Below are 137,989 nucleotides of genomic sequence, written 5' to 3'. Positions count from 1 at the left end.
TGGGCCCCACCAGCCATGGGAAAATTAACCCACCTCAGTGTGACCCTGACCCAGAGCCCTTCAGCCATTGTGTGTGTGTGTGTGTGTGTGTGTGTGTCTCTGTTGGGGTTGCAGCAGCTTTCCTGTCTCCAGGCTCCTCAGCTCCTTGGCCAAGAAAGACCAAGCTCCTCACCTGTCCCCTCCCCCGTGTGCAGCTCCTGCCTGCTCAGGGACATGCTGCCCAAGCCACCTCCTGGACACACCTCCAGCACCCTCTCCCTCGACACTGCACCCACACCCCTCCCCCACACTCCAGCAGCCCTCTGGAATCTTCTCTCCCCTCCTAGTTACTTTTACACACTTACACACACACACACAGAGGCCTCCTGGTAAACAACCTTGTCCTGGCCCTGGCCCTCCTCTCTCCCTCCAGCTCCATGCTGAGGAATGCAACAGCTGGGAGGCTGCCTGCGCCCTGCCCAGGGGCCTTCAGTTCCCTGGCTAGCACCCCACAGGGGAAGGCCGGCCTAAGGCCAGCTTTCCTGGAATCCAAAAGCCGCTTCCTCTCTGAGCCTTGGGTTTTCCATCTGCAAAGTGGGGACAATCATTCCTCTAGCCCTTCCTGACAGAGGTGTCTGGGATCAAAGGGGAGGGGGCTAGGACTCCCAGCCAGGGTTGGGTTGGGGGAGACCCCAAAGATGGGAGATTTTGCTTTCTTAAAACCCATCCCTTCCTAGAATCTGTTCTGGCCTTACTTCGCTGTAGAAGACGCTGGAGAGGTCTGGGTGTGACAGGGCAGAAATGAAAGTTGTCCTGGCAACACACAGGATTTTTCAACATTTCCATCCCAGCAGCTCCCAGGCCTGAGCCCTTCTCTCGCCCAATGTGGCCTGTCAAGACGAGCTTTCCTGGAACGCAGGTTAGGCTGGGCCCGCCAGGCCTCTGCCCCTCCCTGTGCACGGTGGCAGAGCCAATACAGGCTCATTGGTGAGTTGACTAACTTCCCCTCCACCACCGCAGCCTGACACTCTGCAGCCACAAGAACAAGAGATAAGGTGTCTGGGGAGAGGTGGGTCTGAGTGTGAGGGGTGTGTGAGCTCGCTTCAGAGCCCAAGACTGCTGGTGTGTTGGTGGCAATATCCGGGCTGACTCAGCTCTCTATCAGACAGACAGGTGAGGGGCTCACCTCAGAGGGAATTAACCACACAGGTGATTAGGCTAAAAGGAGCAGGATGCACAGACGCACGGCAGGCACCTCGAAAGCCAAGCCTCCAGCTCTGCTAAGGATCGATCCCCTGTCCAACCAGCCTTGGGCTTATTTTCCATCAGGAGAAAACTCCCCTTGAGCGCTTACTTGTAAGTGCTCTTCTAGGAGGTCAGGGGGCAAACCTGACAACTAACCTCCTGCCCAACCCCCAGCTGGGAGATGGGGGGCAGGTGGGGAGGCTGTCAAGCACAAAGAGACACAAGGCACCTTGTCTAGCCCAGCCCTCTACACTACGGGGAGGATAGGGAAAATACAGGGAGCCTGGGAACAAACCCTGAAGAAACCCCTGGACTTGAGCCTAGCCCTCTCTCCTCCAGAGGAAGTTCCCAGCTCCTCACAGCAATCTTGCATCTTAAGTCAGGCTCTGGCTGAACCTGGTGACTCCTGACTGAGACCCCTCCCGCCTCTGCCTTCCCCTCTCTAAAACCTTCAGAGCAGTCTGATGGCCCCCAGATACACAGAGCAGATTTCAGACATTCTGGAGACGCTGAGAAGCCCCCAATGCAGGGGTCTGCTGTCCTCCCAGGCTGGGGTCAGCCCCAGGCCTCTCTGCGATGGAAGTGCTTTGATTCTCAGAGCAGCCCTAGTGAAATCAATGCTAGCCACTCCCATGTGATCTCACCAAAATCATTTAATTCCTTTGTGAAAAATAAGATGACATCAAAGAACAAACTGTGGAAATGACAAGATGGAAGCCGGAACCTAAATTAGCTGTTCTCAGGGGGCGCAGGGGTGCTGAGACCTGCCTCCTTGAGACTCGGCTGGCCTGAGTGTGTACAAAACAGGACCTTCTCCTTGGGTCAGCCTGGATGGGGGGGCACCCCTAGGTGCCAGGCTCCCCACCACGGCGGCCGCCTTCTCGGTTCCACATCTCGTTCTCCTGCCGAAGCCGCTGGTTCTCCGTCCGGAGCCTCTCTACCTCGGCGGCCAGCTCCTCCACCTGGCGACAGGGCCGCTGGCTGGTGCACCCCTGCAGCTGCTGCAGCCTCCTCGTCTCCTCCTCGGCCTGTGACAGCCGCCTCTCCAGATCCAGGTAGTCGCGCACCAGCTCCTGCTTGCTGCGGCCCTGCAAGCTCTCAGTGTGATAGCGCTCATAGGCCTCGGAGAAATCCCTCTGCTGGAACTCCCCATGAGCTCGGCCCCTCGAGTCGCTGTCCCCGGCCTCACTTTCCCCACTGGAGCCTGGGTGGGAGGCCCCTTGGGGCACATCCAGGTTGGGCTCCTCAGGGTCTCTGTCGTTCATCAGGAACTGGGTGGTATTGTAGGGTGCCACGGGCTGGCCTTTGGCGAACATCTCCTCTCGGACCCGGGAGGCCCGCTGGCTCTGCCTCTCATCCCGCTGTTGCTTCTCGGCCCAGCTCAGCTCCAGGTAGGGCCGCCAGTGCCGCTTGCGCTTTGAAGGCCGCCGGCGGTGCTTCTTCCGTGCCAGTACGGCCTCCACTGAGCAGCTCCCTGGGCTCTGGGCCCGGGGACCCCTACCGTTCCAGCCTAGGCCACTGCCAGGAGGATCTTCCTCCTCTGAGTGGCTCTCCATCCGGGGTGTCAGGGGCAGGGAACCTCCAGGGTCATGAGGCTCAGGGGATGTTTTGGGGCTCCCAGGAACACGAGAGATCTAAAGAGAGAGGAAAAAAGGAGGACAGATCACAGATGGCCCGTCCCATGGTAGAATCCTCTGTTCACCCAGCCTGAAGCCGACCTGCCCGCACCCAGCTCACTTGGTCCCTCTCTAGCCTCACATCTTCTACGACCATTTGTCTGTTTCTGGGCTTACCTGTCTACTGTCTGTCCCCCAACCCTCCCCAAGCAAACTCATGGTGAGAGCCAGAATCTTGCCTGTGTATTTCACTCTGTAATTTCAATGCCTGGAACAGCACCTGGCACAGAGTAGACATTCAATAAATACTCTTTCAAATGGGATGGGAAGTGGCTCCTGATATATTATTGGTTGATCAGAAGCCCAAACGGCACTTGCTCTTCCCTCTTCCTAGAAAGCTTATCTTTCAGACAGAGCTGGTTTCCTTGCAAGTGACCTGTACAGTCCCACAGAGGCCCCCATTCAGAAAAGCCCCATGCTTTGCTTAATGCTCTGCTGTCACTGTCTTGAACTTCTTAGTAATTTTTGAATTAAGAGCCCTTTGCACTGACCCCACAAATCATGTTGCCAATCCTGCTTCCAGCTACTTGCATAGCTGATTCTTTTTCATCCTTTAGGGTTAAGTTCCAATGTCAGCTCTTCAGGGAGGCCCTCCCTGACCACCCTATCTAAGTAGCCCCCATTCCCCTTCCCAGTGACTCCCTGTCATGTGACAGTTAATGTCCCACTTAGCATTTAGCGCATTACCATTTACCACTTGTCTTTCTCCTAGAAGAATGTGTCCTGTCTGTTCAGCTCACCACTGTGTCGCTAAGCATGGCCCAAGGTGAGTGTTCAATAAATATATGTTAAATGACATAAGCCCAGAAGTGGGGGGGATCCAAAAGATAGTGGAACATGAGACTCTCGCTTCTGTCATTCTAGGGTGAATGGAGTGTATTTATTCCAGGCACAAGTTGGTATCACTCTTCTACATGAGGGGCAGGAAAGCACTAGGGAGAGGAAGGGCCAATCTCCAGTCTGTAGCCCAGAGAATTCTACACCTTATCTAAGAGGCGGAAAGGATTCTGTCAAGAGTGCGTGTGTTCAGGGCATCTGTTTATCTCTGCCGTGGTGAGGGTGGGAGTACTGAGTCTTGGGGAGGACAATGAATTGCTGGAAGTTTGTGGTTTGGGGAATTCTAATAATAACCACCACCACTGGCACAGTGTTTTATAATGTTCAACACGGTTCAGAGACATCTGAGCATGGGTCTACTCGAGTGTAGGGAGTGTACTGAGGGGTGTATGCAGCTCTGTAAGAGTTGGAGGTGTGTTAATGTGCGTTTTGGAGACCCCAAAGTTCTCTTCATAATTTGGGATGGGGTACGTTGGAGTGTGTGTACATGTGTGTTGTTTGTTGTGTTGTATTGTTACTTTACCTGCAGGGAGAATGTCATAAAGTAACAATACAATCAAGAGTGACAGGCCTTGTCTCCACCAGTGTCTTGGGCCAACTGAGGAGACCTTCTGCCCCATCCAGGAAGAGGCAAGGCCGCTGGGAAGTCCGAGGCAGGGGGTCTCGCTTCGGTGCGCACATCATTCACCCGTTCCCAGCCCTCAGCGAATGTCCCCCATGATCTTTCCCCCCACCCAAGCCAGCCCTGCCCCTCAGCCCCACATGCTGCCTCCCTCCTGAAGGCTTGTCCCCTTTCCACCATTACCACTATTGCAGATAAGCTGTGTGATCCCGGGTGAGTCATTTGCCCTCTCTGAACCTTCAGGCCCTGACATGCCATGAACTCCAAGTTAAATAAATCTGGAAAATTTACTGGAAGTAGCCAGGTAGGGTGGATCAGAGGACTAGAGTTCCCCCCTTACCTATAGGGAGTTGTGGACTAGGGGAGAAGAATGGGCAAGATGGGGGCCAGTGAGAGAGAGCACAGGGTGGGAGGGTTTGGGCTCCTGTTGCCAGATCAGAAGGTGATGTTCTCTGAGGGCCTGATACAATCTGTCTCTCCCCTCTCTCCTGGGTGATTTCCTACCCCCTAACCTCCATCCTAAATTATGAACCGATGGCTCAAACTCTTCTCCCTGCTTCAGACTTGGTTCTCAGCCTAGACAAAATGCAAGGCAGGGTTCTGTTGTTCAAGACGCTAAGTTTAAACCCTGGGTCTTCTGCTTGCTGGCTGCATGATTCTAGAAAAGGCATGTCAGCTCTCAGAACATCAGCTTCTTTGAAATGGAAATAGTAATTTCTACCCTGAATGGCTACTAGGATTTCATGAGATAGCGCAGAATTAACATCTGCCATATTGCTCAGCGCATAGTGGGGACTCATTTAAAAATACTGGTTTTCCAAATCCACTAACACATCTGAGACAAGAAGCCAGGATCCCAGTTGGCAGGACCCGTGTTCAGGGCACTCAGGTGGTTGGGAGAGTGGGGCTTACCTTAGCCTCCTCCAGGGCTGCTGGTGACTCTGTGTTACAGTTGGTCTGGTTTGGAGTAGCCACCTTCTTCTGTTCCAAATCTTTCAGCAGATGCCTTTTAACTAGTGACACCTGCTTTAAATAATAGAAACCTAAGTCCCGAGGGAGAATTTTCAGGAAGACTCTGGCTACCCAGCAAATTTTTACCAAGGCAGCAGCAGCCATTTTGTAGCACCAGACCTGCACACCCTCATTTTCAAATGAAGGGCCGCCTCCAGCCTGGTTTTCACACCTCCAGCCAGCAAGGGGTCAAACGGGGATTAAGGGGCCATCTTCCCATCTTCCCAGTCCTGTTCCTCAGGCCCCAGGCCAGGGCTGAGATCCTATACTCTTCTCCTGAAACTCACTGAGGCAGGCTGGCAGTTAGGAAGCTAGGCCTAAGCTTTGTTCCCCCAGCAACCAAAGAGGGGAAAAGACTGCCTGGGGAGGCGAAGACACAGCAATGACCTGGACAGGCTGGGAGTGGAGTGGGTCGGTGGCTCCGACAAGCCCGAGGAGGAGTCCTTTCCCCACTGCCTCCAGAGGCCCCAACCTTGACTGCAGGCCCCCACCTCCTCCCCAGGCTGGGCTCCAGAAGTCAACACCTCAAAAAACACGACTGGGCCCAGCCTGGGGCTGAGGCCTTTTCATCTACAGGGCCTGGCCTGCCTCCCTCCTTCTTCTCAGGATGGGAAACGGAGGAAAGGGTAAGGAGAAGTCTTCGCACTACAGGCAGCTGGGAGGGAAACCCAACAGGGATAAGGAAGGATTCCTTGGAAGAGGGGAAATGATCCGGGAAGGAGATTTTGCAAAGGCGGAACTGACCTATTTGCTGTCAGGGGCTATGCACAGGACTACATCTGTGTGTCTTTCTGTGCGACCGCCTGTCTGTGCAATTCCCAACGCCTCAGCCCTACGTCTTGCTGCAGTTGCTGCAGCTCTGGTCAAGCCGCTCAGGCACTGAGGTTGGGGGGAGGCCCCCCCACCCCGGCCTGGCAGCGCGGTGCCTGCTGGGGATTGTAGTTCTTCTAGCTGGGGAAGGCGGATCAAGAGCCTGTAACGTCAACAAGCACACAGAAAACTCTAAAACCCATCTACCCTTGCGCGAGCGGCGTCCCGCGCTCACCGATGCCTCCTTTGATTGGCCCACTCGCCTGCCAATATTCCCTTTTTCGTCAACGATTAGCTGTGCGGAAGCACAAGTCGATCCGCCTATCCGAGCTCAATTAAAGAGTTCATTGATGGCGTTAATCTTTACTGGGCAGAAAACAGATCCGGCTGAGAGGGGAGGGGCTTGGACGCGGAGGGATCCTCGGCCCTAGAGGAAGGCGACGAGAAGGACCGGTGGCCGCCGCCGCCATTTTGGGCTGGGAGGAGGCAGCGGAGGGACTCGCTGCGCAGTGAGAGCACCCCATGGGGGGTGGTCCGGGCGCGGGGAGAGGCCGGGCCGAGTGGGCTGCCTGAAGTGGCGGCGCCGGGAGACGGCGGGGGGTGGGACCGGGGACCGCGGGGGGGTGAAGGTTGGAGTCTCTCTGGCTGGGCCCGGTCCTCAAACCATCCCGGCAGCCCCGCAGCCTCGCCTCTCACAGAGGGCGGGGTTCTTGGGTAATTACCGCGTATTTCCCGAGACCCCAGCTGAGGAGAGACCGGGTGAAATGACTCCCCTCTGCTCTTTCCACGGGGGCGCAGATCCTGAGGCCGAGCTCCGCTGAGTTCTTTCCCCACCCCCATGCGGCCTGGGTATAGCGGCGAGGCCCGGCGTAGCGGGAACCCCCACTTCTATGGGCGCCGCGGGGGCGGGTGGAGGTCGCAGCTCCGGCCGCGCGCCCCTCTGGCGTGGCAGTCAGCTGGAGGTTCCGAGGGCAGAGAGCCAGGTGCACCCACCATCTCCCCCCGTACACCAAGGCCATCCCGCGGCCAGGGCTGTGAACAGGAACAGCCTTCTTCCTACTGTAGCAACCACTAATTCTCCCCAGGGACCAGCTAGATCGGGGCACGTGGAAATCTCTGAGCGCTCTTGCCCTCGAGATCTCTCCTGTCCAGCCCCGATTCTCAGAACGACCTGATCTCGCACGTCGCCAGCCGCTTTGGGAAACTCCAAAAGTGTGCTGTTCCACTTCTCTTGAAGTTTGACACCAAAGGGGTTTGGGCTTTTGCCCTTTGCAGAGTTGGGACACAAAACAACTTGGAGTCGCCACGGTTCTGGGAATAAACATGGAGTGGCCCATTTCGGATGCTTCAGGAACATCTGTTTGCATTTTGAAATCTGAGCCATAACTTTTACCAAAACTTTTGGAGATGGCCGCCCTCCTAAAGGAAAAAACGAACTAATTCCAATGTAGTCTTTATAAGGCTACAAATTCTTTCCAGTTTAAAGAACTTTTCTCCCACAGACGAAACAAAATGGGGGAGTATTTTGCCACTGGTGCATTGTTACTAGGGAACCTCTATTTTGAAATTCCAAGTAATTGAAAGTCACTTCTGTGGATCCCAGATGGCCACCAAAATAGAAATTGCAGTTTTGAGCTACTTCATATATGTGGCGTTTGGGGGAGCAGGGGAAACCTACTTTGAGAAAAATAAACACTCAACCTTATAGCTGTAGCAGCTTCTTAAGGATTGAAGTTTGATGTGAAATTCTTTTCTTGAATTGCAGATGAAACCATTTTGTTTCTTACTGCTTGAAATCTAAATTCAGGGAGATTCATAGGTCAGGGGTAGCTTAATGTTGCTAAAAGGTCACTTGCAATTATGCCTAGGTAGACTCGGAATTAGGAGAGTGGGCGGTGAGCTTTATCTTAGAGGGTACCTTGTGATGCGTCTCATTGCTGATTACAGATGGTCAAATCGTTCCTAAGCATTTGGCCTTAATAGCAAAGTTTCTTCAGAACTGAAGCCCTGTTCCTCCTATTAATAAAGTGATTTTTTTTTTTTTTTTAAGTTGTAAGAGTGACAGTTCCATAGCTTTAACTGTTTTCTCCCTTTGCCCCCAAGATGTTCTCAGAGAAAGTCTTAGAACTGGATTGCAAAAATACGATCACCTTTGACTCAGGTTAATCTAAAATTTGAACCACTTATCCTAAATAAAGCTTCAGGACACTTGATTCATGCTGTGGGTTGACTTGGCTTATGTCATGTTCACTTCACACTGTTGTTCAGATCAAGAGAATATGCCAGTTAGGAAAAGCTGACACTAACTTGGTAGGAGTTAAATAGTTATAGCTGAAAGGGGCTTTAAAGATTATCTTTGTGGTTCCTCTGTCAAGAATTTAATGGCGGAGGATCTCAGACTGTGATTCATCCTCCATTGTGGAGTAATCTAGTTAAACCTTTGGAAGCTACTAAGTGGAGAATACTGTACCAGGTGCAGAAATTTGGTACTCATTTTTAAAAATGAAAGCTTATCATATTTAAGGTTGACCCGTAAGCTTTTCCATTCCTTGATAAGAAAAGTTGCGAGTAAAATCAGTTAATCAATGGTCCCTTGGTTATCTACTGAGCAAAACACAGCACTGGAAGTTAGGAACTCCAAGTTCTATTTCTGTGTGTGCTACCACAGGTTTGGTTGGCTTGGCTAGAGGCCAAATCCTGAAGATGAGGCCAAACTGGCCATTTTGTTGCTGAGTCTATTGTGCGTCTAACTTTCAACTAGACCTTCAACTTCCTCCTCAGCTCTCCTCTTTCAGATGAGTTGCTTTGTGGTTTATAACAAATTCTACAAACCCTATATGCCTCAGTTTCCTAATTTGAAAATGGTATCAATGCAGCCTCCCTCATAAATACCTTGAGTAACTACTCTTCAGTGGCTATGTAAACATTTACTTGCTCTAACTTTACTTGGGAACTTTAGGACTTCTGCTTCAAAGGTTATTTGGGGCAGTTGGGAGGCCTGCCTTACCAAAGTGTGGCCTTGGTTGCCATGGGCCATCCAAATAGGTTGAACGAGGGTCAGTCTCAGGGTACCAAGCAGTTGTTACCGCAAGTCCTGGATGTTTTACGTTTGCCTGATGGCCACCTCCTGGGAGTAGTGGCTATGTGTGAGCAGCATTCATTGACAGAGGTAGGAGTAATTCTTTGCAGCAGTCCTCCTCTTCAGGATGAAGATACTTGCTTCTGAACTATGTGATTTCCAGTTAGTTTTTTACTTTGTTTAGCCCTCACCATCCTCTTCTCTGTCTTTTCTCTTTTTAAATTCAAATGTTTGCCGTTTTAAATTCACTTTTAGTAAGACCCAGAGAGGAGGGTAGAACTAACCTCCTAGACATTCCCTTCCATCCTCTGGTTGGTCTTCTGCCTTTGCTGAAAGTTGTCCTGGAGTTATCCAGGTATGCAGAATTGCGTGCTTAAAGCCGACTTCAGAACTTCAAATTAATCTTCTCCTCTGACGCTCTGGAGTCTAGGACAAATTCTACTCAGTAGTTTACGAGAGCAGTGATGCTGTCATTTTCTCAAATTCTTGTGCATGGAACACTCTACAACTCCCACATTTTCCTTCAGGAATATCCTTTTTGCCCACCGTAGATCCAGGGCTTTTTAACACTTCACACACAGTCAGTGGATGTATCAAATAGAATGTGCCTTCAGATGAGGGTTTACAATACTCTCCTGAATTTTGGCTCTTTTTGGAAAATTTTAAGCCAAATGTAACTGCTCTTGGTGCTGTATTGAGGGAAAGAATCACACTAGCTGTTTCAGGAGACTTACCAACAGTTCCTGGTACCAGCTCAACCATTTGAAAGAATTTTGTTGGTGTGCAGAAGTTTGTTAGTAAACTGCTAGGATTATTCCTGCTGTTACCCATGTTACATCATTTGTCATAATTGAACTGCCTCTAAGTAAAGCCCAAGAAAAACTTTATTCAGGAGGATTTGTGAGAGCTGTGTTATTGATCTGTCTAAAACCAGCCTTTGTTTTTTCAACAAGAAATGAAATGAGGTTGTGTGCTTTCCAGCATTCAAAGACAACTGGCAGAAATTGGCCAAATAGTGAATCTTCGCCTCCTAGACCATATATTTTGTCTTACTTACAGAGTATGACTGTTACCCTTTGGTCAGCAGATCCCACTCTTCAGGGCCTGAATTTGACACTTACTTTTAAAGATTAGTTTTTTTTTCTAGCAACAACCATTTACACTTTACATGAGAAAGGATAGTGGAATTTTATTCCAATAATCTTGCTTGAGAAATGTGAAAAATCATTTAAAAAAACTCACAAACTCAGGTGTACTTAGGTACAAGTACAGTGCTATTTAACTCTAGCCAGCTTTTCTGTCACACTGTTGTGAATACTTGTTTCCTGCTGGTGGTGTAAGTGGACAGGGGGACACCTGTAGTACATTACCTAATATTTGACTAAACAGTGGTTTTCTGAAGGTAGACTATTTAGTTGTGGATTTTGTTTATTTCTGTAGATTCCTTCTTTGATTTCTCTCACTTTTGAAGTCACTGGGGTAAAGTATATTTATTTATATTTCCCCAAGCAAAGGATTTTTATTTTACTCTGGACAAAGTGAAAATTAAAATACTGATCAAATGGGCATCTGCTCTGGTCTTAAAAAGAACCAGTAATAATGCCAATGGTACCTTACTTTTGGATAGCCTATTTTCATGCTGTCTCCTTTAATACTTAACAGCAGTTATGTGAAGTAGGCACGGCCCCATTTTGCTGATGAAGAATGAGGCTCAGAGAGTTTAAGAGATTTGTCCAGGGTTGTACTGCTAGTATTTGTCAAAGGTATAACTAGGAGCCTGGTTTTTGACTCCTAGTCTGGTCTAATTTTATAATGTTTCCTCTCTTTAGAGATACCTAGTCCATTTTTCAGAACTAAACCAATCTGGAGCTCCTTGGCTTGTTCCCCTGCAAACTGAAATCTAAAGGGCTCTGTCTCTTGAGGGCCACTTTAGGTTATAGGCTAGCCCAAGAAAAGTTTTCCTTACTCAAAGGAGGATTAAGCAGTCCAGCCAGCTGTCTCCAAAATTTGGGAAGTGCTTTACCCTGGCTGGATATCCAGGCCCCAGTATAAGAAAGAGAACTGAAATTGGTAATGTGTAAGCATGATCTTTGGAGCAGCTCATTTAAAATGTTTAGCAGAAAAGCCTTTAGTGAAAGGCTAGAGTGGACTTGAGGATCATTTGTCATGATCCTGTTAGTACAGGTAATTCGGAGTCTTTTCTCTCTGCCCTTAGAGCAATATGTTAGTCAAGTGTTTCAATCTAGAAACTGTTGATAGAAAACTGAAATTTTGCACAAATCTCATCATTCTAAGAACATAAATGCAATAAACGCAGTAAAATGTCCGTGCCTTTGAAAGCAAAATTCAGACAGAAAGTTGCATATCTCAAGGTAAATCAAAGTAATTTATGACAGTTACTTAAAACTAAAGATATATTTTTCAAGACTGGATTGAATGTCTCCTAAAACTTACACTTTTTTCCTGATGATAAATGCACTAAGAGTCTTTCTAATAGTCGGGGAAACAAGATGGTTATATTCAAATCCATCTTGTTAAGTAAGAAGAGGTTCTGAAATCAGAGGTCATCACTGCTGCAACCTATATAGTTCAGTCAAAATGAGGCTCCTGCTGTGCACTGTAAAGGCAGAGGGCAGTGTTGCTGCTTCTGGGACTGCTGCATGACGTCATGGCAGAAGGAAAATTAAAAACACAAAAACTATTTCAAAATAGACTTTTAATATAATTTTTAGGCCAAAGGAAAAGCTGATCATACATCGCCTCCAGTGGACCATCTGCCAGAATAGGGCCAGCTCAGTCCAGCTTTGAAGGCCCTGAGTCAGTCTTAACTGCCATAATTTCCCTTGATTCATGGATTTGTGTATGTTCCTCATGCATCATAAGGTGCATTTCACTGTTGACATTCCCACCACCTCCACTATTTCATTTAGCTGCAAAAGCAAGCTTCCCAATGGGAGGTTTTATTCCCAGGGGTTCTTAACCTTCAAGGAGTTTGATAATTTCATGATTCTCTCGAACCCTCTCCCCAGAAAAATGTACACATAATACAAGTCTACATATAATTGCATGGGGTTCATGGAGCCCAAGGCCCCCTATGGTTTCTAAGGCCCCATGTGAAGGAACCCCTGTGCTAGTGATTTGAACAATGCAGTTGCTCTAGGGAAACACTGACACAGGGCAGGTAAAGATGGGCTGGGTTAATCATGGTGACAGGAGGGAACAATCTTACAATTTCTTACTATTTTGACTTGCGGGCAGAAATTAATTCCCAGGGCCTCCCTGCATTTTCAAGAGCATAACTACTCAAGGACTAAGCAGCTATCAGTAGTTTAGGAGATAGAGAACAGCGGCTGTATAGGGAAGGTGCACGGTTCCCACTTGGCCCCTAAGGACTTAATTTAGCTCCTTAACCAGAAGCTTTACATTTGGTTTGCAGTGAGGGGGCATTTCTAATTTTAGTTTGACTCTCATGGAAAGGTGGACAGCTTCTATTCCTTTTTTTTTTTTTTTTTTTTGGTATAGGGAGCACCTAAGTATTGGACAATTAAGGTTAAGTCCTTGGAATGCCCCAAATGGCCATTTCCTCTATAAATATAATATTCTCTACCTCTGAATATTTTAACATAAAGAGCTGCCTCACAAGTTTATCCAACCATTGCTTGCACTAAGAAAGCAAGAGGTTTACGAAGAGCCTTTTCCAGGCATCCAAGAACTCCTTCCAGCCTTATTGGGAGGAGAGGGGAATTACTAAAAACACACTTGTAGGAATGAAATGAGGCTGTCAGTTGTCTAACCTGACAAACTGCCAAATTAGGCTTACGTTTTTGTTAATAGACTTTTGAACGGCTATTGAGAAGCAGAATTAAAATTTTAAGCTGCTGATTGTAGTTACTTTCTACTCCCCAAACACCCAACACTGGTTTATTTCTCCAGCATCAAGAAAGAAAACCAAGGCACTAGAAAACAAGCATACTTAAGTATTGAAGATAATTAAATCTTTATATTTTGCCGGAACTGTGTATTGTAGCACACTAAAACCCATTCAAGGGAAAACTGGGCAAATTGAAAATTCTCCCATTAAAGATTGTTTTTTGAAAATGGACAAATTAGATGATTCCTTTACCCCCCCCCCAAAACGCAATCACATATATCAGTACTATTCTGAATTAGCTCTAGAAATCACACTGAAACTACATTACATTTACAAATATTAAATTTATTATAACTAGAATGAATTTAATGGTTCTCAGATTTGGCCACCTTATAGCTCCATTTAAGGAGGGGATTTTTAACAGAAAAATGCTTTATAAATTGGTCAAATTACACATTAAAAAAGAAAAAACTCCTAAAAAGGAAAACAAGAAAAGCAACCCTTCAGTTTCACATAATTAAAGAACAGGAGAAAGCACACAAGCTACATCATAGCTAAATTTACCAAACCAACCAAAGCCAGGGGGGATTTCTTTTCTGATTATGTGTCATAAAAAGGTCCACTGTTTTATATACACATGTATATAATGTTACATTCCGTCACTGTAAAAAGTCCCCTTTGCCCCCCTCCCCCCCAAAAGTTTCAGTCTAGTCTCCAAACTTGGACAGCGGTGCTCGCTCCTGCTGCCGGTGCAGTTCGTTCTCCGTCAGCAGCTGGAGGTTCTCGGCGCGCAGCCGGTCTAGCTCCAGCTCCAGCTCCCGGACACGCGCGTCGTCGCCGCCCAGCCGCTTGCTTTCCAGCCGCAGCCGGTTATTCTCGTCCTCCATGCGCGAGAGGCACTTCTCCAGCTCCAGGTACTCTTTGATGAGCTCCTGCTTGCTCATGTTCTGCAGGCTCTCCGCGTGGTACCGCTCGTAGGTCTCCGAGAAGTCCCGCTGCAGAAACTCGCTGCCGTCTCCTCCCATCCCGTCGCTGCCCCCATCCTCCTCGCCCGCTTCTTCCATAAAGTCCTCATCGCTGGTGTCGTCAGATTTGGCAGCGGCCCGTTTGGGATAGAGGCCGGTTTTAAGATCCGGCTCCTCCTGGTCGTGATCATCCATGAGGAACTGCGTGGTGTTATAGGGAGCCACTGGTTGGCCCTTGGCGAACATCTCGGCTCGAATCCTCGAAGCTCGCAGGCTCTGTTTCTCATCGAACTTTTTCTTCTCCTCCCAGGTCAGCGTGTAGTACGGTTTCCAATGCCTCTTCTTCTTGGAGGGGCGTCTCCTATGTTTTTTCTTGCCCAGCTGTCTCTGCTGCTGTCCCCACGCCTCCTCGCCCCCTGCGGCAGAAGCCCCCAACTTGTTGGCCTTCGGCCTCTGTTCCCCTCCCGCCGCCGGCTGGGGGGCACCGCCAGCGGACAAGTCGTCCCCATTCTGGCCGTTCTCACCCGCTTCCGGACAGCTGGATTCTGGGCAGACCTGGGTCTGCACGGGAGGCGGCTGGAGCTCCAGGCTGCCTTCCCCGCCCTGCCCCGGAGAGCCACCCGACTGGGGGGACGCTCTCGATTGCCACCTACTGTCCTCCTCGGGCACCCGCTCCTCCGCGCCTGGGGGGCGATCAGAGTTCGGTTCTTCATGGACAGCAGCAGCACCTGTACAGTTGCTAGTTTGAGGCTGGTGCTGATACTCTGACAAGAGTGGCTCGGCCATTGCTAATAGAATCCTCTTCTCGGAGTCTGAAGAATTTTGGCTGTAAGTCCTTAAGGAAAAAAGGGTTTTCTTTTCTTTCAAAAATGTCCAACACAGTCCTCTTCGGTCTGTAATTCCTGCAGTGATGCCTTCAGCCAATCCTTCTGTCAGCAAACTCCAACTGCAATTTGGGGGCGCTCAAGTCAGTAAAGGGTTAAGGGCCCACAGCGCGGCCGGCTAGCGGGTCCAAGGGGGGTGCAGCAGCAGGAACAGTAGGTATTGTGCAGAGGGGTGGGCCTCAAGCCTCCCCGCAGAGCGCCCCCGCGATCAAGGAGTTGGTGGGCAAGGAGATTAGGTTAAATCCAACGGGTTAAACCCAGCCCCGAAGGGGTTAAAACTACCCGATGACGCTGACTCCGAGGGGCCGGATCCACAAAGGGTTAAATCCCCTGCCGCAGAGCCCACAAGGGGTTAAAGTCCCAGAGCCACCTCCTCCCACTTCCACGGGTGTCGCTCCAACCCGTGCTCCCACTTCCCTAGGCCCGGCCGGAGCCTCAGCCGAGGACAGACAAACTCATCTCCCCTTTGGCTCGATGCTCTGCTCAGCTCAGTTCTCCTCCGCCTCCTCCTCTTTTTCCTCCCTCCCTCCTCCCCCCTCCGACAGCTCCTCTTCCGCCTCCTCCCCCAACTTCCCCTCCCAACCTGCCTCTCCACCTGCCAACTTCCAACTGCTGCCTCCCAGCCCTCTGCGCCCCTTTTATATAGAAGACGGTCCGCCCCGCCCACGCGCATGCGTAACGGAGTCCCCATCGCAGGAAGCTGGGAGTCGTAGTTCCCATCTTTCAGGCCCGCCGTCCTCGCGCGCCGTGCGACGTAGCCAATCCCAGGGCGCGTCGGGGGCGTCTTCCAGGCCACCTCCTTCCATCGCTTAGCCCTCGCTAGAGAAACGTGAGCGCCCATTGGTCAAGAGGCACATGTCTCGCTGAGGAAGGAAGGCTGATCGCAGAGAAGATGGGGCGGGTTCTGGACCATACCATTGTGCTTCAGGAATAAGAGAAGATTCGATGGCCTATGAGGGCCCGCACAGAATATTTTTATGAAAAGGTGCGTCTTAAAGGCTACTATTGTATTCTGTCCTCAGCGGAAAGGTTCTGAACGTCATAAACACTTGTTAGCTAAAGCAAGAATGGTTTACTCCTAAAAAGTAGTCCCTAAAGTGTAAACGAGGATTTAATTCTGTAAAGAGAGATGTTGGCCCATGGCTAATAATTCTCGATTCTTAAAATTATAGGAATGTCTTTAAGGTGTGTGGTTAGTGACTGGGATTGACGTTTGCGGAAGGATATTGTGAACACATTTTTGTTTAAAAAAGCGCATGAAGAAGTAAACAAATGAAGAATAAAAAGTGCCGCCTTAAAGGGACAGTGTGACTGCGTTAGGGTAGCAACCTCGGACTAGGCCTCGGAAAATGAGAAAGCAGGTTCGAGTCCCGGTTGACGTCCGCCTTCGGACTGGCCTCGGGACCCTTGGCCGAAAGTGGCCGAGTCCCAGCCCCAGCGTAGTCCTGGGCCGCCGCCGCCCCAGGGGCCAGTGCAAAATGGTGGGCCGTGACCGAGGCTCTCGCCTGGGCCGGGAAGCACCGGGTGTGCGCCCTGGGCTCCCCCGAGACTCCGGCCTGTAAGGCCTCGCCCCCTCTTCCCCCTCCCCGGGCCTCAGCTTCTATCGAAGAAAATGGTCTTCTGGGGCTGTCTTGGTCTCTTCAGTTGGGAACCGACCAGGAAATTTTCCTGAGCCGGGACAGGAGAGTCCAGGGCTGCTGATGAGCCTCTTTGTTGGGGGAGGGGTTCGAAGTTAATACTGAGTTGAAATAATCAACCCTGGCTAGTCGAGAGAGAAGGGGGAATCATCCACAGACGCTCCTCCTCGTCAGTGGGCGCTGGGCAACGCCGGGAGGGAAGCAGAGCCAGAGGCTTCCGTGAGGAGGAAGCCTTGCCCAGAAATGGAGGCAGGGGGATTCTGGCCCAGAACTGTGGGACAGATTCATGGCGGGGTGGAGGGGGGCGGCGACATAGGCTCCTTGTGAAAATTCTCCAGATTCCAAGCTCCCGCCCAAAGGACAGGGGCCGGGAGTAGCCCAAACCCTCCGCCCAACTCACTTAGGCCTAGAATCTCCCCGAAATCTCAGTGTCTCCCACTTGCCACACGCACAGTGACCCGTTCTATTCTTACTGTTCTTACTATTTCTTCCTCAGCTGCCGTGTATTACATTCCAACCACTTCCCACCGCACAACGTTCTTTTACACACACAACCATTTGCCCCACCACAGCCCAGTGAGTTAGGCAAGGTAGGGATTATTGTCTCCATTTTAGAGATAAGAGATCTCAGAAATTGACTTGTCCAAGGTCACATGACAACTGAGTGGCAATTTCAGCTAAAGCGAAGGTCTTTGTGTGTGACCCCGTGCCATTTTTCTTTCTGTCACAAACACAGAATTCCTTTTTTTTCGTAAGAACGCTAGATTTGGTTCCTTTTCATCCCCAGCAGCTTCAGCCTAATTCAAGTCCTCATTTCTTTCTTTTTTTTTTCTCTCTCTCTCCTTTTTTACCCTCTCCCCCCTCCTTTTTTTTTTTTTTTTTTTTTTTTTTTTGGCTGCACTACACAGCATAAGGGATATCAGTTCCCCAACCAGGGAACGAACCTGGCCCTCTGCAGTGGAAGTGGGGAGTCTTAACCACTGGACCACCAGGGAAGTACCCCAGGCCCTTCTTCACTTAGCAAACATCGGATAGAAGGGCACAATGGTGAATAAAATATCATCCTTGCTACCCAGGTAATGTGTAGAGAGGCCATCAAACCACAGTAAGCAAGTGAAGAAACTCCTGGTAGGATCTTGTGAGCCAAGTTGCTTAGGAGTTGAGAATTGTGGACAGGTTTCATGCAGGAGGTGACTTCTTGGCTGTCTCTGAAAGATGAAGCATTTTCAGGCAGAGTAGCATGAAGTAGGGCATTCTATGAAGAGCAAGCATCTCATCCCAAGACAGGACTTGTCTGGGGACTCAGGAGTGGTTCTGTGGGGAAGTGGTGATGGGTATGCCCAGAGGGAGAGGCAAGCAAGAGTGACCCTGAGGCACATCCAGCTGTTTTGAGGTTGAACATCCTAGCCTGTTTTCCCTGGGCTTCCAAGAACTCAGGTCTATTTGAAAAGCCTGCCCCTCCTCTGTGCTGCTTCATCAGTCACACAGGAGGCTTCCCGGGAGCAAGAGCTGCCCCTCACACTGGGAGCTCCCCGAGGAAAAGACTCTTTGCAGAAAACTCGACTGGGAGTCAGAGACTTCCAAACTGTTACATTTTCAGACGCCTGAGGATTCCCGGGTACCCTCACTCAGGGGGTTTGGAAGGTAAACTGAGCCCAACCTCAGTCTACTGGACAGGGCTCAGCTATATGGACTCATTTGTCCTATTAGGGGAGGGGTGGCCAGACTGATAGTTTGTAATTCTAGAATTCTATGAAAGGAGGCCATGCACCTTGATATTAGCTGAGGTTTAACTCTATGCTAGGCATTTTACATGTCCTGGTCATTTATTTATTTATTTATTTTAAAAATTTTATTTTTATTTTTGGCTGCGTTGGATCTTTGTTGGCTGTGCGCGGGCTTTCTCTGGTTGTGGCGAGAGGGGGCTACTCTTCGTTGCGCTGCACGGGCTTATTGCAGTGTCTTCTGTTATTGCAGAGCATAGGCTCTAGGCGCGCGGGCTTCAGTAGTTGTGGCACGCAAGCTCTAGAGCGCAGGCTCAGTAGTTGTGGCGCGCCAGGGCTCGAACCTGTGTCCCCTGCATTGGCAGGCGGATTCTTAACCACGGCGCCACCAGGGAAGCCCCTGTCCTGGTCACTTAAACCCCTGGAGTGCCTTATGATGAAGAGATCTTCATCGTTATTTCACAAAGCAACCCAGGCTCAGAGCAGTTAAGAATCTTGCCCAGGTCACACAGCTAGTATGTGCAACTGGTGGAGCTGGCTTCCGCCCCACTCCTGCATCCCCAGCATCAATTTGGTCCCTCTTCCACTGCCCTCCAGTTGTCCATCCTTAACACACGCGTTAACTCAAAATTTCGGAGCCCCAGCAGTCTGCAGCAGCCAGCGACCCCCGGAGGTCTCTGCTCACTCCGGCACTGGGCCTACCCCGACCGGGGCTCCCGTGCAGGGCCCCGCCCCCACTCCTCAGGGAGGGGCGGGAACGAAGCTCCCGCCGGCCTTGGCCTTCCAGAAAGTTCCCTGGGAAAGCCTGAGCGCGGAGGTCACCGGGAGGGGGCACGGGGAGCGAGCAGCTGAGGAGGGGCAAGAGGCAGTGAGCACTTCTGGGGCCGGGGTCTCGGCCCCGACCCTACGCCTGGCGCGCAGAGAAGGGAGTAGCCGCCCTTCCCTTCGGGCGTGGACGGAGCCTCTGCCCGGGCCCCGCCGCGCTCCTCTCCTCCCGCCACCCCTAGCTCGCCGGTTCCCCCTCCCCCTGGCCACGACGGGGCGGGGGGCGGGGCCGCAGCCTTGGCCCCGCCCCAACCGCGGCGCATCCCGCCGCCCCCCTCCGCCTGCATCTCCTCCGCCTCCGTTCCAGACCCTGGGCTGTTGCCTCCACTGGCCCGGGGAGCGGGGAAATGCTTCTTCTGGGACGCCAACCGCTGGCCTCTCGGGGCCGTCCACGGGCAGCGGGGGAGGGGGCAGGGACTTGGGGCTCACGCGCCCCGGACCCGCTTCCCGCCTCAATCCGTGGCAGCCCAGACGGCAGAAGATGAAGGTTTTATTTTGTGAAACACTCTTTTGTAAGTTAATGTTTAGTGAAGACGTCCTGAGTATATGTGGGGGCAGGGCGGCCAGGAAAACGGAGCAGACTCCCCTCCCCCGGGGTTAGCTCCCTCCGCCTTTCCCCAGCTCGGTCGGGCCTCCCAGCCAATCATTCTTCCAGGCCCCGGCCCAAGTCCCAACTTGCCCACGAGCTGAGCCTCCTCGGCGAGAGGCTGGGGTGGGAAAGGAGGCAGGTGACCCAGAGGGTGGGGAAGGCAGAGGCTGAGACCCGGCAGCTCTGCCCCTGAATCAGCTGCCAACCCTGAACTGGGGACGTGCACCACACGTGCAGCCTCCCCAGGGAGCCTGAGGTGGTTGGGGGTGCGAGGAGGGGAGTTCCTGTGGAGCTGCAGGAAGAGTGGGGTCTTATCCGGCTCCCCACTAGGGGAGGGGTGCCAAGGCAAACACTAATTGCGGCAGGAAGGGGGTGGGAGCCGGGTTTAACGCCGTTCTCCTAAACTCTAGGAAGGCTCAGAGTCTCCTCCGTTGGCTGCAGACTCGTCCATTGAGAGTCACCTCTTCTGGGTCCGAAACTGTCGGAAGAGCCACTGGACGATGAAGGGCCACAGGAGGAAGAAGAGCAGCGTGGGAGCAGAGAGCCTGAGGGGCCAAGGCCTGGCACGGGGCGGAGGCCTCTGCCGCCAAGAGGAGAGAGTCAGGAGCCAGCCCGGGCCTCAGCACAGGCTGGGCCCTCCTTCGCAACCTGCTTGCAGAGCTCAGGTGGGAGCTTCTGCCTCCCTCTCCCCAGTCTGAGGACTGGGCCTCCCAGTTAGTCCCTGACACGTTGAGCCCTAACTCTTTCCCATATCCTCCTCCAAGGTGCTGAGAAGGCTGAAGGCTGGAGAGGCTGCTGAGTGGAGAGACTGGCTTCAAGGCTGTCTCCTCTGGGCCACAAAGCAGTGAGTGACCCTGTTGGTGTGGCCCGAACACCCCATATTGTAAAGGATGTGCCACATATTTCAAATGAGGACCCTGGGTGCTCAGATTTTAGTTTCTAAATACCATTCTCTGCTGAATGGAGAAGTGGCAGATTTTAGGTCTGGAGCAGGGAAGGTAGAATTGAAAGTGAGATGTCTTGTACCAGGAAGCAAGGAAGCTTTTAAAGATTAATGAGGTCAGATTACAAGAACATAGGACCCAGCTTGAAAGGGAGGGTCCCACCAAAGTTGTGATAGCCTGGGCATCAAAAAGAATGATGATTGCAGTTGACTGAAATACTGAGTCTTTAAAATCCGTGAGTTCATGATGATACTCAAAGAGAAAGTGGAAATTTATCACCATTGAGGTGGCTGTTAAATCAACTCCTTATTCTAAAAATAGATAATTAAAGAGAAAGAATTAAGCACTTATTCTGCCTTCCATAAGGCACTGTATTTCAGGGAAATCCTAGATGATCAGGGAAACTCTACAGAAAAATGACAGTTAATAAATGTTAAAGGAATCATAGAATTTAAAAGTCAACATTGTTTTTTTGTAACCAGTAAATAAATTATTGATCCAGGCAAGGAGTATCTATCAATTGTCAAAAGCTGTGTGTCAAATGGGCTTGATGGGGAACTGGACATTCCCTGGCTGCAAGTGGTGGGAACAGACTGTCACCCCTTCATCCCTGCTAGTGGTCCACGCTAGAATCATTCATGGTAGGACATCCAAATATGTGTCCCTTGATGTAAAGAAAGAACATCTCACCTCTGATGTAATCTGGTCATGTAAACTAGCCAGGAGGCTGTCATCAGACCACAAGAGTGGAACATTCTACAGGACCACTATCCAGTCTCATCCGCAAGTCAGTAGCAAGGAAGAGGGACTAGTCTAGACTAACAGAGTCTTAAGAACAGAGGCTCCTGGCCTGGACAGACAGGGAAGCTGGAAAAGGCGATCTGAATTTGGATTGTGTATTTGATGATATGAAGGAATTACCGTGTGTGATAAAATGTTGTTTTTGCTAGGTAGTAGAATGTCCTTATTTTTAGAGATGCAAACCCAAGTATCTCAGGGTGGAAACCTTTAAAATCTTCAGCATATAAAATTAGTGAAAGGTAAACAATAAATAAAACCCTGGGGGGTGAGTGTTGAAAGGTTAGCTGCTGTGGATCTGAGGGAATTCCTGCCAACCTGGCTGACACCCACTGTGCCAAGGGGGTGAAGGGTCACGTGAGTGATTCCCCCGCATCCAGGAACTCAGCCGTCCCCTGCCCCCACCACTCCAGGCTTAGCAAGAACAGACTCACTCATAGTGAGCGGTGGATGCCAGCTTTGGTGGGAGACAGAACTACGGCCACTCCCAGCTCCATTACTTAATGTTAATCTAACAATGAACCCCATTTGAGAAGTCCTTCCCGGGCACTGCGGAAGCACCTACATGCATTATCTCATCTAATCCTCACAGCAGCTCTGTGAGGTTCTTCCAGGCTGTGTACCCTCAGGTAAGTTACTCAACATTTCAGAGCTGTAGTTTCCTCATCAGTAAAAGGGAAATGAAAAGAAAACCTATTTCACTGGTTTGTTTTGAGGATAAAATGAGATAATGCAGGTAATGTGTTTGACACACAGCTGGGGTTCCAGAAATGGCTGCTGTTATTTATTTTGCATAAGCAGAGGTGTAAGGGGCAAGCAGATCTAGAAATTGAGAGGAGGGAGTGAGGGATGCAAGGGCTGAATTTGGGGAGGGCGAGACAATAAATCTGGGAACAGAAGTCCTGACTGAGGGGCAATAGGGACAACCCCCCCCCCCCAGCCCCAATGCAAAGAGCAGACACATTCTGGCCCCTCCAACTGTTGGAATTCCATCTGTCCTCAGTTACTCTTCAGGCAGAGGGAGATAAGAGCAGGAAAGGAGGGCCTCTCCCACTTCCAGGCTGGATGCACTACAGATCCCCTGACTTCCTTGCCTGCACCATGAGCCACACCATTCTCTGGAGAAGGCCGAGGTGTGAGCGGGCAGAGACGTGGGGACAAAGACAGAAGTGGCTGGATGAAGAGCCCAGAAAAGAGACCCTCAAAGTTCTGCCCCAGTCTTGCCCTGGGCCTTCGGACGGGGCTCACCTGCTTGCAGGGGACAGCCATGCTCTCCAGGCTCTGCAGTCTCCCCTGGACGTCCCGCATGCTCTCCTGCAGCGCCCGAACTGTCCCCACCAGCCATGTGTCCAATTCCTGGGGCCCCAGCAGGGTGCTTTCCAATCTCCCTGCAGTGCACAGACACACAGGGAAGGGGACTCAGGAGGCAACTCAGCTAGGGGCAGGGTGGTGGCAGGCTGGGGCAGGTCCAGGGAAGAGTAAGAGTAGAGTGCGATCCCTTGTACCAAGTGTGAGTCTTGTAAAGCCCATCCATGTGGCTGAGTAATGGGCCGCCAGGGGTTTGAATCCCAGCAGCACCACTTAGCTCTGTGACTTTCGGCAAGTCAGTAACTTCTCTAAGCCTCGTTGGTCAACTGAAAATTATGTCATCTCCCTCACAGGGCTGCTCGCTCTGAGGAATAAAGGAGATAATATTTAGGAAAGTGCCCCTTATGGGACGTGGCACACTGGAAGTTCTAGAAAGGGATAGGGCAGAACTCGTTCTCCTAATAGAGTCCCAAATGGGAGACCCAGAGAGAGAGGATGACTCCCAAGGCCACATAGGTGTAGATGAGAGAGCTGGTCTAGGAATTCTACCCCAGCTGCCCTTCCTCAGCGCCAGCCAAGGGTACAGACTCCTGGTGGCCCTCAGAGAGGAGGCTGGGCAGGGACTTTGCCCATCCAGGCCAGTGTCTGGCTTTAACCCTTCCTGGGCAGAGGCTGCTCTCTCCAGTGCCTAGCGTTGGATTTCACCTCTCCCCATGAGGGCAGCCAGGGGAAGGCCCAGGGCACCAGAACCATGGGAACGGCAGAAGTGGGTGAAGGGTCAGGCAGGGGCTGACCTTTCTCTGCAGGAGACTCGGTGCTGTTTCTGGTGTTGAGCTCTCCTCCCAGGGCGCCCGTCTCTGCCCAAACCTGCTGAGAAGAGTCACAAAGTCCAAGGGGGGTGGTGGGAGCAGCTAGGGCCCAGTGGGGTAGGGAAGGGGAGGCAATGGGAGTGGGTCTCACCAGCTCAGGCTCCAGCTGCTCCATGGAATCACAGAAAACCTCAGAGTCCTGGTCCCTGGGTGGCTGGGACTCTGAGAAGGGGATGAGTAGGGTTAGTGACAAGAGGGAGGCCACGGAGGGAGGGGAGGCGGGTGCCTCTAGGCAGAGGCATCTGTTCAGGACACACTAGAGATACTGCCGCAAGAGGCCCAGATGGCTCCCTGAGTGGGGCCCTGGAACAGGAATCCCAGAACCTGCCCCTGGCCTTTAGGAGCACGGGAGGTCTCAGTGTCTGGGCATGAGGCGTGACAGGCACAGCGTGGCATCTAGCCTGCTCCCCTCCACCCTGCCTGGAGGTCCCCCCCACCTCTGGCCTGGGTTTGGGCCTCTGCCCCTCCTGCCCAGGCACTGACCTGGGCTTGGGGGTGCTGGTTCCTTGGGAAGGCAGGGAGGCTCTGGGGCAGGCTCAGCATCTCCATTCAGTACCTGCTCTTTCCAACCTGCGGAGACACAACACCCAGAGGTGGGGCTGGGAAGACATCAGGCCCCTGCTCCCCAGTTAGCCATGGACTCTGCCTGAGACCCACCCCATCAGGGGCACTGGTTGCGATCCTTACAGGGACATCACCTAGAGCCCTCTGCCCCCAGGCTCCCCTCCAACTGAGCAGCCCCCCGAGACAGTTCAGTCAGCACTCGTGGAGCTCCCAGCCTGGGGGCCTGACCTGTGACCCTTTTCAGGAAGGTCTCCGGGGGCCTCGGCATGTCAGGGATCACCTGGTACAGGGGCTCGAAGTAACCAAACATGTCCTCTGCCACCTCGCCCAGGGGCACCGTGTCGATCACCTGTGCAGGAGGGGGTCTAATGGGGAAGGGCTGGCCCCTCCCACCACTGCCCCCTTGAGCTGGGCTGCCTCCACCCTGCTTCTGCCCTGTCATACCTCCCCACCTTGTGCCCAGTCGGGAACCAGAGACAGGCAGGGGTGGGGGAACAGCATGAAGGTGGTAATTCCCATAGGGGTAGCAACGTGCAGGAAACATAATGGGGGTCAGACTGGAAGGGTGGGGGGCAGGCCGCCTGGCTGAGAGCTTGGTCACAGAGAGGAGTCCGCAGCCTCTCCCTACCCTCTGGGCCACCAGCTTCATTTCAGTGATGTAGGCGGACATGGCCTGCTCCCTGCTCATCTTTCCCAGGCTGTTCCAGGCATCCCTGGGGGACAGAGGGCTGTGAAATGCTGGTTGACAGCTGAGGCTTGTTTGCCCAGCCGATGGGGAGCTCACCATTTATAACGTCCAATAGGGTCCCAGAACCCAGGCTGGGGGACCAGGCAGGGCCCCATGGTAGCCTGCTTGTAGTAGCTGTAGAATCGCAGCATCTCTTTATAGGAGGGGCGGTAAGAGCCTGGGCAGGGGTTGGGAAGTGGAGGAGAGAGCATCACTCCCAGCTCAAAGAGGATGGAGGTGGGGGGAGAACCACCCTTGGGGAGGGCAGAGATGGTGAGGGGTCCCTCCCAGGGCAGCTGGACAGGGGCAGGTGGCAGAGGGGACCCCCAGGACAACTCAGGCAGGGATTGTCTGTAAAAACTGCCAGGACCAAAGCCTCCTGGGAGGCGGACCCCAGTCGTCTTGACCCCCAAATGCGGGTCCCCGTGCCCTCACCGTTCTTAGGCAGGTTCTGAATGACGCTGACTGCGGCCTGGAACTGTTTCTGGCAGTCCGGCTCTGGACTTTCATTTTCGGTACCCATACCCAGCTGCTCTGAGCCTTGGGGCCCTACTTTTGAGCGACTCTGCAAGAACAAGCCTGTGTGTGAGCAGGCTCCAGGCCGCCCCCCGCCCCCAACTCCTCCCTGGCACACGCCTCTGTAAGTCACTGGTCCGTTTTCCAGAGGAGCAAACTAAGCTCTTTAGAGGCCTGAGTGAGACACCCCGGGAGGTCAGAAGCTGCGACTGAGGAGACTCCTTTTCCTACCCCAAGGCAGCGTGGGTGGGGCCAGGATGGGTGGAGAGGATCTCGGTGTGTGGGTGGAAAGACAGGTGGCAAGGGTCGCGGTGCCTCTCTAGATGCACATCTCCAACTCCTAGACAGGAGAACCCCAAGCCGAGAGGAGTCAGGGCGGGGCAAACATCCTCCCACCCCGGTCCCCCATACCCCGGCTCAGCTGCCCGGCCGCCCGGCACTCACCCTCAGCGCCCACTGCCCGGACACCTGGGTTCCCTCTCGCCACTAGCCGGAGGCTTCCGATTGACCTCCTGGACGGGTCTGGCCCGGATGGGGACGCGGAGCAAGGGGGAAATTTTAAGCCAATGAGAGAGCCCGTTTCAGATTTCGTCTACACCTCGACCACTCAACGCGGCCCTTTCGAGATTATGCAAATAGTTTAGCGGTGCCTCTCCCAATCAGGCGGGGCAAATCCGCGGGTTGGTTCCTCAACCCTGGACCGCCAGAGGCAGGCGGAAGCGCCCCCTGGTGGACACCGTGAAATGACGCTGTCTCTTGCGCCCCCTCTGGTGGAAACCCGCTTAGTCAGCTGAACCCAGGTCCCGCAGATTCGAGCCACGCAACTCAGCTCTCCAGACACTTAACAGGCGCTGGGGATAAAAAGGGGAATCATGTTCTGAGGTCAGGGGTTCTAAAGGAGGGACACTGGAGCTGAGTTTTGGGAGCCTTAAGAGTAAGCCAGGAGAAGAATGAGGAAGGTCATTTCTGGAGGAAGGAATTGCAGGATTAAAAGTACAGAGGAGAAGACTAAATATTTAGAAAGAATATCCAGAGAGGCGTGGAGACGCCAGCCAGCACGGACGGAATCTCTGGGTCCGGGATATCTGAGAATGGAGTAGAGCAGTAGGTGGCAAATCTAGGTCCTGAGAAACTAAGCTTTATCTTTGGGATGACACACTCCCGGCCGCCGCCGAGTGGCGGTGTGCACCCAGCTCTCCGCCCCCGACCCAGGGCACTTGCTGCAGAAGACGCACATATCCCACCCCTCGCGCACAAATACGCTGGTGGTTTCTCATGTAGTAAGTGTACGCATGACACGGTCACCGGAACCCGCACTCGACGCTCACCCGCAAGTTGATGCCAAGGACATCTACGCAGCGTGCGGTGGCCGTCCCAGGACGATCAAAGGCCCGGCGGGGGTGCCAACCTGTCCAAGCCTCCAACCACAGATTCTGCCGGGGTCTCCAGGCTTAGCGCCACCCTATCCTCTCCAGACCAGTCAGCTTGCAGTCTTCTACCCCTTTGGGGACTGCAACTGGCCGGGCGCGGAGAGGGTTAATCCTATGGCGTCATGGCCAGAGCCTTCCTCCCTCCCCACCTCCAGTCAGTTCCCACTTCTCCCCCCACCCCCCAGCCCTCCGGTTCGGGCTGCCCTGCCGCCCGGCTAAGCTCCCGGGGCTTTCCGGGCCCGCGGACCCTAGGCCCAGGACGATCCGGCCCGCGGACCCTATCTCCGTCTGGCTTCCTTCTGAGGCCTCGGGCGGGACGGGGAGGAGGAGGGTGGAGAGGGGTCCTGAGTCCACACTGAGTCAGGGTCCGGGGAAAGGAGAGGGTGTCTGTGCCAGAGGGCAGCCCTCGCCCCCTCCGATGCCTCCCCCCAGCACCATGGGGGCTCAGGACTCCGATAGGGCCGGGATCCCAGGACTGCTCGGAGAATGGGGAGGCGGACCCAGGAGCAGGGGCCTAAAGCGGAGACTCGGGGGCGCGGGTCGGGCCCCCTCCCCACACTTTCTCTAGGGCACAGTTCCCCGCCTGGGGTCACCGCCCCCTTCGCCGCCCCCTCGCACCTCCCCACGCCATCCTTGGCCCCGCCCTCTCCCTCCGGGTCCCTCCTTCCCTGACTTTCGTCCCTCCCTCTCTCCCTGCTCGCGACTCCTCCTCCTCCCGACTCCCTCCCGGCGCCGCTAAGTTTCTTCGCTCGACACCGCGCACAGACCCCGGGCCCGGCCCCGGCCCCGGCCCCGGCCCCGCGACCATGCTGTGCGGCCGCTGGAGGAGCCGCCACCGGCGGCACGAGGAGCCCCCGGTGCCGGCCCAGGTCGCAGCGCCCGTCGCGCTCCCGTCCCCGCCCGCACCCCAGGACGGCGGCAACAAGAGGCCCGGGCTGCGGGCGCTGAAGAAGATGGGTCAGTGAGCGGCTGGGGCGGCTCGGGGTGGGCGCGGAGGGGCCCCGGCGGCGCAGCCTGGGAGGGTCGGGGTGTTCCGGCGAGCCGTTGGTGGGCTTCCCAATGGGGCTGTGGGGAGTCCGGCTAGGGATGGAAGGCCAGCACCGTTCCAGCGGGGGAGGGGAGGTCGCACCTGGGGTCACCCGAGGTCCTGGGGTCCGAGCGAGGCTCCCAGGATGGCTTTTGTTTTCCACCAGGGGGCGCCCTACCTTCGGGTCAGAAAGCCAGAGTTGCCTTCTCAGATTTGAGGGAAGTCAGTGGGGGAAAGGAAAAACTGTGGTTTATCAAGCATCTCCCAGACACTGGCCAGCACCGGGTGGTTACGGATGTGGTGCCCTTCAATCTTCTCCACATTCCTGAGAGGCAGGTGGTGTAATCCCCATTTCACAGATGAAGAAGCTGACTCAGAGAAAGGAATTTGTCTATGACCACACAGCTAATAGAGGGCAAAAGTTGGTATGTACCCCACACTGCCCCTGGCCCCCTCTCAGAACCAGGGCAAAGTGGGACTGACTGGGGAGCTGAGGGCTTGAACGAGGGGGTTTACGTGTGAGAGTATTTTATACAATGTAAAATACTGTAAAACTGAAGTGGTGTAGTAGAACTGTGGTCGGTAGAGCATAGTTAATGAGGTGGGGCTGAGGCAACAGAGGGCAGGGCTGCCCGAAGACCTGTGTGAACCTTGGAGCAAAATTCAGAGGTCCCGATAGGTGGTCTTACCTTCTCTTTACCACTGTCCTCCACCCCTTGTTCTTTTTTACTTTTTTAAGATTTTTAAAATTTTTTATTTATTTTATTTATTTTTGGCTGCATTTGGGTCTTCGTTGCTGTGCACAGGCTTTCTCTAGTTGTGGCGAGGGGGGCTTCTCTTTGTTGAGGTGCACGGGCTTCTCATTGTAGTGGCTCCTCTTGTTGCGGAGCATGGGCTCTAGGCGCGGGGGCTTCAGTAGTTGTGTCATGTGGGCTCAGTAGTCGTGGCTCGTGGGCTCTAGAGCGCAGGCTCAGTAGTTGTAGTGCACGGGTCCGCAGCATGTGGGATTTTCCCGGACCAGGGCTCGAACCCGTGTCCCCGGCATCAGCAGGCGGATTCTCAACCACCACGCCACCGGGGAAGCCCCACCCCCCGTTCTTACTTCTATCTCCTCTCATTCATTTGACCTGAATTTATTGAGTGCTGTGTTCTGAGCACCGTGCCTGGCACTCTCCTTATGGAGACAGAGGACGTGGTCTCTGCCCTACCCTTCATCAATCACACATGCATTCCACAAACATTGATTGAGTGCCTATAGTATGCTCTGCCCTGGGGATTCAGCAACGAACAAGGCAGGCACGGTCCTGGCCCTCAGAGAGCTGAAGTACCAGCAAGGATGTCAGACAATGAAGCAAAGAAACAAGGCTATGAAGGAAGGACCAAGGTGCTAGCGAGCCCTGGCTGCACCCTGGAGCTGGAGGGAGACTAGAGTGAGGCAAAAGGAGAGAGGCAGGTGGAGGCTGGGTCCTCAAGGCCCCTACTTATAAGGTTATGGACTTTCTCTGGAGGGCAACAGGAGCCTGGGAAAGGTCTCAGGCCGGAGGAGAGAGGCAGGAATTGGGTAGAGTAGGGGTGGGTTGGACGAAGGCAGGGGTGAAACAAGGAGACCCACAGGAGGGAGGCTGAGGAGTCAGCTGGGCAAGCTGTGTGTGTGCGGGGGGGACGGGGAGCTCAGAAGTGGGTCGGTACAGCCGAGATGGATTCCAGAACTACAGGGAGATGGACTGGGCTGGACTTTGCAGTTGGTGGGATCTGGAAGGTGTCTCTAATGGGTGGCGGCGTCATCATCCTGTGGTCTAAGGGGCAGTGGTGGTTTGGGGAGAGGTCGATGGCCATGGGGAGTTGAGGTGCCGCTGAGATAGTCAAGGGCTGGTGTTGGGCCGGAGAAGCAGCCCCAGGAGTCAGCTGCCTGTGGGGGTTATGGGTACCATGGGAGGGCTGAGGTGATGCTCCTGCACACCTGCCTGCCTCCTCATTCCATACACTTTTGCTAAGCCCCGTCCGCATGCCAGGGCGCAGTGTCAGGGCTGGGGCTACGGAGATGGAGAACACAGCACCTTGCCCTAGGGGAATGAACAGTCTCGTGCCAGGAGCCACTTGTAGACAAATAGTTACAGCTGAGCCCAAGACTCATTACCCTTTGGCTGAGTAACGCTGCACGGGAGCTCCGGGCACCCTGTGACAGTGACACTCTTGGGAACTATGTGGGTGTCAGAATGCCATCTGGGCCACCCTCCCTCCCCCCTGACTGCTGCACCGTCCTGTTGAGTGACTGCCTTCCGAGAGAGGAATGTCAAGTCTGTGGGGAATGACCCTTCCCCAGGCCTGACTGAGTCCAGGAACAGGTTGGAGGCGAAACCCAGGTGTCCTGGGGCCCAACTGCCCTGGCCATAAAGGCCAAGTCCTAGGTCTACCACCGAGGTAGCTTCCACGATGACCCCTGCAGCTGCTGCCTCTCCTGAAATGACCCTCAGGGCTGTGTCTTGTCACCGCCTTCGCCAAACCCCTTAGTCTAACAGAGGACAGATTTTCTTTCTGATCAGGTCAAGAGACTAGGGCAGGGAGTGGCTCAGAGTCAAAGGCGAAGAGGGGCCCAAGGAAAAGAAAGGGGGGCCATACTGGGGGAAACCGAGATGAGGGGGGACGGACAGCAGCCCCCGCGTTGAGTGGGAGTCATTTGTGGAGCCTAGGGTCCACTCCGCTCCCATCCCCCGCCCCCAGGCTGGGCTGCTGGCCTGGTCTGCGCCAGGGAAGCCAGGGAACAGTTGAAGAGGCAGAAGAGGAGCCCAGGGAGCACCGGGGCAGGGCTGAGCTTGCAGTAGCCCAGATCCCACGTAATCCTCGGTCACCCCAGGGGAAGGTGCTGTCACTGTCCTCACAGATGAGAAACTTGAGGTGGAGGGGGTGAAGTCACCGGCCCAAGGCCGCGCGGCTAAGAGGCAGCGTCTGTCTGCCACCAAAGCCATCGTTTTCAATGAGGGCTCTTTATATCTGGAATTAATGAATACTAATTAACACCTTTATAACACTGTGCGAGCGCTTTTCTCGTATTAGCTCATTTAATGTCACAAACTTATGAGGTAGGTGGGACCATTAGCCTCATTTTACGAGTGAGGAAACTGAGGTTCAGCGAGGTTCAGTAACTTGCCCCGGATTCCAAGCTGGGAAGTAGCTAAGAGAGGATTCGAACCCAGGAAGTCTGGCCCAGAGTCCAAGCTCCTAACACAATGAATGAATGAGTGATTTAAGCCTGGTGGGGAGGGGCCTGCTACACCCCTCCCCCATAGTGGCTCTGCCAGCTGCCAGGGGTGTCCTCATAGGGCTGCCAAAAAAAATATCAGTATGTCCCAAATTATGTAAATATTTGATATTAAAATGTTATTTGTTGTTCATCTGAAATTCACATTTAACTGGGCATCCTGAATTTTGTCTGGCAGCCCTGTCTCCCCAGAGCCTGGAACTGCCCCTGTGCCCCTGATGCTCCACCCGGCCCCTAATCCTCCCTGTGAGCAGAGCACTAAGTGGGCAGAATCTGTTCCCTTCCCTCCCCGGTCGGCACACACCACCAAGTGCCGCAGGGAAAGTGGGCTCTCCCGATGGCCTGCCCAGGGCATCTCCTGCAGGGTGAGTGGGGCTGCCAGGGGCGAGGTAGGCAGGTGGGGCAGTCTTCAGAGCAGCCCCCGGTCTGGGTAGGTGCCTGGCCTGGGTGGTGGGAGGGGTGGGCAGCCCTCCTGGTCACGCCGGTGTGTGCCAGGCAGGGCTGGGGGGCTGGCTCTGTCCTGCATCCTGGCCCCCCTCACCTCTCCTCCTTCCTCAGCTCTGAGGAGCCCCGCTCCACGATCTCAGCCCCCAAACAGGCTTCACGCCTGGTCTGGGCCTGCAGAGAAGAGTGCTGCCCCCTTTATCGCACTCTGTCCACCCGGAGCGGGGGAAGCACCGCCTGCCTTTCTTGACTTTGTTGATGCTTCAAGGAATGTTATGGATTCTGGCACTGAGCTCCACTAGGCTCTAGCCTTGGGTGTGGCAGCCAGCCAGGGCGAGGGGGACACGTTTGGTACCCGAGGTGCTGGGGCTACCTGCTGGCTTGAGGATTCCGGTGAGAAGGTGTTTGAGAGCCCTCGCCGTTGCCTGTCCCCTCCCAGAGCCTCATGGCCTCAGTCACCGGGGAAAAGCTGCTCTTCCTCCCCTCCCCCGTTGGCATGAAGCTGTCGGCTGTCGGCTGTCGCTGTTCCCTGCGTGTCTCACATTCCTGCTGGAGTCCCGTGAGCCCTTCCTGAGTGTGCACTGGCACACACACACACACACACACACACACACCTTAGTTTCCACGCCAAGCTGACCACCTCACACCCACCAACCACACACACACACACACCCCGATATGCACACACCACCCTACACACACCTTCACTCCTTACACACCCTGCTCTCTGCATACACACCCCGTGACCACACAGCACTCCCACCCCTGCCACCAGCCCACTCGGGCCTCTGCCCACGCCCTACACGGCCCCTGCATCCACCCCTGCCTTGGGCCACCCACACTGTTTTCAGCATACACAGCTAGTCCTCTCTGATCATCAGTGGCCCATCTGTGAGAAAGGTGGGATTGAAGGGCCAGGGATAAAGTTGGCCTCCCCACAGCCCCTTCCAGCTCTGCCAGTGGGGCAGATTCCTGCCCCCAGCCTTGGCCCCAAACCACACACAGCCCAAACCGCCCAGGCTGCAGGTGGTCACTGGGAAACTGTGGGGCTGCCCGTTCCTCACCACCTCCCGGCCCCTTTCTGGGGGCTGAGATAAGCGGCTCAGGGAAGGTGTCTGGGCCCCAGCTGATGACACAGAGCTGGGCTGGGCGGGAGAGGGGCCCAGCTGGAAGCCGTGGGAATGAGGAGCAGGGATGGAGCAGAATACCCGGGTCCCTCTTCCCTCCTGGGCACTGCCTCGGTTTCCTTCTTTGTTATCATTTACTGTGAGCCCCCTGTGGGCGGGCCTCAGACAGAGAGCCCTGTGTGCTCCTTCAGTCACACAGAGACCTTTGGGTGAGGCCCCCCAACTCTCAACGCACTCCAGCTGCCCTGTGATTCTGGACAAGTTCGTTAGCTGCTCTGTGCCTCTTTAACAGCTTTATTGAGAATTAATTCACATCCCATACCATTCAGCCATTTAAAGTGTACAGTGGTTTCTGGCATTACATTATTATTATTATTATTTTTTGGCTGTGCTGTGTGGCATGCAGGATCTTAGTTCCTCCACCAGGGATCGAACCTGTGACCCCTGCATTGAAAGCGTGGAGTCTTAACCAGTGGACCGCCAGCGAAGTCCCTTAATTTTTAAAAATTGTGGTAAAATATATATAACATAAAATTGGCCATGTACACCATTCTGAAGTGGGTAATTCAGTGGCATTAATTACATTCACAATGTTGTGCTATTTCTAAAACTTTTCCATCACCCTAAACAGAAACTCTGTAACCATTAGGACATAATTCACCATTCTTCCCTTTCCCCAGCCCCTGGTAACCTCTAGTTTACTTTCTGTCTCTGAATTTTTTAAAATTGAGGTATAAGTGATATAAAATCTGTTTCTATGAATTTGACTGTTCTAGGTACCTCATGTAAATGGAATCGTACATCATTTGTCCTTTTGGGTCTGGCTTATTTCCCTTAGCATAATGTTTTCAAGGTTCATCCATGTTGTAGCAGAGATCAGATTTCACTCCTCTTTATGGCTGAATAATTATCCCACTGTATGCATAGACCACATTTTGCTTATTCATTCATTTGTTGATGGACGCTTGGGTTGTTTCCACCTTTTGGTACTGTCTGTCCTCATTTTTACTACTGTTATTTTGTGATTGTTCCCCCACCTGCTCGGTTGAGGTGGCCATGGTGCTGGCCCAGCCCAGCTCCAGGTTCAAGGCAGAGATGGATAGATAGAGAATCCACGGAAACCACAGGAGGCAGGCAGCTTGCACGCCTGCTCCAAGCAGGTAGGAATGAGGTCGAGGAAACATCTGTGGGTTTGGATCTGGCAAGACCGATAAATATTTACTGGGTGGCTAGGCAGAGGACCAGGCCCCTCTCAGCATCACTGCCCAGGGCCTGGGCCTGCCTCCTGACCTCACGCCCTTACCTCCCTTGGTCCTGCCCCTCCCATCTGACAGATCAGCCCCCTCACTACCCCAGGGTTCAGAAGCTCAAGCAATGGAGAAATAGAGGCACCCACCCAGGGACTCAGCACCTGGCCCAGCCTGGCACTTCACCCTCATTCTGTGTGGCTTTTCCTCTGGCAGTGTGGTTGGAGGACAGTGTGGTCCAAGGGGCAGTGTGATCCGGGGGCCTGTCCTGGTTGGGTGGGCAGAATGGAATGTCACCCCTTCCCCCAGCAGGCTCCTGGGGAGCTGGGGGTGAGGGCCAGGAGTAGGGGCCTCTCCTCAACGTGGGAACCTGTCCCAGTGGGGGGCTGGTCGGGAGCTCAGGCTGCCTTTCTCCATGTCCTGTTTGCAGCAGACTCTGGACAAAAGAGGCCCTCAGTGACTCACCTCCATTTCCAGCCTTAGTCATTCACCAAGCCGCCTCCTCCCCATCCTCCCCACCTCTGGCCTTGGCATCACAGGGCTGGCCCAGTCAGGGGAGGTGGCTCCAGCTGCAGAGCCTGGTTGTCATGGGAATGAGGAGTCCCCTTTCCCATAGCTGAGGAGGTGGTGGAGGGGTGGGCTCAGCCCTGGTGGCACTGCAGGTTCCCCTGAATGCCCTGCCCCCCACTCTGTTGTTCCTCAGGATGAGAGAATGCAGAGGTTGCCTGGATGTGGGGATAGGGGCCTGAGGGTCTGGTGAGTCTCTTGGCCTGGCACATGCCAAGTTCCAGCTCTTTACCTGGAAGAAGGAGGGTTCCACCTCCCCTTCCTAGCTAGGTGGCACTGAGTGGGCATTGACCCTTCCAGAAGGCCACAGTCTAAACCCTGAGAGACCCCTTGGAGCCATTAAGGTCACAAATTGGCCCCAAGGGGGACCATAGCCTCTTAAGGATGGCAGGTTTCTCCTCCTGCCCCTGAGTCCATGATTCTCCATCATAGTCACTCTCAAAGTCATAAGGTAGGTTTTTAAACATACAGATGCCCAACCCCCAACCTGTACCTGCTGGACGAGAATCTCTGGGTCATGGGTTTTGCAACCTCCACCAGGTGATTCTGATGCACAGCTGGAGTTGAGAAACCCTGACCCACAAGGCTGCTGCCCTGACATCTGGACAGATGGCTCAGGGCTGGGGCTAGAATGCATTTAGTCCCCAGCTGTCTGTCCATCTGCCTCCCCTTTCAGAAAACACTGGCTGCAAGCCTGGCTCTGGGACAAGCACTGAGGTGAGGATATCCCAGTGCTTGGGCTTATTAAGGTCCACTGAAATTACAGTTTAGGTGGGGTGATTAATTAAAGTAACAAGTGTTGCTGGTGGTCAGGGAAGGAGAACTCCTATTTGAAGACAAATCAGGAAAGACTTCCTGGAGGAGGTGGTCCTTGAAGGACTGCAGTGTGAGGAAGAGACGGGAGAAGGATCCTACAAAGGCTCCTGGAGAGAGTGAGAGGAAGGCCCAGGAATTTAGACTTGATTCCTCGGGTCAGGGTTTGCAGCTGGGCAAGCAGGGTCCTTGGGGCCACAAAGTCTAAAGCCAAACCCAGTATTGGGAGCTTGTTAAAATAAAGGGAGGAAGAGAGGCCCACTGTCTTGTTTCCTTTGGCCCACACAGTGGTGTTTTGGGGTTTTTTGTTTCAATTTGATTTAATTGCCAACATTGAAAAATCTGGAGGCGTCAGATATAAATCCAGATTCGGTTCTCTGGGAACTCTGGGCCTTCATCCACTCCTGGCTGCCTCCGTCCTTCCAAAAGGTGTGGACCCTACATTTTGTCTGGTTCCCACACGTTCTATTGTCCCATGGCTCATAAACCTTTGGTTTTGACCCCTGCTGAGGCAGATCTGAGCAGGGTGTGGCCCTACCAGGATGGGCAGCATCTTGACTGAATTTTGGATTTTGTAGCAGCTACTATTGTGGTCTCCATTTTATGAATGGTGAACATGAGGCTTAGAGCAGTCACAGGGTAGTGCCACCAAGGCCGTGTAACTGGGAAGTGACAGAGCTGGTATTTGACTCCTCGGACCCTGCTCTTTCCTAGGTCCTCAAGCCCAGGGTGGTTGCAGGGAGCTGGGGAGGGAGGAGGGTAGGAGGAGCAGAGGGGTCAGTGTAGTGGCCAAGGGCGAAGGTGCTGGAGCCTGACCTCCAGGGTTTGAAGCCTGCTTCTGCCACTCCCCAGCCATGGAATTCTGGCAAGTTACTGAAGCATCTCTGCACTTGTTTTCTCGTGTGTTAATACATGAGTGGGGTCTGGCATGTAGTAGGTACTTTGTAAGCATTTTGTCTTATTAAGAAAGATGGACACTGTGACTGGAGAGCACATGTGGGCTCAGGGGTTACACGGGGTTGTGACAGTGGCTGGGCAAGGGGGATACCAAGTGTCACAGGAGATCATGCTTTCAGCTGGGCCCCACCAGGGCATCTGGAGATCAGTCCCAGGCTGGCCAAGGCAGGACTGGGCCTGGCATGCTTGGTCTGAGACCCTGGAGCCAGAGTGACCTCTGCTGTCCTCCCTTGTCTTCGGGAAAGCAGAGATGAGGAGCTTGGGTTGCAGCAAGAAAGATTTAGGTTAGATAGTGAGACTACCCTCCTGATGGTCAGGTTTTCGTGTCAAGGGAAAAGGCTATTGATGGCAGATTCTAGGCTTGAAGGCTGGAGGCCGTGATGGAGGGGAGTGGCAGAAAGAGTGACCTTTAGCGAGGCCTGAGTCCCAGGCGCTGCCTTGAGCTCTGCTCTGAGGGCCTCCAGAGGAGGCTGCTTGACAGGGAGGAGGGCAGGCCTGTTACTGGCACCCCTCCCTGGGGGCCTGGGTGGGACACACCAAGCACAGGCCTTGGGGCCAAAAAGCCTATAGCCAAAGCCAGTGTTGGGGCCTGTTACAGGGAGAGGAAGAGCTGCCTGGGAGAGTTTGCAGAGGCTTGGGCAGGGAGGCCGCACCTCCCTGCTGGGAGGAGGGTGGCGGGAACCTGCAGGCAGGGCCGGCCAGGATGCCCATGGCCTCCCGCCCCCGCAGGCCTGACGGAGGACGAGGACGTGCGCGCCATGCTGCGGGGCTCCCGGCTCTGCAAGATCCGCTCGCGGACATGGAAGAAGGAGCGGCTGTACCGGCTGCAGGAGGACGGCCTGAGCGTGTGGTTCCAGCGGAGCATCCCACGCGCGCCTTCGCAGCACATCTGTGAGCCGGGACCCGGGCGGGCGTGGGCAGGCGGGGGACAGTGGAGGCCCGGCCCCGCCGCCCTGACCCGGCCGCGCACGTCCCGTCCCTCTCCGCAGTCTTCGTGCAGCATATCGAGGCCGTCCGCGAGGGCCACCAGTCCGAGGGCCTGCGGCGCTTCGGGGGCGCCTTCGAGCCGGCGCGCTGCCTAACCATCGCCTTCAAGGGGCGTCGCAAGAACTTGGACCTGGTGGCGCCCACGGCCGAGGAGGCGCAGCGCTGGGTGCGCGGTCTGGCCAAGCTGCGCGCGCGCCTCGATGCCATGAGCCAGCGCGAGCGCCTCGACCAATATCCTCCCGGGGAGGGCAGCGGACCGCGCGGGGAGGGGGGCCGGCCCTGTGCCGGGATCAGGCCCAGGGGAGGCGTGGCTCCGCCCTTAGGGACCCGCGGTTTGAGATAGAGCCCCTTGTCTTCAGAACTGAGGGTGGTGACGGGGCATCCTGTCTCTGGGGAGCCCGGTCCCGTGGAGGACGTGCGGCTGGGGCACTCAGGGGGTCCACAGGCTGAGGGGAAAGCACAGCCCCCAAACCCGGGAGCCCCCAGGGTGGGGGTGAGGGTATGCCATACCTGTCAGTTACCTGTCAGCAGGGGGCTGGGCCCAGCCTGTTTCTAGTATTTCCTGAGCACCCGCACCTGGATCCACTTCTATCTGCATCGAGCAGACTCCAACCAGGACAGTAAGATGAGCTTCAAGGAGATCAAGAACCTGCTCCGCATGGTCAACGTGGACATGAACGACATGTACGCCTACCGCCTCTTCAAGGTGGGCATCTGCCACCATTCTGACCTCTGCTCTCTGCCTTCCCCCAGCCATCTGAGTCATCAGTTCCCTCCCCCCTTCCCACCCCCCAGCTTTTGTGGTGAGTGGCCTCTCTCTGCAGAAAGGCCACATCTGGGCCTAGGTACACTTTCATCCCAGTGAAGCCACTGGGCCAGGATGGGAGTGCTGGCCCAGAGCTCCTTTCCTCACCCTCAGGCAGAGCCCAGGTAGGGAGGACCTCGGGCTCATGGGTACACACAGGAGCGCACCCCCCTCCACTGTGGCATGTGTGGCACCTCCACACGTGACCATGTACACCCCACATGTGGGAGCACAGACAGGGGCCCACAGAGGTGGGCTCTGCATCCGTGGCCCAGTTGGATCACGTGGAGACACCTGTGTGGATGTTGACTGTGACTCCAAAAGACAGGAGGGCCATGGCACCTGTGCACCTGGGCCGATAGCGCCACGTGAATTCTGTTATGTGTTGCTCATTGGCCCTGGGTGTGAACGTGTGAGGGTGAGAACGGTAGCGTATACACACGGGAAGGGGGGATTCTGGCACCGGGCCTCAGCCCTGCCCAGGGCTCACAGTTTTTCCTCCCACATCTTGATTCTTGGAGTAGGTCATGGGGCAGAGGAACAGGCAATGAACCCAGGAGTCCTTTCTTAGAATCCCAGCCCTGCGATTTAGCAGCTGTGTGAGTCTGAGTGAGACCCGGAGCCTGGCTAGCTTTCAGTTTCTCCACCTGTGAAACCGCGGACAACGCCTCCTTCCCAGACCTGGTGGATGACGGGTGTGTCGGCGCAGGCCAGCTCTCCCAGGGTGTCCTCCTCCTCTGAATCTCTCCCTCCTGCTCTCCAGGAGTGTGACCGCTCCAACAATGAGTGGCTGGAGGGGCCTGAGATCGAGGAGTTTCTGCGACGGCTGCTGAAACGCCCCGAGCTGGAGGAGATCTTCCATCGGTACTCGGGCGAGGACCGGGTGTTGAGCACCTCCGAGCTGCTGGAGTTCCTGGAGGACCAGGGTGAGGATGGCGCCACGCTGGCCCACGCCCGGCAGCTCATCCACACCTATGAGCTCAACGAGACAGGTGAGGGGTCTGACAGATGGGGCTGGGGCCAACACGGCCCAGGGCTTGGCATCTGACAGGTCCGGGTTCCCAGCTAAGTGGGCTCTGCTACTACAGGCTGTGGGCACCATCTTGGGCAGGTTACCTTGCCTCTCTGAGACTCAGCTGCCACATCTGTAAAATGGCATAGTAATGTACCGTCCTCACAGGGTTGGGTTGAAATTAAATGGCATAACTTGGGAGTCCCCTGGTGGCCTACTGGTCAGGATTCCAGCTTTTCACTGCCGTGGCCCGGGTTCAATCCCTGGTCGGGAAACAGATCCCGCAAGCTGTGAGGCGTGGCCAAAAAAAAAAAGGCATAACTTACGTAGAGTCCAGTCAGTAGACAGGTGCTCACTATTACTAAGTTGAGTGAGCTTTGAGGCATTTTAGGGCCAAAGGGGTCCCCCGTGATGCGCTCTTCTGCCCATTCCTTCAGCCAAGCAGCACGAACTGATGACTCTGGATGGCTTCATGATGTACCTGTTGTCGCCTGAGGGGGCTGCCCTGAACCTGGCCCACACGTGTGTGTTCCAGGACATGAACCAGCCCCTGGCCCACTACTTCATCTCCTGCTCCCACAATACCTACCTGACCGACTCTCAGATCGGTGGGCCCAGCAGCACCGAGGCCTATGTTAGGTACCATAGTGGGGGGGATGGTGGGAGTGAACATGTCTGGGAGCCAGTTTGGGGATGGACATGGGGCTCAACTCCCGCCCTGGGCTTCCTGGGGCCTACCTGGGGGCCTGTCCATTGCCCTGCTCTGTGTCACCCACATGACACCTTGCCCATCCATCCATCTGTCCGCAGAGCCTTTGCCCAGGGATGCCGCTGTGTGGAGCTTGACTGCTGGGAGGGGCCAGGAGGGGAGCCGGTCATCTACCATGGCCACACCCTCACCTCCAAGATCCTCTTCCGAGATGTGATCCAGGCAGTGCGTGACCACGCCTTCACGGTGAGCCCTGGGACCCCCACGCCCAGCCCCAGAGCCTTCCCCATGACATCAGCTGGTCTCGGTCCTTCCAAAAGAAACCCCTGGGACTTCCCTGGTGGTCCAGTGGTTAAGACTCTGTGCTTCCACTGCAGGGGGCACGGGTTCGATCCCTGGTCAGGGAACTAAGATCCTGCATGCTGCGGCGCGGCCAAAAAAACCCCAAAACAAAAAACCCCCCAAAACAAAAGAAACCCCTGCCCAGAGACTCACTTTCACCAAGTGCTGCTGGGACAACTGCCCAATGGGGTAGAATAAAGCTGGGTGAGAGGCTCCCTTCTCCCACCCTTATATTTAGTAAATGTATTAAAATAGTAAAATTTCCAGAAGAAAACTTTGTGGGTAGGGAAGGACATTTTAATCATGACTCGCAAAGAGAAAATCGTGAAAGAGAGGCTCAGTGTTGCACCTACATAAAATTGCAACTTCTGTCGAGCTATACAAACCTTACCATCAACAAATGATGGGCTGGGACCAAAAGTGTGCAACCTAAACGACATGGTCAGTGTCATTAACAGATAAAGAGCATTTATAAAAGAAAAACATTCCTGCAGCCACCCTCAGCTCCCCAGACAGTCCACCCCTTCCCCGAGGCCCCAGATCTGACCTCTGCCCCTCCACGTACACACTGACCCCAGTGTGTCCCACATCCACTCACTCAGTCTCCCCCAGAGTGGGTTCTCCAGAGCCCTGCCTTTGCCTGCCTGTCCTGAAAGGGGTAGGGGGCCGGGCATAGCAGGGGTCCTGGTGGGGGAGGGGTGAGTGACTCTGAGCTGCCGCCCCTCCCTCCCACAGCTGTCCCCGTACCCCGTCATCCTGTCCCTCGAGAACCACTGTGGGCTGCAGCAGCAGGCTGCCATGGCCCGTCACCTCCACACCATCCTAGGGGACATGCTGGTGACGCAGCTGCTGGACTCCCAGAACCCTGAAGAGCTGCCGTCCCCAGAGGTGATGCTCCCGGACCCCCAGCCTGGGTGGGGGGAGGGTCTGGCTCCGAGGTCCACCATCCACCTCCCTTGTTCAGGCCCCCTCCCCTCTCTCTGTCTTAACCTTCCTCCGCTTCTCCGTTCATCTGACATCTGCCACCCTGTGGTCTTGTCACTTGTCTGCCTTCCATTTTGACTAGACATACCCCACCCTCTCACCTGGCATCGAAGGCCCTCTACGACCTGGCCCTGACCTCCCCGCTCTGCCTCCTGCCCACGGAGTCCCTGCAGGCTCGGCCATTCCCATCTCGAAGGCCTTGGTTGACACTGTCTGCTCCACCTGCAGCTCCCTTCCTAGCCATCTGTGCTCGCCAGGCGCCACCTGCTTAGAGCTCTAGCTCAGCGCAGAGGACCTCTTCCTGTGGCCGTAACAACTTCCTCAGGCCTCTGGCCAGAAGTGGTCCTTCCTCCTTTCCTCCCAACCCCCAGAGCATTTTATCTGCCCCTTCAGGACATTTATCCTTTTTAGGCTCTTTGAGAAAACTCTCCTCCTACTCCCAATCCCAAATTATGCAAAGAATGTAGATTCACCTTTGTGTGTGATTTGATTTTTTTATCAGTATGAAAATAACATACATATGGTAAAAGAAAAAATGGAGCTGCAGAAAAGCATACACAATGAAAAATGGATTTTCCTCCACTCAGGCTCCCCCCGTCCTATTTCTGAAGAAGTAATCATCTTCAACAGTGTCTTGTGAATCCTTCCAGAACTTTCCCATGCATATATATAGCTATGTACATAGCTATCTTCTCCTTCAAATGGTACACAAAGAAGATCATGTGAACACATATTCTACACGCGCTTCTTTCACATGAGATCTTTTTTGAAGAGAGCACCTACTCTTTCAACCCTGAGCTGCCTCATTCATTTTATTGGCTGCTGTGTAGTATGCTGATGCTTAGAGGGGCCCCATTAGCCAGTCCCCTGTGGATAGAGCTGTTTCCCTCATAGGTTTCTTCCTATTAGAAACATCACTCATCTCTGTCTCCTTCGCTGCTCGCCACCCGGGGCCAGCCCCTCACACAGTGGTGGCTGAATGATAGAGTGACCAGCTGACATAGGGGCCAAAGGGCTTAATTGTTCCGTGTTGGTCTCTACAGCAGCTGAAAGGCCGGGTCCTGGTGAAGGGGAAGAAGCTGCCAGCTGCTCGGAATGAGGACGGTCGAGTTCTATCAGACCGGGAGGAGGACAACGAAGACGAGGACGAAGAAGAGGAGGCGGGGGCCGCAGAGCAGAGGCGGCGGGTGAGTGGGCCTGGCTGGGCCAGCCCGGGCTGGGCAGGGGCTTGATACCGCTGTGGAGCTTGGGGGCAGGTGGCAGAGGGAAGGAAGGTGGGAGGACCAGGGGTCTGGAGTGGGCAGACCCCCGCTGAGGCTCATCTCCCAGGCCAAGCAGATCTCCCCAGAGCTGTCGGCCCTGGCCGTGTACTGCTGTGCCACCCGCCTGCGGACCCTGCGCTCTGCCCTGCCCCAGCCCTGCCAGGTCAGCTCCCTCAGCGAGCGCAAGGCCAAGAAGCTCATCCGAGAGGCAGGTAGGAGCCAGGACGTTGGGCCTCTGGGGGACCTGCAGGCTCCTGGTGGGAGGTAGATGTTGAAGTTGATCTGGAAAGGAGTGCGAAAGGGCTTCGGGGGCAATGAAAAGAGGGGCTCAGGGAATGAGTGCCCAGCACATGCCCAGCACCGGGCCAGGCGTACATAGAGGGAAAAGGGCACAGGGAAGAGGGAGGCTGCTGTCTGCCTTCACCAGCTCACAGCCTAGTGGTGGGGCCAGACATAGATGAATTACTGTGCGGGGTGATCAGTCGGGCATGACAGGCATGACGGAGGCTGGGGAAGCCCAGCAGGAGGGGGTGAGATCAGAGAAGGGTTCCCGAGCAGGTGATGGCTGAGAAGACACCTGACTGAAGGATGAGGAGGAAGCAGCCAGGTGAAGAGGGGGAGGGGACTTCCAGACAGGAGGAGCAGGTTGCCCCAAGGCCTGGAGGCTTGAGGTATAGGAAGGGTTCCTGGAACCGGAGGCATGGCTGGAGGAGTGCTTGTGGGATGAGCCATGAAAGACAGGGGATGCCAGCCTGGGGCCAGGTGCTCCACCCACGGAGTCGGAACGTGGGGACTTGGGGGGGGAGGCAGTGCCAGGCGGGGGGGGGGGGGGTCCCTGCCCCTCTCTGGACTTCAGCAGCCTCCTTGTGAGGACCCCTGTCCCCTCATCAGAGAGAACAAGGAGCAGGGGCAGGGGAGCTGGGGATGGGAGTTCAGCCTCTGTTCCCAGCTTGTCTCTGGAGGTGGGGGAGGGGAGGTGACAGGCCCTGGCACCCGGTGAGCCACAGCCCAGGGGCTGTCACAGTCCTGCCCCAACTCTCCCTCAGGGAACAGCTTCATCAGGCACAATGCCTGCCAACTGACCCGTGTCTACCCACTGGGGCTGCGGATGAACTCCGCCAACTACAACCCCCAGGAGATGTGGAACTCGGGCTGTCAGCTGGGTGAGTGGGAGCAGCAGGAGAGGGGGTGGGCAGGGGGCCACGGAGGCCCCGGCGGTGATGAGGCCACACAGCTTTCCAGAAGGTGGAAAAATGAGTCTTGTTGATGCCAATTATTAAAAGACTGATCAACAAGGAAGGTGGGGAAACACAAAGCAGGCTCGTTTGTGTAAACGAGCCAGTGTACAATCTCAAAACTTTTTATGAAGGTGGAAATTAAAAACCTCCACTCCCACGTGCCCCTCACATACACACGCACACCCCGGCAGTCCCCACTAAGTCAACGCTGACGAGCGTGTGCTCTGGAGGGACGCTGAGCAGCGCCAAAGGAGAGGAGCCTGGTCCCCTTGGGGGCAGGTAGGGCAGCATCTGGCTTCCTTGGATCCTGGCTCTGGCCCGGCCCCAGGCCCAGCCCCACCCTCCGGTTCCAGCCGCGGAGGCTGGGTTCCCTGGCTGCCGTGAAACCCCCCAGCCATGGCAGGGGTGGGATAGCACTACCCAGGCAGTGGGACCCTGAGCCCTCTCTAGAGAGAGCTGAGTCCTTGCCCCATGAGGTGTGTCTGGCAGGGAGGGCAGTGAGACTCCTGAAACCGAGCAGTGAAGAGAGGGCCACTAAGAGCCCCTGCCCTGCCCCCGCTGTGTCCACAGTGGCCCTGAACTTCCAGACGCCAGGTTATGAGATGGACCTCAATGCCGGGCGCTTCCTTATCAATGGGCAGTGCGGCTATGTCCTGAAACCTGCCTGTCTGCGGCAGCCTGACACAACCTTTGACCCTGAGTGTCCTGGAACCCCCAGAACGACCTTCACCATCCAGGTCAGCAGCCTGGACAACACCCTGCCTGGGGTCCCTGTCTGCGGGGTGCCAGCCTGAGGATAGCAGAGGCCTGGGGACAGCTTGAGTGAGGGCGGTCCGCCTCCGGGTCCTGAGCGGGAGGGCCGGTGTGAGCCCCGCGGGCCAGGCTAGCTCCCCTTCCTCCCCCACAGGTGCTGACTGCGCAGCAGCTGCCCAAGCTGAACGCCGAGAAGCCAAACTCCATCGTGGACCCGCTGGTGCGCATTGAGATCCACGGGGTGCCCGCAGACTGTGCTTGCAAGGAGACCAACTATGTGCTCAACAATGGTGGGGGCCCTGCTGGGGCGAGCTGGGGGCAGACAGCGGGGAGTGGGGCAGGTGCAGGGCGGGCTCTTGACGGACAGGCCTGCGCCCTAGGCTTCAACCCCCGCTGGGGGCAGACCCTGCAGTTCCAGCTGCGGGCTCCGGAGCTGGTGCTGGTCCGGTTCGTGGTAGAAGATTATGACGCCACGTCCCCCAATGACTTTGTGGGCCAGTTTACACTGCCTCTCAGCAGCCTGAAGCAAGGTTGGTGGGGTTGATGGGGGTGGAAAGAGAAGGGGGGCTGGGCCTCCAAGACCCTGTTCACCCAGGCTGCCCACTCCCTCCCTCCTTAGAGCCTGCCCTAAGCTGGCCCGAGCTGGGCCCAGCCTCCAGCCCCCAGGGCTGGGATGCGGTCTCTGCCCCACACGCCTGGCCCTGCGGTGCGGTGGGCAGAGAAGCTGACACTGGGCTCCCCTCCCCGCAGGATACCGCCACATCCACCTGCTTTCCAAGGACGGGGCCTCACTGTCACCAGCCACCCTCTTTGTCCACATCTGCATCCAGCGCTCCTGACGGCACAGCTGAGCCACCCTGGGTTCTGCAGGTGCCAGTCTGCATCCCTCAGCGGAGGCCCTCTCCTCCTCTGGAGTGGAGGGGTGACGGAGGGCCAGCCCCTCCAGCCTCCCACTTAGCCTGCCCGCCAGGCTCTGTTCTCAACTGGGTGCTGAGGGCCGCCTCAGCCCCTCCTGAAGAACAGGCAGTTGATCTTTTCCCTGGGCCATGAGATGCCCCCAGCTCCTCGGGTGCTCCGCCCACCTGGTCGTCGTGGCTTCTGAAGAGCCAGGCCTGTTGCTGCCAGGAGACTTGGGGAGCAGGACACGTGAGCCCTTGGCCACTCTCTGCCCCATCCCAGCCTCCTTCCCACAAGGAGTCCAGCCACCCCTTTGCCCCCTCCCCAGGCGTTAGCCACCCCCTAAGGCCCTCCTTCCCCCTCCAGGCTTTCTGGGCTCCTCCCTCCAGCTCTGGAACCTGAGCGCTGCTCCCTTGTTAAAGCAAGCAGGGAGAGGGAGGCTCAGCCCTGGGGAAACGTAGGAGATTTTTAACTTGTCTTAGAAGAGCCCTGGGGAGGACAGCAGAACAAAATAAAGAAGCAAGTTTATTTTACCATTGCCACCCCCTGAGCACCTCTGAGGCCACACCCACAGGCCTATGAGGAGGGACGGGGCAGAGGGAGCGTCCCTTGGGCTTCTTGCTGCATCTGGGCTCCCTGTCTAAGACAGCCAGGGGTGCTGGAGGAGCTGCCGCAGCTCAAAATAGCCCTGACCCTTCCTCTTGGCTCAAAGCTGCTGCCAGCATCACAAGACTGTGAGGACAGCGGTTCACAAAGCCACCCCCCCAGCACGTACACCAGGGGCCTTGGATGGGGAGGGGCAGCTGGGTGGGCTTCTGCCAGAGCAGGATTGTTATGGCCCTCAAGGGGGCGGGGACAGGCCTCTGAGGGACTCCAGACAGAGTCCCTCTTTCCAGGCTCAGCTGGGTTCGAGGCCCCCGTCTGCTCAGTAGACGAATCCCAGAGACCTGGAGCTCTCCTTCTACCAGCCAACCAGCCTTCTAGACAAAGGCCTGGAAAGCAGCGGGCCGCCCCAGGCCCCCCTAGAGATGCTGGGAGAGCGTGCCCAGACACCAGAAGACAGAATGCAGAGGAAACCTATCAGAAAGGTGACTTTCTGGGATTAAATGTGGAGCCCTGGCATCTGGGGTTCCCTCAAGCAACAGCACCAACACTGAACAAGGGCTGAGCTTGATGGCAGTTCCCGGAGGGTGGCCTGGGGCAGGGGCTGGGCTGGGCTGAGGCTGGAAGCTGCTCCCATAGAACCCAGGGCTGGGCTGTCTCCACCTTCCTGCCATGACCTGATGCAGGAAGTGACAGCCTCACCCTGCTCTCAGTTTACACTGAGAGGGGCATTTGGTTCTGATGAATTAGTGTGTCTGAAAGAAGACAATCATCAGACTCTGAAGGGGCCCAGATGCCCCCCTGTCCAGGAACCATGAAGGAAGGGGCTGGGCGGCCTTGGTACACAGCACTCACGGCTCTGAGGAGAGGCAGGCGGCCAAACTGCAGCCGCATGGTGCGGGGCACGGTGAGGCCAGGTCCAGTGTTGGGGTATGAAGGGCAACTGAGCGTTGTCCGGTCCCCCTGGGCTGGGGCTCCTGTCAGGTGAATACGGGCGCCCCGGCTGAGCCCCCCCATCCTGCTTCTCGTCTCCGGTTTGGTGAAGCAGAGGAAGGGTTTACTGCTAGGAGAAGAGCCCGAAGGCTGGGAGGATGGCCTTCAAAGGGCGAGAGTCTTTAAGGCAAAAAAGCTGACAGGAACTGATTATGGGAGCTGGGGGCAAAGAAGAAACACAGCTCATAATTCTGGAGACCCCTGGGTGGAGACCACCCACAGGGCTGTGTTCTCCCAGCCCAAACCTAAGACGGGAACGAAGGCCTGAAGGCCCGCTTTCAGGAGCTGGAGTCAGCTGGTCCGGGGCTGGGGAGAGACATTAGGTGGGGGTCTAGGAGGACCGGGAAAAGGCCTCATGGATGATCCCAGGGGCAGATCCTGTGTCTTCTCAGGGTGCCACTCAGGGCCCAGGTTCCCTGGGAAGGGGCTCGGAGGCACCAGCCATGGGGGGGAATGGATGAAAATGTCCAGAGGAAGAGAAGAGGGGGTGGGCGGGGGGGACACACACGACACACAGGAAGTCTAGATGCGGTTTCTCAGGCCCTTCCTGGGAACCTTTCTGGTTCAGTGGGACCTGCCAGCCTGCAGCATTAAAAGCACCCCCGGTGTCTCAACAGAACCACCTGGCCCCTGGCCCGCAAGGGGAGGTGTGACACCTGGACAAGTGGGAGGGGCGGTACCTGCGCCCCCCTGTCAGAGGAGCCACGCTGCCCTGGACCGAGGGTGCTGGCGCAGAGCCTGGCTGCTCCTCTTACACAGAGGAGCCTGAGTCAGCACCGGCTCCTTGCTGGCGGGTGGGAGAAGTTAGGGGCAAAGAGCCAAGCTGGCCCTGAAAGGGCAGCCTTGCCAAAGGAAGGTGTTCAGAAGTTGCCCGGTGCTATGGTCACGAGGGCCTTCCCTGCAGAGCGAGAGGGCTCCAGCCCAGGCTGGGGGCTGCGTCGGTTCCACTGCCACCTGCTGACCAGAGGAATACAGGAGGGCGGGAGGGTTTTGTTCAGCTGCTTCCTTTATTAGAAATAAGTGAGATGTACCAAGCAGAACAACAATGCATTTGGCATTTCTCCCCCCAACCCTGGAAATGGATGCCCCTCCCACAGCCTGGAGAAAAGCCAAGACAGAAAGGTGAAGCTTCCCACTTCCCTGTTTCTGGATGCGGCACCCTGCCGGCAGGCAGTCAATATTCTTGCACTGAATTGAGTGAAATTTTCCCCACGGCCTCCCTAGGGACGGTCTGTTTGCAGGCCTGCCGTCACCTTGCAGTAGTAAACCACGGCCCTGGCTCTCCTCTGGTTCTGGGGCAGGCGGGCCAGGCCTCAAGAAGGCTGCCCCTGGGTGAGCAGGCACCGGCCAGAAATATGCTCCTGCCCACCCCCGCCTCCCCCGGCCTGGCGCCACCCTCTCCCGGGCTGTAGCTCTGTGAAGCTATCCAGGCCTTTGGGTCATCTTTGGGCAAAGAATTCAAGACACCCACCCTGGGCTTCAGCGAGTATGTGACGGCAGTTAGAAGGGAGCTGCAGGCGAGGCCTGAAATTTTCCATAAATTTTCCATAAACCTAGGTGTTGAAGTGGCTTGGTGTGGGCTGGCCTTCAAACCAGACGTCCGTGTCTTGGGAAGTGGGCACGCGTTGGGGAAACGAGCCCTATGGAGTAGACCTCAGTCCAGAGCTGAGGCCTCCTTTCTCCCCAGCTCTCTCCTTACAGAGACAGGAGGCCGTGGGAATGTGCCACAGGGTCAGGGGTCAAATGCAGAGTCAATCCAAAGGCAGGCGTAAACATCTGGAACATGGAGTCCGAGAGCCCAGCGCTGGAGGCAGAGGGCAAGGGCCACACCCGGGAAGCCCACCAAGAGCAGCTGCCCAAGGCAGGTCCCCACGGATGAGTATGGAGGCCCCGGGGCCTTTCCCTCGTTGGGTTCAAGCCAGCCACGGGTCCACCATCCTGCAAGGCCCCAAACCCCAAGCACTGGTTCTCTCTGAGCTCTCTGACCTGAAGTCCTGGAAGGAGTTGAGTGAAGAACCCAGGGACTGTTTGGGCAAAAAGGAGACTTAACAGCAGCCACCGAGCCGACTCCTGCAGACCTGGGCGGCGGCGCTGAAGGCGGCAGGGTCCCTACCAGAAGACAACGGCAGAGTCCAAGGAGCAGTCGCAGGGTTTTGGAGGGAGACATTGGGACCTCTCCAGGAAATCTGTTTCTTCCAGAGCAGGCACGGGCCTCACAGTTTCCATTCCATGACTTCAGTCACCAAGGCAAAGCTCACTCCCGGCACTGTCGTGCACCTCAAATTTCAGAGGCAGCTCAGGCTGGGACCTGGCCCCGAGCTGACCAAGCCTGTGACAGGGAGCTTTTCCAAGTTCCAGGTCCTGCCCAAGGTAGGAGAGTTGGGCACTCTGTTCTCTGACATCCTTAGAAGCCTGCACAGGGCAGGCTGCTCTGGGCCTTGGGGTGCTGTGTGTCCGATGGCTGTGGGGCGAGCCCTGCCTCTCTGACTCCCGCCGTCCGTGGAATGCAGTGCACACCTTGCTAAGAACAGCAGCTTCTTTGGTCTGGGCATCTCGGAGTCAAGGAGTCAAAGGTCAGCCATGATCAGTGCCTGCAGTTTGCAGCACAGGGACGACAAGGAGAAGGGAGGCCCCTAGAGGCCTCTGATGAAAAGCCAATCAGCGGAGTTGCTGGCTCCAGCAGCCGTCTGCGGGAAGCTGGCAGCACCCCTGCGTGTGCAGGGGCAGCTCTGGGGACCCTGCAGAATCAGCCTCTGGCATATCTCACCAAAACCCACAGCCTGCAACACAGCCCTACGGGCCTGCGGGCTAAGGCTTCCTTCCCTCTACAAGTAGCTGAGAGGTGAAAGCAGCCAGGAAACCCCCCACCCCACACCATTTACCTCCTCCTAGAGCCAAAGTTACACACAAGCCTGGACATGGGTTGCTGCGGACAATTCACAGCCCAATCCTCCCCAAGCCACTTGGCTGAGCACAACTGAGGAATGCCTACACGACAGCCATGTGACCAGAGGCTCCATTATTTTGGGGGCCACCGGCAGCATCAGCAACCACCACCACCACCACAAAAATCCACAAAACATCATCAGTGAAAACCAGACTCAGACAACGACAACAGGAAATCATTTCTGTCGCCAAGTCCAGATCGGCGTCTAACCACCACTCCTTGCCGCTACTCGCAGGCTGTGTGTCTTGGAAAGGAGCATGAGAGATGGCTAATGGGTTGGAAGGCACAGGCCAAGGGCTGGTGGCTGGAGGTCTGGGTATCATCGGCCCCACGCCATCCTTGCCCAACCACCCTGGGGGCATCAGGGTCCTCCTGGCTCTTTGCTCTAAGATGAGCTAAGCAGGATTTGCACTGATGTGGTCTCCACAACGATCCAGATGCTACAAGGAGGTCAAAGGTCCCCTTCAAACTGCCAGTCACCCCAGGCAGTGGAAAAACATAATCTCACAGGGGACTTATCCCCGTAACATAAGGTTGGCAACAGCTGGCTAATGAGCCCTGATTTAAAAATCAGCTGGCAGGATGACTTCCTACAGGGAGCAGGCCAAGAGGATTGGAAGAGGGACTTGATTCATGAAACCCGCTTCCACAGGTCATCCCCGCTGCCCAGGTTCAGGATGCAGAAAAGGTGTGGCCCCTGCAGGAAAACCTCCGAGTTGCGTCAGCCCCAGCCAGGACTCCACCTGCCATTCTAAGAGAGCCGAGCTCTCCCCAAAGCTTGCATGGCCCTTCCACCCCACCCCGCCTTCTCGAAGCCAATATTCCAGCTGATTCAGAGGGGAACTGGATAATGTTCCCCACATCCTCTTTCTCCTGCTCCCCCAAGAAAAGTCAACGCCTGCTTTCAGAAGGAAACAATTCACTGTACCAATGTGTTTGTCTGGCACTGGCCTGAGATTCTAATTTTGAGGAATGATCTGGATTCAGTTTTTCATTAGAGACCAAACATCCTTGTACATTTAGAACATGAAAGATATTTAAAATATTTATATATATATATATATAATATATATATACTTTTATTATTCACCCGTTAATTCCATAATATGCCAATCACGAGCTAGTTTTCAGCAGTTACATTCCCTTGATCACGGCTGCATAATGATGTGATTAATTGGAAAACAGGGAGACCAGAGACACGGCCAGAGGTGACATCACGCAGCCTACGCCATTGCAATACAATCATCAAGTTCAGTGGCGGTTTGTAAAGCCAGTTCAGTTCTGGTCCCTTTGCCAGGGATTCTCACGTTTGTGAAAATTGGACCAACAAGTGGTGGGGCTCCATTTCCTGGTTTGAATTCTCAGTGGCTTTATCCAGAATCTCACTGGCAACTGGTTACTGTAACACCAGCCCAACCTAGGAAAGCCAAGGGGGAGAGGCAGAGTTGAGGTGACAGCTGTCCAAAGCCTCTCCCACTCCCCCGCCCAGTCCTGCAGACCAATGACTGGTGGAGCCCGCAGAGCGCCACCGTGCTGAGCGAGCAGGCCCACAGCGAGCCCGGGGCTCTCACCCAACCTCCTCTGATGCTTTACACATCAGATCTTTTAATGAAAGCAGCTGCGGCAGCCTGAGGACTACTGGGCACGAGGCTGCCCTCACCTGTCAGTCATCCCGTAAACGCCAGCTACCCCCATGGCCCTGAGCTGCCTTTTGGAGCTGGCGGAGGAGGAAGGGCCACACTGGGATAAGGGCAGCAGCCCAGCAGAGGAAAACCCCCTCAGGTCCTCAGACTCTCCCTTCCTGCCTGACCAGGGGCCTGCGACTCGCACAGTGTCCTGGGATGGTCCTGAAGCCCTGCCCCCAGTTGGATGAGGCAGCTCACCTGGTGGGAGGAGAGGCTGGAGACAACTTTCCTGCTTCTGCGTGGCTCTAGGGCCCATGCCCTCTGCCACCCTCACATCAGCTGCTGAAAGGAGAATACTGACCCTCCTAGTCTGGTCACCAGAGGGAGGGACTTTTCAAGGGCCCAGACTGATGCTGGATCCCAGACCCGAGGTCCTGGTTCCGTTGGAGACGCCAACTCCCTGACCCGCACAGGCCCAGCCGTGGGCCTGACTGTGAGGGAGCTCGGTGGGAGGCGGCACCTAGCACGTACGTACCTTCTCTGCCCCCATGCTGGGGCACTTCCAATTGTAAAGGTAATACTGTAGGTTGCCGTCCCCTATGCCAAACTTGAGCTTCTCCAGGAAGGTTTTGTTCTCCATGAGATCCAGTGCATTGAATACGTCAAACCCTTTCTGCATGGCGGCAGGGAGAGACAAGAACAGGTGAAGACAGGTGAAAGCTACCTCACCTTCCTGCCCTTTTCTATCATATCAAAACCATCCACAGGCGGCCAGGGGAGCAATCTTCCTTCAGAAGCTCCTGCTGCTTCCGTGTTACATCCAGACTCCGGCCAGCACCCCGCTCTCTGGTGGTGGTTCTTATGACACTCTGAGCACCCTACCCGGCCTCTCCTCGGTGTGCGCTTGAGTACACACTTGTGTACTCAGTGTCCAGGCCACCGCTCCCACTGTTCCTTGTTACACTTCCCTGAAACACTCTCGTAATTTCCACAGCTCTCTCTGGAGACCAAGCCCTGAACCTTTTCCTCTGAAAAGCTGACTCCCACGAGCCACTGGGCATTTGCACTGCTCCCTCACTCCCTGACATTCCAACCCCGAGGCCTTTGTGCACCGAGGGATTTTACGACATTTGATATGCTGCTTTGAGGCTGCAACAGACACTTCCTAAATCTCACCAACTTGATCAGAAGCTCTCCCAGGGCAGCGACTGGCCTGTCATTGTTCAGCTGGCGCACAGTGGGCTGGGCCAGGCGCAGGCAGAACCCATGGGGCAGGACTGCCTGGAGACCTCTCCAGTGTAAGAGAAGCCCGGGCCCCTCCCCCCATGCTCTACTGTCAGCCGCTCCAATGACTCACCGCAACAGACACCAATCTCCCCATTCCCACACCGGGGAGGTCGTAAGGAGAACACCTCTACTCCCCGAGCAGGCCTGGCTATTCAGGCTCCTTGGCAGTGCCTACCGTGAGAACAAAACTCACTGATATAAATCAGAAGGAGTTCAATGCCTTCACTTAGCGTGGACGCTCCTTGCTCCCTCCTAGTTTTGAGCTGCTGGCTGAAAAGTGCTAGGCTGGTGGAGCAGGAGGGGGAGGAGGCCTCAAAGCCCCCAGCCTGTGGGCAGCAACCTGCGAGCTGTGCGCACCACCGCCCCACTGCCCCTTCCCTCTGATCTGCTCCTCACCATTTTGGCGAGAACGAGGGCGTCGCTCATGAGGTCTAGAAGAGGGGTCTGGGTGTGAACGTTGTAGAAAGAATAAGCAGCCTTTAGACTCTTGTGGGTCGGGTGATTCATGATGGTGGACGGAAGTGTATAAAAGCTCAGGAAATCGGTCACCTCACCGTTTGCATTCTGAAGGGAAGACAACAGAAGAAGGCAGTGTCACACAGGCACACAGGGTTCCTGCAACCTGGGAATAAAATGTTTTCTACTGCACTCCACCACCCTCAGGCAGCTCTGCTGCTCTAGATGAACGGGTGGAAACTGAAACAGGATATGCAGGGAGGAGAAAACACATGGCCGAGGGAACTCGAGGACAGAGCCGGGAGGAAAATCCAGGCCGGGCTATGGGCTGAACCTGCCATGATCCTTCCCCGCTTGTGGTGACAGGGCCTTCTCACGGCTCCCAGGACCCAGCGCACCCGGCCGGCGCCAGACCAAGCGGGGACAGCCAGGGAGTCGAAGGCTCACCTGACCGAGAGGGGCTCAGCTCTCTTTACTGTGAGTCACCAGTGGGGGTGGGGGAGGGGGAGAGGAAGGGCTCACCTTAGCCAACGCAAGCTACAACTTCCTGTCTTTAGTGGGGACCAAGCACGGATGGTCAAGGAAGTCTAGGGTGCCAACACGCCCATCAATCGCTCTTCCGTCACCGAGGCTGGGGACGCCAGCCACTTAGGGAGGACGCCTCCCCGCCCACGGGGCAGAGGCCCAGAACACCCCTCCCCACTCACCTCCACCACAAAAGTGTCGATGATATTCTCCTGGGGGTAGAACCAGTGTTCCACCTCCTCTTGGCTCATGACTGGCGTGAGGTGAAACTGCTTCAGGTACTGGGTGAGGAGCTGGTGCACTACTGCAATGTCCTTCTTTTCCATTGGTCGCAGCCCAGCTGTCTTGGGAGTCTGGAAGAAAGAACCAGAGAGCATCAGACGTGCTGACCATGAGCACCTTGGCTCCCTCTCAAGTCCTACATGAACCAAAAACCACACACTGCTTCCCTTCCTACCCCGACCCTGAGTCTATCCACCCAGGCCCTCAAGAGAGACTCCTCAGTTATCCTAGGCAGCTCCCTCTCACCCACTGTCCACATCCACGCTGGCACAAGTCCTGCCCCTGCAGTGTCTCTGGCCCTTTCCCTCGTGGTTAAGGCTGCCATCCTTGACTAAGGCTGCGTCAATCTCTTATCCACATGGCCCAGGCCGGCTTCCTAAGAAAACACAGCCCGTCACACCCCTCCCTGTTCCAAACTCCCTAACACAGAACACAAGACCTTCCACCCTCCGGACCAGTGGCTGTTCCGGCTGTGATCTTCTGTCTCTCTAGCCCAGTGGCTCTCAACAGGAGCAATTTGTCCCCCAGGGGACATTTGACAATATTCAGAGACATTTTTGGTTGTCACACTAGGGGGAGGGGTGCTATGGCATCTAGTGGGTAGAAGCCAGGAATGCTGCTAAACATCCTACAACGCACAGGACGGTCTCCACGATGAAGAGTTACCCAACCCAAAATGTCAATGGTGCCATGATGGAGAAACCCTGACCACCCCATGGATGTGCTGGGGTAGGCCCAGCCCGGTGCTACTCCTGGGCCTCAGTAAAGCCTTTCTTGGCCCCTCTCCTCCGAGCCTCACAACCTTTTCCCACTGAACTGCAGCTCATCTCTTCCTACACCACGCTCTCTCTCCTACAGACTTAGAGCACTTCACAGACAGCCTCCCAGCCACAGGCACCATGGAACCCCGGGCCCAGCAGAGCCTACACTGGATGCCCGCCTTGCCTATCCACTTGGACACCACTACACCAGTACTGCCCCTGGCAGGACACTGCTACAAGTAAAATCCAGAAGAAAAGCACCGAACTCCCAGGATTTAATCTCATGCCAGAATCCCACCCCACAGCTGCTTCTCCTTAGAAAGTGCTTCAGTGGAATGAAGCCATGTGATACTCCAGAGTAAATACTGGGGCTGAGGGAACATTCCCAAAGGCTTAACACACAAAGGTGGGGGCAGCCGAATCTGAAATCAGGGTAGAGTTAGTTTATATACCTCAGTCACTGCCTGATACAACTGCTTCCTAATGCAGGAATTGCTTCTTTTTTTTTTAAGATTTTATATCATAGTTGATTAACAATGTTGTGTTAGTTTCAGGTGTACAGGAATTGCTTTTAAAACTGCAGTTCCAGGGGACTTCCCTGGTGGCGCAGTGGTTAAGAATCCGCCTGCCAATGCAGGGGACATGGGTTCGAGCCCTGGTCCAGGAAGATCCCACATGCCACGGAGCAACTAAGCCCGTGCGCCACAACTACTGAGCCCTGGCACCACAACTACTGAAGCCCGTGCACCTAGAGCCCATGCTCCGCAACAAGAGAAGCCACCGCAATGAGAAGCCCACGCACTGCAACGAACAGTAGCCCCAGCTGGCCACAACTAAAGAAAGCCTGCGCACAGCAACGAAGACCCAAAGCAGCCAAAAATAAATAAGTAAATAAATAAATTTAAAACTGCAGTTCCAGGACCTCTAGCTGCCATAATTCCTTGCTAATCCTGATGTCTCTAGGGAACACTTAGTGACCTTGTTTCTACATGGTAGCTCCCAAAGTGACACCTCAAATCCTGGACTGAAAAAGCAGCCATGCTGGGGTTCTCACCCACAGGCGGGGAGATCCAAAGACGTTCTTCCAGCTGCTACACTTTAAGAACGCTCTCCAGTGGCCCAAGGGGACACTCATTGTGGCGCCCTAATCTGGTTTCCCGGGCAGTGCCTAACTATGCTGCAGCGGGCTCTCAAAGCGGGACACTAATGACCCCAATCCAGGGGTGGATCAGCCCAATCCCAGGGCGATTAATCCAGTTTGGTGGCTGATGAGTCCAGGCGTGCAGCCCTCTGATCAGCAGGCATCCAATAACTGTGCTGACACTGCCCGGAAGAGCTCTGAGGGAAGAGAAGGGATTTTAAGATCCATTAGGCTCCTGAAGACAGGCACAACAGGAGAACAAGGAGCGCCTGTCTCACTGGCAAACTAGGCAAACCGAGGCCCAGAGGAGAAAACCAGCTCACTGCAGGCTGCCTAGTCCTTCGGTGGCAAAATCTGGGCGGGAGGATTGGGACTGGAAATCTGGGCTCCGCTCACAAACTCAAGCCACCTCTCCTCCACCTGACTTGGCAGAGGGAGCAGCAGATGCTCTGTGGCTCATTTCCGCTGGGTCCTGGGACGTGCTGCGTACCAGTGAGTGGATTCATCTCTCCATTATGCTTCACTTAGGCTAAAATTACACGGAATAGGTGCTCTCTGAGTCTGCCAACAGATGGCACAGAAACTAGCCCAGATGCAGGCTCAGGAGAACAGAGAAAGTCCAACTAAAATAAAAACCTTGCTACAGGCAACAGAACGACAGGATGGAAAGGCTAGGAATCTGGAAACTACGGGTTGAGTTGCCTTTCTGGTAAGAGAGCCCCCTCCCACCCCCAGGCCCCGCTCCTTTCCTGCTGAGGGCGAGGCTCTCCTTGGCCTCCCTCCTGCCCCTGCCCAGGGCCCCGAAGCACCACTGGCCTCTGGCAGTCGGTAGAGCTTCATGGTGCGTTGCATGGTCATATTTCTGCTCAAGTGGGAGAACTTCACTTCAATCAGCTTCCGTGGGTTTAGGGACCGATGCCAGTACCTGTGGGGACACAAATGTCCTGTCCTCAGAGGACTATGGCAAGTCTCATTAAAAGGACAACAGCGGGACTTCCATGGTGGTGCAGCGGTTAAGACTCTGCACTCCCAATGCAGGGGGCCGGGTTTGATCCCTGGTCAGGGAACTAGATCCCACATGCACGCCACAACTAATAGTTTGCATGCCGCAACTAAGGAGCCCACGTGCCGCAACTAAGAACCAGCACAACCAAATAAATAAATACTAAAAAAAAAAAAAAGGACAATGGCACGGGGATCTCAAGATGGCCGGCAGGTGGCGTAAGAGACCCATCGGGCCCCACTTGAGCCAGTGGCGTCGCCCCAGATCTCCAACCTCCCCACAGCGAGTGCAGAGCGGCCACAGCGCTTCCCATATTTTCTTTGTCAAGTTCACAAGCCACTCCTCTGTAACAGTATTTGTCTGGGAACAGCGATCCCCACTCCTGGAATCAAGTCAATGGAAAAGACTTCTAGTTCTCTGAATGTTTAGCCTCCGCCTCCTCCTTTCCAGCATTTGTCTGGTGTTTTCACTTTTGAAGTTCTTAAGGCAGAGTATTCAATTGTTTCAAAGAACTTTCGAAGGCAGAGGTTGTGCTTGGTGCACACAGGGATCAGACATGCTCTCTTAGGCCCACATAATATTCAAAACAAAATTGGGCCAACCATTTAGAACTTTAGGACATTTACCATAAAAATCCAGACTTGGCCTCATCCTTAAAAACGAGAACAAAACCCCAGCAGACTGACCCCCACCATTTCCAAATGGAAGGAATCAGGGGGAGCTAAGAAAGCCTAACCCCTTTGGGCAGGGCACGCACTGTGCAGGCTGCTGTTCCTACAGCCTCCCCGTCACTCCCCTGTGTGCCCCACCCGGCTCCTGTGGGCACCACCACCCACCTTATCAGACACCAGAGCAGCGAGATGCTCTTGGGCACATGCTGAGGGGCAGAACTGTGACTCACGGTGACACAAGCTCCTCAACTAGAGCAGGCATGTCGCTAGGACCTTGCAAAGAAGAGATTTTTTACCTGCAGGTGCCAACAGGCTTTGGTAATACCACCCCGGCAGTGTAAACAGCTTGGAAGATGCCCTCCAGGTGCACCCGCCGGGTTATCTCACGGATCAGGACTGGAGCCACCCTCTTGGAACGTAGCTTCTTGTGGACACACAGGAAGTTGATCTCCACCATCTTCTTCTCTCTGAAGAGGGAGGAAAAAACTCAGGGACAAGGCTTTTAACAGGCAAGGTAATCCTGTCCAGCACGTGGAGCGCCCTGCAGGGACCGGGGGCCTCAGCACAGGCTCGTGTTCTGCCTCTGCCTGCACTCAGCAGTCGGGACTAGGACGCCCTCCTACCGCCCTGCTCTGCTGCACCAGGCAAGGCGCCCACTCTCTACAGACTCTACCTCCAAAGGTAAGTGGGACTCAAGCAAACTCCTTTATTTAAGGCACCACAGCATCTCCCTGGTGAAGCCCCAAATAGTAGGCTGGCGGGGTCCCACCTTTAGCCGTCAGGAACCCCACAGAGTAAGTCAAGGGTTATTCTAGGATTTCAGGGGTTCTGACTCCCCCAAGAATCCACAGCCTCTAAGCCCAGAAGGCTGTGGTAGATGGTTCTGACGTTTCCACGGAAAATGAAGAGCAGAGCTTGAAGGCCCCGTGACAATGTGGTTGTGAGTCACACCCGCCCACTTCTGAAGCGGCTTGAGTGTGTCGATGCGTGCGTGGCACAAATGCAAATGCTGAACTGCTGGTCAGGGAGTGCACCGGCCCTCAGGGTGGACTCCTTCCAGCCCAGGTCACAGACAAGAGCACCAGCAACAATTCAGAGCCAGACAGGTGGTTCCTATGATGAATTTCTATTCCCAAGACCCAAGTTCCCTCCCTTCGTGGGAACTTCCCTCTTTCTTCTACGGAAAGTATGTGCATGTTTCCCCCCCACCTTCCCAGACCAAGCAGGATGGTGGGGATGCAGGGGGTGGGAGCGGCGCTGGTGCTTACGTGTCATAGATATGGATGTTTGCCGGGATGGCGCTGATGAACCCAACCAGTTTCCGACTTGAGACCACTCGAACCCCACAGTGCCACTGGGGGAGCCAGCCAGGCGGCCGGAGAGCCCTAGAGGAGAGACGGGGGCTGTAGCCGTGGTGCTGCTCGCCAGCGGGCTTGGGGGACTGTCTGGGCTCCACCGCCGAGTCTGGTTCTAAGCTCATGCTACCACCGCCCTGAGTAGGGGTGAACAGCTCAATTCTCCTAATTCTCTTTAGGGCCAAACCCTCCTGGACACCAATGGGATCCAGCTACAGCCCTTTCTCTCTGCTCAGTCCACTTGGCCTACTTGCTCACCCAACCCAGGGCTGTCACAGTGAAGATTTCATACTGATCCAGTTTCTTTGTGCTCACTTACTCAGACAGCCTGAGCCGGAGCACCGGCCTCCTTGGCTTCGAGTCCAGTGGGTCCCATGGTCGGGAGCTGGCTGTGGAGCCTCTGGAGCTCTGCGCTCCACCTCCCCGCAAGCACCATCACCTCCTCTCTCTCCGCTTGGCCAGTCTTCCTTTCCCTCCCCTTTCAGGCAGGCCCCCTCCGTGCTGGCCTCATGCCTCTACCTTCCCGGATATTAAACGAGGCCCGGGAGGGTGGGTGGCCCAGCCAGGCAAGGTCATTTTCATACAACTGAGCGTGCTCAGGAAATGGACAGAAAACGACCTCTTTTCTTTTAAATCTTAGCAGGTCTCATCCCTCCCTCCCTTCTTACATAAAGTCACCATACAACAGATGATCTTTTCTTCTGGGTACCAATTCCATAAAGGAATCCCTCACCCAGTCATTCTGTCTTAAATAAGGTTTCGATTCTAAGCTCCATGAGAAGCAAGTCTCCTTCAGATGCAGAAACTCAAAAATCGCATACTAATTTGTCATTAAAAGGATGGCTCGGGCTTCCCTGGTGGCGCAGTGGTTGAGAATCTGCCTGCCAATGCAGGGGACACGGGTTCGAGCCCTGGTCTGGGAAGATCCCACATGCCGTGGAGCAACTGGGCCCATGAGCCACAACTACTGAGCCTGCGCATCTGGAGCCTGTGCTCCGCAACAAGAGAGGCCGCGACAGTGAGAGGCCCATGCACCGCGATGAAGAGTGGCCCCCATTCGCCGCAACTAGAGAAAGCCCACGCACAGAAACGAAGGCCCAGCACAGCCAAAAATAAATAAATAAATAAAGTGTAAAATTTTTAAAAAATAAATAAATAAATAAATAAAAGGACGGCTCTTAGCAGGGATGAAAAATCTGGTGCCCTGTCGTTGTTCTGCTCTATGCCTGGCTCTGGAACCTTAATAAGGAAGCCCTTACAACTCACCACAGAAGAAATTCGGGGGAATAATCAAATCGGAACATGTTGTCATCATCTTCCACATAATTCTCATTCAGGAGGGTGTAGAGTTCTTTCAGCTGTAGAGAGATGAGGAGCTGCCTTAGAGGTATTCTGCCAGGGGTGGGGACGAACTCCAGTACCCTGGGGCTCCAAGCCTTTCAGGACAAGGCAAACTACCAAAAGCTATGTTTAATCTCACAAATCCTTTTCATGGCAGGGACTCCTGGAACAAGCGCCCTAGTGCTTAATAGGAAACTGAGCCACCAAGGGTAGAGTGGCAGACTTAAGTACATGAATGGGCAGACCAAGAATGTCATCCAACTAACCAACCACTCTATCGTTAAGACAAGGGACTGAATAAATGGATGAACAAGAAAAATGAAAGCATGAAGAAAAGGTATCTGCCTTGGGGAGCTGCAGGGGTTAACTCTCAACCTGCCAGAGAAGCCAAGAGCTATTTATGTGGAGTCGTGGGCAGGCCCCAGAGGCAACAGATGGGGGGTCTGCTCAGACCTGCTTGGCTCAGCTCTTAAGAGAGCCCTTGCGGAAGGCCTTAGTAGAAGCTGTCTCCATGTGACTGCAGGCCTCTTCGTGAAAGTGGCAACTGGTCCACACTCCTGGCCCACGCAGGCCTACTCACCACACCACGGTCCCCCAGGTCCAAGGCATCCCAGGTGAAGTCCTGGGGCAGGGTGTAGGGCTCCTGGCGGATGTTGTCTTTGTCAGGCTCCACGGGACCATGCGTGTTCACGACTTCCCCTGGAAGAAGAGCACAGCCATGAGCCTCACCCTTGGCCTCCTAGGGGAGGGAAGGGGCTCAGCGCAAAGACTGACCTCAGCAAATTCCTCCTGGCCCTAGGAGCCCTCCATGTGAAGAACACTCTGTTCTTGGCAACTGCAGACCATCTATCCAGCTACCCTTGGCCCCTAGCTGAGGGCCAATTCATGGCCAAACTTAAGAACAATCAGTGGGATCCAAGGTGGTTGGTTTCTTGGACATTCTTTTAAATCTCCCTTGGGTTACTGAATGACAAACATTTATCTTGACTAGTTTGGCTTCCTGCCTCCTGGTTGGTGTAGAGTGCTGTCATGGCCCCGGCCCAGGCCCATCGACCTGGATGGATTTATAAGGAGTTGCAACAAGGCTGCTTTTGTGTCAACAGCAACGCCAACGTACTGGGCCTATTCCTGAGCTAGACAATGGCGTCCAGGCGCCAGGCTCACTCTGGGCCCTGCCAGCCTTGGCTTTGAACAACGTGGGCCAGTTAACTGCCGCTGCCAGCTCAGGCCCTCGGTGTTTACAGAGCCCTGTGAGCACCTTCAGGCTGAATCACTGAGTCTACACCACGCTGCTGGGAAGTTACCGTCTGACGGGACATCTCCACCCGGGACAGACACCCTTCCCCTGTGGAGTACGTAGGAAGTGCGGGGGGTGCTGAGAGGACAGAGCCCTGATTCCCAACCCCAGCCAAATGAGACCTATCTGATAAACTCAGACAAATCAGCCACTTAATTTTGGCCCCTGGAATTATTTGGCCCTGGCAGATTCTACAATTCAGAGCTCATTCATGTTCACAACTTAGAAGAATGAAATGTTTAGTACATTTGGAAAAGAGAGTCTTTACAGGGGACCACTCAGTACACGGCTCCCAGCACAAGGCTCTGTACATTCTAGGCACTCAGTTCATGCTTTTATTGACATTCGGACTCCTGGCCCAAACACACCATTCTAACGTGTAACAGGAAGCTGTGGACCCTCCCAGTGATGGATCCGTGGGGCAGGTGTAGTGGAAATGGCTGCATCCAGCCATGAGCTGAGGACAACACCATCAGGACTGACCATCTAACTCTCGCCCGGCACATTTACTGAACACCAGTCAGACATCGTGTAACAGGACAGAGCTGGGAAAAGACAAGGTCCCTGGCCTCACAAGATGCACCATCTTCTGGGGAAATAGTCAAGAAATGAGTCATTACCAACGTGCTAAGGGTCACAAATTGCAAAGTACAGGCAACAATGGGGACATAGCAGGGAAGAATCCAGCTAACTCTTATTTATAAGCTGCTCCCAAATAGGTTTCCTTGGGAGAGAGGTTATATATTTTTTTCCCTGGTTTAGAAATTGGCCTTTTGATTAATTCATAAAGCAGCCCTTGTGAATTGGTTTAATATAAGTCAATCCACTTTCAATTCCCTGCCACGTATAACTTTTTGAGCCTACCAAGCCAAGGGCTGGACCCTTGGAAAGTACCAAGGATTTCTACTCTAGTCTTGTCTAGGTGCTGATCAATTTTCCCATCCTGTTTTGAATTTATACCCTTTGCAAAAGACATTTTTATTTATCTATCTATCTATCTATGGCTGTGTTGGGTCTTCATTGCTGTACGCGAGCTTTCTCTAGTTGTGGCGAGCAGGGGCTACTCTTCGTTGCAGTGCGCGGGCTTCTCATTGCAGTGGCTTCTCTTGTTGCAGAGCACAGGCTCCAGGCGCGCGGGCTTCAGTAGTTGTGGCACGCAGGCTCAGCAGTTGTGGCTCGCGGGCTCTAGAGCACAAGCTCAGCAGCTGCGGCGCACAGGCTTAGGTTGCTTCGCGGCATGTGGGATCTTCCCGGGCCAGGGTTCGAACCCATGTCCCCTGCATAGGCAGGCGGATTCTTAACCACTGCGCCACCAGGGAAGCCCTCCAAAAGACATCTTTAAACTTCAGAACCTTTTTATCAATTTTTTTTCCCTAAATGATTTCATGGACAAGATACTGGTGGTCTTTGCCACTATATGACAATAGTCTCAAGGCCAAATCATTTCATTTAGGCTGGTTACTAGGTCCTGCATGCACCAAGCATTTCCATTTGTGCCTTCACCATGTGTTCACAGAATCCTAGAATGCTCCAGCTCTGGGGCAGGAGCTGGAGAATGAAACGGACGCAGGTCCTCATCATCATGGGCACCAAAGGGACAAGCAAGCAGGCATCTGTCACTCAGTATAATGAGAGTCCACGACAATGAAGTATGGTAGGAGGGGGAGGAGGGGGAGGGGTCAGGAAAGACCTCTCAGAAGAATATCTAAAGATGTGATCTCAAGGATAATTAGGAATTAGGCAGGAGTGGACAGGGTGGGGCAGGGAGGGTGGGTACACTGAGGGAACAGCACAGTCAAGGCCTGGAGATGAAGGGGGGCAAGGAAGGAAACTAGGAGAGGAGGCTGAAGAGGAGAGCGGGGACCAATCGTGGAGGACCCTGCGAGCTACTACAGCAGCTGGACTTCATCCTCAAGGCTGTGGGACATCCTGAACGGGTCTTTAAGGGGGAAGGGAGGGAGGAGTGACATCCTGAGATTTGAATTTTACAAAGAGCACTCAATAAGTGCTTGTCAAGTGACATTACTGAGTGAACTTTTATACAATATTCAGTTGGTAAGTCTTAATCTATGTGTTGACAAACCAGCTCTCACAGGTTATCTCAAGGCTGTGTGCCATCTGCAAGACATAGCTGACAAAGCAGAGTTAGAGGGAACACTGAGAAAGCAGAAGCACTTTGAACAGACTCGCGGTCTGGGGTGCCAGCGAAGCTGAGAGCGGCCCAGGGCTCCTGCCTGCGCTGCTCGGTGGAGACCGGCCTGCCTGCCACCTTCTAATGGCTCCTGAGCGCCTCTGGCTGAGTTGGCGTGGGCTGCTCTGCAGAGCATGGCAGGAATGCAGCCAACTGTCTCTAGGCCACCATGAGCCAGCGAGCAGCTGAGGAGGACACTGGGAACTCTGAAAGAAAACCCTGGACTTTCAACGGGTTTCTTTCTGTACACTCTACCCCCAAATTCTCTCTCTGCCTGTGGACACCCGAGATCCAAAACTAAGCGCCACAGTGCACCTGTGAAGGACTTGGGAGAAAAGAACGTGAGATCTGGGAGACCTTAAGCCAAACGAGTAGGACAAGGGACAAAGTGGGGAAGCTCCTCTCTCAGGGCCTGGGGCAACCAAGTACGAGTCCGCCTTCTCCCTTTCTTCGGGAGAGTTACTTTTTAAACTAATCTAACAGCGGCCAGATTCCACCCCACTAAGGTCAGGCAAAGTAAAAGGATTCCTCACCCCCCCACTAGCGTAGGAAAAGGGGTGACTGAAAAAGGAGAAGGACATGGTCTGAAAAGGGAGATCAAAAGTTGATCTGGGAGCACAAAGAACTGTTACACAGCTGAAGACACTGGCTGTTTACAGGCCTTTCAATGGTGAACTCAGGATGATTTTTTTTTAATACATTTATTTATTTATTTGTGGCTGCGATGGGTCTTCGTTGCTACGTGCAGGCATTCTCCAGTTGCAGACAGCAGGGGTCTACTCTTCGTTGCGGTGCGCGGGCTTCTCATTGCGGTGGCTTCTCTTGCTGTGGAGCATGGGCTCTAGGCACACAGGCTTCAGTAGTTGTGGCACGCGGGCTCAGTAGTTGTGGCTCGTGGGCTCTGGAGCACAGGCTCAGTAGTTGTGGCGCACGGGCTTAGCTGCTCCGCGGCATGTGGGATCTTCCTGGACCAGGGCTTGAACCCGTGTCCCCTGCATTGGCAGGAGGACTCTTAACCGCTGCGCCACCAGGGAAGTCCCAGATGATTTTAAACTTCTAAAGAATTCTAAGTCTTTTGAGTGGAATACAATCTAACTCTTGCCTCAAGTTGGGGAGTGCTGCAAACACAGTATACTTGATATGCTTGAGTCTCACAATTATTAGCCCCCATTTAAGTGGAAAAAATTAAAGCAAGAAGCTATAAATCACTCTACCCTAAGAACAGTCAGAAGCAGAACTGGGGTGACACCTCAGCCACGTGGACCAGCTGATGCCTATAATGTGGTACTCTCTATGGGCTGACTCACAGACACAAAGGAATCCTTTATTTGGACCTGACTGACCGTGGACCTGAAAGGCAGACTGGCCAGAAGCTCGGAGTGATCACTCTTCCACAGAGCCCCACACCACACTGCCCAGAAGGCCTATCGAGAAGAAACAAAACAGCCTCACTCCACCTTCCCGAGGCCATCTAGGTCCCTGTGAGCAATAGTGTGGCTTTTTCACGAGCTGAGAGCAAAACAGGAGCACTGTCTACATACAGGTGGAGAAACTGAGGCAAACAACAAAGAGTAAATGAGCTTCGAGAAAGAAGCAGAAGAGAAGCCCATTAATCCCAACTGGCCTCTTCACCAGGTTCCATGTCTATGAAGACTGGAGCAAAGTCACCCATTTGCAAATTCTTAATGAAAAATACAATCAAACCAAAACCCCATCTGAAAACAGCCAAGATGCACAGCAGCCCCCCACCCCGGACTGCCTCTTCGTGCAATTCACTCAGAGGTGGAACGCGTGGCTCTTGATTCTTCCCGCTGCTTCGTGGGGGAGTGGTCACTGGGGCCCGTACTTGTAATACCCTAAGAATAGTATTACTGTGACCCAAAGCCTTGCTGGAGGGCTTAGCCAGCGGCCTGGGACCTGGCTGACCTGGGCAGCTCAACAGACCTGGTGGATGGGTGAGGGCAGGGTTCTAGAACAGTGCCTGCTGCTGATTCACGACTCACAACCATCCAGGCACTGCTTTGCTTTGCACCCTCTGGGGGGCACGTCTCAGCTTGCTTCTGGATTGTGACTAAGCTGTCTACAAACTGCATCTGCTCCAGAGCAGAGCTTTTCAAACTTTCAAAGTGGACACAAATCCCCTGCACGTTCTGATTCTGCAGGTCTGGGGCTTGAGATTCTGCATTTCTACAAGCTCTTAAGCAATGTCCATCCTGCTGGCCGGAGGAGCAAACTCTGGAGTAGACAACTCTCCTTAGGCACAGCTGCCCCTCTCCCCTCACCAGGCTTTCATTCTGCCCTCGCCCCCCTCCTCCCCACTAAACATAGTCAAATCTCACTGTGTCACTGGAGGGGAGCAGTAACATGGACAGCCTGAAGGTCACTCATGTTTGTTGTTAACACACGTTTTTTTCAACATACCTACTTTCCCAGTCACATAGAAAATAGGAACTGGGCTATCAATGGGTCCAGGAGCATGATGCAACCCACTGCAAAAACTTTGTCAATAACACCCTCTGAAGTCAGCCGTCAAGGTGAGCTGTGACTCAGTCTCAGCAGGCATCTCTAACTCTGCTACAACCAGTCTCTTCTGGAATCCTTTTATTTTCTGCCTGCCCCACCCCTTTGAGAGTTCATCATAGCTTTTTAAAGAGGTGCCGACCAAACCCGCATATGGTATTCCAGGTGGAATTAAACTATCACTGTTAGGCAAAATGTCAAATTATTTTGCATCTATTAAGCACGCACTGTCTGAGACAAGGGGAAGAGGCTGGGGACTGGCCCACTCCAGATTAAACACTTGCCCAGATAAACAAGTCTCTCCATAAAATCTATGTGGGAAGACAGGTCCATGAGCACACATCCCCACTCATCACGTGCCAATGCCCTGTTTTTCTCTGTAGATTTATACTGGATGATGATGGACTAAAAGGACCATTATTTGTTCTCAATATGTGTTACTGTGAAATGATAAGGTCCCTGAACAACAGTCTTTTCTGAACTGCACTGTAAAGACCATCCTCTAAAAACTACCACCAAGGAACAACAGAACTCTCTCGCCCTCCCTCACAAATCCAGCACAGAACCCTCAGCATGGCTAAGGCACATCCCTCGCCCTTGCCCTTGCCTTTGCCTTTGCCTTCGCCTGGGGAAGAAAGCAAATACATACCCAGTTTGGGGACGGGCTGCGTGTCCCAGAACTGGTAGCTTCGCTTGCTAGCCTCCTCCATGGTTTTTGCAGGTCCCTGACCTACTGAAAACAGTTCAATGGCCTTCTGTATTTCCTGGATCCTCTCTGCTGGCAAAGAGTTCATCTGAACAAGACAAAGTTGGGGAGAGAAAAGGCCCATTATATTAATAAACACTTTTGATTCATTCAAGTCCAAGAGTTAAGGGGGTACAACTCAAAGAAGGGGTGTGGCTCCTCAGAGGTCAGCTGTTGTAGGACAAGTGGAGAAAGAGCGGTTGACGATGAGCAGTATGAGAGGGAGGCGCTTCCTGCAGGGCTTCTCCTCTTCTTAGTCTTACGGTGGTTGGCGGCAAAACATGGCTCAGTGTACAATTTCAAACAATGCAGAAATGTAAAAACACACAGAAGATAAAAAACCCAACAGACCCATCCCTCAAATATAATCCTTGTCATCAACAGTCTTACATTTGGGAGGTAGGGTGAGAAGAGGCAAATATAATTTCAGACTTTTTTGCATGCAAGTTCCAAACACACACACAATTTTCAAAAACTCAAATTGGATCGTACAGTATTATTTTACTGACTGTTCTTCTTTAAACACTATGTCTTAGAGACCGTTCCACGCAGTCACATGGACCTGCCCATTCCAACAACTGAATCCCCTGCATGCACAGACTACAACATATCTGGCCAACCCCCTACCAATGCCATTTTGGTGATTTTGGTCTTCAGTTTTACAGACAATGCTGCAATGAACTTTCTTCTACATCTATTTTTGCTCACTGAATACGTATCTCTGCAGGACAAAGTTTAAGAAAGGAGGCTTGCTGGGTAAAAGGAGATGCACGTTTGAGATTATATATATTGTCAACTTACTCTCTAAAAAGAGAATATCAATTAACCCAGTGAACAGTGTATGGGAGCGTGTTTCTCAAGACCCTCATCATCAGATTTACCAAATCTTAATCTCTGCCAATCTAGGGAAAAAAAAATGTTGCTTTAATTTTCATTGCAAATTTAACCATCTTTTCATATAAAAACCTTTATTTTTTTCTTTGTGAATGGCCTACTCATTTCATTATCTTAAATTTACTGAGTCATGTATTGCAAGTATTTGCCCAGTTTGTTGTTTACCTTTAGACTTTAACAGAGAAGTTTGAAATTTGTCACTTTTTCTTTTATGGCTTCTGGATCTTATGTCCAGCTTAAGATTATACAAATACCCATAACTTCTAATACTTTTACTTTCCTACGTCTTTTTTTCATTTAAATTGTGAAGGAAAGGGAGAATATAAACCAACATATTTATATTGCTTATTCCTGGGAGGTAGAACTAGAAATGATTTTCATTTTCTTCCTCTTGCTATGTTTTTTTCTAAATCCTTTACGATGTATTCCAACACTCTCATAAAGAGAAAAACAGAATGGCTATATAAATGGTGTTTTGTTGAGATTTTCTAATTTCAAAGTGAACCATTTTGATAAAGGTTTGAGTTCAAACCCCCCTGGAGTCATCCAAACACCCACCCCCAGACAAACAAAGAAACAAACAAGAATCCCTAAAGCCAAAGCATGGGCTTGGGCTAGGATTCCTGACTGAAAGACCTGGGTAAACCACCTCCTCTCGTCTTTAAAATGGGAAGACCCCCCCCACCTACCTTGTAGAGAAGTTGAAGGTTGGGGTTAATTTAAACGATGTACCTGGCAAGAACCTAGCTGGCCAGCATGGTGGTCAATAATGGTAGTATTTTTTTTTTCACAGTGGGTTTGGTATTGAAAATATCAAAAAAATTACTTGAAGCCGTATCTCAATAAGGTAGGAGATTCAAGTTGGAATATGACTTTCGAGGCATAAAGCAAGGGGTGGGTATACTGGAATGAGACTGGATTTCTTGTGAGGCTTGTAAACTGAGGCAATTCTACAAGAATTATGGATATGTTTTGAGCTTCCTCCAGGGCCTACTCTGAAGAGGACAGCACTTACCTGAAATAAAAGGTTTTCTTTTTTTAATGTGGCTTTATTTAAGAAACAAAACAATCCTTACCCATACTTCTGGGTTTTGTGTCGGTGTGTCAGTCTCAGATGCAAGCTCTAGGCCAGTGGTTCTCAACTACGGAACTCAGAAATGGGCTCTGTGGGAGTCTCAGTTCTCATTACAATAACTATAGCATCAACAGAATGCTTTCAATATATAAAGGTCTGCCTTAATAGGAACAGGCCTTTCATTCTCATAGTGGTGGGGACTGAAGACAGAAGAGGCCGAGAACCACTGCTCTAGGCCACAGGGGCTGTCACAAGGGAATCACTCTATGGCACGTAGCACAACACTCCATGCAGGTATGCACTTATAAATTCTGAGGGGGCACCACGCTTGGGAGTCCATGTCTAACGTGCTGTGCCTTTTAAGGTAGGATAGCAGTTTCATCACCTAGGTCTAGGGCAGCAGAGGGCAGCAGAGGGATCCAACTCCTCCCTCTCGAAGTAATACCAGCAGAGACTGTCAATCTACACTGTTCCTATACATTTACCCCAACACCCTCTCATCTGAAAAAGCGACTCTGTCACCAGAAAACAGAGCCTCCTTGTTACCTTCACAGGCTGATCCTGGGCTGAATCTGTCTCACTGCCTTTCTCTTTCTTCTTTTTTTGTTTCTTTTTCTTCTTTTTGGCTCCAGTGTCATTGGCTGGACTCAAACCACTGTAAGACAAAGTAAATACTGATGCAGGGTTTTTAAAAAATCATCTGTTTTGAGCTACACTGACAAAGAGCTTTCTGTAGAGCCAGACCCTCCTTAATCAAGCCTGTTGGCTTCAGAAGCAGACCAGAGAATTCAGGCCCCAGAAGGGGCATTTGGAGGACACAGCAGACACAGCTCTCCTCTCCACTCCCACCAGAGCCCAGGGAGGGAGCGATGTGCAAGGGATGGCCTATTTGTTTGAAAGGACCTCTTCTGTTCTTGTTTTTATTTTATGCGGTTTATTTTCTTTCTTTTTTGGCCGCGCCGCGTGGCTTGCGGGATCCTAGTTCCCCGCAGGGATCAAACCCGGGCCCACAACAGTGAAAGCGTGGAGTCCTAACCACTGGACAGTCAGGGAATTCCAATGGTTATTTTCTTTAGATTGCCAGGCTGCTGGCAGCAAAGGCAAATGATAACTGTTAACAGGGCATTCATACCACCAACACTTCCTTAGAGCCTGGAATTTAAAGGGATGACAGCCCAAAGTGGTCTTTTGGAAACTCTCCCTCACTTCCACTCCCACCTTCCCGATGCATTAGGTTTTCTGAGTTGACCCATCTGGACCTAAAGCACAAGGCAGTATTGGAAAGGGAGGAAGGAACAAGGAAAAAGGCAGTTTAATGTTGCTGTGATCTGTGTCCAAAATAGCCAAACGCTCACGAGAAATGCCTAAATCAGGCCTGTAGGACTGAGAACAACTACCAGCCGGCTCAGACTGGGTGATCACCACCGGCAAAACCCGGCACTAGGAATCCTGGGAAAACAACAACAATGAACACCCAGCCACCCCTGCTAAGAAGAGATTTACATGAAACGTGTGTGCCTGTGAACCACAGGAATGGGGGTTTCTCATGCTGCTTTCCCTCTGCGTGACTCACCCGATGAAGGCAGCAAAAACAGTTTCTTAGCCACATTTAACAGTTTCCTACAGGCTCTCATTATCGTTTTCTGTATTGTCTCTCAATATTTTTGAGACACAAATCACATATTATACTGGGTTTTGCTAACATTTTCCATTCATTCGCTCCCAAATGTTTTCTCCCAATTCCTGTTGATTTTAGGATAATAGTTTTGATTCTGGGTTTCCTTCATTTTATTGATGAATTTTAAGGTTCAGCTTGCAGGTTGCTTTCCTAATTACTGGTTTTTTAATAGATTTATGTATGTATGTATGTATGTATGTATGTATGTATGTATGTATGTATGTATTTATGGCTGTGTTGGGTCTCCGTTGCTGTGTGTGGGCTTTCTCTAGTTGTAGTGAGCGGGGGCTACTCTTCATTGCGGTGCGCGTGCTTCTCATTGCGGTGGCTTCTCTTGTTGCAGAGCATGGGCTCTAAGCGCGCGGTCTTCAGTAGTTGCGGCTCATGGGCTCTAGAGCACAGGCTCAGTAGTTGTGGCGCACGGGCTTAGTTGTTCCGCGGCATGTGGGATCTTCCCGGACCAGGGCTTGAACCCGTGTCCCCTGCATTGGCAGGCGGATTCTTAACCACTGTGCCACCAGGGAAGCCCCTTAATTTACTGTTGTAGTTGGTTTTTGCCATGTCTAAATTGATTTGGGCATTGTCAGACTGGGAGTAATGCCGGACTATCACTCTGCCATCCTCCCTGGAAATCTTCCATTAAAAAGTCTAAATTAGGAGTTGAACACAAGGGTACAGTGAACCCTAATCTACAGAATCAGCTAAGTGCAGGGTTTTATTTTAGCTGTACAGTCTAGATAATCAATTTTTCAAAGAATTCAAACAGTATAAAATACATTTTACATACCATATGGTAAGTATCATTTAAGCTTTATTTTATAATTCAGAAAGGCTTCATGGTCTTAAAGTGCCTTGGAGTTATTATGAATATTAATTATCATCTCATAGCACGTGGTACTGTATAGGGAGAAGGCAACGTGCTGCTATTTCCCGTTGCAGAATGTCCTCAGATTTCTCCTGTCCTAGTCCTGGTTAGGAGTGCTTGCATCCAGACTTCACAACCTTGCACTTGGACTAAAGTTATCTCCAGCCTTTCCTGGATCTCCCTGACATCACAACTTCTCTGCCTCCTCCTAAACTCTACATAGCAGTGGGATGCACCTCTGTGAAAATGGCTTTCCATGAGTCCCTCCCACGCTTGAAAGCCTACAGTGACAGCAGCTTCTTATTCTGGAAGGCATCAAGCCCCGCTTTCCCCTCGGCCCATCACATTCAGTTCCCATCTAGCTCATCCACCCTTACTTCCCTGCTCGGGAATAACTGTGCCTGCACCCGTGAGGCCAGGCCTCTCACCAGGCCCCTGTTGCAGAAAGACTAAAGTCAGGGAGAGCAAGTAAGGTCCTGACTTTGGTCGAAGTGTAAGGTTCTGACATCCAGATGAAAGTGCACCTCCTGGATACCATATTAATGGGACACAGAAGGCATAACACGGAAGGAAGACCAATAACATTCAGAGGGGGAATAAGGTAAACGCCTTAAAACCAGATGCTCAGCAAAACCCCCAAGGCCATGGCAAAGAATAGGAACCATAAAGCCATTTACAGACTGAAGATAAAGCTTTCCTCTTATTATCTCAATTTTGTTATTGTGCACAGGCCTGTTCGCAGCCTATGACAACCCTGTGTGGTTTTCTGATTCCAGAGACATTCTCACTTCAGTCTCCGGATTATATGCAGCATTATAAGGTTTAAAAGCTGGTTGATGGGGACTTCCCTGGTGGCGCAGTGGTTAAGAATCCACCTGCCAATACAGGGGACACGGGTTCGATCCCTGGTCTAGGAAGATCTCACATGCCACAGAGCAACTAAGCCCGTGTGCCGCAACTACTGAGCCTGCGTGCTGCAACTACTGAAGCCCGTGTGCCTAGAGCCCGTGCTCCGCAACAAGAGAAGCCACCGCAGTGAGAAGCCCACGCACCACAACGAAGAGTAGCCCCCGCTCACGGCAACTAGAGAAAACCTGCGTGCAGCAATGAAGACCCAACGCAGCCAAAAATAAATAAATTAAAAAAAACAAAAAGCTGGTTGATGGTAGGAGACAAAGCAGCATTCCACTGTTGATACAATCTATAAGTCCTTATTCATTTCAGCTTATGGAATGAATTATCTGGTCCCTGTATATGAATTACCGTAAGAACTGTTTTTATGGAAAAAAGAATCAAAAAGGTTAAAGTGAAGAACTGCTGCATATTAACTAACTGAATACTTACTAAACACAATTTCTCATCAGGAAAATAGAAGAAGTTACTTCCTCCTACTGTAGACATCTTCACAAATAGGCAAAATCACTAAAAACTCCCTTCCTGCCTTTGCTCTTGCTATTCAGTGGAGCCACTTCCGTGTAGCCATCTCTTTATGGACCTCATTTTTGTGGACAGACCTTGGGTAGAACTCTTGTTCTGTTTTATGCATTATTAATACAAGTGCCCAGCAAACTCCAAGACCCAAACTAAAACCAGAGAGCTACTTTCATTTTCCTTGGATTGGCTTGAATTTGCACATGCAGCTACTGAGCAACGATCCTGTCTCAATTTGTACATCAAGAATACGGAGACACCTGAAGAACAAAGGAAAGTTTAAAAAAAGTCACTGTCACTGAGCTACCAGGTATTGAGCCATATCCATGAGAACACTATGAGCTCAACGTGGTTTGACAGTCAACAACCCAAACAGGAAGACAACTGACTCGGAGAAGAGACTTCCAAGGAGCACAGGTAGGGTTAGCTCTCCAGGTGATTATAATACCTTTAATTATCCATAAGAAACCAAGCTCAGAGGCCTTGAGAGTAGGTCTTTAGGAAGCATCTTAGGAAGCCAATACCATTTCACAGGATGGCCTCAATCTGGATTTGGGAAGAACCAAACCAAAGGACCCCACGAAAGCTAGGCTGGTCCTTCTCAAAAGATTTTGGCTTCATTTTTAAAGGGACCTGGAGTCCATACCCACTGGTTGAGTATCCCTGGGCATGCTGGGACTCCGCAAATTAAAACAGAAATCTCTCAGAGATCTCTCTAAACCTGCCAGTCACCTTAACATACTTCAAAGGGGTTGGCCAGAACCTTGGAATACAGCAAATCAAAGTCTAACTTTGGTTCATTTGGTTCCAAAATAATGAGCAGAGAATTAGTGAAACTTGCCCCCTTTTTGGGGGGGGGAGGGGCTGCCTGCAGTGGAAAGGGAGATGGGAATTCACATAAAAATTTTGAAATGTACATTCTAAAGTAAAGTTGATCAACTCAAGTCATTAACGACCAACCTAGCGAATATGGGATGAATGAGCAGAATGACAAACCAAGAACAGAGAAGAAAAGTAATCAAGAAATGTCATTTTTAAATGAAGGTCAAAATATTCTAAGTTCAAACATATAAGAAATCCTATGGATGCTCTGGTATAAAGTTAGGGCTGGGGACTTCCCTGGTGGTGGAGTGGTTAAGCATCTGCCTGCCAATGCAGGGACACGGGTTCGAGCCCTAGTCCCGGAAGATCCCACATGTCGCGGAGTAACTAAGCCCGTGTGCCACAACTACTAATCCTGTGCTCTAGAGCCCGCGAGCCACAACTACTGAAGCCCGCGCGCCTAGAGCCCGTGCTCTGCAACAAGAGAAGCCACCGCGATGAGAAGCCTGCGCACCACAATGAAGAGTAGTCCCCGCTCGCCGCAACTAGAGAAAGCCTGTGTGCAGCAATGAAGACGCAATGCTGCCAAAAATAAAATATAGATAACTAATAACAAAATAAAGTCAGGGCTGAGGAAGGAGATGGAAAATGAACTTCAGTACTTATTTCTAGAAATAGAATGCAGCACCAGAGAGTGTGCTGGTGGGAGGGAAGGGCAGGCTGACAGAGGAGCAGCTCGAGCAGCCAACCTCCAGATGACGGCAGCAGTGCAGGTCCATGACACAGGCCTCCTCTTAATCCTACTGATAACAAAATCCACTCAAAGGTGCGTGGCTGAGGGACAGAAAGTTGTTATCCTGGGAGCTAAATCACCAGAGCTGGAAGGAATCTCAGGGCCGTCTGGCTTAACCTGTTGTTTACAGAAGAGGAAACCAAGGCCCAGGGACGTGAGGCATCAACTAACCAACTAGTACCCAGGGACAAGTCACCAATCTAACCACTTGGCCCATTCCTCCCCAAACGCTGAAGTCTCATTCCCTGTGAGAATTTATCTGAGAACCTTCGAAAGCCCTAAAACAAATTTTTGCGTATCAGAGGAGCAGACATTAAAGGCAATGAGGAAAGTGAGCCATGTTTTATCCAGAAAGCCTCCCTGACTACTCCAGCTCTCATTCTCATTGATGTCCATCTGTTTTAAGATTACGATCTCCCACACAATTTAATACTTTATATATATAATGTGTTGCTGCCTGGCTTCCCAATGAGATAAAAATTTTCCTGGTATAGGGACTGTATCTTTCACAGCTGTTTCCCACAGCATCCCTAGTTATGCTGAGCACACAGTTGAGAGTTCAGCAAATACGTGCTTGACTGATGCTTTCCAGGCATAACACACTAAAATAAAACCCTGAAAAGCTAGAACCCAAAAGAGGGTCAGCAAAACATCTTTAGCAGTGTTTCCATAGGACAGCTGTGTTAACATTCTATGAAAGCAGCGGTGACGCTGTGCTCTTTTGAGCCACTGTTTGAGATTTTAAATTATCAAATTTCTTATTAAATTATCAACTTTCTTATTCATTGTCTTCTCCCTCCTTAGGACCTGTTCTATTTCTATAAGAGTTAAAACAAAAAAGCTCCACTTTAACCACTTCGAATGGTTCCGATGTCTTAAACACAGACCATGGTTCAGTTTTGATTATGAGATCAAAAGAAAAAAAAGAGTTCAGAAAATAAAATTCACGACTTTCGGTTACCTGTTTTCTACCCCTAAAAACTGGAAGTTAATTTTTTTAGGCTAAAATTCAAAATTTCCAGAGAAACTTAATAAATCCTAGCCTCTAACATCCTTTTGATTCCACTTGTAGACATCAGGAAATCCTTCTGCAAATCAAATTATTATTATTATTATTTTTTTTTTGGCCATGCCAGTGGCTTGCAGGATCTTAGTTCCTGGACCAGGGATTGAACCCGGGGTCACAGCAGTGAACGCACCAAGTCCTAACCACTGGACCACCAGGGAACTCCCCTTCTGCAAATCAATTTATTCATGAGGTATGATTCACCAGCAATCCTATTGATACAGTATTCAGAAGGCCCAAAGCCAGGTGAACGCAATGGCATTTACAAGGGGGCCCAGGTGGAAACCACGTGGCATCAATCAGTATCAGCTGCTGATCCTCACGCTGCGGCTGCAGGATCACTTAATGCAATCCCCCAAACTCTGCAAACTCCCACCAATCAGTTATTCTTATAAAAAACTGCTTGTGAGTCCTAAATGACTGTAAAAATAAAAACACTCTACCACCGCCATCAAGGTACCCAGGAGGCCTGTCAAAAGAACAGCAGGTTGTGAGAAGGGATTACAAAAGACTGCTTTTACTGCCACCCTCTGCCCTCCCTGGGATAGTTAGCCAGAGTTTTGAGCGTGAACAAGCCAATTCCTGTCATGAAGGAAAATTGTTTTTTAGGGGTCACAAAAGCTCTGCTACACTAAGTAGTTTACAATGGGAATGAGACAGAAATGTAAATTCTACATACTCTGGGTTGGTTTGGTGAGCTAGACTGTAACCTGGCAACTCCTAGTCAAGTCAAATGCTGTTCAGAGACCATTTTCAGTAATTTTCAGAGCAGTGACTCAGTGCTGGCAGCAATTTCACATACCGGCATGAACTCTGAAAAAGATATCAGTCTGTCAAGGACGGTTTAAAGGGGCCAGTCACCTCCATCACCAACTAGCTCCCTAGTTTGGGAAAGTCCATGGGTTATTGAATGCATCCAAAGACAGGACTCACACTGCTGCAGAGTCAGGAGGAAGGAGTCAATGTAGTAGGGAAAAGAAATTCAGCAAGTTCAGAATGGATCCTCCTGGGTGTCAAAGGGAGAGGTGGATTTGCAAATCCCAAGCCTCATTACAAAAGCTAAATCAGTCTTTATAAGTGAAGTCTACATGAGATAATCCATGTAAAGGGCTTAGCACAGTGCCCAGCACATAGTAATGCTAGCAACAGAGAACATTTATTGAACACTTAACAACAGTGAACCCTCCTTAGCTCCCTCTCAAAGAAAGCAGCAGCAGAAACAGTTCTGAAGCAAGTACCGACCCTGTTGAAGAATATTAGTTTCGTTTTTGTTTTGGTGCTCTCAAGAGAGAACATAGTGTTTTGTGTGCCTTAAATGCAAGAATCACAAGAGCACCATCCTTGGGGAACTGGAAGAGAGGCTTGCAGGGCAGAGATTTCAGATAAAGGGTTAAAGAGGAAGAGCTAAAGCAGCATCCTCCTAAAGTTACTAAATTTATGGTCCCAAAACTTATGGACTCTGCAGGGAAAGGGTTAATGGCAGACTTAGTAAAGCTGGGAAATTTTAGAGTGAGCACATTAAACAATGTGAAAAATCAGCAAAACTGGTTTGCCATGAACAGCAGTCTCCCTGAAATAGGCTCTCATTTACTTTTCATTTCTTCTGCTCTCCAGTCCCTTCTCTCTGAAGCAGCTCTTGATTAGTTTCTTTTTAATTGCCACTTAATTGGGAAATAAAATTAGAACACTTATTTGATATCAGTGATGAGGTTTCTCTTTTCATTTCTGCTTTGATCTAGTTTTGAAAAACCAAAAGCTGAAGAGAGAAATTAAGAAAAAGGAACTAAAAAGATTTCTTCTTCTAAGAGCCAGATACAGCTATAAGCCATCAAATAAATGTGGAAAGAACCACTCTTGGAGAATCTGAAGAATAAAACAGAAGCAAGTAAGGATAGCTTTATGGAATTCCATTCAAAAAGACCTTTCTTTTCTCTTAAGTTTCTTCATAAAGGATAATATCTCATGATTAGGAAGTGAGGAAAACTTTTAAGAACCCATATTAACCTGTCCCCATGGAGTAAGAGAACAGAATGGGAAACAGACATCCCTTAACAAAGCATTCTTGATCCATGGCTTCCCAGCATCTCAGTGGTATCGATGACACTGCAGAATAAATTCTAGGAACGAATCCTACAAACAAAATAGTCTAAAAGTTTTCCCTTTCCAAAACACCCAGATAAGCTTTACTTGTTTGTTACCCCACAATTAAAATCTACTGCCAGCTGATAAGGTTTATTCTTTAGCGATGTCTCTCACTAAAAACAAAGAAGCAGAAACTAACACAACATTGTAAAGCAACTATACTCCAATAAAAAAAAAAAACACAAAAATTTTAAACTTTTAAAAAGGGGAAAAACCAAACAAGCAAATTAAACCCATAGATGAATCATGACCTGCAGGCGGATACAGCATAAAGATGATCTTAATCTGACTCTCCACTCAATTGCTCACGGTAACTTATGCCAGGCAAGTTACTGGGGAGGGGGTGGGGGTGGAATGCTATCCTCCTTTCTTTCCTGTTGAGTGGATTTAAAAAAAAAAATAGCAGATAGAAAAACTGCAGGCAGATACATACATACACACACACACACACACACCTATATACTGTATGTGCACACATGTGCACATGTGTGCTTACACGTATACATGAAATTTATACTCACCAAATATTTAATTATGGAAGAAACACACGACTAAAAAAATCAAGAGCTAAACTTCTACACAAAGAAGGGATGTAAGAACTAGCAGAATTGTATTTCCTATTATTCCAGTGCATGAACGTATGTCACTTCATTAGTGTAAAGCACTGAGCCCATCCTGAAAGGCCCAAGAGAACCAGGGTTAGTTGGAACTATCATTAACTTTTATAGCATATTGTCTTTTAGAACTGTTAGCATAAAAAGGAGATATTCCCCTTCAATTCTTTTATCACTTTTGAAAACATTTAAACTAATATTAAGTAAAGGCAAGAAAAATTTCAAGAAGCCAAAAAACAGTGGAAAACTTCCACGAAAAATTGAAGGATCCTTGATATCTGTGGATTATTTCACAAAAACTGTAGTAAGGCTTACGAGACTTATTTGGGAAAAGAAAGTGTACATGTAAGAAAATCTGACATCCTTCCCCTCAGTAAGGAGAAATGAAGCTCCACTAACCCTGGGCTACGAACTTCAACATTGGTCATTCATTCATCCAGCAAACACTCATTAACGCCCACTAACTGCCAGGCATCTCAAAGACAGGATCCCTGTTCTGAGACACCTCACAGCAGGTAAGACACTGACTGGACATGAATGTTATTTAACTACTGTCATGATAAAAGCTACAAAAAAAATACAGTATGTGATGGGGGGGCAAGCTGGGGGAAGGAGGACAGGGAAGATTTGAAGAATAAAAGGAAGGGGGAAGGCTGCTTCAGATGTTATCTCATTTAATCTTTACAACTGGAGGTTAACTAACTTTCCCAAGGTTACAGGACTATTAAGTGTCAGAACCAGGCTTTGAACACAGGTTTGAATGATTCCAAAGTCTATGCTTTTCCCATCATACCACACAGCTTCTTCCCAAAACTGTCTCCTCTGACAATTAATGGAAAAATGTTGACTCCATCCCAGATTCTAAGTGTCAGAATTAGACTCTGTCCTCCAGGCTGGGTCCTCTGTTTTTCACCTGCCACCTCCAAACTTATTTATACAGATCTCTAGATTCGGGTTGCTAAAAAACTGAATTTGTTCACCCAGACCATAACCATGTACAACAACAACACACCTCCAAAGGTTTTTTTTTAGGTTACCACTTTGTTGTACTTTAAATAAAACACAGAAGTTTCCGCCAAACAGTCTTGCAAAGTGATTCATAGATTATAAACCAATTAACGAGCTACAGACACTGGTCAAGGCAACAGTTTAGCATTGAAAACTAAAAGCAACTACACGCACAGCAAAGATGAAGCCGTACTTTCACTTCTGAAACGAATTTCGAATTCAAGAACTCTCACATATGACTGGAATCTCTACTCAGAAGGGCTGCACTTTCCCTCCTTCCTGTTCCTACTTCCTCTTTCTCAGCTCTTCCTTTCTCAGTAATCTCACACTTCAAAACAAGGCTTTCATTACATGAGATCTGTGTGCAAAAGAACACAGTCCTATAAAAACCAAATTTGACAAGCTTCCTTTTCCCCTTCGTTCTTCTTGTGGTTTTTAAAGCTGATTGAAGAACATAAAGCTAGATCTTTTAACCTAAGCATTCATCACAAGCCACTTATAAACCACTTAAATAATCCTTTGTTCTCCCACTACCTTAAGGTAGCAGAATTTCTCTTTAAAGTTTATCCAAAGATCTCAACCTTCTACTTTTACCTCCAGAACTACCACCAACCGATACAGCAAATGACAGGATGGCTATGAAAATCAGACTACCGAAGACTCAGCCAAAGTTATACATCCAAAACAGTCTCTCATGACTTTCCGTTAGAAAACACATATGTAAATATAGATAGGGAGAGTGAGCGTCAGCGCCAGCCACTGTAACAATATGTCGAAAGAGAAATGATAGGGTGTGGCTTGCAAGACTGAACACTGATTTGGAAGCTCAACACTCAAACGCCTGATGCATTTATTCTACCCGAGAAACAGTTACCAGTAGGCAAGACCCTCAAGTACAGGAGATGCAGTATTAAACCCACTTCCAAACACTGTCCAAGGAAGCACCATCACTCAATTTCTTGAAGCTCCAGGCTACTTCGCAAAGTTAACAGAGCAAAGATACTGGAAGACCTAATTATGTGCTGTTCAGGAAACTTATGGATTATTTGGAGCAACAGACACGGTATACATCCAAACATTATCATACAGTAATTACGCAGGGTTTATAAGGTGAGTTTATATCTTGGGATTCTCTAGTAGTGATATTTTACAACATAATTATGGTTGGTATAGCCTGATGAATTTCCTCATTGAAGGTGAACTGCAGTGAAACGTTTTATTATTCGTTTACTGCTAATCACGTTGTTCACACAACACCTTATAAGTAACGTTCCTTTTGAACTGCACTGTTAGATTGACCTGTGTTGTGCCATTGAAGACCATCATCCAACATGCTCTTTTCCTCGGACGCGCCTGAGCCACACGAGTGGAACATTACACAGAAGAACTTGTATATAATAAAAGTATTGAATGTCTCTGGGCCTTAATATACTAACCACCCACCCCTGATACATGACAAAGACAGCAACCAATCGCCAGGCAGGATTCTAATGTCTCAGCCAATAAGAAGGTGGGGGTGGGAATACACTAAGCTCCCGATGACTTCCCCGCACCCCAGAGACCCAGGTTGTGGGGGACTGGATGGGAATTGGACTCCGAGGATCTTGTTACCCCCGGTTGTAGCTGTTGTCCTCCTCGTTCTCGCAATCGCTGCAATGCTCATGGCCGTTTCCGTTCCCTTCCATCATCTGCGGCAGCGGAGGTACCGGCGGCTTCACTGCTGTATCACTCTCGTCCGCCATCTTGAGTTGCGAGAGCCGGCCTCCGCGCCTCGCTACATGGGGGGTTCCTATTGGACGAGGGGAACTTGCACGACATTCTGGGTTTTGTAGTTTTTGTGGCGAAGGTATCCGTAACTAGGAGAAGGTCATTCCCTGGAAACCGGAACAAGATGGACTACAATACCCAGAAATCAAGAGGGGGAGGCTGTCGTGGGTGGGAAGCCAGCACTACCCGGAAGTTCTGGGAGTTCGGCCGCGCGGGAAGAAAGAACGGCCCAAGGTTGGCGAGGCCCACTTTCCACCACCCGGGCGGCCGCGTGGCATGCTGGGAATTGTAGTTCAATGCAGGTCAAGGGTTTGGGGCGTGGGCTCCAAAATCCAAGGTTTGACATTATCCCGCCCTTGCTAGTGTCTGGGCCACAGGTGAGCCGTTATTGGCTGCCGTTAAGGACTGTTACCATTCCCGGGTAAGTAAGAGGCCTTGAAGCCCGCGGCTGTGCCCCAGTGGGAGCCCAAATGCATAGGGCCTTCTTGAAGAGCCCTTACTGCAAGAAGCCAGGTTGGCTCCTGGCCGCCTTTCCTCACTCGGGACTCCGGGCAGCCCCCGGTCGTTGGTAGCTCGAGGCCTCTTGAGAGGCGGTGGATTGTGATATGCGGAACACTGATCCTTAGCAAGGACATCTGACTGCTCTGTCAGGCCTTGCTGCTTAATTGGCCGGAAGATACTGAAGCTCTTCCACACACACAGTCCCTTTCATTCTCCGCAGCAGCCCTTCACAATTACTCTTAATGAGCACTTACATGCCAGGCTCTGTGGTAAGGCTTTTAGTACATCTCATTTAATGCTGTCAACAAGCCTAGAATGTGGGCACTGTTGCCGTTTTTCACAGACAAGAAATGTGGCCCAGATTGGTCGGTAAATTGCACAATCACATAGCTAATAAGTGGCAAAATCAGTGTACAAATCTGGATCTGTCATATGCCCTCTGAATTTTTCACCACCACAAAAGCCCCATTGTCTGATACATCTACCCAAGGAAATCAGTTATTAGAAGGTAATTTTGACATCTTAAGCTATTTTTACCCTTGACTGAGTGGTCCACTCCCTTGGGTCTCACTCCTGTGACTGAGTAATCGCACCTGATTCTTGAAGCAAAGCCCAAAGACAAGGGTCCCATTCCTAGAGATTTCCCATTCAGGTTGGGTTATGGTGGGTGGTGAGGGAAGGACAAGTTCTTATCATCAGAGAGCTCCAATGGCCAAAAAGGGAAATGATCTTTGCCTTTGGGAAACTCTCAACGTGGGAAGAGGAATAGAGTAGGAAGAAATAGTTCCCATCTGACTCAGGGAAACAAAACAAATAAAACAGCTAAATATAGTCAACTTTTGGTTTTTATATCAGTGGCAAGAGCAGAAGTAAATATGATCCAAAGCAGCAGATAGCCCCCAATCATTTATATTTAACTTTGGGAGGCAAAGACACCCTCTCAGGCTGAGAGCTGTTACCCACACTCATCTCTCCAGGGCCAAGACTGCTGCGATGCCTTATATGCAGTGAAGGCAAAGGGAGGAGGTCAGAGATAATAATAAAGGCTTACATGTGTTAGATGGATTTAACTTTTCTAAGTGACTTTGTGAAGGAGACTTGAAGAAAATCGTGCTTGCAAAAGAAAAAATCACAGTGATACCTAGTTGCAGACCTTGGGTCAGAGCCCACTTCTGTTATTCTAATTCCCAGCCCTATATTTTCTTTTCCCACAGATTCGTAGAGGTTAAACGAAGGCTAATGAAACGTGACTGATGAAGAGTGATTGTAGAGGATGATGGTGCTGGTGTCTGTGGCCCCTGCCATTCTTGCAATTCGAAGCTTAAGTAAGACAGTCTGCATTGTATTTCACTGCAAACTGAGCAGTTTTTGCTCAGTGGAGAGCCTTTCTGGGAGGTAGGCAGGCAATGTGACTGTTGTGACCAAGTTCAGAATGCAAGTACAAGTCCAAAGTTCTGGAATCCAAGTTGGAATCTTCACTTAGATTTTGTAGGATTCGTGATAGTTCTATAATAAAAATTTTAATTTTTATGTTTTTAAAAAGAAATTGAGGGGGCTTCCCTGGTGGTGCAGTGGTTAAGAATCCGCCTGCCAGTGCAGGGGACATGGGTTCGAGCCCTGGTCCGGGAAGATCCCACATGCCGCGGACAGCTAAGCCCGTGTGCCACAACTACTGAGCCTGCGCTCTGGAGCCCGCGAACCACAACTACTGAGCCTGCGAGCCACAACTACAGAAGCCCGTGCGCCTAGAGCCCGTGCTCTGCAGCAAGAGAAGCCACTGCAATGAGAAGCCCGCGCACCGCAGCGAAGACCCAACGCAGCCAAAAATAAAATATAAATAATCAAGTAAATTTATTTTTTTAAAAATGTCTCGTATACTCAATTTTTTAAAATTAATTAATTAATTAATAATTTTTGGTTGCATTGGGTCTTTGTTGCTGTGTGCGGGCTTTCTCTAGTTGCAGCGAGTGGGGGCTGCTCTTCATTGCGGTGTGCAGGCTTCTCATCGCAGTGTCTTCTCTTGTTGCGGAGCACGGGCTCTAGGTGCACAGGCTTCAGTAGTTGTGGCTCGCAGGCTCAGTAGTTGTGGTTCACGAGCTCTAGAGCGCAGGCTCAGTAGTCGTTGCGCACGGACTTGGTTGCTCCGTGGCATGTTGTTTTCTTTTTTTTTTAATGACCACTTAATGACTGAATATTGCCACATGTGACTTTGGTGCTTAAGTTTACTTTTGAGTTTATAGTTACATGAGTACAGGACGAACACCCAAAGCAGTACAACGTAGGCATTCCTAAACTGGGTCTGTGGATGTTTTCTTAGGGTTCCAAGAGTTCTCATATCTGTTCATCCCCACTCCCCCATAACAGCCTTCCACTTTCAGACAGCTCTCAATGGTGGAACATCGGCCAAGTTCTGCCTTATGGAGTTATGTAGAAACATATAATCCTGGGTCCTTCTAGATTGTTGTTACATATTTTTCAATTAAATCCAGTTCCCTAAAATTCTCCATTTTTCCAAGGTAAACATTCCCGGCTTTCTGAGCACCTCAACACACTAAAATGGCAGGATTTTCCTGTCTAGCTCTGCCGGCTCTTCCTACCCACCCATTCTGGTAGGAGCATTATACAAGGGTAGTGAGGTACAGCAGGCCCCAGAGAGTGGGTGAGGGACGTGTCTGTAAACGTCTGCAGATTCTGGAATTCACTGCTAGTGTACCTACCTCCATGATCCCTTCCTGGTTGTTACTGGAGACAGTAGAATATACTGGTTAAGACGGTAAGTTCCAGAGTCTGACTTCCTGGGTTCTAAGTCCTGGCTCTGCCTCTGACTTCACATGTCACCTTAGGCAAGTCACTTAACCTCTCTGAGCCTCAGTGTCCTCATCTGTGAAATGAGGCAACGTACACAGAACATTTAGTAAAGTGTCTGGGACAGTCAATACCCAGTAAGTTATTTCCCCTCCCAGAAAGCCAGCAATACTACTGGTGATCAAAGAAAAACTTTCTCATGATATCCCTCACAGATCAGGCCCTTGCTGTGCTCCCAGCATATCAGAGCGTGAGCCAGGTTGCCTTCATGATTTATTCAGCCATTGCCCTGGAGCACTCATGACATGTTAGGCTCTATGGCAGGAGCTAGACAATTAGGGATGGAACAACACCGTCCCCACCCTTGGTTCACTCCACAAGTGAGTTGTTAGGTGTACGGACTGACAGAACACAGTGCAGAAGACAGCAGGGGCTACAGGATGCAGCAGCAGACTAGAGGAGGAACCCTTAACCTGGGGAAAGGGGTCCTGGAGGAAAAGATGGCTGAGCTGAGTTTTGGTAGCAGAAGCAGACAAACTGGGTGGACATTCTAGGCAGAAGGTATGAAAGTCCAGCTTTCTGGGAGTTGGGTGCTTTGTAGTTACCACAACGAGAATGATGTGACCGGCTTAGAGTATGAGGAGTATTTTGGAAGTTGAGACTAGAGAGGCAGCCAGGAGTCAGACCATGAAGGGATGCAGATGCCATGCTGAGGAGTTAGGGCTTTATTCTGAAGACTCGGGAGCCACTGAAGGATTTTTAGCTGGGGAGAGAGATGATGAAATTTTTGTTGGATAAAGTTCATGCTGGGCAGAGGCCTGGCTGTTGTAAGGAAGAGAGTTTTTCTCCTCTGAAGAACAGGACTGGTGGGCTCAGTTGGGAAGTAAGGAATGGAGAGATGGTCTCTGGCAGCTTCCTGTCTCCCTTGGAGCTCACTTTCAGGAAGGGTATCCTTCCTCCCTGTGACAGTCCCTGACACACCAGCCTGGAGAACAGTGGGTGCAGCCTTCTGCCTGGTGCTGTGGGATTTAAGAAAGAGTGTGCCAGGCATTCCCTGCCCAGAAGGCACTTACAGTGAAATCGGGAAGGGACTTCCCTGGTGGGGCAGTGGTTAAGAATCCGCCTGCCAATGCAGGGGACACGGGTTCGATCCCTGGTCCAGGAAGATCCCACATGCCTGTGGAGCAACTAAGCCTGTGTGCCACAACTACTGAGCCTGCGAGCCACAACTACTAAGCCCACGCACCGCAACTACTGAAGCCCGCACGCCTGGAGCCCGTGCTCCACAGCAAGAGAAGCCACTGCAATGAGAAGCCCGCGCACCACAACGAAGAGTAGCTCCCGCTAGCCACAACTAGAGAAAGCTCGCAGCCAAAAAAGGAAAGAAAGAAAGAAATCGGGAAAACCAGATGCACTTGAAAACAAAATAACAAGGCCTGACTGGGTGTGATTAAATGAGCTGGATAGATAAGTTAACTGAAGTTAGGGGTGGGGCAGGGGGTGCAGATCTCTGGGGCAGCATTGTTAGAAAGAGCTTCCTGGAGAAAGCAGGAAAGCATTATCATTATCGTTTCTGGGGGCCCTGTGGCCCCGCTCCTGAGCTGGAGTCATAGCTGCAGTTTTACTTTTATTTGTGTGGTTATTCAATTTGCAACCATTTTCCCCCACAAGACCCTGTGTTCTATGAAGACAGAGAACAGGCTGGATTTTCCTCACCTCTGTATCCCTTGGGCCAGCACACAGTAGGCCCTCAATTAATGTTTGTTGGATTACATTTATGAGTGAGTAAATGAACGAATAGTGAGAACAAAGTGATAAGGCCTTCAGCGTGCAGAAACGTTACAAACGAGGGGCAGAGGCAGGAACACACGGTATAGTGACCACTTGTGCATAAAATTGCCACAAAATGCACTCACACACTATCTCGTTTGATCCCTACCATCAATTGTCTTGTTTGACCCTGTGCAGTGAGCAGGGCTGGTTTTTTTTTTTAAATAAATTTATTTTATTTTATTTTTGGCTGTGTTGGGTCTTCATTGCTGCGCACGGGCTTTCTCTAATTGTGGGGAGGAGAAGCTACTCTTGGTTGTGGTGCACGGGCTTCTCATTGCAGTGGCTCCTCTTGCTGCAGAGCACAGACTCTAGGCGCGCAGGCTTCAGTAGTTGTGGCTTGCAGGCTTCAGTAGTTGTGGCTTGCGGGCTGTAGAGCGCAGACTCAGTAGTTGTGGCGCACGGGCTTCGGTGCTCCGCGGCATGTGGGATCTTCCCAGACCAGGGCTCAAACCCGTGTCCCCTGCATTGGCAGGTGGATTCTTAACCACTGTGCCACCAGGGAAGCCCCAGCAGGGCTGGTTTTATTCCTGTTTTACAGTCAGAAAACAAGAAGTGCCATGATTTGTCCAAAGTTTCACTGCTACTTAGGATGAGTTTGGACTTGAACCTGGTGTTTTAACACAAAGTCTGGTGTAGTAACTAAATTGCCTTCCTCCTTTGCCTTTTCCAGGGGGGAACATATGGTGAGACAAGTCTGGAGAGGTGATCAGGGGCTAGGTTACAGAAGGCCTTGAGTTTCAGGCTTATCTTCAGAGTTTGGACTTTATCTCCCAGCTGGAAAAGTTTTCTTAAGCTGTTTAATAAAGGATAAATATTAATGATATTTGTGAGGGATGGTATAAATTTAATTGCATATTAATATTTATTTAAAATAAACATATGGAAAGTAAGTTTAATTTTAAGAAGCGAGTCAAAGACCCAGGAGTCAAAGGAGTCATCTCTATTGGACTCAGAAGGTTGTTCACCAAACACAACTTGATGCAACTCTGTAGTCCAGCCATCACGCTAGATGCTAAGGACACAGGGGTGACTGAGATGCAGGTCATTGTCAGGATGAAGTGAGATTGTGTAAGCAGCCGGAGCCAGCTCAAAGTTTATTATTGCCATCCCGAATAACAGAGGTTATGTGTTTGAGCCAAAAAAGCCCTTGATGGCAACACCTCAAAACTGCAAAGGTGGAGCTTCAGTTCAGAGGAGGTTCCTGGGTTGAAGCCTCTGCAGCAGCCCTTCAGCCTTTCTTCCCGGATCATCCCAGAGCAGAGATGCATCTGCTGTTGGCAGATTGGACCACAAGGATGCCTACTTAGAAAACAGAGCCCCCACTTGTACATCAGTAGCTCACAATACTGTAAGGCAGAATCCGGGAAAAGCAGGATCATCTTGCAGGGGTTTCCTAACAATATGCCCCAGGAAGAGCTTTATACCTTGGGGGAGGGGCAGGCATCTTCCTATTCCTATCACTGCCATGGCCAGCCATGGTTACTGATGGGAGTCTGAGTACCCCTCTGATGTGTCAGGAGTAGGGAAAAGGTGGAGAACCACAAATCGAGGTTATCTGAAAGTTGTTTGGTCTAGGAAGGGAACTGGGCCATTAGATCTGGTGCTATGGAATAGGAATTAGAATTGTTTTAGTATGACTCTATGGATTAGAATTAGGAGAGTTATTACCTAAGGAAAAACTTTCTAACTGCCAGGACTGGACTTCAAAGATAGCATGAATGTGTCTCGAAAGACAGTGAGTTTGCTGACACTGGACGTGTGCAAGTAGAGGTAGCAGAGATGATCTAGACAGGTGTTTGGACCAAATGGTCCCTTTGCTCAGGAGATGCAATCCTATTTATTGGGTGGTGTCAGCCAGTGCTGTTGATATCAAGGAGAAAGGTTTCAGGGACTGGAGTGATCAGAGAAAGATGTTGGATTACTTTATCCTTCAGTGTATTGGATCCGTGCTATGCTGGGCACTGTTCTAGGCACTGAGGATACTAGTGGGGAAGATAGACAAGATTCCTACCTTAAAGGAAGCGGAAAGCAGAAGTACAGTTAAGGGAGAGGGAAAGGAGGCAGGGTAGGAGTTAATTAAGGACCACCTACTATATGTGAGGCACCATTAGATGCTTTTATGTATTTCCAGTTCTTTCAACAAGCAGCACAGTAGCGATTATTTGCACTTTGATAGAGGAGAGAGAGTGAGAGGCTAAAGTGATTTACTAGCCTTGTATGGACAGAATGAGCTCTGCGGCCGACGTACATTTTAAGAGAGGGCAAACGGATTAACCTTTAAATGTCAGTTTCCTTTTGTGTAAAACGGGGATGACGGTGTATACCTCAAGGACTGTGAGGATTCAATGAGATAATTAATGCCTACAGAGTGCTCTTAAGACCTGGCAGGTAGAATGTGCTTAGAGGCTGCACAGCTAGCGATGGTCAGTCCTGAATTCGAAGCTAGGACTCGCCGGATTTTCTCCCCCAGCTTGGAAAGGCTTTGGCTCCGAGGGAGGAGTAACCCTGCGGTCCCCAGCGGCCCAACGCCCTAGGGCTGCGCGCTTTCCCGGTTCTCCTCTCCCCCGCACCCTCCTCCCCGGTCCCGCCCCCTCTCCCCGGTCCCGCCCCCTTCCGCTGGCCGGACGTCCGGTCCGCGTGCGCGCGCTCCTGAGGCCTCGCCTGCCCTCCGGGAGTCACCCAGTGAGCGCCTCTGAGACGGGGCGAGCCGCGGCGGCCTAGGCCGGGTCAGGGGCCCCGGGTACGTAGCGCGCCGCACGGGCAAATGGGAGCTGCCGGGCCCGGGGGAGGGGCGGGCCGGGCCGGGCGGCGGCTCCCGGGGTTGCATTGCTCTCTTGGGCGCCCAGGCCACCCCGCCTGGAGAGCTGGGTCCACCCCGGAGGTATTGTGTCCCGGTGCCGGGCTCTGGGCGCACCAGTCGTGCTGCGTGGTGTAGCGTACAGTACGCGCCTTTCTTTCAAGCCTTGGTTACAGTTTATTGAGCACATACTATTTTACCTCCATGGCTCATTGCCTTGACAGTAACCCTACTAAGTAAGGTGATGTTTTCCCTGTTTTACAGCTGTGGAAACCGAGAAAGGTTTACAACTAGAAGGCGGTGGAAATTGAATTCAAACTCTGGTTCAGTCCAGAGCTACTGCACTTCAGACCTTTGTGGTCAGATATAAGTTTGATTTTTGAATCCAGCCTCTGCCACTTCTAGTTGTGTGATCTTGGGTACCTTTCCGACTCTGTTTGCTCATATGAAAAATTGGAGGCATGGAGTTCCCACTCATGCACTGATGAAGAGGGCAGCCCGACCCCCTGCTTTTCTCCGCCTCCCAGCTTCCCAAACGGAGGCGTTGGCGCCTCTGGAGCTGAGTTTGTTGACGAAGTTTTCAAAGATGTTTCTCCCCCAGTTATGGGGAAATTGTCACCCGAATGAACTTTGACGTTAAGTCCTAGTTTTAAAGTTGAGGAAATGGAAGCCTTTGCATATGGTTTCTTTGGGGGCCAGCTGTGCAGATTTTGCCTAAATAAATGAGATGGATTTGGCAGGGTGCAGACAGGCCTGGGGACACGATGAAATGCTAGAGATCTGGCTGATGATAGAAAGTGGACAGGCCAGTTGGGGCGGTTCTTCCTTAGAGCCCTAAATTCCCACCAGATCCTCTTCTGTCTTTCGAGCAAGGTCTGAATGTGCCCTCCTGGGTAATCTGGTTAAAGGGTTCAGAACCTCAGTACCTGTGCCTTTAGTGCTGAAGGCAGGCCAGCAGTAGCAGTGAGCTTAGCTTTGTTTTGAAAACTACCCACTCTCCCATTTTTAGATTGCAAAAATTTTCCTCTGAAAGTTTCAAAGGATATGATTTCTGGTTAATTGTAAATATTGACATTTAAAAAATAAAACTGTTACATCAGGCACTTAAATCTGCAGTGGAATCTAAATACCATAGTGATTTGATTTCCCTCATTCTTTGAAAAGAATACATGAACCAGTTTTTTTTATATATAGGTTTTTTTTTAAACATAAATTTATTTATTTATTTATTTACTTTTGGCTGCGTTGGGTCTTCGTTGCTGCGCGGGGGGCTTTCTCTAGTTGTGGCGAGCGGGGGCTACTCTTCATTGCAGTGCGCGGGCTTCTCATTGTGGTGCGCGCCCTTCAGTAGTTGTGGCTCGCGGGCTCTAGAGCTCAGCCTCAGTAGTTGTGGCGCTCGGGCTCAGTAGTTGTGGCGCACGGGCTTAGTTGCTCCGCGGCATGTGGGATCTTCCTGGACCAGGGACCAGGGCTTGAACCCGTGTCCCCTGCATGGGCAGGCGGATTCTTTTATTTATGTATTTACTTATTTTTGGCTGTGTTAGGTCTTTGTTGCTGTGCGCGGGCTTTCTCTAGTTGTGGTGAGCCGGGGCTACTCTTTGTTGCGGTGCGTGGGTTTCTCATTGTCGTGGCTTCTCTTGTTGTGGAGCATGGGCTCTAGGCGCGCAGTCTTCAGTAGTTGTGGCTCGCAGGCTTCAGTAGTTGTGGCTCGCAGGCTCAGTAGTTGTGGCACACGGGGCTTAGCTGCTCCGCGGCATGTGGTGTCTTCCCAGGCCAGGGCTTGAACCTGTGTCCCTTGCATTGTCAGGCAGATTCTTAACCACTGCGCCACCAGGGAAGTCCACCAGTTTTTATTTAACAGTTGAAATTTTACGTTGTTCCTTTTTCGTCCTTGAGCTCGTACTTCCACTTTATTTCCTCCACAGAAATTTTTTCTAGTAAAATCGATTTTATGCTCGAAGTCTTTGGTTTGTTGTCCTACTTCTCTGCAACAAAAATACATACAAAAATTAAAACAGTTTTGAAAATTGTGTTGTCATAATATTAAACATTTTCTTTTGGATTGAGTTCAAAAATTGTAAAATACCCAATTGACCACAATAACTAGTTTTGATCATTGTTAAACATAAGTTTTATTTAAAATGCTTCTCGTAATAAGCCAAATGGAACTTTAAAAAAAAAAATTCATATATGTATCCATGTATATTTGCTAGAAAGAGCAGAGCTTTTTTTTTTCTCATGCCAGTAAGCATTGAAAAAGTTGGTTCTTGTAAATAAATACAGAGGACTTGAAGACATTTCGTTGTGGCAATAATACTCAACTCTTTGAACATCTTTTGAGTTATGGGCCAAAAAATCACCGTGATCTCAATTACTAATGACCTGTCAGCTGACAGTTCTTTTAGGTCCTCCTTTAACTTTACTGAAGGCAAAGGTTTAGAAAGCACCGGACTCAGCAGGAGGATTTGTTACATGGTCACTATAAGCAATCACATTCTCGGCATGAATACTTATATTTTGAATTGCCCCTTTGGGGTGCCAGGGGTATTTTGCACCGTGGAACAATGCACCTTAGTAAAATTTGGCATGGGTGGGTAGTTACACCTTTCTGGGAACCTGGGAAAAGACAGCCTGCAGCATGTTCCAAGGCTGATCTGTTCTCATAGGGAGACACTTGGCAAACTGAGTTGAAATTTATTCCTCTTAAACCATGTTTTTGTGTCTCTTGGAAAATCTTCGTGCCTCCCCCAGTATGAAGATCACTTGGAACTACGGTGGGCAAATACCTAATTTCTTTTACCTTCCATTTCCTCACCTTTAGAACGGGAATAAATAAGAACTGACTTCTTTGGGTCATTGTGCTGATCAGATGGGATCCACGACGTCCAGGCACATAGGGAGCAGCTCAGATGGTGGATGGCAGCTCTTACACTCCAGTTCCTGCCTGCTGGGAAACTCAGCTTCCTAGGCACTCCTTGCCTCGGTTTCCTCATTTGTGAGCCCAAGATATCTCAGCCCAGGAATGTGGGGGTGGGAAGTGATGTGGAAGAGGTTTTGTGATTGTCACAGTACGTTTTCTGGAACAGATATGTTCTTATTTTAAAATAGTTAATGTTGAGTTCCTGCTTACCCATGAGCTGGACATTTTGCTGTGTGCTTTATGTACAGTATTCAACAGATATTGTTTGAGGCCCTTCTACTCATCGGGCCCTGTTTTAAGCACCTTGAATTCAATAGTGCTCAGATTCTAGGGAGAGAGGGAGATTACAGTAAATAATCACATAGACATAATATTTGAGGGGTGATAAGGGCAGTGAAGAAAAGTGAAACACGAGGGAAACAGGGATGCTATTTTACATATTCAGGGCAGTCTCTGATAGGGTGACAATTGGGCAGAGAAGGGGGTGAGCCATGCGACCCTCACCCTCAGGGGAAAGGGCCTTGTGTGTGGAGGGAATAGCGTGTCCCCAGGCCCGAGGTGGGAGTGCTCAGCACGGTCAAGGAGCAGCAAGGCAGCCAGGGTGGCTGGAGGGTCTCAGTCGAGGGGGAGAGCGGTGGGTGCCTGGAGAGAATGGAGCTGTGTCTGTCCGGAGGCCCCTGCGGGACTCTAAGGACTGGACTTGAACTCGAAGTGAGACGGGACCGTGGAGGGTTTTGGCAGAGAGGTGACACTATCCGACCACACTAGCTGCTGTTGACGCACAGACTGTCGGGGAGCAAAGGTGGCAGCAGATCACTCAGAGGCTGCTGCAGTAATCCAAGAGCGAGACAGTGGGCGGGGGGGGGGGGGACCCGGGCGTGTCCGGCTAGGTGGTGAAGCTTGAAGGTAGAGCTGGCAGGGGGCGCGGGTGAGTTGGATGAAGATTGTGAGAGAGGAGCCAGGAGGATGCCGAGGGTTTTGGCCTGAGCAACTGAAAGGACGGAGGTGCCCTTCAGGGAAAGGGAGTAGACCGCAGTCACCGACGTGTCACACGTTGAGTTGGGGAAGATGAGGTGATGGGGGCATATGGTACCGCATTCGGTCCTGACGAAACCCCCGTGAGTAGTCATTATTGATCCCATTTTATATGCAGGGAAATAGAAGCCCACAGCGCTGAAGTAAATTGCCCGAGGCCACGTGGCTGCGATCCCAGCCCAGGCCCCTGTGACTTCACAGCCCCTGAGATTTGGCATTCCCCGTGATCCTTTTTTCTGCATCAACGCCAGTGTTGTAGTCCAGTCCAAATGACCTCCCTTTCCACCCATGAAAGCTCCCTGGAGTGATGGTGTGTGCCTGGAGAGGGCTCTAGAAGAAAGACCTGCTCCCGCCCTCCCTCCCTTCCCTTGGTGTTGGTGAGGGCCGAGGGAGAGGGAGGCTGACCGCCAGCACCTGCTCTGGGGGCTCCCTCCAGGTCATTGGCAGCCTGGAGGAGGAGGTGGTGACTTAATAGGCCCAGCAGACGAAGAGACGAGAACTTGGACCCAGGTTTGCACAGCAGCCTCTCACCAATAATGAAAGATCAGGAGCCAGGAAACTGTAGATAAAAATAGCACTTATTAGTTAACTGGAAAACAATATATTTTTGCAACCACTGCTTCCACAAGAAAATAATTGGGTCCCAAGGCAGGGAACAACTCGTTTTCATGAATGATTATATTGATCATTGGAGCAATGTGGATGCATCCCCTTTGGAAAGCAATTCAAAGGAGAAGCGTGTGGCTGGTCAGACATGCCCAGGGTGCAATCCTGAGAGGCTGCAGAAGGAAGAGGAAAGAGGCTGGAAGTTAATGAGGGAGCGGGCCCTGGCTGGGCAGGCCGGTGTGGGGCTGTTGATTGGGAGATGCAAAACAAGAGAACTCGCTTCCAACCCAAGTCCTGAGCTCTCCCGAGGGAGGAAAGAAAGAGTGTCCATTCACATATCAGTTCCTTATTCTTTTTTTTTTTTTAAACACATTTTTTATTTATTTATTTTTAAATATTTATTTATTTATTTACTTTTGGCTGCGTCGGGTCTTAGTTGCAGCACGCAGGCTTCTCTCTAGTTGTGGTGTGCCATGTGGGATCTTAGTTCCCCGACCAGGGATCGAACCCACATCCCCTGCACTGGAAGGCGGATTCTTAATCACTGGAGCACCAGGGAAGTCCCTCAGTTCCTTATTCCACTTGAACCCATTGGGTGTTTTGTTTGTTTGCACTCTTCTCCTGGAGGGGTTTACTGGCAGTGAGCAGCATGTTCTCATGGAAAGAGGAGCAGGCTGGGAGCCTCCCCTTTGCCACTGACCCCCAAGTACCTCCCATTCCCTTTCCTGCTTCTGGAGTCATTCATTCACTCATTCTACGCATAGTTATCAAACACTGTCAGAACAAGAAGGGAACATTGGTTGAGGGTTCCTTGTGTGCTAAGTACTGTTCTAAGCGCTTTGCATGTATTAACACATTTACTCTTCATGGCAACCCAGAGTAGGTGTCCTTAGCTCCATTTTACAGATGAAGAAACTAAGTCAAAGAAAGCTTAAATAACGTGACCAATATCACTCACCTGGTGAGTGACTGACAGGCACTGGACACTGGGCTAGACGCTAGAGACAAAAGGGTCCAAACTGGACACAGCTCGTGACCTTGTGGAGCTTATTTTATCTAACACGTAGTCACACAAACAAAAGTACAAAGCACAGTGGGCACAAGGGAAGGAGAGGAAATGAAGTGGTGAGAGATGTCAGAGGCCTGATTTGGGTTTGGGGGGTGGACGAGGCTGCACCCAGAGAGGCGGCTTGCTTCCTCGCTGCTTTCAGGTCCTCGCTCAGAGTGACTGCTTTGGTCCCTCGTTTAAAACAATGACCCCCATCACTCTTGATACCCTCCCCCACTCAGCACCGCCACACATATCGTGAGCTTTTTGATGATTTTTGAGCCAGATCAAGAAGAGGCTATCAAAGGTGGTCACTTTTCTGGTAGGTGCCTGCAGAGGAGCTACGGGACAGGTCTGCATGGGTCTGGGTGCCTGACTTCGAGGCAGCTGGGAACCTAAACCTTCGTTACCTCCTTGCCGAGCCTTAAGGGGACAGTGGGCTCTTGGTCAGTGCGGCTCTTGGGCAGACCCATCCCCCACCCTCCCCAGGCCCAGGGTGAGTACCACGTGACCGCTCTCGTTCACCTGTCAGTGCTCTGTTCTTCGCTGGTTCCATTTGTTACTGTCTGTCTCTCCAAGTTTTCCTGCGGGGCAAGACCTGTGTTTTCCTTTGGTTGCTGCAAAGCCCAGAGGAGCTCATTCAGCGGTTCATGAAGGAGTGAGCTATGGAGTGGCTTGTCAAATGGGAACAGCTGTTATTTGTCCAGCCCCTTTAAGCCAGAGGCCCACAGCTTCCCCGGGCATGTGCTCCTCCATCCCCTTGGCCTTCCTGGCAGAGGCCAAGCAGCTGTTAGTCTGTTTCTACAGATGGTCATCCAAGGCCCCAAGAAGGGAAGCTCTTCATTGGGTTACCCAAGGAGGCTGGGGCAGAATTGAGCCTGGAATTTATCTCTGTGCCCTGGTTGTTGTCCGTAGGACCTGGCCCCCTATTCTGCAGAGGGAAAACACCAGTGTGATCATCAAGAAATAATTTTTCTTTGGCCCCAAATTGATTTGCCTACAGACGGATGCGCCATCTTTATTTTGTCTTAATCTAAATAAATTTATTTTCCATTCCTGGGGTACATTAAGGCAGGGGTCTAGACTTGGAGTTAGGAGCCCTGAATTCTATCCACGCTCTGCTTTTAGTTGTGGTCCTGGGCAAGTCCCTTCTTCTCTGATCCTCAGTCTTTACCATCGTAAACAAAGAGTCCATCCCAAGCCCTGTGGCACAGCAGAACTGCCTGGGTGCCTCCACCCCCCCACCAAGATCTGATTCAGTAGGTCTCGAGGCGGGTCCTGGTCCTGTGTACAGGAAGGAGGTGAGGTCTGCTCAGCCACATGGTCTTACAGGCCCCCTTACCCAACTCGGCAAACCTGGGTAACCAGGTGACAGTGGCTTGCTTTCATCGATGAGGGGTCAGGGCCTTGTGGAGAACCAGCCCTTACCCCTTTCCTCAGCTGCGGCCTGTTCTCAAGATGGGTCTTCCGCAGAAGAGGACCCAGTGCTTTAGGGACAATAGGACAGGGTTTGGATTTAAAACGCTGGTGCTGGATATCCCATTTCAAAGCTTCACCAAAAATAAATAAATAAATAAATAAATAAGTAAGTAAGTAAGCAAGTAAGCAAGTAAGCAAGTAAGCAAGTAAGGAATTCCCTGGTGGTCCAGCGGATAAGACTCCACGATCTCACTGCTGAAGGCCTAGGTTCAATCCCTGGTCAGGGAACTAAGATCCCACAAGTCGTGCAGCACAGCCAAAAAAAATTTTTTTTTAATTTTTTAATTAAAAAAATTTTCAAAAGCTTCAGCTGTGTGGATGAAATTTTTGTTTGTTTGTTTTCCGCAAGTGAACCCTATCCTTAACTCCTCTTTTGTAAGCTGGAGGGAGACCTACCTGGGGGCAACTCTAGTCTCAGAGAGATTGAAGAGAAATGCCTTGTAAACGGTTTAATAATTTAGTTAGATCTCTCCATCTGGATGATGACTCTGGTGGATATTTTCCTCTCTCTGCCCCGGCTTCCCTGGGTGAGAATGAGCCTGGGCAGATTTAAATGTCTAGGTTGGTCCCCCGCTGCCCCAAGCCACCCACCCACTCAGCCCACACCCGAGCGGCTGCCTCCCCGTGTCGTTTGGTGTGTCCTCAGGGGAAGCAGACTCATTTCAGTATAAGCTCAAGCAAAATGTAATTAGGACAGTAAATCTGCTGTTTAACCAAAAAAAAAAAAGTCCTAGGACAGATTTCAGGGTCCTGGAAATCTTTCCTTTGATGCTGAAGGAAGGATGGGAGAGTCCTGGCCTTTGATTTAATTTCTCCCAGTTTGAGAACAGAGTCCAGGACATGGTAACCATGTTTACTGAAAATGCAACACGGCTTAAAATCTACTGTGAGATCGTCTGAGGCTGCAGGAATGGGGACCTGACTTCATGAAAGTCTTTTTTTCTTTCCGTGCCTTGCAGTATGACTGACTCACAGCATCCGTCCTGCACCAGCACCCTCACCTCCTTTCCTGGATATTTACCACGTCAGTGGCAGTGCACCAAGGGCTGTAGATGTGTTTTCTCAGTCAGTCTGCACAACAGCCTTAGGAGGCAGGTTCTGTCATCTGCATTTTACCACCATTTTATGGACGAAAAAACTGAGATTGAGAGAGGCAAGTGACTTACTCCGGGTTGCACAGCATGTAAGTGGAGCAACTGGATTTGAAGGGGTCCGTGCTCCTAGCCTCTGTGCTGTATTTCAACTGCTCAGTCTGAGAACCGCAGATCACCACGCCAGGCTGAAGGCTACCTCCCCACCAAGCCTGTCTTCCTTCCCTCGTTCCTTCTTGGCACAATCCACACTTCTCTAAACCTCAGGCTTAGTGGCCACTCAGCCACTGCCTCTCACTGAGCTCCCCACCTGGGCCGCTTCTTAGATGAGAAGGAGGGATTATTCCTCTCAGTCTACACCAGTCACCCAGGCCAGCCCTGTGCCGGTGCTAGGGTATGGCAGGCAGGCCATTTCCTCCCTGTGAGCCTCAGTGTCCCAGACTAGAAAGCGGCAGCTGGGGGCATCTGGAGAGTGCCTTGGGTTCACCCCGGAGGGACAGGTGTCCCTTTCCTATGGGGAGCTTGCCTGCAGTGGGGTACGGCAGCCTCCAGAAAGCTCTCTTTGCTTAATAGCACTCGACCTTGCTCTGCCTACTCAGCATTTTGATGGCTAAATTTATACAGTGTTAGTTTGCCTTCTTCATGAGTGTCTTTGAAAGAATATCGGAGGCCTTTCCTGAAAGAGTTTTCTGTCTCGGGTGGACCCTGAGCCTCCCAAGCTCAGGCCTTGGCTCTGCCTGGCCAGGCTGTGTCTCCCTCCCCTGCCTTTGCCTTGCTCTCCCCCAGCCATTTGGCTCCACACTGACCAGGCCTGCTCTGTCCCACAGGCAGGTCCTTCCGCTGTTCCTGTGTGGGACCATCGCAACCGGGGAGCTTGGCCTCCGGTGACCTCTGGCTCCTGGTTCCTATTCTCACTGACCTCCCTCTTTCCTAGGAAGATGTTCCTGGTGGGCCTGACAGGGGGCATTGCCTCAGGCAAGAGCTCGGTGATCCAGGTGTTCCAGCAGCTAGGTTGTGCGGTGATTGATGTGGACGTCATTGCCCGGCATGGTGAGTTGGGGGGCGGGTTGTACACAGCAGATCCCCTGGGCTCCCTTCCTTCCATGAGGCCTCACCTTTTTATAAGTCCCTTCAAGCCCTCAGAGGAGGGGAGGGCCTTCCCATCAGCCCTGGTCTCCTGCTCCTGCCCCCTACTGCCCCACCCCCACTCTTCCCTCCATGAGGGAGGATCAGCTCTCCTCACCCCATGACCAACACCAGGGATTCTGTGCACTCTGCTCTCCTCCCTGCTTTCCCTCCTCTCATCTTGTTTTTGCTGCAACTGAAAGAAGCACCCCTGGGTTCCCCCATCATTTTGTCTCTGGTCACTCAGAGTCCCCTGGCTGGGCTGGAGGCTCTAGAGAGTGACCCAGGCTCCTCTTCATGCCACAGTCGTCCAGCCAGGATACCCCGCCCACCGGCGTATCGTGGAGGCCTTCGGCACTGAGGTCTTGCTGGAGAATGGCGACATTGATCGAAAGGTCCTGGGGGACCTGATCTTTAACCAGCCCGACCGGCGGCACCTGCTCAACTCCATCACCCACCCCGAGATCTGCAAGGAAATGATGAAGGAGACCTTCAAGTTCTTCCTCCGGGGTAAGACCTGGGGCCTGGGACGGGGTGGGGCAGAGCAGGCTCCCCTCGGGGCCCAGGCCCTTCTCCTCTGCAGAAAGGTTGGCAGGGGGGTGGGGGGCGGGGGGGGGAGGAGCCGATTATCATCCAGGCTGTTGAGTTCACTCTGCTCATTGGCATCCTCCGTGCAGCCCCGTACCAGCCCCAGAGAGAAGTGATGTCCCTCAACTCTTAAGGGGGCTGACAGTTTAATGAGAAGAGACACTTGAGGCTTTTGAGCCATGAACCCCAGGAAGCTGATTTTTCTAGTAGGGGTGGGAGTAATAACAGCTGGCGAATAGTGGAGTCATAAGACCTGAGTTTAAGTCCTGGCCCTCACGGTTTCCAGCAGTGTGACTGTTGAGTGCGCCCACCCCTCCGCCTGTTTCCTCCTCTGCATAGTGAGGCTAATAATGCCAACCTGGGCAAGCTCTTAGGGAGACTAAGAGTCTACGCCGTGACTGTCAAACACCACAAAAACGTAAACCACAGTCAGAGTCAGATTTGGTGCTGGTTGAGCGCCTGGGAAAGTAAGTTTGCAGAGTGTAAGGTGGGGAGGCTCTGGGATGGCCAGGGCCAGTGGGGGTGGGTTCTAAGTGGAGGATAATCCTTCCGGGCTGGGCCTCAGTGGAGAGAGCTAGCCTGGCCTGCGCAGGGACGGCCAAGTGATGTGGCAGGACTGAAGGAAGGGGAGAGCGTTTGAAAAGCAGGGGTCTGTGGCAGCCTTTCCCAAGCCGTACGCCGCAGTCCAAGCACGGTTCTTCAGGATGGCGTTGGGCAGCGGTGACCTGATCTTTACTGTCCAGGATGGGGTCAGTCCCCAGGAGAAGGGGGAGAGCTGAGAGCAGTGGTTTGGGATCAGGCGAGAGGCTGGCCCAGGGCCCCTACAGAGCGGCCTGTCAGCCGCTGGGCCACGGAGCCTCCAGCCCAGGCTCTGGATTGAAGGCCTGGCTGATTGTCTCCTGTCAGTCACGAGGCTGAGACTTTGCTTCCTGGAGGGTATGGGGGAGGCTTCTTGCTTTTCTTCGGGCTTTTGCACTGTGATCATGGCCAAATTCTCACATGCGTCAAGTTCTCATGTACAGAGTGGGGACCCTCTCCCCACTCCTGTCCCCCTCTGGCCAGTACCTCCCTCCAGAAGGAAAGGGATGACTTGACAGACATCCTTGATGTTGACCCTCCCTTCCCAGCCCCCCAGCTCTGGCCAGGCAGGAGCTGGCTCCCAGCATCCTCCCTGCTGGACTGGCTTTTGCTTCCCGTCTCAGTACCTTGCCACAGGCCTCCCTCCCTCCTCCCTCAAGGGCAGTCTCTGGACTCTTGCTGCCTTTGTCCTGCCTCTTGTATCTGTGCCAAGACCCCTCCCGTCACTGCCCACCCCCCGCCAGGAGCGAGGCCTTCTGCCTTTCATTCCTGCCCTTTCGCGTTCGCTCCCAGGCCAGGTGCGAGTACATCTATCTGCAGGGCTTTGAGGCAGCAGTGGCTCTCCCCTTCTGAAATTAAGCATCAGATAATGTCACCCGCTCCAAAGTTCTCCCGCTGTGTCATCCACCCAACTTCCCCTCTCCCCAGCCACCACCACTTAAATAAAAGCCAGAAAGCTCTTTTCAGCTCGATAAGGTGAAAAATGGGGACGACAGCTGTGGCTTCCACAGTCCCAGTTTTCCCCTGATGAGTATAACAAATACAGCTGTCAGAGTTGGTATAATCAAACGTCAGATAAGATCACCAGCTGTTGGGAGGTCTCCGCATAGGAGACGGATGTCTTAATAGAGTCAGGATGGTTTGCAGAGCTTATCAAGCAGGAGGGATGTGACAGCTGAATAGCCCTTTGCCAGCGAACCATAGAACTGTCTGCGAGCTCCCGAGAGGGGCCGAGGAGAAAGGACAGTGCAGGGAGAGGAAGGGACGGGAGTGGAGCAGAAAAGGGAGGTAAGAGGCCCAGGGAGGATCTGGTCTCGGCCCCTGTTCTGGGCTGGACAGGAGTGGGGGAGCCAGCACTGCCAGCCTCCTTCCTCCAGGGAGCTGTAGTAATAACAGCCATCATCTGTGGAGCAGTGAGTGAGGGTCTGGGTGAGGGGCTGCTGAGAGGTTTACAGGCGTTTGCTCATGTAATCCTTACCATCTTCCTGTGAAGCGGGCCATCTGTTCACTCATTACACAGGTGAGGTTTGGTAAGGGGCCCAAAGGGAGACAGTGGTGGCAACAAACCAAGGCATGTCATTTGAGCCCATCTCATGACCCCCCGCTTCTCACTGCTCCGGGACCCCTGCCAGCTTTTCCACACTTACACAGCGGTCACTGGCCTAAAGAGAACTAGGAGCCCCAGGTGCTCCTGGGTGAGTGGCCCAGGGACATGCCCGCGCACAGTGGGTGAGGGTGCACCCCCTTGGCCGGCCTTGGCTTGCAGTGGGAGGGCTAGTCAGCGCCTTTTACCCCACGGAGTTAGTTCTGTAGTATGAGTCATAACCACCCCACCCCTCCAGAATCGTACCTGTAACCTCTGGCTGGAGGCGGCCTCTGACGCCGAGAAGCAGCCTCTTTCCTTCTGGGGCTGCTGTGGCCGCTGCCCCATAGGAGTTTCTCGTGGAGAGTCGGCAGAGAGCGCCATGCAGGACCTGGCTCCTGGTGGAGAACCTATCATTTTTTTTCTCTTTTTTTGAGGAAAGGTGGGTGAAGTAGGGCAGAACAGGCCCACTTGTTCCCGGAAACTCTCTCCAGTCTCCTACAGCTCTGGCTGTGTCACCTCCCTGTTCGGAAATAACAACTCTTTGGGTTCAAGATCAAGTGAACTCAACCCTTTGTGACTGCCCCGACCACCTTGTCAGCTTCGCCTCACTCTGCTCGAGGCCTCCACTTCCGCCAGAGCTGTTCCCATTCCTGGAACCCTCACTTCCACCTGCTCATTTTCAAGTATCAGAAGTCCTACCCACTTTTCAAGGCCAATACAGATGCCATCCCTTCTGTAAGGTCTTCTTGGATCATCCACCCCAAAATGACTTTCTGCAGCATTGTGTTCTGAATGGCATTGGAACTGGCTAGCATTCAGGTTATGCCTCTCCTTGGAAGGTCTCCCCCTCTGCCGGGGAGCTCCTGATGGTAGGGGACAGTGGCTTTGACTCTGTTCCCACACTGAGCACATAGTCCTGTGTGTGCTTGCAGAATTGAATTTGTGGGTTTCCTGGCCTCCCCCCAGGATACCGCTACGTGATTCTGGATATCCCCCTGCTGTTTGAGACCAAGAAACTGCTCAAGTACATGAAGCACACAGTGGTGGTATACTGGTGAGTGTGCGGCCTGGCCTGACCGAGGCTGGAAAGGAGGACCCCTGGGGTAAGGCGTGTACCTGCAAAATGGCCCCCTGCATTTTGCCCTTTCCCTACAGGGTGGCCAGGAGGCCCAGAGGTTTTGGGGAGCAGGGCCCAGAGCCTATAGAAACTGACCTCTGTGCCTGACCCAGATGTGCCTGGGAGTAGATGTGGGGGAGTGATGGCCCCCAGGTCTCTCTAGTGCTTGGGAAGGGCTCCCCCTGCTGGCTATTGGAGGCACTTCAGCCCAGATGCCGGGCCCTGCCCTGGGCGACCATGTTCTTATTCATTGGTTCCCTTTTCCCTCCTGCAGCACTTCTCAACTTTCCAAACATTTATTACTTCCCTCAGTTTACCTCTCAACATAAGGTAGTCAGGACAGGAGTTGATATTTCTGAGTTATAGAAAACTCAAGGCGGGGAGTTACAGAATTTGTCCAGGGTCACCCATCGGCAAAATCTATGAACAGAATGTTGCGGAGAGGGAGCTGTCAGAACCCAGCTAAGGAAGGAGCTTTGTTCATGTCCCCCAGGACATGAAGCAAACCAGAATCCAGGTTTGGCAAACAGAGGAGGATCAAACTGTCAGAGAAAATGAGTCATGGTCCCAGCGGAGTGAGAGTGCAGATGAGGCTTCAGGGTGTCTCTGCCTTCCAGAAACTTCCTGGATGCCACCCATAAGTACAACAGACACAGAGGTGGGCACTTGGCTCTGCAGGTACTTTGGGCACAGGGTGGCTCTCAAGAGACTAATGGCGAGGGGGTCTCCTAGCACACGGGAGGCGGGGCCTGGAGTGCTCGGTGCCCTAGGCAGCACCCTGCCCTCTACCCCAGCGCCCTGCTGTGGGTTGGCATTTAAAGGCAGCCTGAGTCTGCTGAGCCTGGCGCAGGGACTCAGGCATCCTCTTTGCTCCCCCACTGGCCCGTGTCTCCCCCTGTAATCCTGCATCCTCTCTGGGTTCTTTGTTCTCTGTTTGTGAAAGACTATCAACTGAGGCCAAGCCAACTCCAGGAGGACAGAATTCTCTTTGCCTTGGAATTTTAATACAATTGAAACTTTGTACCAAGGGATTCAAAAAAAATGTCTTATTAGTAGGTGAGTAAACAAGACGGGCTGGTTGCGTCTGCAGTCACCAGGTGACTCCACGCTTTCCCTGCCACCTTCCTCTTCCTATGCTTTCCTTTTGCTAAGAGCAGAGATAGCTGTGGCTCCTGGCAGATAATTGCGGCTTTGTAGATTCTGCCTGCTCCCCAGGAGATCCTCCAGCCCCACTCACCAGCCAGAGCAGCCTTTCCCAGGGTCTCGGGTGCCATACATGCCCCACTTTCACCACGTGTGGTTGTATGGCTCTTGAGAGATGCCCAAGAGATGAATGAGTGATTATTTGCTTTTCATAAAAGGGATCCACGCTTTACAAAAATAAGGACCCCCTCGTGGACTCCTTTAACTGGCAAACTACCCCTGGTGCATTTGAAATAATATGGGGGTTTACCAAAGTGTGATTATACCAAAATGTGATTATTCACTTTTTCGAGGAGCTTGCCAATTGTGGGATAAATGTTTGGGCAAAAGTTCCCTTACCACAAACAACGTCAGTCTTTAAACCATCTGGGACTATCCCTGAGCTCCAGGAAGGGCTGTCAGAGAGTTCTGCCTTCACATCCCAGGAGGCCCCCAGTCTCGGCCTCACCGTCTGAAGGGTGTGCGCTCACTGGTGGCCCCAAGCCATCTCCATTCTGTCACCCAGACTTTCCCAGCCACAGACCTGCAGTGTCCCTGACGAGGGTTGGATATAGTCCTTGTTCTCAGCCAGGCAGGGATTGGCCCCATGACCTTGACAGTATGCTGTCCCCCTAACAAAGGAAATCAGAAGTCCTACCTACTTTCCAAGGCTAGTGCAAATGCCGTCCTTCTACAAGGTCTCCCCTGATCAGTCAGCCAGAAATGACTTCCTGCCACGTTCAGTTCTGAATGGCGTTGGGATTGGCTAGTGTTCAGTTATGTCTGTCCTTGGAAAGTCTGTCTTCACATCCCAGGAGGCCCTTGGGTCTAGGCCACAAGTAGGAGGGGACTAAACTGTAGTCATCAAATCCTCCCATCTTATAACTGGGAAAATTCAGGCCTAGTGGCAAAGCAGAGGGACCCCAGATGGCAGAAAACAGCTGCTGCAGCCCTTTCCCACCTTGTTCCTATTGAGGGGCTTAGGCAGTCATAGAGATGACCCCGTTCCAGAGGGCAGCTGGGCAGTTCCTGTGTAGCCAAAAGCAGGACAGGGAGTTTGCCCAGGAAGGCCCCAGGTGGTAATATCAGAGTGCACGAGAGAGGCATTCTTTGTATTTCCTGTGGAGTTGGGAGGCTGGGTGTTGCTTGGCTTACTGTGCAGTGGTCAGTCCTGTCCCAACGACCGAGGGGATCCAGTTCTCAAGTCCTCACTCCTCTTAGAAGCACCTTGGGCTCTGCGCATCTCGCTTCATCAGTGGCATCAAGCCCAGTGGCCACCATCTCAGCACAGTCCTTTTGCTCTGAATGTGCAGGACTAGGTGTGGGGAGACAAGGAGAGGGCTCTTTGTGGTGGACCGGGAAGCTGTTTTTGATGCCGCAGGCCCAGGCCCCCAGGGGAGCTGCAGGAAGTGTTTAGCTTGCAGACACAGGCCTTTCAGTAAAGCTCATCCATCCAGGGATGCAGGATGTAGCTGATTCCAGGTGATCAAATCCTCCCATCTTAAAACTGGAGAGTCTCAGGCCTGGTGGCAAAGCAGAGAGACCCCAGGTGGCAGAAAACAGCAGCTGCCCCCTTTTCCCTCCCCATTTATACTAAGGGGCTCAGGTAGCCCATAGTGCTCCTAGGGTGCTCACAAAGAGTGGGGTGTGGTGGGGGGAGCCCATGAGCTTCCAGGGCTGTCCACCCCTGTAACGCGCCACTGGGAGGGAGGCTGGGACCTGCGATGTCTGAGCAGCCCTTCTGCCCGGTTCCTAGTGACCGAGACACGCAGCTGGCCCGGCTGATGCAGCGGAACAACCTGAACCGCGACGATGCAGAGGCCCGGATCAAGGCCCAGCTGCCCCTGAAGGACAAGGCCCGCATGGCCCGCCACGTTCTAGACAACTCAGGCGAGTGGAGCGTCACCAAACGCCAGGTGGTCCTCCTGCACGCCGAGCTGGAGCGCTCCCTGGAGTACCTGCCACTGCGGCTCGGGGTCCTCACGGGGCTGGCCGGCATCGCCAGTCTCCTCTACCTGCTCACCCACTACCTCCTGTCTTCCCCCTAGCGGACCCTGCAAGGCAGGAATTCCTGGGTCTCCATGTCCTCAGAGGCTGAAACCAGGTAATAATGCATCCGGTTTCCTCCCAACCCCTCAACACACACACTCTGGATCTGGGCTGGAGCCCTGCACTGGGCCGACCCTTCCTTGGAGCACATCCTGTCCAAGGCAGAGAAACAGCCCTCTGTCAGCAGATGCTCCTTCCCACCTCCCCCAACACCCCTCCCTCTGGAACAGTGTCCATCACGGGGTGTGGAAGCAACAATGGTAGACTCTTGTAACTTTCTTGTGGGCAGGGGTGAGGAGCACTTTCAGTGGCCGTCACCAGTGTTTAAAGCTGGGGGGGTCCCTGGGCTTGAACCCTCTCCTAGCACGTGCCCCGTCACGGCCAAAACCCCCTGCATGGACCATGGGAAATCAGTTTGGACCAAGGACTGCCTTCAAGCAGGATTCCCCTGTAGATTGAAGCCCTTGGCCAGGAGGCAGTAACAATTCCCTTGTGGGTGATGCTGTAGCGGGGCAGAGGCCAGGCCTCTTCTGGGATGACCCACTGTCCCACCATGGCATTTCCCTAGCACTCCCCGCACCCTGCTCCCCGCCTCCTCCTACCACTCTAACTCCCTGAGCTCTTGCTAGTCTGCACGCGGTGCACCAGGCTGTTTCTGGCCTCTTTGCCTTCACCTCCCCAATCTGGAAAACCTTTTTTTTTTCCCTACGACTGGCTACCTTCCAGCTCAGGCACCATCTGAAGCCCCAGGCTGGGTTACCCAGCCTGGGATACCAGGCTCTGGGATACCCCCCGCCCCGCATTTTACCTGAATCCACAGTATAATAATCAGCCAAAAACTGGTTAGTCTCTCCTACTAGACTGTAAGCCCTTTGAGGGCAGGAACTGTGTCTTATTCATCTCTGTTCCTGGTGCAGAGCCTGACTCGCCATTGGTGCTGAATAAAGTGTGTGGATCTGAAATGCCCTGTGCTGCCATTGTTCCCCCAGCATCACCGACTGACCGAGGTTCCCAGACTTGGCTGATACCATTGGGGTTAAACTTGGCCTCCTCCCACACTAAGACCTGTGCTCCTCACTTCCCTGGCCCCAGAAGGTACAGTTGCCTTCTGACTTCTGGGGCCCCAGGAGGATTCCAGCCAGGTCCAGACGTACCTGTGTGAGAGGTGGGTGGAGGTGCTGGGGCAGCCTCACCCACGTACTCCATCTTCCTTCCCCAACCCAATTAGACCAATGTAGACATCAGCTTCCGCTTGCCAGAGCTGGCAGACCTGCTGATGTGTTGATCCTGCGGCCAGCAGCCTATTAAGACCAGAAATGAGTGTGACAAATGCGACTGCTGTGGTGGCCATACTTAGTGCCCCCTTTCCCAGAGCTGCTCATACTTCAGAGACCAGCTCATTAACTCACTGCAAACCCGCGAGGGGCAAAGGCTGGTAAGGTGGTGGCAGGCTGTGGGGTGAGGGCCAGGGCAGGATGAGAATGGCAGAGGGCAGCCGCTTCCCCGGTTTGAGACCTGGCAAGAGCGGGTAAGGGAGGAAAGGTATGGACTCCTCCCAGTGCCCCATTACCCTAGTCATTGAGAAGATGGCTCCTTGTGAAGGCGTGACATGCCGGACGCTGCTGGATGTATGACACCCGGAGGTAACATGGCATTGATTATTCTGATTCCAGGCCCAGAGGGATGATCTGATTCGGGTCAGAGCCAGGCTTCAGAACTCTGCCCGCTGTGTCCCTGGGCCTGCCTGGAAGGGACAGACTTGGCATCACTCTGGTCCACTGGGCTTCGTCTCCTACTTACATGACCTCTTGACTTCATGATGCTTATGTCAGAGAACAGCGAAAACCCTTTGCAAACCATAAAGTTCCAGAGTTATTTTCCTCCCTGACCTAGTCTACTGAGTTTGATGCCAGAATGTCAGAGGATGGCCAGCCTGTTAAGGTGTGGAGAAAATGCCATCCCGTCCTCCCCTTGGCCCTGGTCCTGCTACAGCTCCCACTCACCTCCTCTTGCCTCCCTCCCCACGGCCTCCCTTTCCCAGGCTTGGTGGCCCAAGATGGTCTTACAAGAATCCTACTTCCCCTGGGGCGTCGCTTCGTGTCTAGGTCGCTCGGGAGCCCCTTGGATACAGCAGGAGTCAGGTCCGCGGGAGCCCCGGCCCCGCGCCCGGGCGGGCGATCTTCCCTCCGGCCGGCAGGTGGCAGCATCCGCCCGGGTTGGGGTCGGGCCTCGGCGGCAGGCTCTCGCCGAGCGGTTACTAACTTTCTCCCGGTGGCGTTCCCGCCTCTCCTACGGTGCCGCGGCGGCGTCAGACCCCCCGCCAGCGGCGGAGGCGCGGGCGCTCGGCCCCGGCCCGGGCGCTAATTAACAAGCCGTGCGGCTCGCTGTGTCCTCTTCGCTGGAGCTGCGGGCACCCCGCGCCCCTGGCGCCGCGGGGCGGACGGATGTGTCCCCATTCCACCCCGTGCGAGGGCGACCGGCACGCTCCCCAGGCCTCCCACCCTCCAGCCGCGCGCTCGGGCCCTGCCCTCCGTTCACCCACTTTGGGCCTCACCGCCCCGGTGTGGAGCAGTAAAGACGCCAGCGAGGGCTGCAGGCGCACCGGCCTCCCGGCGGTGGGGGGATGAAGGGGACAGGCGGGCCCCTAAAACTATCCCCATCCCTAGGCCCAGGCTGGCCATAGGGTACTTAGCAGAGCCTTACAGATTCCAAAGCACATCCCGCAGATATCTCCTTGAAGTCCCCCAACTCTGAGAAGGAGTGCAGGGGGCTCAGAGGTTGAGCCACGGGGGCCCAAGTAACCAATAGGCATAATCCCACGCTCTGGACTCCCAGTACAATGCCCCTCCCACTACCTGCACTGTCCCCATTAATGACGCCTCGGGTCTTTAGCTAGGAGTTATTGTCAACTCTTCTTCAGATGTTCAGTCTCTCTTTGTCCTTGGGAGGGTGAAGGGAGGGGCAGGGGAAGGTTTGGGACACTACATAACAGGCCACCATGGCTAGAAATTGGATGGGAGAGGTACAGCCAGGGCTGCTGTCACAAAAGGCACTCCAGGTTGGGAGGAACCAGTCGCAGGAGCAGGAGAGGGAGTAGGGTGGCAGTGATGACCCGAGGCCTCGAGGCCACATGGGGTGGGCCGGGGAGACCCCAGAGATAGCAGATGAAAAGGAGCAAAGTGCAGTAGATGCTGAGACTCTGTGGGCTGCTCTCTTGCTCCTTCCCCGGGAAGGGGAGATGTGGCTGGTGGCTCCTCTGTCCCACCCGCAGAGCTGAGGCTGCACCCAGCTGGGGCCCAAAGAGCCTCCTCCCTTTGCTCCCCACCCTCCCCTCCCCATCGCTCAGATTCCAATACAATTTCCAGCTAACCAGCATGTCGATAGAACAAGTCTGCTGGCCAATTACAGGAAATCATTCTTCTCCACAGCTCAGAGCCCAGGGAGAGGGAGGGAGGGAGGGAAGGAGGGAATGTGAGGGAGCAGGCACCCAGCTTGCAGGCTGGGAAGGGGCTCTGGCTCTGCGTGGGGCCTGATGCAGCTCCAGGGAGGGCCTGGGGTGGGAGAGCAGGGGTAGATGGGGAGGCTTCTGGTGGTGGTCCAGCAGGGGTTCTTCCTCATCCTCAAACATGGCCCAAGCCACAAAGAGAGAGAACGGGACTGAGAGCTGATGAGGAGGGCCCAGGAGGTGAGGCATCTGCTTGGAGTAGAAGGGGTTGGAAAGGGGGGATGGTGAGACCAATCTCCCCCAGAGCCCTGTGTTTGGGAATGGGGTTGGTACCCAGGCCTCCCTGGCCCAGAGGATCCTTGCAGGGCCATCTGAGTACCTGGAAGCTGGGGCCCACACGGGCAGGACCTTGCTTCCACACCCAGCCGTGGACCAAGGGGATCCTGTGGGAGTACAGCGAGAAGGGGCTTAAAGAGAAGGAGGGGAGGAAAGGGGCTGCAGCCTGCAGCTGCGTGGTCCAGCAGCAGCCTCACTTGGTGAAGGGGTAAGTCTGGTAGCATCCTTCCACCCCAGAAGGTGGGGCATAGATATGTGGGAGGGGACAAGGGCTTCCTCACTTACCTTCCCACCCCCTCTGCCTTACTACCCAGCTCTGGCCCTTAAGAAACTCACTCAGATGAAAAGATCCCAATCCCCACCCCCTCACTTTCCATCCATCTGAATCTACCCCTACCTTCCATTCTGACCTGGATGCCTGTTTGTCACCCCCACCCCTATCCACATCCCTCATCATATCTTTCCCAGAACTGCCTTAACTACTCCCAGGCTGCCCCACCCAGCAGACCCTGAGGTCCCCCTGCTTCCCAGCACCAATGATTAGCTCTCTTTACCAGTGCTGGAGTCTCTCCCCCAAAGTAGTGAAAGATCCTCGACAGACAGGAATTTCCACAGGGACTAACTGCACCCAGTGACTTCCCTGGTGACGCAGTGGTTAAGAATCCGCCTGCTAATGCAGGGGATATATATATATATATATATATATTTTTTTTTTTGCTGATTACACCTGTTTAATTAATTAACAATACAGCAATTTTAACAGGGTACTATGTTTATCTGGAACCCCGATATGAAGCAGCTGTGACCCAGTGAGCCCTTTCCCTGCTCCAGGCTGTAGCACCTCCCCAGGACCCCTCCCCAATTTCTCAGCATCTTGCCCTGTCTCCTTCAGACCCCCACCCTTGGTGGGGCTTGGGTTGGATTTACCCCTGGCGCTTTGGCCAACCCAAGGGTACACAGGTGGGCAGACACCAGAGAGGAGACAGACCTCTGCGCCCAGTGCCCCCAGGCACCCAGCGGCTCTCAGGAAAGAGGCTGAGTGAATGCTCTTGACTGGCAAGGCCGGCCTCAAAGTGGTGGGTGCATGGGGAGAGGGGGTCAGCGCCCTGGGGCCCCTCCTTCCCCGGGATCCCTGCCTGAGCACACAGGCTTGGACGTCCGCAAGGGGGCTGTCAGGGCTGGCCCTGTTTGTGTCCCCCGTTTGGCACAAAGCGGGCGGCCTCGGCTCTGCGAGGCTGAGACCTAGCCGCGGCTCCAGGCTGGTGGAGCCGCCTTCGCGGGCCCTCCCTCGGGCGCTGCCTTTCGCGGGTCCGCCGCCCGGTGCTCGGCGATCCGGAAGAGGGCGCCCGGCCCGCCCTCGTCCACGGTGCCCCGCCGCCAGCGCGCCGCTCTCCGCAGCCCGCAGGCTCCGCGCCATTGATCGGGCCGCGGGGACCAGGGCGCGCAGCGCCCCCACCCCCTCGCTTTTCGCTTTTAATTGAAGTTTGAGCAGAGTGCGAAGCGGGCAGAGGCAGAAACCAAATATTTAGTTGCTGCAAATTGGCACCTCCAGATCAATTACCCGACCCGTGTCAGGGCCTGCGCCGCCCCCCGCGCCCCGCGGAATCTCAATGCCGCGTTGCCCCAGCCCCGGCCGCCCGCGCCGCCCGCGCCGCCCGCGCCGCCCGCCTCCATTCCGCCGCACGCTTTTCATCAGCGCCAGCCATACATCACCCGTGGCCGCGAGGGGAACAGATTTTCAATGGGAAAAGTTCCCTGGGAGGGTCCTCGTTGCTGACTCCCGCCGCGCCCTGTGCTGTCTGCCCCCTACCCGCCCGCCCCGGCCGTGACCCAGCCTGTCAGATGGGGACAGTCCGGGAGGAGCAGTGAGATAAAGAGGCAGCTCCAGAGCAAGGACTTTGGGTCACATGGACTTGACCCAACCCTAGTATCTCCACTTATCCTCTGGGTGACCTAGGAGAAGTTGCTTATGCTCCCTGAGCCTCGGTTTCCCCATCTGTAATTTGGAGCTCAGCCTTCACGTTGCAGGTTTATGGGGTCAACACGGCAGAGGGACCCTGCCCTGCCCTGGGCTGGCACATCGTGGCTTTACTTCTCAGCCCTGCAAGGGGGGTAAAATAGCTTCCAGAATGAAGTGAGGGACACTGGGTTTGTAAGCACTTCAGTCAAGCTCCTGCAGAACAGCAAAGGGAAAGCAGGGGGCAGCCAGCCCCCCAGAGTCCCTGGCAGAAGCCGGGCAGGCGGGGGCACCTGGGTCAGGCTCCATCACGGAATGTTTTGACCTCCAGCCTAGGTACATCTGGGCACAATCAGAAGAAGAACTGCTTCTCCAGTACCGAGGATGGAGAGTTAGCTGGGCCTGGAGGTGAGCCATGACCTCAAGGCTGGACCGGGGAAGGAGGCTGGAGGGATCTGAAGGTCACCAATGGCTGAGTATCAGGAGGCTGCGCCCATGGCAGTGGCCCGGAGGTGAGCTCTGCGGAGGAATCAGGAATTGGGCTGTAGCTGAGGTTTGCCTTTTCCCTGCTGTATGACCCTGCGCAAGTTCTTTAACCTCCGTTTTCCAATGTGTAAAATGGGGCTGACACCCTCTCCCTCCCAGAGTATTTGTGAAGAATAAAGGAGATGATGTATTTATATGAGAGGGAAGGAAACTCGCTGACAGACATGGAGAGAATGGTGCTGAGTCCGTGTGAGTTCCCACACTCAGCACTGCATCCATTCCAAGAGCTTCGTTGGGGGAACTGGAGTCAAATGGTTTTGCATTTTTAAATGGCTGTCCCACCAAACAGAGCAACTCGCACTCTGGGTGGGAGGGGAGGTGTGGCGGGAGGCTGTTGTTGCCAGGCTTAGGGCTCTGAGAGCCCTTCCTTACCGCATCTCACCTTAAAGAATCAGAATCGCCAGACTGTCTGTCCTTCCTGCCTCCACCTCCCCCCAGCCAGAGACCTATGCCTCCACCTCGACTCCTCAGGGCAGGAGTCACCCATGCCTGGAGGAAAGTTTTCTCCCATCAAACTCAGGGTCCAGATGGAAGGCAAGGCTGAAGCCTTGGGAAGTAAACTCACTCCTCACCTTATTGAATTTCCCAGCTGTGAAATGGGACCATAAATTGTGAGCCACTAATCACAAGGTGCCTTTTGGACTGGTGGGTGACTTCTAGAAGTTACTGAATCCATTGCCCCACTGTCCACACACATCCTACCCATCCCTTTTGCACACCTGCCACAAGATTATCTCCGCTGGCAAGACAACCCCACCACCTCCTTGGGGATGGCAGCCGCCATTTGTCAAGTCAGGAAGTCCATCTGACAGTCTACCTTAAATGTCTCACTGCTTCCTTCAGGGAAAAGTTAAAGAATGAACAACAAAAGATAAATGCTTATGGATAGGCAATGCCACACTATTTTTAAAAAATACCCCCAAAGAGGGTGTGGGGTGGGAATTACCTTCGGACACAGTGCTCTTTATACTGAACATCCTGGCGATAAATATAGCTGTGTAATTCTTTTTTCTCCTTGGCAGAGAGAAAGGCTGAGGCTGGGCAGCAAGGCAGAGGGACCTGAAAACATAAATCAATATGTGACTTTAATATATGTGCTCTCGGTGTCTGTGTGTGCTGGGGGATTATTAGTAACCTTGATTCCAGCTCAATGTCCATGTGAGGCTGGGAGACGCACGGCCCCCAGGGAGGAGAAGAGAAATTAGGAAGCCAAATTCTGCTCTTGATTGACACCTGGGTAAACATTATCCCTGGCAGAAGGGGAAGAAAAAAAATCAATGCTGGGTATTTTTATCACATTCCAGGGACAGACGTGGGGGGGGCGTAAATTAAAGAAACAGTTCCCCCAACAGAGCCTCATTGAATATGCTCATCTCTAAGGAGGTGGCAAAAGGGGTGGAACCCAGGTTGGGGGGGCAAGAGGAAGATCGCGAGTGGGAGGGACAGTGGGTGCGTCCCAGGGAGCATGCCCATTGCTTCTCATGCGCTGGAGCACTTATGTGAGTGGCAGCAGGTACAAAGGAGCCCACTGTTAATGACAGGGCAAACGCACCAGGTTTGATGGGGGAATCATAGGCCACAGAGTCTAATGTCAGACTCTGGCTTCAATGGAGGGCCAAGAGGCATTAGTCTTTTTATTTTTATTTTTTGGCTGCATTGGGTCTTCGTTGCTGCGCGCGGGCTTTCTCTAGTTGCAGCGAGCGGGGGCTACTCTTTGTTGCGCTGCGCGGGCTTCTCATTGCGGAGCACGGGCTCCAGGCGCACGGGCTTCAGTAGTTGTGGCTTGAAGGCTCAGTAGTTGTGGCGCATGGGGCTTAGTTGCTCCGCGGCATGTGGGATCTTCCCAGACCAGGGTTCAAACCCGTGTCCCCTGCATTGGCAGGAGGATTCTTAACCACTGCGCCACCAGGGAAGTCCCAAGGGGTATTAGTCTTAATGCAGTTGTCAGGGGGATGTTTCTAGCAGGAGCTTTCCAGAGCATGGGGAGGGGAGAGTGGCTTTGGTGGGGGCTGGGAGGAGTGAGTGGCCCAGGGAGACGGGGCGGGGTTGGGGGGGGAGTTGGTCAGCACCAATGTGGAGAGAGAGAGCCATCTCTCTGGATTGTCTTGGAAAAAGCCGGTCTCCGTTCTACAGTCAGGAAAACCTGGCCTCCACTCCTTTGTACCTGGCCTCCCCCTCTTCCCGGCTATATGACCTTGACCAAGTCATTGGACCTCACAGAGTCGCACGTTTCCTATCAGTAAAATGGAGGCAAGTAGACCCCACTCCTCTCATCTCGCAGAGTTTTTAATGAGATTATACAAAACACTGAAGTGGTAAGGGGCTATTGCTATCTAGAGCAGCTCTGTCCAATAGAGATATAATGCAAGGCATAAACATGCTTAGAAAGGTTCTAGTAGGCACGTTTAAAAAGTACAAATAGGGCTTCCCTGGTGGCACAGTGGGTAAGAATCTGCCTGCTAATGCAGGGGACATGGGTTCGAGCCCTGGTCTGGGAAGATCCCACATGCCGCGGAGCAACTAAGCCCATGAGCCACAACTACTGAGCCTGCGCGTCTGGAGCCTGTGCTCCGCAACAAGAGAGGCCGCGACAGTGAGAGGCCCGCGCACCGCGATGAAGAGTGGCCCCCGCTCGCCACAGCTGGAGAAAGCCCTCGCACAGAAACGCAGACCCAACACAGCTAAAAATAAATAAATAAATAAATAAAAGAATCATCTGGAAAAAAAAAATAGTACAAAGAAACGGGTGGAATTAATTTAAATCATATTTTTAAAATGTAACCCAGTATATCTAAAATATTATCATTTCAACATGTGGCACTAGTCACATTCCAAGTGCTCAGTGGCCACATGTGATGAGTGGCTACCGTATTGGACCAGCACAGATCTAGAATAAAAAGCCCACAGGGGAGGGGCTTCTGCCTCCGTGACAGTGGGGAGGGGCCCCTTTGAAATGAAAGGCAGAGCACCCCTTTTCGGGGGGGCGATTTTATGGCTACAAAAGGGCCACAGCGCCCCCGCAGGAGGCTCCCTGGGGGAGGCAGAGTGACGACAGTGGTCCTCCCTCAGGAGGCTCACCGGAGGTCCCCAGATGTGGGCAGGACCTGGGGCTGGGGTGGACACTGAGCTCCCCGTCTGGCATCCCCCAGGCCTTGGAGCAGCCTAGTGTGGAGGGAAGAGCCTGCCAGCTGGACTTGGACACTCTTTTCATTCCTGGTGCTTCTGCTTCCTGGCTGTGGGATCTGAGGCACAGCCCCTCTCTGAGCTCCACTGTCGATCAAAAGGGGATGGTCATGATCAACACCATTTCAACAGGGGTAGAAAGGCTTCTTACACAAAGAATGGATGCTTCCGAAGCCATGAGCATGGGCAAGGGAAAGAGAAAGTGAGGAGGGAGGGCAGGGGAGCCCCTTCCAAGGCCGTCCCATCCTGGGTGGCTTTTGTTGTGTGTGTTCTCGGGGTCTGCAGGGGCCACCCTACTCCTGGGGGAGGCTGGCTTCCGCTGCAGGAAGAGGGCAGGAGCAGAGGTCCAGGAAGGGTGTGATTCCCCAGGAGTCACACAGCAAACCCAGAAACAGCTTTGCTGGAGCTCCCTTCTTTGGGGCTAGTACACCTGGGTCCCGCTTCTCAGCTGCTCTCAGCACTAGGATTTGTGAAAAGGAGTGAATAAGGCTACTTCAGGGCAACTCAAAGGGCGTTCAGTGCTGGCAGGGAGGCAGCTCTCCTGGGTCTAGCCAGACATTTTTTGCTGATGCTGGGAGCCAGGGAAGGGCACCTGGCAGCCTGGAGCTCTCACACCCGGGCTGGCTGATCCTGTGCCCAAGTGGCCCCAAAGCCCCTATTACCCACTGGTCCTCCCTGTCCTGGCTGCAGAATTGTCCTGCCAGAGGAAGGATATGGGGAGAGGCTCCAGTCTGCCCAGGACCAAGTACCATGGTGAGCCTTCAGTTACAGCTTTTGCAGACTCTGCAACTAAACAGGAGAGTTGGGATTTTAAGGTGATCTGAACCCTAGGAGGTCCAGCAAATGGGCGTCAGGAGATCCGCGAACACGCCTCCTGTCCCCATCATTGAAGTCAAAATTTTGAGTCCGTGCATTTTTCTAAGCTTTTGTCAAGGCTTAAAGGGATCTATGACTCCTAAGAGTAAGAACCACTGCTCTAGACACACACACACACTCACATATACATGCAAATATGTATATACATAACCACACGTACACACATGTACACACATAGCCCCCTTCCCCCCCATATACACACACACACACACACTCTTTCTCTCTTCCTGTTTCAAGTCTCTTCCATCTTGGTTCCATCCCACACAGGGCTGCCCCCACAGACATCCTGTCTCCAAAAAATGCTATAAGCCCATTCTTTCCAGTTAGAGACTGGCAGTGATTCCCAATGCCTACCAAATTCAACTGTGGACCCCTGGGTTTGGCATTCAAAGAGCCCCCCTAGCATAGAGCCCTCTCTTCCTGCCACAAACAGGAACCTTGTTTTCAGCCCAGCTTGTGGGGTCAACTAACCTGCTGTACTCAGTCCACCCTCCCTGCCTTCGCCCCGGCCATGGCCATTTTCTCCTCCTGTGACATCCTTCCTCTCCACGCCCCCTCCTACTTATTGGAATCCCAAGGCCTGCAGGACCTGGCTCACACGCTGCCTCCTCCGTGAAGACTTCCTCAACCTCATCAGAAGTGCCTGCCTTCCACTAGTTCATCTCCCACAGTCCCTTGCATGGCCCAGGCCCTGAACCCTTATCTCTCACGGCCTCAGACTCTCGGTCACCAGCGACGGCACTTAGCTTGTCGCCCAGTGGAAACTGTAAGCCCCTGGCAGGCAGGGCCTAAGGGGAGGGGGTGACGGTGAATCCTCTCTGCATCCGTCTCCCATCACCACACTTCCCGTCCTGCTCACCTCCCCCCAGCCCCCAAGGTAATACCAAGGTCGGATGTGAGAAAAAATAGATGAAACATCATTTTGCAAATCACAATGTAAACTCTGCTCAGGTGCTCCCCTCCCCCCAATATTCTTCCTGGACTCCTGCCCGCCCTTGGCTCCGATCCCTCTGGCCCCTCCCCATCCCCCCAAGTCCAGATGTCCAGAGCCTGAGCGGCTCACTGGAGAGACATGTGTCTCTCTATCTCTGAGTCCTGATCTCTGTCTGTGTTCCCAGGAGACATCTGGCCTCCCCCATCAGACTGGGATCACTGGGAATGTGAGGACCTACCTTTTTTGTCTTTTTTTTGGTCTTTTTTTCCTTTTCCCATTCCATTCAAATAAGGATTTCAAACAGCTTTCAGAGACACACGTGACAAGATAAGAAATGAGAGAGGAAGCCGGGGTGAAACAGTCCTGCTTTCTCCTTCCCCAGGTGCTGTCTCTGGCACCCAGCAAAGGGCACCTTTCAGAGTGGCCCATCCTGGGCCTTTGCTGAGCCCATTCGTCCTCCTTCCCTGGGACTCAGGTGCGGACTTGGCCAGCGCCCTCCTCCCATGCCAACCCGCCAGGGTCCGCTGCCAGCCCTGGCCCTGCCAGCCCAGCCCGCCTGACCCGGCCCTTCATGCTCTGGCTCTTTCTCTCCTGCTCCCATCTGCAACCACAGCACATCTCAGCTGTCTGATTAACTCAATTGATTAATTAAGCTCTAATGAGATCTGTGACTCACCCCTGCAGCTGCTGACCAGGAGGCCAGCCGTGCCAGGAAGGGCGCAGGGGCCACAGGCATGAGCTTAGGAGGGCCCAGGGGGCAGGAAGCTCAGTGGTTGGTGCCACTGATAAGGGAAGCACAAACCTTGCCCAGGGCTAGGTCTCCTCCAGAGCCCTCGTTGGGGAGGGGCGTTCTGTGGGCTCTCTGGGCCAGCCAGTCAGTTCCAGAATGACACAGCTAGCACCAACCCTGCTGAAGGCAGGGGGGCAGGGCAGGTATTGATTGGCTGAGAGGTGCAGGAAGGGGACTAGACACCACCCTCCTCTCCCCCACCCCCAGCCCCGCCCAGAGTCTCACCTTGACTCCTAGGGCCTGGAGTGCCCGAGGCCCAGCAGGCACTAGCCTTGTGGAAGCTGGACTCTGACCACAGGAGCCAGGCTTAGCCCTCCCAGCAGCTGCCAACTCCGAGGTTTCTCCCACCCCAACTCCCAGCCATGCGGTCAAGGCACTTCCTTCCCTGCCCCCGCTCAACTGGCTCCCGACCCCAAATAACCACAAGGGCTCCGTAGAGCAAGTCCTGAATTCCAGTTCCCTGCCCCGCCATCCTCCCGCACCAACCCTGACCATTGATTCACCCCTCCCTCAGACTCTATCCCCTTGTCTGCTCTGGGGGACCAATGCCCTCCATTAACAACAATAATCAGTGGAATGGAGTTTTCCATCTCACAAAGTGCATCCATATCAATTCCTCTCCAGAATCCTGAGAGGCAGAGCAGGGAGTCCATTCTAGAAATGAGGACACAGAGACCTCAGCTTGCCCAAGATGACACCTGGTTTTTTGCTTGTGTCCCGGCCATTGCATTCATCTTGGGAAAACACTCCTCTTCAGCTTTGATGCCTCGGCTTAGAGGTCACTTCATCCAGGAAGCCCCGCCCCCGCCCCACCCCATCTCTCCAGCTGCAGGTAAGGGCCCTCCTATCGTATTATAGTTTTTAACTTGTTCATATCTGCCATTGGGCCATGAGGGCAGTTGCTGCCGTGTCAATCCCTGATCATCCCTGCATCCTGCTCATCCCTGCATCCTGCTCAGGGCTTCACATGCAGCAAGAACAAAATGAACATTCAGAGAAGGAAGGAAAGAAGGAAGAAATGAATGAACCACGACAAGTGACAGATATTCTGATCCCCAGCCTAGTGCTGGGAGGGACAGATCAAGGCAGCCGAGTGTGGGCATTTCAGCTGTGGGTGCGCAGAGAATCTGCTGTGTGCATGGTCCATTAGACCAGAGAGCAAGCAGGTAAGGCCTTCCCCTCCCCTCTGCAGGGAGAATATGGTGGGACTGACCCAGGGAATCATGTGAGATGGGGGTGGGCAGGGCAGGAGAGGGTGGGGAGAGTGTAGCTCTGGGGTATTGGGGCTCCTTCAGGGGAGACAGGAAACCTAGAGTGGAGACAGAGCACTAGCTGGAGAGTAAGACCTGGTCGGAGTCCTAGCTTTGTTTGACCCCTTGGTAGACTTTGGCCTCCCCATTTAGGCCTGTGAATTGAGAAAGTCTGACGACATAATCTCTGGACCTGCTGTCCTCCTGATGTGGGCTGGGAGCCCTGCGACCTCAAGAGACATCGTGACCAGAGGAAGTGAGTGAGATGGTGACGGACAACAGGAGTGGGGTTTGTGACACCCCTGCTGCTGCAGTGGGAGGGGTGGTCACAGCTAGGAGCCTCTGATCCCCAGGAAGAGCCCCTGCCACCCCAGCGCCTCTGCCATTGCCACTCCTCAGGTTCAATTACCAGATCAGCTTTCAAATCGGGCTCCAGCCAGTAACTTTACAGGAGAAAATGATTATGTGATTATTTCAACCTTGCTCCAAACAACGTTTTAATTGGATCTGGGAAAAGGCGATTTGGGCACTGGAGGGTCCATGCGAGGGCAGGCACGGGAGTATCAGCAGCCTGGGAGTGTCAGGCAACGCCTGCTGGCCCCTGAACTTTGAATGGTGGTACATGCTTCCCAGCCACTCCCCAGACCCTCACCCTCTCCCTGATGTTCAGCCTGCATCCAGCGTTAGCCTCAGCAGGAAAGAAAACATTGGTGGTGGTGCTAGTAGGGGGCGTTTCCCAGGCAAGCAGGTTGGGGGAGCAGACAGGATCCAGCAGAGTGTTTCCTGCCCAGAGCACCCCGTCAGTCACTTGGAAAACTGCTTTTCTGCCAATCTCCTTTCTCTGCCTTCAGCTCCAGCCCACCTGGGGGGTAAACTTTTGCTCAAACAAGTTTAGCCCTGAGGAAGCAGAATTGGAAAGAACATCTGCTTTTCCAGAACCCAGCAGAGCCTTCTAGAGGGATTTGGGATTACCTGCTCCAGGGATCACTCAGCCAGTTTTCTCCCTATTAGATAGTCGAGATTTGACTACATACTAATCCTTCTGAGCCTCAGTTTCCCCAGCTGTCAAAGAGAGAGTTGGTCCTAGGTGACTCCTAAGGTCCCTCCCAGCTCTGAAGGAAGCCATTTCAGCTAATTCCCTGCTTGTCCTCTGTGAGGCTGGAAGTCCAACCCTAGATCCTCAGTGGCCAGTTCCATGGAGACGTGTGGGCTCCAAGCCTTGCAGGGCCCTTCTGCCTGGCAGCTGAGGTGGTTCCTCCTCGCCCCTGATCCAGCGCTCAGCCAGGTGCCAGGTAGGGAGACTAAGCCTGGAGTTGGGGCAGGAGGGCAGGGGCGGGTGTGCCCCAAAGGTTGAGGGGTCTGGAGGAGCGACAAGGGGTGGTCCACCTCTGACTCCATCTCCATGTGTCTCGAGGCCTGGCTGTCCCAGGACTCCCTCTAAAGACTTACCTGTTACCTTAACAAACACCATGTCATCACTTTTTAAAAATTGCTTACAAGCTGCCATTTTGGAGACTGTGCTCTGGGGAGCTACTCACAGCAGGAGTGAATGTGCCCCCCACACACACCTCGCCCCCAAGACGTGGACACTTGGCCTGCAGGGAGGACTGGCCATGCCCTGGTGGACCTCAACATCTGCCAGTCATCATCAAGGGTTTACCGGGCACTTGGTGGGCACAGGTGGAGGGACAGTGAGGCAGGTGCAAAGGGAATAGAAAGCGTTGGTTAAACTCATACACCAGTTATTAAGCGCCTACTGGGTGCCGGGCACGGGACCAGTTCTGTCAGGGGGAAGCTGACAATCTTCTGGGAGACAGGACACCCCTTCCCAGAATAACCTGGAACTTAGAGACTTCACAGAAAAGATGGTGAAGAAAGAAGGTCTCAAGCACTTAGGAGCCATCAGTCTCAATAGGACGAAGCCAGGTGGACTTCCTGCAGGAAAGGGGTCTGGGCCCGGTTTGGCCGTGGGGAGGTTGGCGGGCTTTCTGAAGAACCACACAGCTGAGATGCACAGGGAGAAGAGGCAGGGAGAGAAAGAAGGTAACCGTCATGTTCATGTTCGCATCTTGTGCCTCACAACACCCCCTGGGGTGGGGTGCACTTACGATCTCCATTTTACAGACTAGGGTCCTGGCCGACAGCACGCACGGTCAGGAGGGACAGGAAGCAAGGTCTGCCTGTGCCTCACAGCCTGTCCTTCTGGCATTCCCTGGGCTGGCCTCTCGCTGAGAGCACCAGCAGGCAGAAGCCCAGGGCTCTGTCGGGAATTAGGAGGCCGGTTCCAGGGAACTTCTGGTATGCAAGAGGATTCGGGAATAGGATCTGAGACAAACAGGACCCCACCCTCCTGGCGAGTGCCTGCTTAGGCATGGGGTTTCAGAGGTGCAGATCACAGGGGAAAATTATATCGTCAAAGAGGAAAGTCGGCGCTGCCGTCCCTCCTTCACTCATTAATTTCTGGGGAAGTATGAGCTGTCAGCAAGCAGCGGCCTCCAATTCAAATTACAGAATCTGAATTCTTAATTTCTCCTAATCCATCAGTGAGCTGCCTTCCTGGGCTAATATTAGCAGCACGGGCGAGTCTTGTCGTGGACTCATTGATGTCTCCCTCCCCCTGAAGAAAGCCCTAATCGATATAGCCGGCCCTGGGGTGGACCCCTCGGAGGCAGGCACCCCCCTCCCCACTCCCCAGCTGCCTCCAGTTCCAGGAAGAGAGTGTGGAGTTTGGTGGGAGTCCCTGGAGAGACGGGAGAGCAGAGGAGAGGTAGCGAAGATGGAATCAGAGCCTGAGAGAGACTTGGAACAAGGGAGGGAGGGAGGGTGAGACGGGAGGAAAGACAAAATTAGCGAGACTCAGAGAGGCAGAGGCAGAGAGTGATGGAGAGACGGAGCCAGAGGTCCCAAGAGATGGATGGAGACCAATGTGCAGAGGAGAGAGAGAGCCCTCCGGAACCTAGGGCCAAAGCACACCCTGACTTTCTTCAGGGAGAAAACACAGCAAAGCAAAAGCAAAGCCCCATAGAACTCCCACGGCACCATGGGGAGTGTCGTGTCCCATGGAGAACGTGGCCCCCCGAACACTGGGCCCACTAGTCCCCTTTGCCTAGAGGTTTTCTGGAGTCAGGCGCCTCTAATCAAATCGTAGCACAAAGGCCTCCTCTGCCAGGAAGCCCTCTTGCTTTCTATCTGGCAGCACTACCTCTTTACCCTTGGGCAGTAGAACCCTCTCTTGGTCAGCTACCTGGGTCCTGGAGGCACTCTGTACCGCTGTCTCTCTGCACAGGTGGGGAAATCATGGTAGATGAAAGAGTCGGGATGGCCGCTTGGCTGAGCACCATCTGTGCATCTCTGATTTCTCTCTTCAACAAGGCCAAGAGGTAGGGACTGTTATTACCCCCATGTCGCAGGTGAGGAAACAAGCACAGTTATGCCACTTGCCCAAGGTCATGGAGCAGTAAAGTAGCCATGTCAGGATTTGAACCCAAGTAGGCTGACTCCAAAGCAAAGTGGTTAACACCATGTGACAGGACCTTGAGCAAAAATTCCACGGGATTGTATATGGTGTGGTCCCTGTCCTTGCTGAACTACGGAAGGGTGAAGGACACACCAGGCCAGTCCCATGACGTCCTCACATGACCCCGGTTCCATCAGCCAGTCTTCTTATTAACATCCAAACAGCCTTGTACGTTCTAGCCCCCTCATCCAGCTCACACCGTCTCCCCGAATCTGACCCTTCATCCAGGAGGCCTGGTTCAAGTCAGGCCTTCAGCCGGTCACCTTCCTGTAGTCCCTGACCCTGACCCTGGTGGCCTGTCCCTCCCTGGCCGGTCCTTGTTCTTTCTGTGAATGTCCTACCGTCTCAGCAAGTGGTGAGCCTCTCTGTGCACAGCACGTGTGCCTGCGATGTCCTAGGGCCCAGCCTTGCCCACTCGAGGGCTCAGTAAATATTTGTGGACTTATCAACGGATTGATTGGTGCAGTGAAGACAGGAGGCCTGGGACAAAGATGCCTAAGAACTAAGCAGCGTCCCTGTCACCCTGGGCCCTCGGGAAGTGTCGGGGGCTGGAGACAGGCAGGTGGGGACTCCAGGCCCCAGCAGGTGTGAATGACGCGACATGGGCAGTGCAGCTCTCGGCTGGCCCTCAAGGGACCCTGTCTCCCCAGGTTGGAGGATTTGGGGATGTGAATGGGGAAGGGAGAAAAGGGGCCCCCTCAACCTGGGAAGGTAGCCCTACAGGCTGCCCAGGCACCCGGAGCGGGAGGCAGACTCTTCCTCGGGTCATTGTCTCCACCCACTTCTCAGCTCCAGCCACTCCGACTCTCCTAGCCAAGAGGCTGGGCCCGAATAGAACTATTTTGAGCCAAACTTCTGAATTATACATGGTCTGGCCAGTGAGCCCTCCACTCCCGATCAGTGGCAGTGGGAGCTGGGAGAAGGCGATCACTGCCTTTCACTCTTGCTGTGTCTGAGTTGGTGCAGGTGCCAGGTGGAGTGCAATGGGGTTGTATGCATGCATGCATGTGGATTTGGTGACTAAGGGATTGGGGGTGTGCACGAACAATTATGGGTAGGAGTTGTGGGTTCCCAGAGACATTATCCTTCTCTATGAAGCTCCAGGATGGTGGACCCCTGGGCCCAGAACCCTGTGGACCCCAACTCTGTGTATCTGGCCAACAACCAGGATGGATGGAGGCCCAGCTTCACATAGGATGATGACACAAATCATCCTGCCCTCATCCCACCCCTGCCTTGGCTGCCAGTGGGATCTTGAGGAGTCAGATGGACAGAAAAGAGATCATCCCATTGGGGCCAGATCCAGGAGAGGCGAAGGAGAGGCCATCACCTGCCTGAGAACAATAGCGGTAAAGCCACTAGGAGTTGAGGACCTCCTCTGGGTTCTGGCACTGCACACACATGAACTGAGTTAAATGTCACAACACTTCTGTACCATACATCCTATTATCCCCATTTTACTGATGAGAAAACTAAGGGTCAGAAAGATTAAGTTACTTGCTCAAGATTGCACACATGGAACTAGCAGAATCAAGATTTAGACAGCTAAGAAAATAATCAGGCAAGTCACAGCTCGGGAGAAAATATTTGCAATACATGTATCTGACAGAGGACTCGTATCCCGCGAATGCTCACAACTCAATAATAAGAAGACAAACAATCTAATTTTTTTTTCTTTTTGGCCGTGCCACAAGGCTTGCAGGATCTCAGTTCCCCAAGCAGGGATGGAACCCGGGCCCCGCAAGTGAAAGCACTGAGTCCTAACCACTGGACTGCCAGGGAATTCCCCACAAACAATCTAATTTTTAAATGGTCAAAAGAAGATATAGAATGGCCAATATGCACATGAAAAAGATGTTCGACCTCACTCATTATCACGGAAATGCAAATTAAAACCGCAACAAATACCACTACACACCCATTAGAAGACTAACCGTGCTTCGTGTTGGTGAGGTTGTAGAGTGACTGCAACTCCCAAGAGTAGAAATGTATGACGGTCCAACTACTTCAGCAAACAGTGGATCCGTTTCTTAAAAGGTGAAACATACAATTACTGTAGGACCCAGTCATTCCACTCTTAGCTATTTACCCAAGAAACAAGAAAACATCTGTTCACACACAGACTTGTACACACAAGTTCAGAGCAGCTTAATTCACAACAGCCCGAACCTGGAAACAACACAAATGTCCATCAACAAGTGGCCAAATTGTCACATATTTCTACAGTGGCATCGTACTCAGCAATAAAAAGCTATAAACTACTGGCAAAACAACATGGATGAATCTCATGGACATTATGAAAAGTGAAAAGCGGCCAGCTACCAGGAGTACATATTACGTAATTCCATTTATATGAAACTCTAGAAAAGACAAATCTAATCTATTGTGACGGAAAGCAGATCAGTAGTTGCCTGGGGCTGGGGGGAGGGTGGGGATCAACTGGGAAGGGGCACGAGGGAGCTTTTGGGGATGATGAAAATGTTCTATATCCTGATTGTAGTGGTGGTTATATGTGCACATAAATTTGTCAAAGCTCATCACATTGAACACTTCAAATGTGTGCATTTTATTGTACGTAAATGATGCTTCAATAAAGTTGAAAAAAGAAACCCAGGTAAGCTGAGCTAAAATCTACACCTGTAACTATTATATCCTGTGTCTCTCGAGGTAATGGCAGCTGAGCAGTGGATACCTCGGGCTCCTTTGAGCAAGAGAAAGAGCTGTGGTTCGAGAATTGATTACCTGCCTCCACAGGAAGGAAGCATCCAGCTTTCCTCTGCTTTACTGCCCCTCCCCCAGCCCCACATCCCAGGCTCCCTATGGCTTTCTCTGTAACCTTAGGAACTGACCACCTGGGAGTGTCTAGTCTCCCGTTGGGTCCCCTCCCTGACCCCTTCAATAGGAAACATCTTTAAAGCTTCCTAAAGCAGCATCCTGATTAGTGGGTCAGGAACCCCCAGGGGAGTCAAAGTTTTTTTTCTTTCCATACCTAGAGGTCAAGTCCACCTCTGCACATTCCCTCTCCCACCCACCACCCAGGGACTGGGAGTGGGCCTTCAGTGTAGTGGGAGGGGGCATGGGTACTCTGCTCTGGGGCAGGTACCAGGCTTACCAACTCAGGGATCCCCAAGGAAGGCCAGTGTGCTGGTGCTCAGAGCCCTCAGACTTGCTTGCTGTGATCATCAATCATTTACTGAATGCCTGTTAAGTGCTAGGCTTTGAGTTAAGCCCTATGCCTGCATTTTCTCTGTTAATCCTCTGGATAACCCTAGGAGGCTGAAGCTATTATTGACCTCATTTTACAGATGAGGTTGCTGAGACACAGAGAAGGTCAGCGAGGCCACACAGCTAGCAGGTGGAAGGGAGACTGACAACGGCCAATGCTGTTAATTTCCCAGCAATACCTGTACCAGCCCCATCTGAATCCCTTGGAGGGGGTTAAAAATACAGATTCCTGGGCTGGCCGATGCTTTGCTTTGTCCTTACTTCCTCTAGATTCTCACGAGTTTACTCAGGTAGAGAATCAGCTCTGACCCCCTCGGGGGCCTCCAGACAGTGACCCGTTCCCATCCTCCACCCCATCCCCATCCCCCCACCAGGTACCAGGTGCCAGGCTCCATGTGGCTGGGCACAGCGCCAATCCATCTGACCAAAGAGGGGGGCAGGGCTGAACTTGGTCAGGACCGGCCGGGGTTGGGGGCCGGCAGGAGAAGGAGATCTACAAATAGCAGCAAATTGCTCATTGATTTCTGTCCTGTTTGGGGGGAGCCCTGGGACCAGCAGGAATGGGACTGGGTTTTAACTAGAGAAGTAGAAAGGGCAGCTCGGCCTAGGGCAGGCGGGCAAAGCCAGGAGGCAGGACACCCGGACCCCCGTGCCTTGGAGGTACCAGGACCTTGACTGTGTTCCTGGCGGAGTGGTACCCCCACTTCTGTCTGCCCCTGGGGATGCAGGTTCCTGGAAGATAGGCCCCAGAATCTAACTGGTATGACCTGCACCTGGGAAAAGAGTGAAAAAAAGCATTCTACAGCCAAAAACGCCTGTTTTTCCAAAATGACCCATATTTCAAACATGCTGCCCCGTCGGGCCTTGCTTAAGCACACGCAGCCAATCACACCAAATGTTCTGACTTGGGGATCAGAAAATAACATTCAGGGAGTTCCCTGGTGGCCTAATGGTTAGGATTCCAGGCTTTCAGTGCCATGGCCTGCGTTCTGTCCCTGGTTGGGCCACAAGCTGCATGGTGCGGCTGAAAGGAAGAAAGAAAGAGAGAAAGAGAGAAAGGAAGGAAGGAAGAAAGAAAGAAAGAATGAAAGAAAGAAAGAAAGAGAGAGAGAGAGAGAAAGGAAGGAAGGAAGGAAGAAAGAAAGAAAGAAAGAGAGAGAGAGAGAGAGAAAGAAAGAAAGAAAGAAAGAGAGAGAGAGAGGAAATAACATTCATGCCTTGAAAGAGTATTCAGGATGTCCCCCCAACGACCCCCTTCTGTTTCGCCTGCACTCTAGGCGTCTCAGAGCTGGTTCCATGTTCCCCCCAGGCCCCCACCTTCCCCTCCATGTCTGCACAGGCTGTTCCCTCTTCCTGGAGTGCCCTTTCCATCAACCCTCTGGGAATCCATGTCCTGTGCAATCCTGAAAATCCAGACTAACTCGTGCCACCTGCTGAAACCTTCCTAGCTGTTGGCAGCCTCCTGGGGTTCTTCCTTCCTTGACCTCCTGTGGTCGGTCCCACACAGCAACCTCACTCCTACCATCTCCCTTGAGTGTGTGTGAGTGTGAATGTTTATACGGGGAGGCTCAGTGAATGCTGCACTCCTGTGGTTTCTTGGGCAAGAGTCTGGAAAAGTGAGGGCCTGGCCGTTGGGGCCCACTTCTTTTTTTTTTTTTTTTTTTGGCCACACCGCCGGGCTTGTGGGATCTTTGTTCCCCGAGCGGGGATCAAACTCGCACCCTCGGCAGTGAGAGCGCGGAGTCCTAACCACTGGACCGCCAGGGAATCCCCAGGGGCCACGTCTCTACCATCCCCATCATCCCCACCTCTGCAGCAGACAGCACAGCACGTGGTTGCTCCCCGGTCAGCCTTAGACACACGGCCTCGGACAGTCATGAAGCTAAAAGGTACCACAGCAGCATTTTGTCTCCTTCCCACCTGCTCAGAAAGTTCTAGTGATGGAAGCAGTCCTTGCATCACCCTAGGAGTTTCTGCCCCACCATCTGGGGGTGACAGGTATCTTGACTTCTGCTCAGCTTCTGTCTCCTCCAGCTCCAATTCCTTCAGCTCCCAAAGGCCCCTGCGCTTCCCCTGATCCGTCCTCTGTGCTGAGGACGCTGAGCCAGCTGGCGCTGGGCAGCTTTCCAGCCCCTGAGTCCACCCTCCCTTCATGCCACGGTTGAGGGTCCTCCCCTCCCACTCCCCACGCCCACACCCCATCCACCACCTGGGCAGATGGTGACTCTCCTTGGATCCCCAAGGTGGGGCTAGAGAGCAGAAAAAGGATCCAGGATCCAGGAGAAGTCATTGCCGCCAGGCTCAGCCTTGTTTCAGGTCGGGACAAGTTACAGGGGGTCTGTGGCAGTGCCCAGGAGAGGAACAGAGGAGCCCGGATCCTCAGGGCAGCTGAGGCAGCAACATTCCTAGAGGGAGGAACTGAGCCTCCAAATTGGAACAATGGGGAAACCGAGGGACGTGACTTGACCGTGGACGCACAGCATGTCAGAGTCAAATCCAGGAGCCAGTTTCCCACCTGGGGTAGGGAGTCTCCTGGGCCCTAGTCCCTAGGATGGCGACAGACAGGGCATCACAGTTGGCTCACGCAGGTCCCTGGAAGGGCCCCACAGAGGATGAGGGTGGACAGCCAGCCTCCCAACCCTGAGGCCAGGGCTGCGCCAGAGCTGCCAGGGACAGAGTGATTTCCTGTCACTTGGCCCCAGCGCAGCTGCTCCCTCATCTAATTAATGGCCCCGATTCTGAGTCTTTGATGAAGGGGGATCACGAGCAGTGGCTCTGTATGAGCATCCGTGGAGCCTTCCATGACGCGGGGGCAGGCAGGAGGGGCGGCGGCAGCCGGGCAGCGCACGGGCCCACGGGCTGAGAGCTGTGCCCAGCGCCAACCTCTAGTCCCCCTTTCTGTCCTCACCATTTCCCAGCTCCTTGCTTCCTCCTCCCCTTGCCCCGGCCAGCGCCCGTCCCCTGCCCTTACAGGCCTCCTCTGGGTCCTCCCTCACTTCCAGTCTGTCCTATCCTCTGTCCCCTCTCAGAGCCTTCCCCTGATTCCTTCACCTAGACACACACACACACACACACACACACACACACACACACACCCCCGCTCATCTGGCTCTGGGAGGAGGTGGGCAGGGAAGGCTCCTCCTTCCACCTACAGCTCACATCAAGGCGGCAATCTTGGGGCTTTCCCTGTGAGATCGGCCCAGCCCAGGGCTGTGGCCCTCCACAGACGGTCACTCCTAGCAACTAACATCCTGTCTTGGGAGTTGGGGAGGTGATAGAGGTGTCCAACAAGCAGCAGCCGGACTTCTCTGAGGACGGCTCAGGGATCATGAGAAAATCCCTTCCCAACCAAAGTCTGTGCAGTGCTAGCTGGGAGGAGACATTAGGGCTGGGTCAGATGGAGAGGAACAGGACTGGAGACCCAAAGGCTCCCCTGCTGGCTGACCGGATGGGTCCCAGGAGCCAGAGGAAGTTCAGATTAGTGCCAGTCAGGGTTAGGGCAATCTAGCTGTGACCAGCAGATATCTGAAGGGTTGCAAAAGCACATGGTCCAGCAGAAAGCAACAGGAGATAGTCAGTGATGGGAGCGGGGACCTTGTTAGGCAGAATCTTACATGATCATTGGAGAGTGGTTAATCTAGGGTGGTCGGTGTGGGGAGATCCATACAGAGGGTCATTACTGGATTGTTGGGGTAGAGATGTTGGTGATGGGTGGCCAGTGTTGAAAGGATGTATTAGCACATTGATGTCGGGCCACCAGGAGTGGTTGATATTGGATAGTTGGTTGGGCCATCCGGGATGGGAGGCTGGGCTGGGTCGACAGGTGGTCAGTACTGCTGGGGATGGTCACTTGGTTAGTCAGTGTTAAGAGGGAGATGTTGAGTAGTCAGTATTTGGAGGCTGGGACAAAGTGGTCAGTTTCCACACTCTGAAGGCATGGTACCCTCTGTGTTACTATGCATGGTACCTGATATAGCAACCTAAGGCGAGCCCCTGGTTCCTTGCCCCAGGGCTTCCTCCAGCCCCAGGCTATGCTCCGTGGCTTAGTCAAAACAAAGCTGTCCTCAGGCTAAGGCAGGGAGGGGGGGAGCTGGGGGGCTGAGTCTCTTTGGATTGTGGCAGATGGAAAGGTCCCTAGAAGTGATGCCTGGGGCGTGGGGGATGGAGTGGGCAGGGAGCTGAAGTGCTTAGGGATGCAGCAAAGCTCCACAGAGGCTGTGGACCTCAAAGCCAGGATGCTCATCGATGAATCGATTTCCATTATTGATGCTCCTGGGAGAAGTTTCGAAAGATGGAGCTGGGGGAGAGGATGAGGTTCTCACGGAGAAAGCTACGGCAGAGCCTGGCCCTCAGAATACAGATGAGACCATCTGTTCCCCTGGCCCTTCACAGCTGCCCCCTGCAGTGCTGAGCAGAGGTGGGGACATGTGCCCCAGCCAGCATGTAATGAGCTGCAGATGTGGGTGTTGGGGAACCCGTGGTAGGCAGTGAGATGCAATTCTTTTTTTTTTTTTATTTTAATTTTTTTATTTATTTATGGCTGTGTTGGGTCTTCGTTTCTGTGCGAGGGCTTTCTCTAGTTGTGGCAAGCGGGGGCTACTCTTCATCGCGGTGCGCGGGCCTCTCACTATCGCGGCCTCTCTTGTTGCGGAGCACAGGCTCCAGACGCGCAGGCTCAGTAATTTTACTCACGGGCTCAGTTGCTCCGCGGCATGTGGGATCTTCCCAGACCAGGGCTCGAACCCGTGTCCCCTGCATTGGCAGGCAGATTCTCAACCACTGCGCCACCAGGGAAGCCCGAGATGCAATTCTTGAATGGAGCATCCCAGCTCTGGGCAAGCTGCAGACTTGCAAGCAGACGTGCAGGGAACATCATGTTTGCATGGGGCAGTCACAAGGAGATGGATTTTGGCTTCCATTGGTGACAACTTCTCCAGAGAACAGGTTGTTCTCCACAAGAGGAAGTTTCCCTGCTTCCAGAGGCACTGAGTGCCGTGGACTGGAGGTGTCCAAGCAGAATTTGGAAGACTCCCTCTCAAGAAAGATGGTCTCTGAGGCACCCACCTCCCACCAACCCTGCCCCCGTATTGTCATCAGGGTCCCATTAGTGATATGAATGGTGGGAAATGGCCATAACCAGGCACGGGTGTTTAGCTGCTCCCAGGAAGGGCAAGGGGAGTAGTTGCTGTGTTGACCATCACTAAGGGGCCAGGATGAAGGAAGAGTGACAACTTGGAAGAGCTGCATCCATTGGTAGCAGGTCACTGCAAGGAGAGTCTGGCGGGTACCTGGGCAGAAGCCAGGAAGGGACAGGATAACTCACTGCTGTGAGGTGGGGCCGGGGGCGGGTCAGGATGGAGCCAATGCTAGAGCTGCTGTAACCATCAGACCACAGGGGCAGAGGCTGAAGGGGGAGGAATCTGATGAGGGAGGCACGATCTCTGCCTTAGGTGAAGGTTAGTGTGTTGGGGGAGACTCAGTCCCTGCCCTGGGAGCCCAATTTGATGAGAGAGATACAGTCCCTGCCTTGGGGAGCCACCAAGTGTAAAGGGGGAGACAGTGCCTACACCAAGGGTATCCATCTCTTGGGAGGAAAACAAGAGGCAGGTTGTCCTGATTGGAGCAGACGTGCAGTGCCCCAGATCTGAGAGCAGAGGCCGGATTGTGGAGGTCAGCGCGGCCCCAAGTCTGCAGCCGAGAGGGCTCAGGCTGAGCAAAAGGCATGCTGACTTCCTGTGTCCAAGTTTCCAATGCTGGCCTAAATTCAGCGCCATTGGCTGTGACACTCCCCACCCCATCTTCTGCTCACTGCTCTGTCCCCAATGAATTATTGAAGATGCTCAAAACAGCAGGAGGTCAGGGCCTCCGCTCCCTGGCAGAGAGGTGGCATTTTCCAGGTGTGCCTCCTTCGCCAAGCACACGTGCCCACACCATGCCCGCTCGGGCTCCACACTCTCCTCCCAGGGAGGCCTGTGGGTCTCCTTCATCCCCCCACAAACCTGTGCACCCCAGACACAGGAAATCTCTGGGGGACAGGCTCAAATGTGGAGCAACGCCCTCTGCATCAGACCCGAATCCTCAGCCCAGCTGTGGCAACAACTTGCTCTGTGACTTTGGACAAGTCCCTTTCCCTCTGTCCCTCTGGACAATGGGTGGGTTGAACCCAGTGGCCTCCCGGGTCCTGGGAAGTGCTGACCCTCTCTGGGCAGAAGGAACGATGAAGAGCAGTCTCTGTTTGAGGCTCTGCCATTAAGCAATGTGCGACCTTGGGCAACGATTTTTACCTCCTGGAGCCTCAGTTTTCTGTAAAATGGGTACAAGAGAAAAAAGGATACAAGAGCTGAACTGCCTCCTGAGGTTGTCGTGAAGATCAGGAAGATAAAGCCAGTAAAGTGCTTGGGACGGGGCCTGGCACGTGGGGCATGCTTGGTAAATGTTACTCATGACTCTTGTTACTGTTATTATTTCCCTCCCAGGAGCAGCAAGGTCTCTGACACTCTTCTCTGGACCCCATTCCCCCTTCTCCAGGCAGCAGGGCCTTCTGCCCAATCCTTGCCCTGTACGATCAACTCCCACACAGCTCACTATCCCGTCTCTGCAAGTGCCACCTGCCCGCAGCCCCCCTGCCCAGGGCCAAAGCGGCACAGTCCCCTCCCCCATACCCGCTACCACTCAGAGTGCCTGGGCCCCCTCCCAGCGCCCCCCTCCTGCAATTATGTAGAGCAAACAAGCGCAGCTGATGGGAAAGGAGCTGCTATTAGCTTAACCTTTCGGGGCTGGAGCTGCTGGGATGATGGGGAGGCTCATGGGGAGGGGGCTCCTGAAGCAGGTGGGGCTGTGAGACAGAAGGGAGGAGAGGGGAGGGGAGGGCACTAGCTCTGAGCTCCTAATGGGTAGGATGCAGGTCCCGAAAAAGCAGGAAAAAAAAAAAAAAAAAAAGGACAGAGAATGAAAGGAATATGTGGAAGTGGAATTAAAAAGACTGGAGCAAAGAAATAAGTGTGGAAGAAGTGGGAGGCAGAGGAAAGGTGGGAAATAAAGCCCAGAGAACTGTGCCAAGGGCCCCTTGCATGTCCATCACAGCCCCCTGTCCCCTCGCGCACAGGAGGATGGGACCTCAGAGGCTGTAGACAGGGTTATTCCATCTGACACTATGGAGAATCATAGAATGAGGATTGCCAGAGCCGCACGAGACCTCAGACACCACATAGCCCCGCTCTCCCACTTTACAGATAGAGAAACTGAAGCTCAGAGAGGGCTTCTGCCTTTCCCAAAATCACGGTGAATGCTCAGAGAAAACGGGTGAGCATTCAGGCCCCTGACTCATGACCCTGAGCTCTTCCCTTTACATCACCTCAAATCTGTCCATCCGTCCATCCATCCATCTCAGCAGGCAAGCCCGCTTCCCAGCCTGAAGGGGCTTAGATACAGTGAGAGTGACCTAGGGAAATAAGGAAAGAAAACACAGAGTAGAGAAAGTCCCACAGAGAGACAACGTTCCCACCGAGCACAACATGTGATGGAGTTTAATATTATTAAATTATGTACAGTATGTACAATGAACAAATAGCTCCTTCCGTGTGAATCAGGGAGGCTTCAGGGAGGAGGTGACTTTGGTCTGGGGCTTGAAGGATGAACTGGAGGACGCTGTGACTATTGCAATTTTCCCAGCAGGGCCGGCTCAGGTGCAGGTAGCAGCTAGGGGTTCAGGGAGGCCCTTCCTCCTTTCTCCTCTGAGTTCTGGGAGGGAGAGTGAAGCAGGTATGCTAGGAGGTGGAGAAGGGACCTCGGCTACATGCAGGCCTCTCCCTCGGATGTGGGGGAGATGATGGTGAGGGTTCCTGTGAAATTGGTCCAGAGCTGGGGAGGGGGTTGCCGAGGGTGGTCAGGTATCAGAGGCTGGCTTCTGCCTTTCTTCCTGCTCCCACCCTCGTCTCCCCCGCTTCTCTCTCCCCAGCTCAGGTGGGCTAGCCAGGATGGGGAGAAGCGGGAGTCACAGATTTGCGGAGGCCTCAGGGAGGGTGAGAGCCCTTCTGCCTGACCTTGGCTTGGCCAGGCCCTGAGACTAGTCTTGACCCTTCGCCCTGCAGCCCACTCAGGGGGGCCGAGGGAAGGGCCGGGGGTGGGGAGTGGGGACGGGGTAGGGAGACTTGACTCACATTTAGCCCACAGCTTCGGCGAGACAGCAAGGAATATTTTTAGGAGCTCATTAAACAGGGAAGAAAGAAAGGGAAGGGAAGGAAGGAAGATGAGGATTATGCATTATTTTTCATCCAAGTGACAGCTCTGAGCATCTCTACTGGAACTGTCACACAAAAGAAATGGCATGTCTAATATTATTACGGAACGGGTGTGCACACACGTGTGTGCGCGTGTGAGCACGTGTGCCGCCAGTGTGCACCTCTGCAGGGTGGGGGCCCTGCAGGTGAGCCCGCAGGTGACACGTGTGTGCGAGCAGCGGTGGGGGGGGCGGTGTGTGCAGCTGTGGGAGAGGACGCTGTGACGGAAACTGTGGGAGAAACTCTGTGAAACTGTGTGTGATGGGGGGTGCAGACTGTACAACCCTGTGTAATTGGGTATGTATAACTCTGGGTGTGTGAGACATCGCTGGAAAACTTGTATCCCTGGAGGTGTGTGGGGTGGGCACGGGGGCGAGAGGGGCGTATCCTCACAGGTGAGGCTGCACAGATAGGAGGGGGAGAGTGGGCTCGGTGGGGACTCAGAGTCGAGCCCCCAGAAGGTGGTGGGGAAACGGGAGGGTGAGGGCAGCCCTGAGCCCACCTGCCCTGTCCTGAAGGGAAGGCGAGACATGGCGAGACACCCCTCACCACCCCGACACTCACACCGTCTCTTCTCTGACCTTGCTGACTGCCTGGCCGGAGGGACACTGCCCCGCGGGTGTGCATGCAAAGGTCTCTCCCTGACCTTCAACTCTGGTAAGTGCTTCAGATGGTCTCATAGAATTATCGTCCCCTCTGGTGAGGTAGGTACTCTTATTATTCCCATTTCATGAGTAAGGTGCTCGCGGGGTGACTGAGACCCAGCAGGGTCAAGTAACTTCCCTGACATCGCCGAAGCCGGCAGGAGGCAAAACTGAGATTTGAACAGGCCTCCGGTGAGTCTCCGTGTCTCTTCTCAGGGCTGAAGAGCTGAGCACAGGGGGTCGGGGTTAGCGGGAAGGGGTTAGCCCGGGAGGCTGTGACTGCGACCTGGGGCTTCCAGGAGCCTTCCCAGGACTTCTTTGGGGTTCCTGGGGGCCTGTCTGGACAACAGGTGTCCAGCGTGGGAAGGGGACCCCGGAGAGCTGGTGGGATGCTCCAGAGAGGCCGGCCAGGTGGCGTGTAAGGAGATTCGCTCCCGTCAGCCGCTGAGCAGCGGCGCGGGCCCTGCCGACTTGGTAACTAAAGCCAACCTCGTTAAGTGGCTAATTGATTTCTGTTCCCAGATTAAATGTGCAGCACTTTACATGGCAGCAGAAGGAGGTCAGCGCTCCCCCCACTTCTCCAGCGCCGCGTGCGGAGAGACAAAGAAATTGATTTTCCAATCGATGCTCTGAGCAATGATTAAATGTTCTCTGCACAGCGGACCTAATGAGTCCCCCAGGGGCATGCCGGTCTTTTAATTAGAGACTCCCATGGGGGCCGGGGGTAGGGGCTGCCCTAGAGAGAGGGGTCCGGCCAGGGAGCAGTCCTCACCCCCAGGGATCGGTGGGCTGCGCCTCTGGGGGAGCACCGTGGCCTAAGAGATGCTGTCTAGGGGTCCCTGAGAATAGACACCCTGTGGAGGGGTCCCTGGGTGCTCAGGCCCATGCCAAGGCCTCCCCGCCTCCGCCCTCCCTCAACATCCAGGTAGCCAGGGTTCTTCTTTCGGTCAGTTCAGCTCCTCCATCCTGGTGGAGACTGGACGAGACAGGAAATGAATCCCCTGCAAGCGGCTGCGTTTTCATTACCCAGCTGCCCCATTGGAGGAGCCGACTAAAGACTTTAGAAATTCAAATGAGGCTCTCGGGGGAGAGTGGGGCTTAAACATTCCCCAGCGCAGGCGGCTTTATTGAAGGAATAAACTATATTTGCAAAGTAAGATATTGAGGCTGTCAGTTTCTCTTAGGGATATAATGAGATCCTGGGAGGGAACGAGGCCGGCAGGATGGAGCTCCCGAGGGCAGGAGCCCTAGCCAGAAGCTGGGGTGAACTGCCTGCCATGGGCCAGGCAGAGTCCCTCACCCCCCCAGAAATTCTGTGACCACTACCCAGTAGAACCTATCCCTTCCCACACACCCACCATCCTCACCTCCCTTGTCAGTGCTCCCAAGAGAGGTGAAGGCAGGAAGGTAGTCAGAATGGCACTGCTGGCCATGGACACCCCAAGAGAGCGGAGCCCCCTGAAGTCCCAAACACACACACACATACTTACCCACCAGCTCTCCTCCCCTGTATAGAGCTCTGCTCTCCTGGGGCAGAAGTAGAGGGCAGGAGTCAAGACTTTGGCGGGGGCTGGGGCGGAGTCTAGGCTCTGCTATTTGCTAGCTGTTGACCTCTGGCAAGTTGCTTAACCTCACTGTGCCTCAGCTGTCTCATCTCTAGAATATTAGTAGCTGCCTCATAGGGTTGTTGGGAGAATTAAATGAATTATTTCATATAAAATACTGAGCATGCATCTGTTTTGTGAATGACACTCAATAAATAGTAGCTATTACTAAAGAGGCGAGGGAAGATGTAGAGGAAGGTAGTGACCAGTCAACCTCTTTCCCTCCAGGAGGTCCTACCTTACTCTGATCATCACCACCACTGTCACCACCACCTCCACTGCCACTTCCATCATCACCACCACCAACATCACCACCATCAGCATCACCGTGACTCAGACAGAGTCAGACACATGGCTTTGAGAGTGAAGGGACAGTCAGAGGGAGTCAGAGAGAGCGGAACTATGTGGGGTGAGTCCCGGCAGGCTTCCTGAGGGAGGAAGCCTGTGGACAATGTACAGTCTGGGTACAATTCTTTCTCTCCTCTTCCCTTTTTTCACTAACTCCTGGGGGTCAAGATGGAGCTACCCATTTTTTTGTGCAGGAGACTAAGGACTAAGGTGTAGGACCAGAAAAGGACAAGGACCAGACCCCCAAGCTCACCACCTCAGAGCTCAAACAGGGATGAGGGCTGAGGGTGCCATTCCCTGGCCCTCCAGCTCAACGCCAGTCAGAGCGGCTGTAGCACGGTGTGCAGGCCAAAGGAGGCCCACGGTCAGATCTGGGGGAGGGGTGTCAAGTGTACTGGGTCAGGCAGCAGCTGGGCGTCCGTCACTCTCACTCTGAGCCTGGAGAAGGAGACTGAAATTGACAGTGTAGAGGGTCAGGAGGACAGCAGATACAGCACCTGCCCCAGGGGCCTGAGGAGGTCTGTGCTCTGTGCCTCTGTCAGGGCTGCGGGGGGATACACTGGTGGTCCTTCCATCCTCCTCAGTGAGACCTCAGCCCCAGCTGAGATCTAGAAGCACAGAGAAAACAGCCAGGCTCTGCTTCTCACTACTGCATGACCTTGGGTAAATCAATCAGCCTCTCTGGGTCTCCATTTTCCCTACTGTGACATGTGGGTGGCTTCATGATGGCAGAGGAAGGAACATGGGGCTAGGAGTCAAAGGACCCAGGGCTTAAGTACCTCTCCATGTCTTACTAGCTGTGAGCAGGTAGCCGGGTCACTTGTTCTCTGTGGCCTCAATGTCCTTATCCATAAAAAGAAACAGCAATCTTCATGTGTTGCTGTGGAAGTGAAGTGAGCCCCACAGGGCCTGGCACATAGTAGGCCCTCAATGGATCATCTGGAACTGAGCTCTCTTCCAGCTCTTAAAATCTGAGCATAAGATTCTGAAATGAGCTCCTATCACCACTATCACCGCCTATACCACCAAAACCATCATCACCTCCACCATCACCTCCATCACCAACTTCACCATCACCACCCCCACCCTCACCAATACCATCATTGCCTCCACCATAACCTCCACCATCACCACCATCACTTCCATCACCACCTTCACCATCACCACCACCACCACTAATATCATCACCTCCACCATCACCTGCATGACCACCACTGTCACCACTACCCCCACAAATACCATCATCACCTCCACCATCACTTGCATCACCAGGTTCACCATCACCACCTCCACCACCACCATTCCACAACCACCGCACACACAAGAATGCTTTTTTATAATTGAGAGCCAGAGAGAGGGGAAAAATGAGATGAAGAAAGGGGCTGTGGAATATGCAGGTGGTCCAGGAGGCAAAGCCAGGCCTCTCCACCCTCTTACTTGCACATAAAGAGGCTTCCCTCAGAGCAGAACCGGACTC

The 137,989-nt window shown here is 52.8% G+C and overlaps 6 protein-coding genes across 16 annotated transcripts; 2 read left to right on the top strand and 4 right to left on the bottom strand.

Annotated features, from left to right (window-relative positions):
* Nucleotides 1-1,859: 1,859 nt before the first annotated feature.
* On the bottom strand, nt 1,860-7,230 carry HEXIM2 (HEXIM P-TEFb complex subunit 2). 2 transcript variants are annotated; one of them, XM_068530333.1, is made up of 3 exons: nt 6,903-7,230; nt 5,272-5,385; nt 1,860-2,858 (listed from the first exon to the last, which is right to left on the bottom strand). In XM_068530333.1, the coding sequence occupies exons 1-3, from the start codon at nt 7,197-7,199 to the stop codon at nt 2,070-2,072; spliced, it is 1,200 nt and encodes a 399-aa protein (XP_068386434.1). In that variant the 5' UTR covers nt 7,200-7,230; the 3' UTR covers nt 1,860-2,069. The 2 variants fall into 2 exon arrangements, with proteins under 2 accessions (XP_068386434.1, XP_068386435.1); XM_068530334.1 differs by having other exon boundaries at nt 5,272-5,382.
* A 6,002-nt stretch (nt 7,231-13,232) lies between these two features.
* Nucleotides 13,233-15,499, bottom strand: HEXIM1 (HEXIM P-TEFb complex subunit 1). The gene has a single exon (XM_068529823.1). It carries the CDS (start codon nt 14,879-14,881, stop codon nt 13,838-13,840), a length of 1,044 nt encoding a protein of 347 aa, XP_068385924.1. The 5' UTR covers nt 14,882-15,499; the 3' UTR covers nt 13,233-13,837.
* A 4,140-nt stretch (nt 15,500-19,639) lies between these two features.
* ACBD4 (acyl-CoA binding domain containing 4) lies at nt 19,640-26,917 on the bottom strand. 4 transcript variants are annotated; one of them, XM_068529819.1, is made up of 12 exons: nt 26,809-26,917; nt 25,925-26,002; nt 25,712-25,820; nt 25,400-25,529; nt 25,022-25,142; nt 24,866-24,950; nt 24,466-24,586; nt 24,157-24,243; nt 23,765-23,835; nt 23,599-23,674; nt 22,745-22,884; nt 19,640-20,334 (listed from the first exon to the last, which is right to left on the bottom strand). In XM_068529819.1, exons 4-12 carry the CDS (start codon nt 25,485-25,487, stop codon nt 20,212-20,214), a joined length of 912 nt encoding a protein of 303 aa, XP_068385920.1. In that variant the 5' UTR covers nt 25,488-25,529; nt 25,712-25,820; nt 25,925-26,002; nt 26,809-26,917; the 3' UTR covers nt 19,640-20,211. The 4 variants fall into 4 exon arrangements, with proteins under 4 accessions (XP_068385920.1, XP_068385922.1, XP_068385921.1 ...); XM_068529821.1 differs by having other exon boundaries at nt 23,599-23,671; nt 26,809-26,915; XM_068529820.1 differs by lacking the exon at nt 25,712-25,820.
* A 730-nt stretch (nt 26,918-27,647) lies between these two features.
* PLCD3 (phospholipase C delta 3) lies at nt 27,648-45,873 on the top strand. 5 transcript variants are annotated; one of them, XM_068531297.1, is made up of 15 exons: nt 27,648-27,867; nt 37,081-37,242; nt 37,341-37,569; nt 37,915-38,044; nt 38,907-39,135; nt 39,593-39,794; nt 39,966-40,110; nt 40,942-41,094; nt 42,234-42,377; nt 42,520-42,664; nt 43,499-43,615; nt 44,261-44,427; nt 44,598-44,733; nt 44,824-44,973; nt 45,194-45,873. In XM_068531297.1, exons 1-15 carry the CDS (start codon nt 27,717-27,719, stop codon nt 45,280-45,282), a joined length of 2,349 nt encoding a protein of 782 aa, XP_068387398.1. In that variant the 5' UTR covers nt 27,648-27,716; the 3' UTR covers nt 45,283-45,873. The 5 variants fall into 5 exon arrangements, 3 of the variants coding, with proteins under 3 accessions (XP_068387398.1, XP_068387400.1, XP_068387399.1); XM_068531299.1 differs by lacking the exon at nt 40,942-41,094; XM_068531298.1 differs by lacking the exon at nt 44,824-44,973.
* A 2,051-nt stretch (nt 45,874-47,924) lies between these two features.
* Nucleotides 47,925-81,233, bottom strand: NMT1 (N-myristoyltransferase 1). The gene is made up of 12 exons (XM_068529687.1): nt 81,083-81,233; nt 69,599-69,707; nt 66,988-67,132; nt 60,911-61,029; nt 60,256-60,347; nt 58,903-59,019; nt 57,931-58,101; nt 56,777-56,885; nt 53,959-54,129; nt 53,192-53,359; nt 52,044-52,181; nt 47,925-51,300 (listed from the first exon to the last, which is right to left on the bottom strand). The coding sequence occupies exons 1-12, from the start codon at nt 81,211-81,213 to the stop codon at nt 51,280-51,282; spliced, it is 1,491 nt and encodes a 496-aa protein (XP_068385788.1). The 5' UTR covers nt 81,214-81,233; the 3' UTR covers nt 47,925-51,279.
* Nucleotides 81,234-89,005: 7,772 nt separating this feature from the next.
* DCAKD (dephospho-CoA kinase domain containing) lies at nt 89,006-106,540 on the top strand. Of its 3 annotated transcripts, XM_068531264.1 has the most exons (6): nt 89,006-89,117; nt 95,110-95,279; nt 98,288-98,403; nt 98,785-98,988; nt 102,197-102,284; nt 105,286-106,540. In XM_068531264.1, the coding sequence occupies exons 3-6, from the start codon at nt 98,292-98,294 to the stop codon at nt 105,575-105,577; spliced, it is 696 nt and encodes a 231-aa protein (XP_068387365.1). In that variant the 5' UTR covers nt 89,006-89,117; nt 95,110-95,279; nt 98,288-98,291; the 3' UTR covers nt 105,578-106,540. The 3 variants fall into 3 exon arrangements, with proteins under 3 accessions (XP_068387365.1, XP_068387364.1, XP_068387363.1); XM_068531263.1 differs by lacking the exon at nt 95,110-95,279 and having other exon boundaries at nt 98,292-98,403; XM_068531262.1 differs by lacking the exon at nt 95,110-95,279.
* The last annotated feature ends 31,449 nt before the right edge of the window (nt 106,541-137,989 follow it).

This window comes from Eschrichtius robustus, chromosome 20 (genome assembly GCF_028021215.1).
Source record: "Eschrichtius robustus isolate mEscRob2 chromosome 20, mEscRob2.pri, whole genome shotgun sequence".
NCBI lineage: Eukaryota > Metazoa > Chordata > Mammalia > Artiodactyla > Eschrichtiidae > Eschrichtius > Eschrichtius robustus.
This window is presented reverse-complemented; position numbering and strand designations above follow the sequence as displayed.

Coding starts and splice junctions, on each gene's coding strand:
- HEXIM2 (XM_068530333.1), bottom strand. CDS start 7,199: ATGGCCTTGGTGTACGGGGGGAGATGGTGGGTGCACCTGGCTCTCTGC. Junction 5,386..6,902: donor GGGGTCTCGGGAAATACGCG/GTAATTACCCAA, acceptor TATTATTTAAAG/CAGGTGTCACTAGTTAAAAG. Junction 2,859..5,271: donor CAGCCCTGGAGGAGGCTAAG/GTAAGCCCCACT, acceptor CTCTCTCTTTAG/ATCTCTCGTGTTCCTGGGAG.
- HEXIM1 (XM_068529823.1), bottom strand. CDS start 14,881: ATGGCCGAGCCACTCTTGTCAGAGTATCAGCACCAGCCTCAAACTAGC.
- ACBD4 (XM_068529818.1), bottom strand. CDS start 25,487: ATGGGTACCGAAAATGAAAGTCCAGAGCCGGACTGCCAGAAACAGTTC. Junction 25,143..25,399: donor TCAGAACCTGCCTAAGAACG/GTGAGGGCACGG, acceptor ACCCCTGCCCAG/GCTCTTACCGCCCCTCCTAT. Junction 23,836..24,156: donor ACCAGCACCCCCAAGCCCAG/GTCAGTGCCTGG, acceptor TCCCCTTCTCAG/AGTCCCAGCCACCCAGGGAC.
- PLCD3 (XM_068531297.1), top strand. CDS start 27,717: ATGCTGTGCGGCCGCTGGAGGAGCCGCCACCGGCGGCACGAGGAGCCC. Junction 27,868..37,080: donor GCGGGCGCTGAAGAAGATGG/GTCAGTGAGCGG, acceptor CCGCCCCCGCAG/GCCTGACGGAGGACGAGGAC. Junction 39,136..39,592: donor CTATGAGCTCAACGAGACAG/GTGAGGGGTCTG, acceptor CCATTCCTTCAG/CCAAGCAGCACGAACTGATG.
- NMT1 (XM_068529687.1), bottom strand. CDS start 81,213: ATGGCGGACGAGAGTGATACAGCAGTGAAGCCGCCGGTACCTCCGCTG. Junction 61,030..66,987: donor GCAGCCCGTCCCCAAACTGG/GTATGTATTTGC, acceptor CTCTTCTTCCAG/GGGAAGTCGTGAACACGCAT. Junction 51,301..52,043: donor CCAGCATGGGGGCAGAGAAG/GTACGTACGTGC, acceptor TGGCTTTCCTAG/GTTGGGCTGGTGTTACAGTA.
- DCAKD (XM_068531263.1), top strand. CDS start 98,292: ATGTTCCTGGTGGGCCTGACAGGGGGCATTGCCTCAGGCAAGAGCTCG. Junction 98,404..98,784: donor GGACGTCATTGCCCGGCATG/GTGAGTTGGGGG, acceptor TTCATGCCACAG/TCGTCCAGCCAGGATACCCC. Junction 102,285..105,285: donor CACACAGTGGTGGTATACTG/GTGAGTGTGCGG, acceptor CCCGGTTCCTAG/TGACCGAGACACGCAGCTGG.